Source organism: Sturnus vulgaris, chromosome 2, assembly GCF_052056855.1.
Source record: "Sturnus vulgaris isolate bStuVul1 chromosome 2, bStuVul1.hap1, whole genome shotgun sequence".
Classification (NCBI taxonomy): Eukaryota; Metazoa; Chordata; class Aves; order Passeriformes; family Sturnidae; genus Sturnus; species Sturnus vulgaris.
The window spans coordinates 22,041,244-22,185,422 of NC_142244.1; the positions used below are offsets into that span (position 1 = coordinate 22,041,244).

Here is a 144,179-nt window from a genome sequence, read left to right on the forward strand (position 1 = left end):
TCTCGCCGGACGGCAGAAGGCGAAGAACGAAGGCGCTTGCGAGCGGCGCAGTGCAGCGAAGAGCTCTCCGAATTCGCCGCTAGCTCCACGGTCCTTCTCAGCTGCGAGTAGCTGCTCTCGCAGTACACAGAGCTTCGCAAGGCCCGAAGAGCTGGAGGGAAGTATCGCACACGCAAATGTGCCAGGACAGAGACGTGTTCTACGTTGTCCCCTCTCGTCGTGCAGTTTGTGCCTCTGCTGCTTCTGCTGTTAGGAATCGCTCCTTGAAAGGCGAGCGAGAGCGTCCTTCCGGGTGCATTGCACTGAGTCGAGTGCTCGCTCGGGACTTTGCTCTCGCGGCCAAGGCAAGAGGGCGTGCTTGCCCGCAGAACCGAGAACACGCTGTTGGGCAGAGCTGCAACTGACCGCTGGAGTTCAGCTCTCGCCGGACGGCAGAAGGCGAAGAACGAAGGCGCTTGCGAGCGGCGCAGTGCAGCGAAGAGCTCTCCGAATTCGCCGCTAGCTCCACGGTCCTTCTCAGCTGCGAGTAGCAGCGCTCGCAGTACACAGAGCTTCGCAAGGCCCGAAGAGCCGGAGGGAAGTATCGCACACGCAAATGTGCCAGGACAGAGACGTGTTCTACGTTGTCCCCTCTCGTCGTGCAGTTTGTGCCTCTGCTGCTTCTGCTGTTAGGAATCGCTCCTTGAAAGGCGAGCGAGAGCGTCCTTCCGGGTGCATTGCACTGAGTCGAGTGCTCGCTCGGGACTTTGCTCTCGGGGCCAAGGCAAGAGGGCGTGCTTGCCCGCAGAACTGAGAACACGCTGTTGGGCAGAGCTGCAACTGACCGCTGGAGTTCAGCTCTCGCCGGACGGCAGAAGGCGAAGAACGAAGCCGCTTGCGAGCGGCGCAGTGCAGCGAAGAGCTCTCCGAATTCGCCGCTAGCTCCACGGTCCTTCTCAGCTGCGAGTAGCTGCTCTCGCAGTACACAGAGCTTCGCAAGGCCCGAAGAGCCGGAGGGAAGTATCGCACACGCAAATGTGCCAGGACAGAGACGTGTTCTACGGTGTCCCCTCTCGTCGTGCAGTTTGTGCCTCTGCTGCTTCTGCTGTTAGGAATCGCTCCTTGAAAGGCGAGCGAGAGCGTCCTTCCGGGTGCATTGCACTGAGTCGAGTGCTCGCTCGGGACTTTGCTCTCGGGGCCAAGGCAAGAGGGCGTGCTTCCCCCACAACCGAGAACACGCTGTTGGGCAGAGCTGCAACTGACCGCTGGAGTTCAGCTCTCGCCGGACGGCAGAAGGCGAAGAACGAAGGCGCTTGCGAGCGGCGCAGTGCAGCGAAGAGCTCTCCGAATTCGCCGCTAGCTCCACGGTCCTTCTCAGCTGCGAGTAGCAGCGCTCGCAGTACACAGAGCTTCGCAAGGCCCGAAGAGCCGGAGGGAAGTATCGCACACGCAAATGTGCCAGGACAGAGACGTGTTCTACGGTGTCCCTTCTCGTCGTGCAGTTTGTGCCTCTGCTGCTTCTGCTGTTAGGAATCGCTCCTTGAAAGGCGAGCGAGAGCGTCCTTCCGGGTGCATTGCACTGAGTCGAGTGCTCGCTCGGGACTTTGCTCTCGCGGCCAAGGCAAGAGGGCGTGCTTGCCCGCAGAACCGAGAACACGCTGTTGGGCAGAGCTGCAACTGACCGCTGGAGTTCAGCTCTCGCCGGACGGCAGAAGGCGAAGAACGAAGGCGCTTGCGAGCGGCGCAGTGCAGCGAAGAGCTCTCCGAATTCGCCGCTAGCTCCACGGTCCTTCTCAGCTGCGAGTAGCAGCGCTCGCAGTACACAGAGCTTCGCAAGGCCCGAAGAGCCGGAGGGAAGTATCGCACACGCAAATGTGCCAGGACAGAGACGTGTTCTACGTTGTCCCCTCTCGTCGTGCAGTTTGTGCCTCTGCTGCTTCTGCTGTTAGGAATCGCTCCTTGAAAGGCGAGCGAGAGCGTCCTTCCGGGTGCATTGCACTGAGTCGAGTGCTCGCTCGGGACTTTGCTCTCGGGGCCAAGGCAAGAGGGCGTGCTTGCCCGCAGAACCGAGAACACGCTGTTGGGCAGAGCTGCAACTGACCGCTGGAGTTCAGCTCTCGCCGGACGGCAGAAGGCGAAGAACGAAGGCGCTTGCGAGCGGCGCAGTGCAGCGAAGAGCTCTCCGAATTCGCCGCTAGCTCCACGGTCCTTCTCAGCTGCGAGTAGCAGCGCTCGCAGTACACAGAGCTTCGCAAGGCCCGAAGAGCCGGAGGGAAGTATCGCACACGCAAATGTGCCAGGACAGAGACGTGTTCTACGTTGTCCCCTCTCGTCGTGCAGTTTGTGCCTCTGCTGCTTCTGCTGTTAGGAATCGCTCCTTGAAAGGCGAGCGAGAGCGTCCTTCCGGGTGCATTGCACTGAGTCGAGTGCTCGCTCGGGACTTTGCTCTCGCGGCCAAGGCAAGAGGGCGTGCTTGCCCGCAGAACCGAGAACACGCTGTTGGGCAGAGCTGCAACTGACCGCTGGAGTTCAGCTCTCGCCGGACGGCAGAAGGCGAAGAACGAAGGCGCTTGCGAGCGGCGCAGTGCAGCGAAGAGCTCTCCGAATTCGCCGCTAGCTCCACGGTCCTTCTCAGCTGCGAGTAGCAGCGCTCGCAGTACACAGAGCTTCGCAAGGCCCGAAGAGCCGGAGGGAAGTATCGCACACGCAAATGTGCCAGGACAGAGACGTGTTCTACGGTGTCCCTTCTCGTCGTGCAGTTTGTGCCTCTGCTGCTTCTGCTGTTAGGAATCGCTCCTTGAAAGGCGAGCGAGAGCGTCCTTCCGGGTGCATTGCACTGAGTCGAGTGCTCGCTCGGGACTTTGCTCTCGGGGCCAAGGCAAGAGGGCGTGCTTGCCCGCAGAACCGAGAACACGCTGTTGGGCAGAGCTGCAACTGACCGCTGGAGTTCAGCTCTCGCCGGACGGCAGAAGGCGAAGAACGAAGGCGCTTGCGAGCGGCGCAGTGCAGCGAAGAGCTCTCCGAATTCGCCGCTAGCTCCACGGTCCTTCTCAGCTGCGAGTAGCAGCGCTCGCAGTACACAGAGCTTCGCAAGGCCCGAAGAGCCGGAGGGAAGTATCGCACACGCAAATGTGCCAGGACAGAGACGTGTTCTACGTTGTCCCCTCTCGTCGTGCAGTTTGTGCCTCTGCTGCTTCTGCTGTTAGGAATCGCTCCTTGAAAGGCGAGCGAGAGCGTCCTTCCGGGTGCATTGCACTGAGTCGAGTGCTCGCTCGGGACTTTGCTCGCGCGGCCAAGGCAAGAGGGCGTGCTTGCCCGCAGAACCGAGAACACGCTGTTGGGCAGAGCTGCAACTGACCGCTGGAGTTCAGCTCTCGCCGGACGGCAGAAGGCGAAGAACGAAGGCGCTTGCGAGCGGCGCAGTGCAGCGAAGAGCTCTCCGAATTCGCCGCTAGCTCCACGGTCCTTCTCAGCTGCGAGTAGCAGCGCTCGCAGTACACAGAGCTTCGCAAGGCCCGAAGAGCCGGAGGGAAGTATCGCACACGCAAATGTGCCAGGACAGAGACGTGTTCTACGTTGTCCCCTCTCGTCGTGCAGTTTGTGCCTCTGCTGCTTCTGCTGTTAGGAATCGCTCCTTGAAAGGCGAGCGAGAGCGTCCTTCCGGGTGCATTGCACTGAGTCGAGTGCTCGCTCGGGACTTTGCTCTCGCGGCCAAGGCAAGAGGGCGTGCTTGCCCGCAGAACCGAGAACACGCTGTTGGGCAGAGCTGCAACTGACCGCTGGAGTTCAGCTCTCGCCGGACGGCAGAAGGCGAAGAACGAAGGCGCTTGCGAGCGGCGCAGTGCAGCGAAGAGCTCTCCGAATTCGCCGCTAGCTCCACGGTCCTTCTCAGCTGCGAGTAGCAGCGCTCGCAGTACACAGAGCTTCGCAAGGCCCGAAGAGCCGGAGGGAAGTATCGCACACGCAAATGTGCCAGGACAGAGACGTGTTCTACGTTGTCCCCTCTCGTCGTGCAGTTTGTGCCTCTGCTGCTTCTGCTGTTAGGAATCGCTCCTTGAAAGGCGAGCGAGAGCGTCCTTCCGGGTGCATTGCACTGAGTCGAGTGCTCGCTCGGGACTTTGCTCTCGCGGCCAAGGCAAGAGGGCGTGCTTGCCCGCAGAACCGAGAACACGCTGTTGGGCAGAGCTGCAACTGACCGCTGGAGTTCAGCTCTCGCCGGACGGCAGAAGGCGAAGAACGAAGCCGCTTGCGAGCGGCGCAGTGCAGCGAAGAGCTCTCCGAATTCGCCGCTAGCTCCACGGTCCTTCTCAGCTGCGAGTAGCTGCTCTCGCAGTACACAGAGCTTCGCAAGGCCCGAAGAGCCGGAGGGAAGTATCGCACACGCAAATGTGCCAGGACAGAGACGTGTTCTACGTTGTCCCCTCTCGTCGTGCAGTTTGTGCCTCTGCTGCTTCTGCTGTTAGGAATCGCTCCTTGAAAGGCGAGCGAGAGCGTCCTTCCGGGTGCATTGCACTGAGTCGAGTGCTCGCTCGGGACTTTGCTCTCGGGGCCAAGGCAAGAGGGCGTGCTTGCCCGCAGAACCGAGAACACGCTGTTGGGCAGAGCTGCAACTGACCGCTGGAGTTCAGCTCTCGCCGGACGGCAGAAGGCGAAGAACGAAGGCGCTTGCGAGCGGCGCAGTGCAGCGAAGAGCTCTCCGAATTCGCCGCTAGCTCCACGGTCCTTCTCAGCTGCGAGTAGCAGCGCTCGCAGTACACAGAGCTTCGCAAGGCCCGAAGAGCCGGAGGGAAGTATCGCACACGCAAATGTGCCAGGACAGAGACGTGTTCTACGTTGTCCCCTCTCGTCGTGCAGTTTGTGCCTCTGCTGCTTCTGCTGTTAGGAATCGCTCCTTGAAAGGCGAGCGAGAGCGTCCTTCCGGGTGCATTGCACTGAGTCGAGTGCTCGCTCGGGACTTTGCTCTCGGGGCCAAGGCAAGAGGGCGTGCTTGCCCGCAGAACCGAGAACACGCTGTTGGGCAGAGCTGCAACTGACCGCTGGAGTTCAGCTCTCGCCGGACGGCAGAAGGCGAAGAACGAAGCCGCTTGCGAGCGGCGCAGTGCAGCGAAGAGCTCTCCGAATTCGCCGCTAGCTCCACGGTCCTTCTCAGCTGCGAGTAGCAGCGCTCGCAGTACACAGAGCTTCGCAAGGCCCGAAGAGCCGGAGGGAAGTATCGCACACGCAAATGTGCCAGGACAGAGACGTGTTCTACGTTGTCCCCTCTCGTCGTGCAGTTTGTGCCTCTGCTGCTTCTGCTGTTAGGAATCGCTCCTTGAAAGGCGAGCGAGAGCGTCCTTCCGGGTGCATTGCACTGAGTCGAGTGCTCGCTCGGGACTTTGCTCTCGGGGCCAAGGCAAGAGGGCGTGCTTGCCCGCAGAACCGAGAACACGCTGTTGGGCAGAGCTGCAACTGACCGCTGGAGTTCAGCTCTCGCCGGACGGCAGAAGGCGAAGAACGAAGCCGCTTGCGAGCGGCGCAGTGCAGCGAAGAGCTCTCCGAATTCGCCGCTAGCTCCACGGTCCTTCTCAGCTGCGAGTAGCTGCTCTCGCAGTACACAGAGCTTCGCAAGGCCCGAAGAGCCGGAGGGAAGTATCGCACACGCAAATGTGCCAGGACAGAGACGTGTTCTACGGTGTCCCCTCTCGTCGTGCAGTTTGTGCCTCTGCTGCTTCTGCTGTTAGGAATCGCTCCTTGAAAGGCGAGCGAGAGCGTCCTTCCGGGTGCATTGCACTGAGTCGAGTGCTCGCTCGGGACTTTGCTCTCGGGGCCAAGGCAAGAGGGCGTGCTTCCCCCAGAACCGAGAACACGCTGTTGGGCAGAGCTGCAACTGACCGCTGGAGTTCAGCTCTCGCCGGACGGCAGAAGGCGAAGAACGAAGGCGCTTGCGAGCGGCGCAGTGCAGCGAAGAGCTCTCCGAATTCGCCGCTAGCTCCACGGTCCTTCTCAGCTGCGAGTAGCAGCGCTCGCAGTACACAGAGCTTCGCAAGGCCCGAAGAGCCGGAGGGAAGTATCGCACACGCAAATGTGCCAGGACAGAGACGTGTTCTACGTTGTCCCCTCTCGTCGTGCAGTTTGTGCCTCTGCTGCTTCTGCTGTTAGGAATCGCTCCTTGAAAGGCGAGCGAGAGCGTCCTTCCGGGTGCATTGCACTGAGTCGAGTGCTCGCTCGGGACTTTGCTCTCGCGGCCAAGGCAAGAGGGCGTGCTTGCCCGCAGAACCGAGAACACGCTGTTGGGCAGAGCTGCAACTGACCGCTGGAGTTCAGCTCTCGCCGGACGGCAGAAGGCGAAGAACGAAGGCGCTTGCGAGCGGCGCAGTGCAGCGAAGAGCTCTCCGAATTCGCCGCTAGCTCCACGGTCCTTCTCAGCTGCGAGTAGCAGCGCTCGCAGTACACAGAGCTTCGCAAGGCCCGAAGAGCCGGAGGGAAGTATCGCACACGCAAATGTGCCAGGACAGAGACGTGTTCTACGTTGTCCCCTCTCGTCGTGCAGTTTGTGCCTCTGCTGCTTCTGCTGTTAGGAATCGCTCCTTGAAAGGCGAGCGAGAGCGTCCTTCCGGGTGCATTGCACTGAGTCGAGTGCTCGCTCGGGACTTTGCTCTCGCGTCCAAGGCAAGAGGGCGTGCTTGCCCGCAGAACCGAGAACACGCTGTTGGGCAGAGCTGCAACTGACCGCTGGAGTTCAGCTCTCGCCGGACGGCAGAAGGCGAAGAACGAAGGCGCTTGCGAGCGGCGCAGTGCAGCGAAGAGCTCTCCGAATTCGCCGCTAGCTCCACGGTCCTTCTCAGCCACGAGTAGCAGCGCTCGCAGTACACAGAGCTTCGCAAGGCCCGAAGAGCCGGAGGGAAGTATCGCACACGCAAATGTGCCAGGACAGAGACGTGTTCTACGTTGTCCCCTCTCGTCGTGCAGTTTGTGCCTCTGCTGCTTCTGCTGTTAGGAATCGCTCCTTGAAAGGCGAGCGAGAGCGTCCTTCCGGGTGCATTGCACTGAGTCGAGTGCTCGCTCGGGACTTTGCTCTCGCGGCCAAGGCAAGAGGGCGTGCTTGCCCGCAGAACCGAGAACACGCTGTTGGGCAGAGCTGCAACTGACCGCTGGAGTTCAGCTCTCGCCGGACGGCAGAAGGCGAAGAACGAAGGCGCTTGCGAGCGGCGCAGTGCAGCGAAGAGCTCTCCGAATTCGCCGCTAGCTCCACGGTCCTTCTCAGCTGCGAGTAGCTGCTCTCGCAGTACACAGAGCTTCGCAAGGCCCGAAGAGCCGGAGGGAAGTATCGCACACGCAAATGTGCCAGGACAGAGACGTGTTCTACGGTGTCCCCTCTCGTCGTGCAGTTTGTGCCTCTGCTGCTTCTGCTGTTAGGAATCGCTCCTTGAAAGGCGAGCGAGAGCGTCCTTCCGGGTGCATTGCACTGAGTCGAGTGCTCGCTCGGGACTTTGCTCTCGGGGCCAAGGCAAGAGGGCGTGCTTCCCCCAGAACCGAGAACACGCTGTTGGGCAGAGCTGCAACTGACCGCTGGAGTTCAGCTCTCGCCGGACGGCAGAAGGCGAAGAACGAAGCCGCTTGCGAGCGGCGCAGTGCAGCGAAGAGCTCTCCGAATTCGCCGCTAGCTCCACGGTCCTTCTCAGCTGCGAGTAGCAGCGCTCGCAGTACACAGAGCTTCGCAAGGCCCGAAGAGCCGGAGGGAAGTATCGCACACGCAAATGTGCCAGGACAGAGACGTGTTCTACGGTGTCCCCTCTCGTCGTGCAGTTTGTGCCTCTGCTGCTTCTGCTGTTAGGAATCGCTCCTTGAAAGGCGAGCGAGAGCGTCCTTCCGGGTGCATTGCACTGAGTCGAGTGCTCGCTCGGGACTTTGCTCTCGCGGCCAAGGCAAGAGGGCGTGCTTGCCCGCAGAACCGAGAACACGCTGTTGGGCAGAGCTGCAACTGACCGCTGGAGTTCAGCTCTCGCCGGACGGCAGAAGGCGAAGAACGAAGGCGCTTGCGAGCGGCGCAGTGCAGCGAAGAGCTCTCCGAATTCGCCGCTAGCTCCACGGTCCTTCTCAGCTGCGAGTAGCAGCGCTCGCAGTACACAGAGCTTCGCAAGGCCCGAAGAGCCGGAGGGAAGTATCGCACACGCAAATGTGCCAGGACAGAGACGTGTTCTACGTTGTCCCCTCTCGTCGTGCAGTTTGTGCCTCTGCTGCTTCTGCTGTTAGGAATCGCTCCTTGAAAGGCGAGCGAGAGCGTCCTTCCGGGTGCATTGCACTGAGTCGAGTGCTCGCTCGGGACTTTGCTCTCGCGGCCAAGGCAAGAGGGCGTGCTTGCCCGCAGAACCGAGAACACGCTGTTGGGCAGAGCTGCAACTGACCGCTGGAGTTCAGCTCTCGCCGGACGGCAGAAGGCGAAGAACGAAGCCGCTTGCGAGCGGCGCAGTGCAGCGAAGAGCTCTCCGAATTCGCCGCTAGCTCCACGGTCCTTCTCAGCTGCGAGTAGCAGCGCTCGCAGTACACAGAGCTTCGCAAGTCCCGAAGAGCCGGAGGGAAGTATCGCACACGCAAATGTGCCAGGACAGAGACGTGTTCTACGTTGTCCCCTCTCGTCGTGCAGTTTGTGCCTCTGCTGCTTCTGCTGTTAGGAATCGCTCCTTGAAAGGCGAGCGAGAGCGTCCTTCCGGGTGCATTGCACTGAGTCGAGTGCTCGCTCGGGACTTTGCTCTCGCGGCCAAGGCAAGAGGGCGTGCTTGCCCGCAGAACCGAGAACACGCTGTTGGGCAGAGCTGCAACTGACCGCTGGAGTTCAGCTCTCGCCGGACGGCAGAAGGCGAAGAACGAAGGCGCTTGCGAGCGGCGCAGTGCAGCGAAGAGCTCTCCGAATTCGCCGCTAGCTCCACGGTCCTTCTCAGCTGCGAGTAGCAGCGCTCGCAGTACACAGAGCTTCGCAAGGCCCGAAGAGCCGGAGGGAAGTATCGCACACGCAAATGTGCCAGGACAGAGACGTGTTCTACGTTGTCCCCTCTCGTCGTGCAGTTTGTGCCTCTGCTGCTTCTGCTGTTAGGAATCGCTCCTTGAAAGGCGAGCGAGAGCGTCCTTCCGGGTGCATTGCACTGAGTCGAGTGCTCGCTCGGGACTTTGCTCTCGCGGCCAAGGCAAGAGGGCGTGCTTGCCCGCAGAACCGAGAACACGCTGTTGGGCAGAGCTGCAACTGACCGCTGGAGTTCAGCTCTCGCCGGACGGCAGAAGGCGAAGAACGAAGGCGCTTGCGAGCGGCGCAGTGCAGCGAAGAGCTCTCCGAATTCGCCGCTAGCTCCACGGTCCTTCTCAGCTGCGAGTAGCAGCGCTCGCAGTACACAGAGCTTCGCAAGGCCCGAAGAGCCGGAGGGAAGTATCGCACACGCAAATGTGCCAGGACAGAGACGTGTTCTACGTTGTCCCCTCTCGTCGTGCAGTTTGTGCCTCTGCTGCTTCTGCTGTTAGGAATCGCTCCTTGAAAGGCGAGCGAGAGCGTCCTTCCGGGTGCATTGCACTGAGTCGAGTGCTCGCTCGGGACTTTGCTCTCGCGGCCAAGGCAAGAGGGCGTGCTTGCCCGCAGAACCGAGAACACGCTGTTGGGCAGAGCTGCAACTGACCGCTGGAGTTCAGCTCTCGCCGGACGGCAGAAGGCGAAGAACGAAGGCGCTTGCGAGCGGCGCAGTGCAGCGAAGAGCTCTCCGAATTCGCCGCTAGCTCCACGGTCCTTCTCAGCTGCGAGTAGCAGCGCTCGCAGTACACAGAGCTTCGCAAGGCCCGAAGAGCCGGAGGGAAGTATCGCACACGCAAATGTGCCAGGACAGAGACGTGTTCTACGGTGTCCCTTCTCGTCGTGCAGTTTGTGCCTCTGCTGCTTCTGCTGTTAGGAATCGCTCCTTGAAAGGCGAGCGAGAGCGTCCTTCCGGGTGCATTGCACTGAGTCGAGTGCTCGCTCGGGACTTTGCTCTCGCGGCCAAGGCAAGAGGGCGTGCTTGCCCGCAGAACCGAGAACACGCTGTTGGGCAGAGCTGCAACTGACCGCTGGAGTTCAGCTCTCGCCGGACGGCAGAAGGCGAAGAACGAAGGCGCTTGCGAGCGGCGCAGTGCAGCGAAGAGCTCTCCGAATTCGCCGCTAGCTCCACGGTCCTTCTCAGCTGCGAGTAGCAGCGCTCGCAGTACACAGAGCTTCGCAAGGCCCGAAGAGCCGGAGGGAAGTATCGCACACGCAAATGTGCCAGGACAGAGACGTGTTCTACGTTGTCCCCTCTCGTCGTGCAGTTTGTGCCTCTGCTGCTTCTGCTGTTAGGAATCGCTCCTTGAAAGGCGAGCGAGAGCGTCCTTCCGGGTGCATTGCACTGAGTCGAGTGCTCGCTCGGGACTTTGCTCTCGCGGCCAAGGCAAGAGGGCGTGCTTGCCCGCAGAACCGAGAACACGCTGTTGGGCAGAGCTGCAACTGACCGCTGGAGTTCAGCTCTCGCCGGACGGCAGAAGGCAAAGAACGAAGGCGCTTGCGAGCGGCGCAGTGCAGCGAAGAGCTCTCCGAATTCGCCGCTAGCTCCACGGTCCTTCTCAGCTGCGAGTAGCTGCTCTCGCAGTACACAGAGCTTCGCAAGGCCCGAAGAGCCGGAGGGAAGTATCGCACACGCAAATGTGCCAGGACAGAGACGTGTTCTACGGTGTCCCCTCTCGTCGTGCAGTTTGTGCCTCTGCTGCTTCTGCTGTTAGGAATCGCTCCTTGAAAGGCGAGCGAGAGCGTCCTTCCGGGTGCATTGCACTGAGTCGAGTGCTCGCTCGGGACTTTGCTCTCGGGGCCAAGGCAAGAGGGCGTGCTTCCCCCACAACCGAGAACACGCTGTTGGGCAGAGCTGCAACTGACCGCTGGAGTTCAGCTCTCGCCGGACGGCAGAAGGCGAAGAACGAAGCCGCTTGCGAGCGGCGCAGTGCAGCGAAGAGCTCTCCGAATTCGCCGCTAGCTCCACGGTCCTTCTCAGCTGCGAGTAGCAGCGCTCGCAGTACACAGAGCTTCGCAAGGCCCGAAGAGCCGGAGGGAAGTATCGCACACGCAAATGTGCCAGGACAGAGACGTGTTCTACGGTGTCCCTTCTCGTCGTGCAGTTTGTGCCTCTGCTGCTTCTGCTGTTAGGAATCGCTCCTTGAAAGGCGAGCGAGAGCGTCCTTCCGGGTGCATTGCACTGAGTCGAGTGCTCGCTCGGGACTTTGCTCTCGCGGCCAAGGCAAGAGGGCGTGCTTGCCCGCAGAACCGAGAACACGCTGTTGGGCAGAGCTGCAACTGACCGCTGGAGTTCAGCTCTCGCCGGACGGCAGAAGGCGAAGAACGAAGGCGCTTGCGAGCGGCGCAGTGCAGCGAAGAGCTCTCCGAATTCGCCGCTAGCTCCACGGTCCTTCTCAGCTGCGAGTAGCAGCGCTCGCAGTACACAGAGCTTCGCAAGGCCCGAAGAGCCGGAGGGAAGTATCGCACACGCAAATGTGCCAGGACAGAGACGTGTTCTACGTTGTCCCCTCTCGTCGTGCAGTTTGTGCCTCTGCTGCTTCTGCTGTTAGGAATCGCTCCTTGAAAGGCGAGCGAGAGCGTCCTTCCGGGTGCATTGCACTGAGTCGAGTGCTCGCTCGGGACTTTGCTCTCGGGGCCAAGGCAAGAGGGCGTGCTTCCCCAGAACCGAGAACACGCTGTTGGGCAGAGCTGCAACTGACCGCTGGAGTTCAGCTCTCGCCGGACGGCAGAAGGCGAAGAACGAAGGCGCTTGCGAGCGGCGCAGTGCAGCGAAGAGCTCTCCGAATTCGCCGCTAGCTCCACGGTCCTTCTCAGCTGCGAGTAGCAGCGCTCGCAGTACACAGAGCTTCGCAAGGCCCGAAGACCCGGAGGGAAGTATCGCACGCGAAAATGTGCCAGGACAGAGACGTGTTCTACGTTGTCCCTTCTCGTCGTGCAGTTTGTGCCTCTGCTGCTTCTGCTGTTAGGAATCGCTCCTTGAAAGACGAGCGAGAGCGTCCTTCCGGGTGCATTGCACTGAGTCGAGTGCTCGCTCGGGACTTTGCTCTCGCGGCCAAGGCAAGAGGGCGTGCTTGCCCGCAGAACCGAGAACACGCTGTTGGGCAGAGCTGCAACTGACCGCTGGAGTTCAGCTCTCGCCGGACGGCAGAAGGCGAAGAACGAAGGCGCTTGCGAGCGGCGCAGTGCAGCGAAGAGCTCTCCGAATTCGCCGCTAGCTCCACGGTCCTTCTCAGCTGCGAGTAGCAGCGCTCGCAGTACACAGAGCTTCGCAAGGCCCGAAGAGCCGGAGGGAAGTATCGCACACGCAAATGTGCCAGGACAGAGACGTGTTCTACGTTGTCCCCTCTCGTCGTGCAGTTTGTGCCTCTGCTGCTTCTGCTGTTAGGAATCGCTCCTTGAAAGGCGAGCGAGAGCGTCCTTCCGGGTGCATTGCACTGAGTCGAGTGCTCGCTCGGGACTTTGCTCTCGGGGCCAAGGCAAGAGGGCGTGCTTGCCCGCAGAACCGAGAACACGCTGTTGGGCAGAGCTGCAACTGACCGCTGGAGTTCAGCTCTCGCCGGACGGCAGAAGGCGAAGAACGAAGCCGCTTGCGAGCGGCGCAGTGCAGCGAAGAGCTCTCCGAATTCGCCGCTAGCTCCACGGTCCTTCTCAGCTGCGAGTAGCAGCGCTCGCAGTACACAGAGCTTCGCAAGGCCCGAAGACCCGGAGGGAAGTATCGCACGCGAAAATGTGCCAGGACAGAGACGTGTTCTACGTTGTCCCTTCTCGTCGTGCAGTTTGTGCCTCTGCTGCTTCTGCTGTTAGGAATCGCTCCTTGAAAGACGAGCGAGAGCGTCCTTCTGGGTGCATTGCACTGAGTCGAGTGCTCGCTCGGGACTTTGCTCTCGGGGCCAAGGCAAGAGGGCGTGCTTGCCCGCAGAACTGAGAACACGCTGTTGGGCAGAGCTGCAACTGACCGCTGGAGTTCAGCTCTCGCCGGACGGCAGAAGGCGAAGAACGAAGCCGCTTGCGAGCGGCGCAGTGCAGCGAAGAGCTCTCCGAATTCGCCGCTAGCTCCACGGTCCTTCTCAGCTGCGAGTAGCAGCGCTCGCAGTACACAGAGCTTCGCAAGGCCCGAAGACCCGGAGGGAAGTATCGCACACGCAAATGTGCCAGGACAGAGACGTGTTCTACGTTGTCCCTTCTCGTCGTGCAGTTTGTGCCTCTGCTGCTTCTGCTGTTAGGAATCGCTCCTTGAAAGACGAGCGAGAGCGTCCTTCTGGGTGCATTGCACTGAGTCGAGTGCTCGCTCGGGACTTTGCTCTCGGGGCCAAGGCAAGAGGGCGTGCTTGCCCGCAGAACTGAGAACACGCTGTTGGGCAGAGCTGCAACTGACCGCTGGAGTTCAGCTCTCGCCGGACGGCAGAAGGCGAAGAACGAAGCCGCTTGCGAGCGGCTCAGTGCAGCGAAGAGCTCTCCGAATTCGCCGCTAGCTCCACGGTCCTTCTCAGCTGCAAGTAGCAGCGCTCGCAGTACACAGAGCTTCGCAAGGCCCGAAGACCCGGAGGGAAGTATCGCACGCGAAAATGTGCCAGGACAGAGACGTGTTCTACGTTGTCCCTTCTCGTCGTGCAGTTTGTGCCTCTGCTGCTTCTGCTGTTAGGAATCGCTCCTTGAAAGACGAGCGAGAGCGTCCTTCTGGGTGCATTGCACTGAGTCGAGTGCTCGCTCGGGACTTTGCTCTCGGGGCCAAGGCAAGAGGGCGTGCTTGCCCGCAGAACCGAGAACACGCTGTTGGGCAGAGCTGCAACTGACCGCTGGAGTTCAGCTCTCGCCGGACGGCAGAAGGCGAAGAACGAAGCCGCTTGCGAGCGGCGCAGTGCAGCGAAGAGCTCTCCGAATTCGCCGCTAGCTCCACGGTCCTTCTCAGCTGCGAGTAGCAGCGCTCGCAGTACACAAGAGCTTCGCAAGGCCCGAAGAGCCGGAGGGAAGTATCGCACACGCAAATGTGCCAGGACAGAGACGTGTTCTACGTTGTCCCTTCTCGTCGTGCAGTTTGTGCCTCTGCTGCTTCTGCTGTTAGGAATCGCTCCTTGAAAGACGAGCGAGAGCGTCCTTCTGGGTGCATTGCACTGAGTCGAGTGCTCGCTCGGGACTTTGCTCTCGGGGCCAAGGCAAGAGGGCGTGCTTGCCCGCAGAACTGAGAACACGCTGTTGGGCAGAGCTGCAACTGACCGCTGGAGTTCAGCTCTCGCCGGACGGCAGAAGGCGAAGAACGAAGCCGCTTGCGAGCGGCGCAGTGCAGCGAAGAGCTCTCCGAATTCGCCGCTAGCTCCACGGTCCTTCTCAGCTGCGAGTAGCAGCGCTCGCAGTACACAGAGCTTCGCAAGGCCCGAAGAGCCGGAGGGAAGTATCGCACACGAAAATGTGCCAGGACAGAGACGTGTTCTACGTTGTCCCTTCTCGTCGTGCAGTTTGTGCCTCTGCTGCTTCTGCTGTTAGGAATCGCTCCTTGAAAGACGAGCGAGAGCGTCCTTCTGGGTGCATTGCACTGAGTCGAGTGCTCGCTCGGGACTTTGCTCTCGGGGCCAAGGCAAGAGGGCGTGCTTGCCCGCAGAACCGAGAACACGCTGTTGGGCAGAGCTGCAACTGACCGCTGGAGTTCAGCTCTCGCCGGACGGCAGAAGGCGAAGAACGAAGCCGCTTGCGAGCGGCGCAGTGCAGCGAAGAGCTCTCCGAATTCGCCGCTAGCTCCACGGTCCTTCTCAGCTGCGAGTAGCAGCGCTCGCAGTACACAGATCTTCGCAAGGCCCGAAGACCCGGAGGGAAGTATGGCACACGGAAATGTGCCAGGACAGAGACGTGTTCTACACTGACTAGAGACACAGACAGACAGAGAGTTCTACACTGCCCCTTCTCGTCGGCCATCTTGTGCTCTGCTGCCTCTGCTGTGACGAATAGGTCCTTGAAAGGCGAGCGACAGCGCCTCTCCAGGCACTGAAAAGAGTTCCCTAGGGACTTTTCGATGTAAAACTTTTTCCACCTCCAAAAATACATGGGTAAGTCCTAAAAGTTTTGGTTTTCTTAAGAATAGTTTCGTCCAAGTTTTGCTGTTCTAAACAGCCATGGTTTCAGTCTTCACTTAACTGCTTGTTTCTGTCTTTTTGGCTAGTGGCAATCTAATTCTAAGGTAACTAGATGTGTTGGAAATCCATAAATTACATCTCAAGTTAGGTGGGAAAATTGGCTCGGAAGAAAATGGAATTGAGAATTTGGAAAGAATCCAGAGTGAGCTGATGTCACAATCCGAGATTCCCTTGGGTTCCAAATCCTTTCATTTGTGTTTTTGTGTGCTTTTTGAAGGCGGTGTACAGTTGAAGCCATGATTTAGCTGCGGTGAGACCTGCTCTGCTGTAAAAGCATTATTTTCTCAGTGAGCATGGACAACAGTTAGAGTGTCATCTTTTAAGATTCCCTGCACTCCACCTATGGTGGCAAAAGCAGTGCCTTGACTGTAATCATAAAAGTGATTACAGCTTCATTGCTTTGACATCATGTAGGATGCTTCCTCCATCTGCTGTGGTCAGCATTAAGTAACAGATTTCTCAGTTTCTAGGAAGAGTCTAGCAAACAATCACCTTGCTCCTTCTCTTGCATTTATTCATCACTGCTATGCTGCTATACAGACAGGTAGTCTGTTTATGATTCAACAATTCAATGGGACATCAAGTAAATAACAAAGCAAAACTAACTACCGAAAGCACTATAAGGGCCAGAGATTAGCTTGGATCAAAACAGGTATTCTCCTAGCATTGTTTACAAACGAGTCAGCATGTGAAACAGAAGGCACAATGTAGTTTGTGCCTTGTTTTGGGCATGCCCGGAAGAAGGAAATTCTGATTTCACATACGGGAAAAGAAATGTTGACATTTGAATGAGATTGTTCATACCCCAGTAAAGGTTGCTTTGAAAGGTTGTGGAAGTCCTGTTAGGAAACATGGCTTTACAAGTCCTTTCCACCAGGAGACAACAGCTGCAGAACATCTGGGTGTGCCAGTGTTGAGAGCACCAGCAAAGATCAAAGTGGAGAAGTTGGTGAACAATGGCAGTGGCCTGGCGGAGGGCAAGTGGGGTGCTGGCTGTGGGACCAGGGGAGTCCTGACTGATTTAGGAGGCTTGTGATGGTCTGTGCCAGCAAGCAGAATAGTGCTGTGGCCTTGGCACACTGCTAATACTGGAATTCAGTGGGGTCACTGGGCAGGCTGAGTGTGTGAGCTGCTGGAGGGACCCAGGTTGCCCACATGTAAACATCCAGTCTCACTCTTGCCAGCCACAGAAAGGAGCAGGATGTGGCTGCTGGCGATGCCTGTCACGTATATGTAGTGTATATGTGTGCTATCCCAGCCTGCTGGGAACACTTCTTCTTTGGGACTGCTTGGGCTGAGGGAGAGAAAGCAGTGGTAGTTTCTGAGGTTTCGAGTTTGCTCGAGTTTCTCAGGCTGTTTCTGGAACCACCCAGAGTTCTCTTCCTTGAAGCATTTCAAATCCTGCTAATTTTCAAAATTCAAACAGACACAGCCCTAAGCTAGTTGATCTGACTTCAGAGCTATTCTTACGCTGAGCTGTTGGATGATCTGATCTCCTGAGATGTCTTCCATCTCAGTTTATGACCTGGTTCTTGTGAAAAGTAGGATCTTTTAGCCTGGAGAAGAGAGGTTTCTGGAGAGACAGTATTGTGGCCTTTGAATATGTAAAGAGGTTATAAGACAAATGGAGAAAGACTTTTTAGGAAAGTTTGCAGAGACAGGACAAGGGGCCATGCTTTCAAACTGAGACTAGGTTTAGATTGTAAAAGGAAAAACTTTTCTACAATGAAGCTGGTGAGACACTCAAACGGGTGTTCCAGAGAAGTTGTGGATGCCCCATCATTGAGAGTGCTCCTTATCAGTTTGGCTAGTCTTGAGCAATTTGATCTACTGTAAGATCTACCTGGCAAGGAAGTTGGACTAGATGATCTTTAATCACAGACTGTTGTATGATTCCGTGAAAGACAGAATGCAATAAAGTTCATATTTCAGATTTTGGCGCAGACATATTTATTATTTCTCACTTTATGCATCATTGCAATGACAACTTGTTAGCCTCTGAAATGATTAGCTGAGATTGATTTCCTTCCTTAGTTTCATTTTCTCTGTTATTCCTTCACTCTTGGACTTTTTTTTTTTCACTAGATTTCCTCTTTCAGTAAACTGCCCTTAAGTATCACTTTGCTCCCCACCTGGCTTTTTTTTTTTTTCAATGACACCTTTTCACTGGTTCGTTTTGGGCCTTTGCTGCTTGAAGTCCAGCAGCCTCCTTGTCTGAGCATTACGGAGCTTTCTTTACAGCTTCATCACTATGCAAAAAGCCATAAATTACTGTGTTCCATCTCACATACCATCAAGTATCACACTAATATTCCCTCTGCTGAATAGCTGGTTGGCTTACATAGACCAGCCAAATACCAGGAAATCCAGATGGCAGCAAGAATCTTGTAGACTACTCCCGCTGTTCATTTAAATTCTGGAGAAGTCACGTGAGGTATCACATTCTCTTGAAAGAAGTGTCTATCATCTCGGACATTCTAGAATGGGCTATTAATATTGTCATGAGTTTCTGGCTAGACTTTTTAGTATGCAAATTCAAATTCAAATGATCTGAAATGATAGAACTTCAAGAAATTTTTTTTCCCAGAATCGAAGTATGATGGAGTTCCACAGGGAGAATCTTAATCTTAGTTATTCTATTCCATCTCACATCATGGCTGGGGAAGGGAGAAGAGAGTATCTTTGGGGGACAATGGGTTCCGGTGTAGTCAGTAAGCTGGGCAGAGGAGCCATCAGGTATTTTCTGTTGTTGGGGGGGGGGGGGGGGGGGGATTCGTTTGAACTCTTCCTTTCTTGTACCCTGCCACTAGTATTGTTGCTAAAATTGTTTGTTTTCTCATCCAAGTGACAAAATCAGCACACTTAATGAGGGATGAAGAGGGAGCAGCGACCTCAGAACAGGAGGAAGAAGAAGCAGAGCCTGCTGTCCTCCAGAAGAAAAAAACACTACCAGCCAACTTTGCATCATCTGTGAACTTCCTGGGCGTGTACTCTATCCCCTTGTCCAGAACACTGAGCAAGATATTAAACAGGACTGGGCCCAAGACTGAGCCTTGGGGACCAGCTGGATGAACTCTATTTCCCACCACTCTGTGGGCCTGGCCATCACCCAGTTTGTCACCCAGCAAACAGCCCACCCATGCAAACCATAAGCAGACAGTTTCTTCAGGAGAATGATGTGAGACTCATTGCAAAAAAGGATCAGGGAGATGCCTAGGAAGAGTCTCAGGTGAATCCAGGAGACTATAGTGGAGGAAGGACGCGAGGAAGAAGAAGGCATTCTTAAAGTAGCACCCTGGCAGCAGGCCTGAAAGGGCGCATAACACACGGCGTCTCGCTGCCCTCCGTTCTACATACTCGCAGCTCCCTTTGCCGACTTGCAAAAGTTGCTACCAGAGCAGAGGCGGCCAGATTGAAGAGGCAGTGCCTAGGTTCACCTTCTCCTTACTGCACGTAAGCCACGTCCAGCTCCTCGCTGCACTCTGGATTTCCCTTCTCCGCGGCACTTACAGTGGTGCTGTGTGCAACTCGGCGCCTAGAAGTGACCGCCAATGCTTTCACAGCGGGCTGCAAGGGAACCAAGGAGCAGCACAAGCAGCAGTGCTTCAGCTTGCTCCTTCCGACTGCTAAGGGCACTTGGGAAGGCAAGTGAGAGTCAACCACCTTCCTCTCCTAGTAGCCTGTAACGTGGTGCACACAAGCACGGGACGAGTGCTGCTTCGTTCATTGCCCTCGCCCACGCCTGGCGTTGCTTTAACTTGCCGGCGGCCAGAAGCCGCTGCAAGGGCGCCACACAACCACAAGTGCGCCGGCAGCCAAGAGCTCGAGAACGCTGCTTCTGCCCAAGCCCGCCTAGGGCGTGCACCTTTGTTCACAGAGCTCCGTGCAACAGTCTGCCTCTCTCGCAGTTCGAATGGAAAACGAAAGGTTTTCGCCTACGCCCTTCACAGAGATACGTTGCCAGGACGAGAATGACTTGTGGCCGGAGCTCGCCCCCGCCGCGAGGAAGCTGCTCTTAGCACCGCATTGCAGGGACACGTCTCGCTTCTTGACTTCGTGCTTAGCGCTCTCCGAATTCGCCGCTAGCTCCACGGTCCTTCTCAGCTGCAAGTAGCAGCGCTCACAGTACATAGAGCTTCGCAAGGACCGAAGACCCGGAGGGAAGTATCGCATACGATAATGTGCCAGGACAGAGACGTGTTCTACATTGTCCCTTCTCATCATCCAGTTTGTGCCTCTGCTGCTTCTGCTGTTAGGAATCGCTCCTTGAAAGGCGAGCGAGAGCGTCCTTCCGGGTGCATTGCACTGAGTCGAGTGCTCGCTCGGGACTTTGCTCTCGGGGCCAAGGCAAGAGGGCGTGCTTGCCCGCAGAACTGAGAACACGCTGTTGGGCAGAGCTGCAACTGACCGCTGGAGTTCAGCTCTCGCCGGACGGCAGAAGGCGAAGAACGAAGCCGCTTGCGAGCGGCGCAGTGCAGCGAAGAGCTCTCCGAATTCGCCGCTAGCTCCACGGTCCTTCTCAGCTGCGAGTAGCTGCTCTCGCAGTACACAGAGCTTCGCAAGGCCCGAAGAGCCGGAGGGAAGTATCGCACACGCAAATGTGCCAGGACAGAGACGTGTTCTACGGTGTCCCCTCTCGTCGTGCAGTTTGTGCCTCTGCTGCTTCTGCTGTTAGGAATCGCTCCTTGAAAGGCGAGCGAGAGCGTCCTTCCGGGTGCATTGCACTGAGTCGAGTGCTCGCTCGGGACTTTGCTCTCGGGGCCAAGGCAAGAGGGCGTGCTTGCCCGCAGAACCGAGAACACGCTGTTGGGCAGAGCTGCAACTGACCGCTGGAGTTCAGCTCTCGCCGGACGGCAGAAGGCGAAGAACGAAGCCGCTTGCGAGCGGCGCAGTGCAGCGAAGAGCTCTCCGAATTCGCCGCTAGCTCCACGGTCCTTCTCAGCTGCGAGTAGCAGCGCTCGCAGTACACAAGAGCTTCGCAAGGCCCGAAGACCCGGAGGGAAGTATCGCACACGAAAATGTGCCAGGACAGAGACGTGTTCTACGTTGTCCCTTCTCGTCGTGCAGTTTGTGCCTCTGCTGCTTCTGCTGTTAGGAATCGCTCCTTGAAAGACGAGCGAGAGCGTCCTTCTGGGTGCATTGCACTGAGTCGAGTGCTCGCTCGGGACTTTGCTCTCGGGGCCAAGGCAAGAGGGCGTGCTTGCCCGCAGAACTGAGAACACGCTGTTGGGCAGAGCTGCAACTGACCGCTGGAGTTCAGCTCTCGCCGGACGGCAGAAGGCGAAGAACGAAGCCGCTTGCGAGCGGCGCAGTGCAGCGAAGAGCTCTCCGAATTCGCCGCTAGCTCCACGGTCCTTCTCAGCTGCGAGTAGCAGCGCTCGCAGTACACAAGAGCTTCGCAAGGCCCGAAGACCCGGAGGGAAGTATCGCACACGCAAATGTGCCAGGACAGAGACGTGTTCTACGTTGTCCCTTCTCGTCGTGCAGTTTGTGCCTCTGCTGCTTCTGCTGTTAGGAATCGCTCCTTGAAAGACGAGCGAGAGCGTCCTTCTGGGTGCATTGCACTGAGTCGAGTGCTCGCTCGGGACTTTGCTCTCGGGGCCAAGGCAAGAGGGCGTGCTTGCCCGCAGAACTGAGAACACGCTGTTGGGCAGAGCTGCAACTGACCGCTGGAGTTCAGCTCTCGCCGGACGGCAGAAGGCGAAGAACGAAGCCGCTTGCGAGCGGCTCAGTGCAGCGAAGAGCTCTCCGAATTCGCCGCTAGCTCCACGGTCCTTCTCAGCTGCGAGTAGCAGCGCTCGCAGTACACAGAGCTTCGCAAGGCCCGAAGACCCGGAGGGAAGTATCGCACGCGAAAATGTGCCAGGACAGAGACGTGTTCTACGTTGTCCCTTCTCGTCGTGCAGTTTGTGCCTCTGCTGCTTCTGCTGTTAGGAATCGCTCCTTGAAAGACGAGCGAGAGCGTCCTTCTGGGTGCATTGCACTGAGTCGAGTGCTCGCTCGGGACTTTACTCTCGGGGCCAAGGCAAGAGGGCGTGCTTGCCCGCAGAACTGAGAACACGCTGTTGGGCAGAGCTGCAACTGACCGCTGGAGTTCAGCTCTCGCCGGACGGCAGAAGGCGAAGAACGAAGCCGCTTGCGAGCGGCGCAGTGCAGCGAAGAGCTCTCCGAATTCGCCGCGAGCTCCACGGTCCTTCTCAGCTGCGAGTAGCAGCGCTCGCAGTACACAAGAGCTTCGCAAGGCCCGAAGACCCGGAGGGAAGTATCGCACACGCAAATGTGCCAGGACAGAGACGTGTTCTACGTTGTCCCTTCTCGTCGTGCAGTTTGTGCCTCTGCTGCTTCTGCTGTTAGGAATCGCTCCTTGAAAGACGAGCGAGAGCGTCCTTCTGGGTGCATTGCACTGAGTCGAGTGCTCGCTCGGGACTTTGCTCTCGGGGCCAAGGCAAGAGGGCGTGCTTGCCCGCAGAACTGAGAACACGCTGTTGGGCAGAGCTGCAGCTGACCGCTGGAGTTCAGCTCTCGCCGGACGGCAGAAGGCGAAGAACGAAGCCGCTTGCGAGCGGCTCAGTGCAGCGAAGAGCTCTCCGAATTCGCCGCTAGCTCCACGGTCCTTCTCAGCTGCGAGTAGCAGCGCTCGCAGTACACAGAGCTTCGCAAGGTCCGAAGACCCGGAGGGAAGTATCGCACGCGAAAATGTGCCAGGACAGAGACGTGTTCTACGTTGTCCCTTCTCGTCGTGCAGTTTGTGCCTCTGCTGCTTCTGCTGTTAGGAATCGCTCCTTGAAAGACGAGCGAGAGCGTCCTTCTGGGTGCATTGCACTGAGTCGAGTGCTCGCTCGGGACTTTGCTCTCGGGGCCAAGGCAAGAGGGCGTGCTTGCCCGCAGAACTGAGAACACGCTGTTGGGCAGAGCTGCAACTGACCGCTGGAGTTCAGCTCTCGCCGGACGGCAGAAGGCGAAGAACGAAGGCGCTTGCGAGCGGCGCAGTGCAGCGAAGAGCTCTCCGAATTCGCCGCTAGCTCCACGGTCCTTCTCAGCTGCGAGTAGCAGCGCTCGCAGTACACAGAGCTTCGCAAGGCCCGAAGACCCGGAGGGAAGTATCGCACGCGAAAATGTGCCAGGACAGAGACGTGTTCTACGTTGTCCCTTCTCGTCGTGCAGTTTGTGCCTCTGCTGCTTCTGCTGTTAGGAATCGCTCCTTGAAAGGCGAGCGAGAGCGTCCTTCTGGGTGCATTGCACTGAGTCGAGTGCTCGCTCGGGACTTTGCTCTCGGGGCCAAGGCAAGAGGGCGTGCTTGCCCGCAGAACTGAGAACACGCTGTTGGGCAGAGCTGCAACTGACCGCTGGAGTTCAGCTCTCGCCGGACGGCAGAAGGCGAAGAACGAAGCCGCTTGCGAGCGGCGCAGTGCAGCGAAGAGCTCTCCGAATTCGCCGCTAGCTCCACGGTCCTTCTCAGCTGCGAGTAGCAGCGCTCGCAGTACACAGAGCTTCGCAAGGCCCGAAGAGCCGGAGGGAAGTATCGCACACGCAAATGTGCCAGGACAGAGACGTGTTCTACGTTGTCCCCTCTCGTCGTGCAGTTTGTGCCTCTGCTGCTTCTGCTGTTAGGAATCGCTCCTTGAAAGGCGAGCGAGAGCGTCCTTCCGGGTGCATTGCACTGAGTCGAGTGCTCGCTCGGGACTTTGCTCTCGCGGCCAAGGCAAGAGGGCGTGCTTGCCCGCAGAACCGAGAACACGCTGTTGGGCAGAGCTGCAACTGACCGCTGGAGTTCAGCTCTCGCCGGACGGCAGAAGGCGAAGAACGAAGCCGCTTGCGAGCGGCGCAGTGCAGCGAAGAGCTCTCCGAATTCGCCGCTAGCTCCACGGTCCTTCTCAGCTGCGAGTAGCAGCGCTCGCAGTACACAGAGCTTCGCAAGGCCCGAAGAGCCGGAGGGAAGTATCGCACACGAAAATGTGCCAGGACAGAGACGTGTTCTACGTTGTCCCCTCTCGTCGTGCAGTTTGTGCCTCTGCTGCTTCTGCTGTTAGGAATCGCTCCTTGAAAGGCGAGCGAGAGCGTCCTTCCGGGTGCATTGCACTGAGTCGAGTGCTCGCTCGGGACTTTGCTCTCGCGGCCAAGGCAAGAGGGCGTGCTTGCCCGCAGAACCGAGAACACGCTGTTGGGCAGAGCTGCAACTGACCGCTGGAGTTCAGCTCTCGCCGGACGGCAGAAGGCGAAGAACGAAGCCGCTTGCGAGCGGCGCAGTGCAGCGAAGAGCTCTCCGAATTCGCCGCTAGCTCCACGGTCCTTCTCAGCTGCAAGTAGCAGCGCTCGCAGTACACAGAGCTTCGCAAGGCCCGAAGACCCGGAGGGAAGTATCGCACGCGAAAATGTGCCAGGACAGAGACGTGTTCTACGTTGTCCCTTCTCGTCGTGCAGTTTGTGCCTCTGCTGCTTCTGCTGTTAGGAATCGCTCCTTGAAAGACGAGCGAGAGCGTCCTTCCGGGTGCATTGCACTGAGTCGAGTGCTCGCTCGGGACTTTGCTCTCGGGGCCAAGGCAAGAGGGCGTGCTTGCCCGCAGAACCGAGAACACGCTGTTGGGCAGAGCTGCAACTGACCGCTGGAGTTCAGCTCTCGCCGGACGGCAGAAGGCGAAGAACGAAGGCGCTTGCGAGCGGCGCAGTGCAGCGAAGAGCTCTCCGAATTCGCCGCTAGCTCCACGGTCCTTCTCAGCTGCGAGTAGCAGCGCTCGCAGTACACAGAGCTTCGCAAGGCCCGAAGAGCCGGAGGGAAGTATGGCACACGAAAATGTGCCAGGACAGAGACGTGTTCTACGGTGTCCCCTCTCGTCGTGCAGTTTGTGCCTCTGCTGCTTCTGCTGTTAGGAATCGCTCCTTGAAAGGCGAGCGAGAGCGTCCTTCCGGGTGCATTGCACTGAGTCGAGTGCTCGCTCGGGACTTTGCTCTCGCGGCCAAGGCAAGAGGGCGTGCTTGCCCGCAGAACCGAGAACACGCTGTTGGGCAGAGCTGCAACTGACCGCTGGAGTTCAGCTCTCGCCGGACGGCAGAAGGCGAAGAACGAAGGCGCTTGCGAGCGGCGCAGTGCAGCGAAGAGCTCTCCGAATTCGCCGCTAGCTCCACGGTCCTTCTCAGCTGCGAGTAGCAGCGCTCGCAGTACACAGAGCTTCGCAAGGCCCGAAGAGCCGGAGGGAAGTATCGCACACGCAAATGTGCCAGGACAGAGACGTGTTCTACGTTGTCCCCTCTCGTCGTGCAGTTTGTGCCTCTGCTGCTTCTGCTGTTAGGAATCGCTCCTTGAAAGGCGAGCGAGAGCGTCCTTCCGGGTGCATTGCACTGAGTCGAGTGCTCGCTCGGGACTTTGCTCTCGCGGCCAAGGCAAGAGGGCGTGCTTGCCCGCAGAACCGAGAACACGCTGTTGGGCAGAGCTGCAACTGACCGCTGGAGTTCAGCTCTCGCCGGACGGCAGAAGGCGAAGAACGAAGCCGCTTGCGAGCGGCGCAGTGCAGCGAAGAGCTCTCCGAATTCGCCGCTAGCTCCACGGTCCTTCTCAGCTGCGAGTAGCAGCGCTCGCAGTACACAGAGCTTCGCAAGGCCCGAAGAGCCGGAGGGAAGTATCGCACACGCAAATGTGCCAGGACAGAGACGTGTTCTACGTTGTCCCCTCTCGTCGTGCAGTTTGTGCCTCTGCTGCTTCTGCTGTTAGGAATCGCTCCTTGAAAGGCGAGCGAGAGCGTCCTTCCGGGTGCATTGCACTGAGTCGAGTGCTCGCTCGGGACTTTGCTCTCGCGGCCAAGGCAAGAGGGCGTGCTTGCCCGCAGAACCGAGAACACGCTGTTGGGCAGAGCTGCAACTGACCGCTGGAGTTCAGCTCTCGCCGGACGGCAGAAGGCGAAGAACGAAGCCGCTTGCGAGCGGCGCAGTGCAGCGAAGAGCTCTCCGAATTCGCCGCTAGCTCCACGGTCCTTCTCAGCTGCGAGTAGCAGCGCTCGCAGTACACAGAGCTTCGCAAGGCCCGAAGAGCCGGAGGGAAGTATCGCACACGAAAATGTGCCAGGACAGAGACGTGTTCTACGTTGTCCCCTCTCGTCGTGCAGTTTGTGCCTCTGCTGCTTCTGCTGTTAGGAATCGCTCCTTGAAAGGCGAGCGAGAGCGTCCTTCCGGGTGCATTGCACTGAGTCGAGTGCTCGCTCGGGACTTTGCTCTCGCGGCCAAGGCAAGAGGGCGTGCTTGCCCGCAGAACCGAGAACACGCTGTTGGGCAGAGCTGCAACTGACCGCTGGAGTTCAGCTCTCGCCGGACGGCAGAAGGCGAAGAACGAAGGCGCTTGCGAGCGGCGCAGTGCAGCGAAGAGCTCTACGAATTCGCCGCTAGCTCCACGGTCCTTCTCAGCTGCGAGTAGCAGCGCTCGCAGTACACAGAGCTTCGCAAGGCCCGAAGACCCGGAGGGAAGTATCGCTCACGAAAATGTGCCAGGACAGAGACGTGTTCTACGTTGTCCCCTCTCGTCGTGCAGTTTGTGCCCCTGCTGCTTCTGCTGTTAGGAATCGCTCCTTGAAAGACGAGCGAGAGCATCCTTCTGAGTGCATTGCACTGAGTCGAGTGCTCGCTCGGGACTTTGCTCTCGGGGCCAAGGCAAGAGGGCGTGCTTGCCCGCAGAACCGAGAACACGCTGTTGGGCAGAGCTGCAACTGACCGCTGGAGTTCAGCTCTCGCCGGACGGCAGAAGGCGAAGAACGAAGCCGCTTGCGAGCGGCGCAGTGCAGCGAAGAGCTCTCCGAATTCGCCGCTAGCTCCACGGTCCTTCTCAGCTGCGAGTAGCTGCTCTCGCAGTACACAGAGCTTCGCAAGGCCCGAAGAGCCGGAGGGAAGTATCGCACACGCAAATGTGCCAGGACAGAGACGTGTTCTATGGTGTCCCCTCTCGTCGTGCAGTTTGTGCCTCTGCTGCTTCTGCTGTTAGGAATCGCTCCTTGAAAGGCGAGCGAGAGCATCCTTCCGGGTGCATTGCACTGAGTCGAGTGCTCGCTCGGGACTTTGCTCTCGGGGCCAAGGCAAGAGGGCGTGCTTCCCCCAGAACCGAGAACACGCTGTTGGGCAGAGCTGCAACTGACCGCTGGAGTTCAGCTCTCGCCGGACGGCAGAAGGCGAAGAACGAAGCCGCTTGCGAGCGGCGCAGTGCAGCGAAGAGCTCTCCGAATTCGCCGCTAGCTCCACGGTCCTTCTCAGCTGCGAGTAGCAGCGCTCGCAGTACACAAGAGCTTCGCAAGGCCCGAAGAGCCGGAGGGAAGTATCGCACACGAAAATGTGCCAGGACAGAGACGTGTTCTACGTTGTCCCTTCTCGTCGTGCAGTTTGTGCCTCTGCTGCTTCTGCTGTTAGGAATCGCTCCTTGAAAGACGAGCGAGAGCGTCCTTCTGGGTGCATTGCACTGAGTCGAGTGCTCGCTCGGGACTTTGCTCTCGGGGCCAAGGCAAGAGGGCGTGCTTGCCCGCAGAACTGAGAACACGCTGTTGGGCAGAGCTGCAACTGACCGCTGGAGTTCAGCTCTCGCCGGACGGCAGAAGGCGAAGAACGAAGCCGCTTGCGAGCGGCGCAGTGCAGCGAAGAGCTCTCCGAATTCGCCGCTAGCTCCACGGTCCTTCTCAGCTGCGAGTAGCAGCGCTCGCAGTACACAGAGCTTCGCAAGGCCCGAAGACCCGGAGGGAAGTATCGCACGCGAAAATGTGCCAGGACAGAGACGTGTTCTACGTTGTCCCTTCTCGTCGTGCAGTTTGTGCCTCTGCTGCTTCTGCTGTTAGGAATCGCTCCTTGAAAGACGAGCGAGAGCGTCCTTCTGGGTGCATTGCACTGAGTCGAGTGCTCGCTCGGGACTTTGCTCTCGGGGCCAAGGCAAGAGGGCGTGCTTGCCCGCAGAACTGAGAACACGCTGTTGGGCAGAGCTGCAACTGACCGCTGGAGTTCAGCTCTCGCCGGACGGCAGAAGGCGAAGAACGAAGCCGCTTGCGAGCGGCGCAGTGCAGCGAAGAGCTCTCCGAATTCGCCGCTAGCTCCACGGTCCTTCTCAGCTGCGAGTAGCAGCGCTCGCAGTACACAAGAGCTTCGCAAGGCCCGAAGACCCGGAGGGAAGTATCGCACACGCAAATGTGCCAGGACAGAGACGTGTTCTACGTTGTCCCTTCTCGTCGTGCAGTTTGTGCCTCTGCTGCTTCTGCTGTTAGGAATCGCTCCTTGAAAGACGAGCGAGAGCGTCCTTCTGGGTGCATTGCACTGAGTCGAGTGCTCGCTCGGGACTTTGCTCTCGGGGCCAAGGCAAGAGGGCGTGCTTGCCCGCAGAACTGAGAACACGCTGTTGGGCAGAGCTGCAACTGACCGCTGGAGTTCAGCTCTCGCCGGACGGCAGAAGGCGAAGAACGAAGCCGCTTGCGAGCGGCTCAGTGCAGCGAAGAGCTCTCCGAATTCGCCGCTAGCTCCACGGTCCTTCTCAGCTGCGAGTAGCAGCGCTCGCAGTACACAGAGCTTCGCAAGGCCCGAAGACCCGGAGGGAAGTATCGCACGCGAAAATGTGCCAGGACAGAGACGTGTTCTACGTTGTCCCTTCTCTTCGTGCAGTTTGTGCCTCTGCTGCTTCTGCTGTTAGGAATCGCTCCTTGAAAGACGAGCGAGAGCGTCCTTCTGGGTGCATTGCACTGAGTCGAGTGCTCGCTCGGGACTTTGCTCTCGGGGCCAAGGCAAGAGGGCGTGCTTGCCCGCAGAACTGAGAACACGCTGTTGGGCAGAGCTGCAACTGACCGCTGGAGTTCAGCTCTCGCCGGACGGCAGAAGGCGAAGAACGAAGCCGCTTGCGAGCGGCGCAGTGCAGCGAAGAGCTCTCCGAATTCGCCGCTAGCTCCACGGTCCTTCTCAGCTGCGAGTAGCAGCGCTCGCAGTACACAAGAGCTTCGCAAGGCCCGAAGACCCGGAGGGAAGTATCGCACACGAAAATGTGCCAGGACAGAGACGTGTTCTACGTTGTCCCTTCTCGTCGTGCAGTTTGTGCCTCTGCTGCTTCTGCTGTTAGGAATCGCTCCTTGAAAGGCGAGCGAGAGCATCCTTCCGGGTGCATTGCACTGAGTCGAGTGCTCGCTCGGGACTTTGCTCTCGGGGCCAAGGCAAGAGGGCGTGCTTCCCCCAGAACCGAGAACACGCTGTTGGGCAGAGCTGCAACTGACCGCTGGAGTTCAGCTCTCGCCGGACGGCAGAAGGCGAAGAACGAAGCCGCTTGCGAGCGGCGCAGTGCAGCGAAGAGCTCTCCGAATTCGCCGCTAGCTCCACGGTCCTTCTCAGCTGCGAGTAGCAGCGCTCGCAGTACACAAGAGCTTCGCAAGGCCCGAAGAGCCGGAGGGAAGTATCGCACACGAAAATGTGCCAGGACAGAGACGTGTTCTACGTTGTCCCTTCTCGTCGTGCAGTTTGTGCCTCTGCTGCTTCTGCTGTTAGGAATCGCTCCTTGAAAGACGAGCGAGAGCGTCCTTCTGGGTGCATTGCACTGAGTCGAGTGCTCGCTCGGGACTTTGCTCTCGGGGCCAAGGCAAGAGGGCGTGCTTGCCCGCAGAACTGAGAACACGCTGTTGGGCAGAGCTGCAACTGACCGCTGGAGTTCAGCTCTCGCCGGACGGCAGAAGGCGAAGAACGAAGCCGCTTGCGAGCGGCGCAGTGCAGCGAAGAGCTCTCCGAATTCGCCGCTAGCTCCACGGTCCTTCTCAGCTGCGAGTAGCAGCGCTCGCAGTACACAGAGCTTCGCAAGGCCCGAAGACCCGGAGGGAAGTATCGCACGCGAAAATGTGCCAGGACAGAGACGTGTTCTACGTTGTCCCTTCTCGTCGTGCAGTTTGTGCCTCTGCTGCTTCTGCTGTTAGGAATCGCTCCTTGAAAGACGAGCGAGAGCGTCCTTCTGGGTGCATTGCACTGAGTCGAGTGCTCGCTCGGGACTTTGCTCTCGGGGCCAAGGCAAGAGGGCGTGCTTGCCCGCAGAACTGAGAACACGCTGTTGGGCAGAGCTGCAACTGACCGCTGGAGTTCAGCTCTCGCCGGACGGCAGAAGGCGAAGAACGAAGCCGCTTGCGAGCGGCGCAGTGCAGCGAAGAGCTCTCCGAATTCGCCGCTAGCTCCACGGTCCTTCTCAGCTGCGAGTAGCAGCGCTCGCAGTACACAGAGCTTCGCAAGGCCCGAAGACCCGGAGGGAAGTATCGCACGCGAAAATGTGCCAGGACAGAGACGTGTTCTACGTTGTCCCTTCTCGTCGTGCAGTTTGTGCCTCTGCTGCTTCTGCTGTTAGGAATCGCTCCTTGAAAGACGAGCGAGAGCGTCCTTCTGGGTGCATTGCACTGAGTCGAGTGCTCGCTCGGGACTTTGCTCTCGGGGCCAAGGCAAGAGGGCGTGCTTGCCCGCAGAACTGAGAACACGCTGTTGGGCAGAGCTGCAACTGACCGCTGGAGTTCAGCTCTCGCCGGACGGCAGAAGGCGAAGAACGAAGCCGCTTGCGAGCGGCGCAGTGCAGCGAAGAGCTCTCCGAATTCGCCGCTAGCTCCACGGTCCTTCTCAGCTGCGAGTAGCAGCGCTCGCAGTACACAGAGCTTCGCAAGGCCCGAAGACCCGGAGGGAAGTATCGCACGCGAAAATGTGCCAGGACAGAGACGTGTTCTACGTTGTCCCTTCTCGTCGTGCAGTTTGTGCCTCTGCTGCTTCTGCTGTTAGGAATCGCTCCTTGAAAGACGAGCGAGAGCGTCCTTCTGGGTGCATTGCACTGAGTCGAGTGCTCGCTCGGGACTTTGCTCTCGGGGCCAAGGCAAGAGGGCGTGCTTGCCCGCAGAACTGAGAACACGCTGTTGGGCAGAGCTGCAACTGACCGCTGGAGTTCAGCTCTCGCCGGACGGCAGAAGGCGAAGAACGAAGCCGCTTGCGAGCGGCGCAGTGCAGCGAAGAGCTCTCCGAATTCGCCGCTAGCTCCACGGTCCTTCTCAGCTGCGAGTAGCAGCGCTCGCAGTACACAGAGCTTCGCAAGGCCCGAAGACCCGGAGGGAAGTATCGCACACGAAAATGTGCCAGGACAGAGACGTGTTCTACGTTGTCCCTTCTCGTCGTGCAGTTTGTGCCTCTGCTGCTTCTGCTGTTAGGAATCGCTCCTTGAAAGACGAGCGAGAGCGTCCTTCTGGGTGCATTGCACTGAGTCGAGTGCTCGCTCGGGACTTTGCTCTCGGGGCCAAGGCAAGAGGGCGTGCTTGCCCGCAGAACTGAGAACACGCTGTTGGGCAGAGCTGCAACTGACCGCTGGAGTTCAGCTCTCGCCGGACGGCAGAAGGCGAAGAACGAAGCCGCTTGCGAGCGGCTCAGTGCAGCGAAGAGCTCTCCGAATTCGCCGCTAGCTCCACGGTCCTTCTCAGCTGCAAGTAGCAGCGCTCGCAGTACACAGAGCTTCGCAAGGCCCGAAGACCCGGAGGGAAGTATCGCACGCGAAAATGTGCCAGGACAGAGACGTGTTCTACGTTGTCCCTTCTCGTCGTGCAGTTTGTGCCTCTGCTGCTTCTGCTGTTAGGAATCGCTCCTTGAAAGACGAGCGAGAGCGTCCTTCTGGGTGCATTGCACTGAGTCGAGTGCTCGCTCGGGACTTTGCTCTCGGGGCCAAGGCAAGAGGGCGTGCTTGCCCGCAGAACTGAGAACACGCTGTTGGGCAGAGCTGCAACTGACCGCTGGAGTTCAGCTCTCGCCGGACGGCAGAAGGCGAAGAACGAAGCCGCTTGCGAGCGGCGCAGTGCAGCGAAGAGCTCTCCGAATTCGCCGCTAGCTCCACGGTCCTTCTCAGCTGCGAGTAGCAGCGCTCGCAGTACACAAGAGCTTCGCAAGGCCCGAAGAGCCGGAGGGAAGTATCGCACACGAAAATGTGCCAGGACAGAGACGTGTTCTACGTTGTCCCTTCTCGTCGTGCAGTTTGTGCCTCTGCTGCTTCTGCTGTTAGGAATCGCTCCTTGAAAGACGAGCGAGAGCGTCCTTCTGGGTGCATTGCACTGAGTCGAGTGCTCGCTCGGGACTTTGCTCTCGGGGCCAAGGCAAGAGGGCGTGCTTGCCCGCAGAACTGAGAACACGCTGTTGGGCAGAGCTGCAACTGACCGCTGGAGTTCAGCTCTCGCCGGACGGCAGAAGGCGAAGAACGAAGCCGCTTGCGAGCGGCGCAGTGCAGCGAAGAGCTCTCCGAATTCGCCGCTAGCTCCACGGTCCTTCTCAGCTGCGAGTAGCAGCGCTCGCAGTACACAGATCTTCGCAAGGCCCGAAGACCCGGAGGGAAGTATGGCACACGGAAATGTGCCAGGACAGAGACGTGTTCTACACTGACTAGAGACACAGACAGACAGAGAGTTCTACACTGCCCCTTCTCGTCGGCCATCTTGTGCTCTGCTGCCTCTGCTGTGACGAATAGGTCCTTGAAAGGCGAGCGACAGCGCCTCTCCAGGCACTGAAAAGAGTTCCCTAGGGACTTTTCGATGTAAAACTTTTTCCACCTCCAAAAATACATGGGTAAGTCCTAAAAGTTTTGGTTTTCTTAAGAATAGTTTCGTCCAAGTTTTGCTGTTCTAAACAGCCATGGTTTCAGTCTTCACTTAACTGCTTGTTTCTGTCTTTTTGGCTAGTGGCAATCTAATTCTAAGGTAACTAGATGTGTTGGAAATCCATAAATTACATCTCAAGTTAGGTGGGAAAATTGGCTCGGAAGAAAATGGAATTGAGAATTTGGAAAGAATCCAGAGTGAGCTGATGTCACAATCCGAGATTCCCTTGGGTTCCAAATCCTTTCATTTGTGTTTTTGTGTGCTTTTTGAAGGCGGTGTACAGTTGAAGCCATGATTTAGCTGCGGTGAGACCTGCTCTGCTGTAAAAGCATTATTTTCTCAGTGAGCATGGACAACAGTTAGAGTGTCATCTTTTAAGATTCCCTGCACTCCACCTATGGTGGCAAAAGCAGTGCCTTGACTGTAATCATAAAAGTGATTACAGCTTCATTGCTTTGACATCATGTAGGATGCTTCCTCCATCTGCTGTGGTCAGCATTAAGTAACAGATTTCTCAGTTTCTAGGAAGAGTCTAGCAAACAATCACCTTGCTCCTTCTCTTGCATTTATTCATCACTGCTATGCTGCTATACAGACAGGTAGTCTGTTTATGATTCAACAATTCAATGGGACATCAAGTAAATAACAAAGCAAAACTAACTACCGAAAGCACTATAAGGGCCAGAGATTAGCTTGGATCAAAACAGGTATTCTCCTAGCATTGTTTACAAACGAGTCAGCATGTGAAACAGAAGGCACAATGTAGTTTGTGCCTTGTTTTGGGCATGCCCGGAAGAAGGAAATTCTGATTTCACATACGGGAAAAGAAATGTTGACATTTGAATGAGATTGTTCATACCCCAGTAAAGGTTGCTTTGAAAGGTTGTGGAAGTCCTGTTAGGAAACATGGCTTTACAAGTCCTTTCCACCAGGAGACAACAGCTGCAGAACATCTGGGTGTGCCAGTGTTGAGAGCACCAGCAAAGATCAAAGTGGAGAAGTTGGTGAACAATGGCAGTGGCCTGGCGGAGGGCAAGTGGGGTGCTGGCTGTGGGACCAGGGGAGTCCTGACTGATTTAGGAGGCTTGTGATGGTCTGTGCCAGCAAGCAGAATAGTGCTGTGGCCTTGGCACACTGCTAATACTGGAATTCAGTGGGGTCACTGGGCAGGCTGAGTGTGTGAGCTGCTGGAGGGACCCAGGTTGCCCACATGTAAACATCCAGTCTCACTCTTGCCAGCCACAGAAAGGAGCAGGATGTGGCTGCTGGCGATGCCTGTCACGTATATGTAGTGTATATGTGTGCTATCCCAGCCTGCTGGGAACACTTCTTCTTTGGGACTGCTTGGGCTGAGGGAGAGAAAGCAGTGGTAGTTTCTGAGGTTTCGAGTTTGCTCGAGTTTCTCAGGCTGTTTCTGGAACCACCCAGAGTTCTCTTCCTTGAAGCATTTCAAATCCTGCTAATTTTCAAAATTCAAACAGACACAGCCCTAAGCTAGTTGATCTGACTTCAGAGCTATTCTTACGCTGAGCTGTTGGATGATCTGATCTCCTGAGATGTCTTCCATCTCAGTTTATGACCTGGTTCTTGTGAAAAGTAGGATCTTTTAGCCTGGAGAAGAGAGGTTTCTGGAGAGACAGTATTGTGGCCTTTGAATATGTAAAGAGGGTATAAGACAAATGGAGAAAGACTTTTTAGGAAAGTTTGCAGAGACAGGACAAGGGGCCATGCTTTCAAACTGAGACTAGGTTTAGATTGGCTAAAAGGAAAAACTTTTCTACAATGAAGCTGGTGAGACACTCAAACGGGTGTTCCAGAGAAGTTGTGGATGCCCCATCATTGAGAGTGCTCCTTATCAGTTTGGCTAGTCTTGAGCAATTTGATCTACTGTAAGATCTACCTGGCAAGGAAGTTGGACTAGATGATCTTTAATCACAGACTGTTGTATGATTCCGTGAAAGACAGAATGCAATAAAGTTCATATTTCAGATTTTGGCGCAGACATATTTATTATTTCTCACTTTATGCATCATTGCAATGACAACTTGTTAGCCTCTGAAATGATTAGCTGAGATTGATTTCCTTCCTTAGTTTCATTTTCTCTGTTATTCCTTCACTCTTGGACTTTTTTTTTCACTAGATTTCCTCTTTCAGTAAACTGCCCTTAAGTATCACTTTGCTCCCCACCTGGCTTTTTTTTTTTTCAATGACACCTTTTCACTGGTTCGTTTTGGGCCTTTGCTGCTTGAAGTCCAGCAGCCTCCTTGTCTGAGCATTGCGGAGCTTTCTTTACAGCTTCATCACTATGCAAAAAGCCATAAATTACTGTGTTCCATCTCACATACCATCAAGTATCACACTAATATTCCCTCTGCTGAATAGCTGGTTGGCTTACATAGACCAGCCAAATACCAGGAAATCCAGATGGCAGCAAGAATCTTGTAGACTACTCCCGCTGTTCATTTAAATTCTGGAGAAGTCACGTGAGGTATCACATTCTCTTGAAAGAAGTGTCTATCATCTCGGACATTCTAGAATGGGCTATTAATATTGTCATGAGTTTCTGGCTAGACTTTTTAGTATGCAAATTCAAATTCAAATGATCTGAAATGATAGAACTTCAAGAAATTTTTTTTCCCAGAATCGAAGTATGATGGAGTTCCACAGGGAGAATCTTAATCTTAGTTATTCTATTCCATCTCACATCATGGCTGGGGAAGGGAGAAGAGAGTATCTTTGGGGGACAATGGGTTCCGGTGTAGTCAGTAAGCTGGGCAGAGGAGCCATCAGGTATTTTCTGTTGTTGGGGGGGGGGGGGGGGGGGGATTCGTTTGAACTCTTCCTTTCTTGTACCCTGCCACTAGTATTGTTGCTAAAATTGTTTGTTTTCTCATCCAAGTGACAAAATCAGCACACTTAATGAGGGATGAAGAGGGAGCAGCGACCTCAGAACAGGAGGAAGAAGAAGCAGAGCCTGCTGTCCTCCAGAAGAAAAAAACACTACCAGCCAACTTTGCATCATCTGTGAACTTCCTGGGCGTGTACTCTATCCCCTTGTCCAGAACACTGAGCAAGATATTAAACAGGACTGGGCCCAAGACTGAGCCTTGGGGACCAGCTGGATGAACTCTATTTCCCACCACTCTGTGGGCCTGGCCATCACCCAGTTTGTCACCCAGCAAACAGCCCACCCATGCAAACCATAAGCAGACAGTTTCTTCAGGAGAATGATGTGAGACTCATTGCAAAAAAGGATCAGGGAGATGCCTAGGAAGAGTCTCAGGTGAATCCAGGAGACTATAGTGGAGGAAGGACGCGAGGAAGAAGAAGGCGTTCTTAAAGTAGCACCCTGGCAGCAGGCCTGAAAGGGCGCATAACACACGGCGTCTCGCTGCCCTCCGTTCTACATACTCGCAGCTCCCTTTGCCGACTTGCAAAAGTTGCTACCAGAGCAGAGGCGGCCAGATTGAAGAGGCAGTGCCTAGGTTCACCTTCTCCTTACTGCACGTAAGCCACGTCCAGCTCCTCGCTGCACTCTGGATTTCCCTTCTCCGCGGCACTTACCGTGGTGCTGTGTGCAACTCGGCGCCTAGAAGTGACCGCCAATGCTTTCACAGCGGGCTGCAAGGGAACCAAGGAGCAGCACAAGCAGCAGTGCTTCAGCTTGCTCCTTCCGACTGCTAAGGGCACTTGGGAAGGCAAGTGAGAGTCAACCACCTTCCTCTCCTAGTAGCCTGTAACGTGGTGCACACAAGCACGGGACGAGTGCTGCTTCGTTCATTGCCCTCGCCCACGCCTGGCGTTGCTTTAACTTGCCGGCGGCCAGAAGCCGCTGCAAGGGCGCCACACAACCACAAGTGCGCCGGCAGCCAAGAGCTCGAGAACGCTGCTTCTGCCCAAGCCCGCCTAGGGCGTGCACCTTTGTTCACAGAGCTCCGTGCAACAGTCTGCCTCTCTCGCAGTTCGAATGGAAAATGAAAGGTTTTCGCCTACGCCCTTCACAGAGATACGTTGCCAGGACGAGAATGTCTTGTGGCCGGAGCTCGCCCCCGCCGCGAGGAAGCTGCTCTTAGCACCGCATTGCAGGGACACGTCTCGCTTCTTGACTTCGTGCTTAGCGCTCTCCGAATTCGCCGCTAGCTCCACGGTCCTTGTCAGCTGCAAGTAGCAGCGCTCACAGTACATAGAGCTTCGCAAGGACCGAAGACCCGGAGGGAAGTATCGCATACGATAATGTGCCAGGACAGAGACGTGTTCTACATTGTCCCTTCTCATCATCCAGTTTGTGCCTCTGCTGCTTCTGCTGTTAGGAATCGCTCCTTGAAAGATGAGCGAGAGCGTCTTTCTGGGTGGATTGCACTGAGTCGAGTGCTCGCTCGGGACTTTGCTCTCGGGGCCAAGGCAAGAGGGCGTGCTTGCCCGCAGAACTGAGAACACGCTGTTGGGCAGAGCTGAAGCTGACCGCTGGAGTTCAGCTCTCTCCGGACGGCAGAAGGCAAAGAACGAAGCCGCTTGCGAGCGGCACAGTGCAGCGAAGAGCACACGAGCAGCCAAAGAGCTCCTTCACAATCGCTTTCACTTCTCAGTGCTCTTGCTGCTTGGAAAAGCAGCACACAGCCGTTGCACGCCAGGGCAAAAGCTGGGGCAGTGCCCGTTCTCACTCCTTCGCTGTGCTGTACTCCATGCAGCTAGAGCGAAGCGAGAAGGACGCGAAGAAGAAAAAAGCGTTCTTAAAGTAGCCCCCTGGCAGCAGGCCTGAAAGGGCGCATAATACACGGCGTCTCGCTGCCCTCCGTTCTACATACTAGCGGCTCCCTTTGCCGACTTGCAAAAGTTGCTACCAGAGCAGAGGCGGCCAGATTGAAGAGGCAGTGCCTAGGTTCACCTTCTCCTAACTGCACGCAAGCCACCTCCAGCTCCTCTCTGCACTCTGAATTTCCCTTCTCCGAGGCACTTACCGTGGTGCTGTGTGCAACTCGGCGCCTAGAAGTGACCGCCAATGCTTTCACAGCGGGCTGCAAGGGAACCAAGGAGCAGCACAAGCAGCAGTGCTTCAGCTTGCTCCTTCCGACTGCTAAGGGCACTTGGAAAGGCAAGCGAGAGTCAACAACCTCCCTCTCCTAGTAGCCTGTAACGTGGTGCACACAAGCACGGGACTAGTGCCGCTTCGTTCACCGCCCTCGCCCAAGCGTGGAGCCGCTTTCACTTGCCGGCGGCCAGAAGCCGCTGCAAGGGCGCCACACAACCACAAGTGCGCCGGCAGCCAAGAGCTCGAGAACGCTGCTACTGCCCAAGCCCGCCTAGGGCGTGCACCTTTGTTCACAGAGCTCCGTGCAACAGTCTGCCTCTCTCGCAGTTCGAATGGAAAACGAAAGCTTTTCGCCTACGCCCTTCACAGAGATCCGTTGCCAGGACGAGAATGTCTTGTGGCCGGAGCTCGCCCCCGCCGCGAGGAAGCTGCTATTAGCACCGCATTGCAGGGACACGTCTTGCTTCTTGGCTTCGTGCTTAGCGCTCTCCGAATTCGCTGCTAGCTCCACGGTCCTTGTCAGCTGCAAGTAGCAGCGCTCACAGTACATAGAGCTTCGCAAGGACCGAAGACCCGGAGGGACGTATCGCACACGATAATGTGCCAGGACAGAGACGTGTTCTACACTGAGTAGAGACACAGACAGACAGAGAGTTCTACACTGCCCCTTCTCGTCGGCCATCTTGTGCTCTGCTGCCTCTGCTGTGACGAATCTGTCCTTGAAAGGCGAGCGACAGCGCCTCTCCAGGCACTGAGTGAGAGTTCCCTAGGGACTTTTCGATGTAAAACTTTTTCCACCTCCAAAAATACATGGGTAAGTCCTAAAAGTTTTGGTTTTCTTAAGAATAGTTTCGTCCAAGTTTTGCTGTTCTAAACAGCCATGGTTTCAGTCTTCACTTAACTGCTTGTTTCTGTCTTTTTGGCTAGTGGCAATCTAATTCTAAGGTAACTAGATGTGTTGGAAATCCATAAATTACATCTCAAGTTAGGTGGGATAATTGGCTCGGAAGAAAATGGAATTGAGAATTTGGAAAGAATCCAGAGTGAGCTGATGTCACAATCCGAGATTCCCTTGGGTTCCAAATCCTTTCATTTGTGTTTTTGTGGGCTTTTTTGAAGGCGGTGTACAGTTGAAGCCATGATTTAGCTGCGGTGAGACCTGCTCTGCTGTAAAAGCATTATTTTCTCAGTGAGCATGGACAACAGTTAGAGTGTCATCTTTTAAGATTCCCTGCACTCCACCTATGGTGGCAAAAGCAGTGCCTTGACTGTAATCATAAAAGTGATTACAGCTTCATTGCTTTGACATCATGTAGGATGCTTCCTCCATCTGCTGTGGTCAGCATTAAGTAACAGATTTCTCAGTTTCTAGGAAGAGTCTAGCAAACAATCACCTTGCTCCTTCTCTTGCATTTATTCATCACTGCTATGCTGCTATACAGACAGGTAGTCTGTTTATGATTCAACAATTCAATGGGACATCAAGTAAATAACAAAGCAAAACTAACTACCGAAAGCACTATAAGGGCCAGAGATTAGCTTGGATCAAAACAGGTATTCTCCTAGCATTGTTTACAAACGAGTCAGCATGTGAAACAGAAGGCACAATGTAGTTTGTGCCTTGTTTTGGGCATGCCCGGAAGAAGGAAATTCTGATTTCACATACGGGAAAAGAAATGTTGACATTTGAATGAGATTGTTCATACCCCAGTAAAGGTTGCTTTGAAAGGTTGTGGAAGTCCTGTTAGGAAACATGGCTTTACAAGTCCTTTCCACCAGGAGACAACAGCTGCAGAACATCTGGGTGTGCCAGTGTTGAGAGCACCAGCAAAGATCAAAGTGGAGAAGTTGGTGAACAATGGCAGTGGCCTGGCGGAGGGCAAGTGGGGTGCTGGCTGTGGGACCAGGGGAGTCCTGACTGATTTAGGAGGCTTGTGATGGTCTGTGCCAGCAAGCAGAATAGTGCTGTGGCCTTGGCACACTGCTAATACTGGAATTCAGTGGGGTCACTGGGCAGGCTGAGTGTGTGAGCTGCTGGAGGGACCCAGGTTGCCCACATGTAAACATCCAGTCTCACTCTTGCCAGCCACAGAAAGGAGCAGGATGTGGCTGCTGGCGATGCCTGTCACGTATATGTAGTGTATATGTGTGCTATCCCAGCCTGCTGGGAACACTTCTTCTTTGGGACTGCTTGGGCTGAGGGAGAGAAAGCAGTGGTAGTTTCTGAGGTTTCGAGTTTGCTCGAGTTTCTCAGGCTGTTTCTGGAACCACCCAGAGTTCTCTTCCTTGAAGCATTTCAAATCCTGCTAATTTTCAAAATTCAAACAGACACAGCCCTAAGCTAGTTGATCTGACTTCAGAGCTATTCTTACGCTGAGCTGTTGGATGATCTGATCTCCTGAGATGTCTTCCATCTCAGTTTATGACCTGGTTCTTGTGAAAAGTAGGATCTTTTAGCCTGGAGAAGAGAGGTTTCTGGAGAGACAGTATTGTGGCCTTTGAATATGTAAAGAGGGTATAAGACAAATGGAGAAAGACTTTTTAGGAAAGTTTGCAGAGACAGGACAAGGGGCCATGCTTTCAAACTGAGACTAGGTTTAGATTGGCTAAAAGGAAAAACTTTTCTACAATGAAGCTGGTGAGACACTCAAACGGGTGTTCCAGAGAAGTTGTGGATGCCCCATCATTGAGAGTGCTCCTTATCAGTTTGGCTAGTCTTGAGCAATTTGATCTACTGTAAGATCTACCTGGCAAGGAAGTTGGACTAGATGATCTTTAATCACAGACTGTTGTATGATTCCGTGAAAGACAGAATGCAATAAAGTTCATATTTCAGATTTTGGCGCAGACATATTTATTATTTCTCACTTTATGCATCATTGCAATGACAACTTGTTAGCCTCTGAAATGATTAGCTGAGATTGATTTCCTTCCTTAGTTTCATTTTCTCTGTTATTCCTTCACTCTTGGACTTTTTTTTTCACTAGATTTCCTCTTTCAGTAAACTGCCCTTAAGTATCACTTTGCTCCCCACCTGGCTTTTTTTTTTTTCAATGACACCTTTTCACTGGTTCGTTTTGGGCCTTTGCTGCTTGAAGTCCAGCAGCCTCCTTGTCTGAGCATTGCGGAGCTTTCTTTACAGCTTCATCACTATGCAAAAAGCCATAAATTACTGTGTTCCATCTCACATACCATCAAGTATCACACTAATATTCCCTCTGCTGAATAGCTGGTTGGCTTACATAGACCAGCCAAATACCAGGAAATCCAGATGGCAGCAAGAATCTTGTAGACTACTCCCGCTGTTCATTTAAATTCTGGAGAAGTCACGTGAGGTATCACATTCTCTTGAAAGAAGTGTCTATCATCTCGGACATTCTAGAATGGGCTATTAATATTGTCATGAGTTTCTGGCTAGACTTTTTAGTATGCAAATTCAAATTCAAATGATCTGAAATGATAGAACTTCAAGAAATTTTTTTTCCCAGAATCGAAGTATGATGGAGTTCCACAGGGAGAATCTTAATCTTAGTTATTCTATTCCATCTCACATCATGGCTGGGGAAGGGAGAAGAGAGTATCTTTGGGGGACAATGGGTTCCGGTGTAGTCAGTAAGCTGGGCAGAGGAGCCATCAGGTATTTTCTGTTGTTGGGGGGGGGGGGGGGGGGGGGATTCGTTTGAACTCTTCCTTTCTTGTACCCTGCCACTAGTATTGTTGCTAAAATTGTTTGTTTTCTCATCCAAGTGACAAAATCAGCACACTTAATGAGGGATGAAGAGGGAGCAGCGACCTCAGAACAGGAGGAAGAAGAAGCAGAGCCTGCTGTCCTCCAGAAGAAAAAAACACTACCAGCCAACTTTGCATCATCTGTGAACTTCCTGGGCGTGTACTCTATCCCCTTGTCCAGAACACTGAGCAAGATATTAAACAGGACTGGGCCCAAGACTGAGCCTTGGGGACCAGCTGGATGAACTCTATTTCCCACCACTCTGTGGGCCTGGCCATCACCCAGTTTGTCACCCAGCAAACAGCCCACCCATGCAAACCATAAGCAGACAGTTTCTTCAGGAGAATGATGTGAGACTCATTGCAAAAAAGGATCAGGGAGATGCCTAGGAAGAGTCTCAGGTGAATCCAGGAGACTATAGTGGAGGAAGGACGCGAGGAAGAAGAAGGCGTTCTTAAAGTAGCACCCTGGCAGCAGGCCTGAAAGGGCGCATAACACACGGCGTCTCGCTGCCCTCCGTTCTACATACTCGCAGCTCCCTTTGCCGACTTGCAAAAGTTGCTACCAGAGCAGAGGCGGCCAGATTGAAGAGGCAGTGCCTAGGTTCACCTTCTCCTTACTGCACGTAAGCCACGTCCAGCTCCTCGCTGCACTCTGGATTTCCCTTCTCCGCGGCACTTACCGTGGTGCTGTGTGCAACTCGGCGCCTAGAAGTGACCGCCAATGCTTTCACAGCGGGCTGCAAGGGAACCAAGGAGCAGCACAAGCAGCAGTGCTTCAGCTTGCTCCTTCCGACTGCTAAGGGCACTTGGGAAGGCAAGTGAGAGTCAACCACCTTCCTCTCCTAGTAGCCTGTAACGTGGTGCACACAAGCACGGGACGAGTGCTGCTTCGTTCATTGCCCTCGCCCACGCCTGGCGTTGCTTTAACTTGCCGGCGGCCAGAAGCCGCTGCAAGGGCGCCACACAACCACAAGTGCGCCGGCAGCCAAGAGCTCGAGAACGCTGCTTCTGCCCAAGCCCGCCTAGGGCGTGCACCTTTGTTCACAGAGCTCCGTGCAACAGTCTGCCTCTCTCGCAGTTCGAATGGAAAACGAAAGGTTTTCGCCTACGCCCTTCACAGAGATACGTTGCCAGGACGAGAATGTCTTGTGGCCGGAGCTCGCCCCCGCCGCGAGGAAGCTGCTCTTAGCACCGCATTGCAGGGACACGTCTCGCTTCTTGACTTCGTGCTTAGCGCTCTCCGAATTCGCCGCTAGCTCCACGGTCCTTGTCAGCTGCAAGTAGCAGCGCTCACAGTACATAGAGCTTCGCAAGGACCGAAGACCCGGAGGGAAGTATCGCATACGATAATGTGCCAGGACAGAGACGTGTTCTACATTGTCCCTTCTCATCATCCAGTTTGTGCCTCTGCTGCTTCTGCTGTTAGGAATCGCTCCTTGAAAGACGAGCGAGAGCGTCCTTCTGGGTGGATTGCACTGAGTCGAGTGCTCGCTCGGGACTTTGCACTCGGGGCCAAGGCAAGAGGGCGTGCTTGCCCGCAGAACTGAGAACACGCTGTTGGGCAGAGCTGAAGCTGACCGCTGGAGTTCAGCTCTCTCCGGACGGCAGAAGGCAAAGAACGAAGCCGCTTGCGAGCGGCACAGTGCAGCGAAGAGCACACGAGCAGCCAAAGAGCTCCTTCACAATCGCTTTCACTTCTCAGTGCTCTTGCTGCTTGGAAAAGCAGCACACAGCCGTTGCACGCCAGGGCAAAAGCTGGGGCAGTGCCCGTTCTCACTCCTTCGCTGTGCTGTACTCCATGCAGCTAGAGCGAAGCGAGAAGGACGCGAGGAAGAAAAAAGCGTTCTTAAAGTAGCCCCCTGGCAGCAGGCCTGAAAGGGCGCATAATACACGGCGTCTCGCTGCCCTCCGTTCTACATACTAGCGGCTCCCTTTGCCGACTTGCAAAAGTTGCTACCAGAGCAGAGGCGGCCAGATTGAAGAGGCAGTGCCTAGGTTCACCTTCTCCTAACTGCACGCAAGCCACCTCCAGCTCCTCTCTGCACTCTGAATTTCCCTTCTCCGAGGCACTTACCGTGGTGCTGTGTGCAACTCGGCGCCTAGAAGTGACCGCCAATGCTTTCACAGCGGGCTGCAAGGGAACCAAGGAGCAGCACAAGCAGCAGTGCTTCAGCTTGCTCCTTCCGACTGCTAAGGGCACTTGGAAAGGCAAGCGAGAGTCAACAACCTCCCTCTCCTAGTAGCCTGTAACGTGGTGCACACAAGCACGGGACTAGTGCCGCTTCGTTCACCGCCCTCGCCCAAGCGTGGAGCCGTTTTCACTTGCCGGCGGCCAGAAGCCGCTGCAAGGGCGCCACACAACCACAAGTGCGCCGGCAGCCAAGAGCTCGAGAACGCTGCTTCTGCCCAAGCCCGCCTAGGGCGTGCACCTTTGTTCACAGAGCTCCGTGCAACAGTCTGCCTCTCTCGCAGTTCGAATGGAAAACGAAAGCTTTTCGCCTACGCCCTTCACAGAGATCCGTTGCCAGGACGAGAATGTCTTGTGGCCGGAGCTCGCCCCCGCCGCGAGGAAGCTGCTATTAGCACCGCATTGCAGGGACACGTCTTGCTTCTTGGCTTCGTGCTTAGCGCTCTCCGAATTCGCTGCTAGCTCCACGGTCCTTGTCAGCTGCAAGTAGCAGCGCTCACAGTACATAGAGCTTCGCAAGGACCGAAGACCCGGAGGGACGTATCGCACACGATAATGTGCCAGGACAGAGACGTGTTCTACACTGAGTAGAGACACAGACAGACAGAGAGTTCTACACTGCCCCTTCTCGTCGGCCATCTTGTGCTCTGCTGCCTCTGCTGTGACGAATCTGTCCTTGAAAGGCGAGCGACAGCGCCTCTCCAGGCACTGAGTGAGAGTTCCCTAGGGACTTTTCGATGTAAAACTTTTTCCACCTCCAAAAATACATGGGTAAGTCCTAAAAGTTTTGGTTTTCTTAAGAATAGTTTCGTCCAAGTTTTGCTGTTCTAAACAGCCATGGTTTCAGTCTTCACTTAACTGCTTGTTTCTGTCTTTTTGGCTAGTGGCAATCTAATTCTAAGGTAACTAGATGTGTTGGAAATCCATAAATTACATCTCAAGTTAGGTGGGATAATTGGCTCGGAAGAAAATGGAATTGAGAATTTGGAAAGAATCCAGAGTGAGCTGATGTCACAATCCGAGATTCCCTTGGGTTCCAAATCCTTTCATTTGTGTTTTTGTGGGCTTTTTTGAAGGCGGTGTACAGTTGAAGCCATGATTTAGCTGCGGTGAGACCTGCTCTGCTGTAAAAGCATTATTTTCTCAGTGAGCATGGACAACAGTTAGAGTGTCATCTTTTAAGATTCCCTGCACTCCACCTATGGTGGCAAAAGCAGTGCCTTGACTGTAATCATAAAAGTGATTACAGCTTCATTGCTTTGACATCATGTAGGATGCTTCCTCCATCTGCTGTGGTCAGCATTAAGTAACAGATTTCTCAGTTTCTAGGAAGAGTCTAGCAAACAATCACCTTGCTCCTTCTCTTGCATTTATTCATCACTGCTATGCTGCTATACAGACAGGTAGTCTGTTTATGATTCAACAATTCAATGGGACATCAAGTAAATAACAAAGCAAAACTAACTACCGAAAGCACTATAAGGGCCAGAGATTAGCTTGGATCAAAACAGGTATTCTCCTAGCATTGTTTACAAACGAGTCAGCATGTGAAACAGAAGGCACAATGTAGTTTGTGCCTTGTTTTGGGCATGCCCGGAAGAAGGAAATTCTGATTTCACATACGGGAAAAGAAATGTTGACATTTGAATGAGATTGTTCATACCCCAGTAAAGGTTGCTTTGAAAGGTTGTGGAAGTCCTGTTAGGAAACATGGCTTTACAAGTCCTTTCCACCAGGAGACAACAGCTGCAGAACATCTGGGTGTGCCAGTGTTGAGAGCACCAGCAAAGATCAAAGTGGAGAAGTTGGTGAACAATGGCAGTGGCCTGGCGGAGGGCAAGTGGGGTGCTGGCTGTGGGACCAGGGGAGTCCTGACTGATTTAGGAAGCGTGTGATGGTCTGTGCCAGCAAGCAGAATAGTGCTGTGGCCTTGGCACACTGCTAATACTGGAATTCAGTGGGGTCACTGGGCAGGCTGAGTGTGTGAGCTGCTGGAGGGACCCAGGTTGCCCACATGTAAACATCCAGTCTCATTCTTGCCAGCCACAGAAAGGAGCAGGATGTGGCTGCTGGCGATGCCTGTCACGTATATGTAGTGTATATGTGTGCTATCCCAGCCTGCTGGGAACACTTCTTCTTTGGGACTGCTTGGGCTGAGGGAGAGAAAGCAGTGGTAGTTTCTGAGGTTTCGAGTTTGCTCGAGTTTCTCAGGCTGTTTCTGGAACCACCCAGAGTTCTCTTCCTTGAAGCATTTCAAATCCTGCTAATTTTCAAAATTCAAACAGACACAGCCCTAAGCTAGTTGATCTGACTTCAGAGCTATTCTTACGCTGAGCTGTTGGATGATCTGATCTCCTGAGATGTCTTCCATCTCAGTTTATGACCTGGTTCTTGTGAAAAGTAGGATCTTTTAGCCTGGAGAAGAGAGGTTTCTGGAGAGACAGTATTGTGGCCGTTGAATATGTAAAGAGGGTATAAGACAAATGGAGAAAGACTTTTTAGGAAAGTTTGCAGAGACAGGACAAGGGGCCATGCTTTCAAACTGAGACTAAGTTTAGATTGGCTAAAAGGAAAAACTTTTCTACAATGAAGCTGGTGAGACACTCAAACGGGTGTTCCAGAGAAGTTGTGGATGCCCCATCATTGAGAGTGCTCCTTATCAGTTTGGCTAGTCTTGAGCAATTTGATCTACTGTAAGATCTACCTGGCAAGGAAGTTGGACTAGATGATCTTTAATCACAGACTGTTGTATGATTCCGTGAAAGACAGAATGCAATAAAGTTCATATTTCAGATTTTGGCGCAGACATATTTATTATTTCTCACTTTATGCATCATTGCAATGACAACTTGTTAGCCTCTGAAATGATTAGCTGAGATTGATTTCCTTCCTTAGTTTCATTTTCTCTGTTATTCCTTCACTCTTGGACTTTTTTTTTCCACTAGATTTCCTCTTTCAGAAAACTGCCCTTAAGTATCACTTTGCTCCCCACCTGGCTTTTTTTTTTTTTCAATGACACCTTTTCACTGGTTCGTTTTGGGCCTTTTCTGCTTGAAGTCCAGCAGCCTCCTTGTCTGAGCATTACGGAGCTTTCTTTACAGCTTCATCACTATGCAAAAAGCCATAAATTACTGTGTTCCATCTCACATACCATCAAGTATCACACTAATATTCCCTCTGCTGAATAGCTGGTTGGCTTACATAGACCAGCCAAATACCAGGAAATCCAGATGGCAGCAAGAATCTTGTAGACTACTCCTGCTGTTCATTTAAATTCTGGAGAAGTCACGTGAGGTATCACATTCTCTTGAAAGAAGTGTCTATCATCTCGGACATTCTAGAATGGGCTATTAATATTGTCATGAGTTTCTGGCTAGACTTTTTAGTATGCAAATTCAAATTCAAATGATCTGAAATGATAGAACTTCAAGAAATTTTTTTTCCCAGAATCGAAGTATGATGGAGTTCCACAGGGAGAATCTTAATCTTAGTTATTCTATTCCATCTCACATCATGGCTGGGGAAGGGAGTATCTTTGGGGGACAATGGGTTCCGGTGTAGTCAGTAAGCTGGGCAGAGGAGCCATCAGGTATTTTCTGTTGTTGGGGGGGGGGGGGGGGGGGGGGATTCGTGTGAACTCTTCCTTTCTTGTACCCTGCCACTAGTATTGTTGCTAAAATTGTTTGTTTTCTCATCCAAGTGACAAAATCAGCACACTTAATGAGGGATGAAGAGGGAGCAGCGACCTCAGAACAGGAGGAAGAAGAAGCAGAGCCTGCTGTCCTCCAGAAGAAAAAAACACTACCAGCCAACTTTGCATCATCTGTGAACTTCCTGGGCGTGTACTCTATCCCCTTGTCCAGATCACTGAGCAAGATATTAAACAGGACTGGGCCCAAGACTGAGCCTTGGGGACCAGCTGGATGAACTCTATTTCCCACCACTCTGTGGGCCTGGCCATCACCCAGTTTGTCACCCAGTAAACAGCCCACCCATGCAAACCATAAGCAGACAGTTTCTTCAGGAGAATGATGTGAGACTCATTGCAAAAAGGATCAGGGAGATGCCTAGGAAGAGTCTCAGGTGAATCCAGGAGACTATAGTGGAGGACTATTCAGTTTTCCAATCAATTTGCTTAAAAAACTCTACAAAACCGTAATAAACAAACAAACAAACAAACAAACAAAAAAAGCAGACCAAACAAACACACAAAACCCCCCAACCAATAATCCCCATAGAGAGAAAAAAAAACCCCAAAAAAGCCCATCAAAAAACCCACCCAAAACTGAAAAAAACCCCCAAACCCAACACAAAAAATCAGGGTGAAGGTTTTTAGTAACTTTAAAAATAACAAAACAAAAGAAAACAAACCCTAGAAAGTCACATTTCTAAAGGTGCTGTCCCAGCCTCTTCTCTCAGCAGGGAGGACATCCTGAAGTGGAGCCAGTTGGAAGAAAGCGGGACAGGGCAGCACCTGGGCCATTGTCACAGGACGGCCCTGTGGCTGCCCCATTGCCAAAACCTGGACACATAAATCAAACACAGGTATGCACATGTGCTTAGACACAGCAAAAATATATTTGTCTGAAAAGAATACTGGTCCATTTCTATCACTGGAAAGAGCATAATGCCTCGTCTCAGCTTTCTTTTCAGTCATTACAAATGTTTCGAAAATAAAAGAGTGCAGAAAATGGAAATATCCATGATCAACATGAGGACCAGTAACAAAGATTCCACTTTTGAAACTGCATTGGGAATCCTCTGCAGAAATTGACTCAGAGCTCTAAGATTTACAAAAAAGACCAAGAGTATTGGAGTATTGGATCTTTAAAAAGATCTTCGTTTTTTTTAATCAAAAATCCCAAAAGCAGATGGCCAAGTAAAGGAAATCCAGCTGAGCGCTTCCTACTGCAGAGCAGCAGAGAGAATTCCTCTATAAACCTTCCATTCTGCTCTAGCTGTTTGGGTATTTTGGAGAACATGCACAAGACAAAAGACAGAAGTTTGTATTTCCCTTCCTGTTGATTAATTTGCTGTAGTGCAGCCAGCTGAGCTCTTCTCAGAGAGGGATGTGTTTCAGTAAATTATATTTCCTCTCCTCTGCAAGCATTAGGTGTTTTGGTCATCAGAAAGCTGACAAAACTCCTCACTTTAGGAAAAAAAAAAGCACGTATTTCTTTGTGACCAGGCTTCAGTGAAGGAAGTATAGGAAGAGTACAAAGAGGTTGTACATGCACAAGAGAGGATTTAGATTTTCTTCAACAAATAAAAAATCACTCCCAGTCTAGGTTTTTTAGCTAAGTGTATTCATTATGCTGAAGGATGCAGAACACAAATCTTGCTCCTCCCAGAAGATGAGCAAGACATGAGGAAATTTTTTATACTTTAAGTGCCTCCTTATCAGAAACAAGATTCTAACCTTGGTTATTCTTTCAGCAGAGAGGTAGCTGCTCACCTGAACCACAAGTGACTGTACTGGATGATCCAATGCCTTCTTATCCCTCATTCACAGCTGGATGATTCTGTGACTTTTGATGGAGGGGAATAAATAAAATCCCAATTACTGAAAGTACAGCCGTACAGACCACATCTTTAAATTTACTTTTGAGAGGTTATAAAGGGAAGGTGTAGAAGGGCTTGAGACAGACCTATTTCTGTGACTTCTGATTTAATCACCCATGCCTTTGTATCACTGCTGGTTTAGATAGGGATCAGGTTCCTTATACATACAAGCACTTTTTTTTTTTAATAAAACTCAACGTTTTTGCCTTTTTTCAGAAAGCCTCATGTACTAGCATAGTCCAGAATGAAGAAGCCTTCCTGACCAGAATGGATTCTGGCACTGAGCCTGTTGCTGCCAAAAGCTGGTTTTGGAGAGCTAAAATCTTATGAAGCTGCAGCATGTTCAGGAGCAAGGCAAGTGATCTGCAGGCACTTAGAAAATTACAGTCTATAAACAACTTTTATGTATTGTGGCATTGTATGAGTGTGCAACCTGACCTGCAGCCATTCACCTTCTCCTTCAGCTGCATCCTGACCAGTTTGGGCTCTGTCTTGCATCAAGCCATGTACAAAGCTAAAAAAGCTGAAATATCACAACATTATTTGAGTTTGGTTTTAGAGAGACTCTGATTGTGCTGTAATTTGATCATACAGTTGCGGGGGTCTGCTCGCTCTAGTTCAGGTCAGCTTGCAGGCAGGACACTTAAAAGCTGTTCTAATCTTCTGACATTTAAACATGAATATAAGTAGGAGTCTCATCTAGTTCATATGCAATACTGTCATTACATGTGCAGAAAAACTGTTTCCTTTCCTTTTTCAAGGCACCAGAGCCTCAGTATGAACTTCTGGCTATGCAGAAAACTGACACCAGTTTCAAGTCTTGTATCACTTTTTAGATCAGAATTTGGTTACTGATCTTGTGGTTTCATAAAAGTGATAGCTGTGTGTCACAGCACAAGCTAGCTTGTAGCTAGCAATTAATTCAGCCATAAATAAGAAATTCAGTTTGATTAGCCTGGTTCAATAAACAGGCCCTAGGTGAACAAGGATAGGATATAATCAAACCCAAACAGGGATTTTACCCAATGATGTTCCATGCCTGGTAGAGCAACAGGAGTTTCTTCCAGCTTGCAACGAGACACTGTGAACTCACACTACATTTACTCATAAAAGAGTAATTTTGACTGAGTTCTTTGTATGAGGCATTGCAGTGCTGGAATTCACATGAAGAAGAGGAAAAAGCACAAGCAGCATCAGCTTTACTCAGTAACTGGCAATAGCCATGGTCTAGCTGAAGACTGAACCAGCAGCCTCTCCATCAGTGCAGAGGGGTTGTGCTGACTGGGGACAGGGACCAGCCCACCTGCTGCCAAGAAACTCTTGGAGACTGGGCATGACCCCGTGTAACCCACAAATTAACCCTGGCATTTCCAGACTGCAGATGAATTAGATACAATGTAGGTGTTAACTGCAAACATACTGAGTAATACGTATGTACAATTTATTTAAAATACTTTTTAACATATAAACCCCCCTCACTATTTATACAGTCTAAGTCTAGCAACATATACAAATACTGAGCAACTACAATACATGCTGAGGTAAGAACATACATTCTGGGAGAATACTCAAGCCAAACAAGATTGAAATACATTTTATATACATGTCTTCACATATAAGAGAGACCCATGAAATGTACCTTCGCTTTATTGTACACAGGCAAATTCTAGTCTTAGTGTGTCATGCAATTAAACCAAGCTGTTCAGATGTATCTTAGCCCTAGCAGATAACATGTCCAAAGTCTGAAGCAGGAGCAAAGCCTGGGACCAAATTCTATCTGAAAAGGGACTTAAATTTTAAAAGCATCCATTTCTTTAACAGCTCATGCTCCTCAGGTAATGAAGTTGCTTTATGTTTGTTTAAAAAAGAACCCACTGTAGAGAAACTGCTTAATCCTTATACCACCTTAGCCTTCAGCTATCCACAGTTCTACCATTCCTGGTCTGCAGTAAAAATTAAATCCAGGTGTTTTATTTATACTGACTTGGACACATCCATTCATTTTTATAGTAGGTTAATTTTTCTAAGCCTAAACTGGTACAGGTTGAGAATGGAAAGGATTCTTAACTTGGCTGTAGCTGTATTGTCACATCTTAGTGGAAACTAATGACTTCCCACCCCTTGAAATAAAATCAGCTCAGACAGTTTCAGCTATAGTTGCTGCTGATAGCTAAGAACAGTTACTTACCTGTTTAAGCAAAACCACATAGATTGCAGACTATTTTTATAAGGCAGAAAAAGCTACAGTTACATCAAAAGTACAATTATAGGCAGGAATTTGCTGTTCAAAAATGGGTCTTATTTACGATCCTTACATTCACATTTAGGCATAAGACATCCAGCTCTAAAACAAATAATTAAAAAATGTCATTCTCAATGAATGAGAATGAATGATCAGAAATTGTAGAACTGGGCTTTAAGGTAGCACAGAGAATGTTCAGCATCTTTGTTGGTGACAGGGGGAGTGGGACTGAGCACACCCTCAGCAAGTTTACCCATAGCACCAAGCTGTGAGGTGCAGTCAGCATGCTGGAGGGAAGGGATGACATCCAGAGGGACTGGACAGCCCTGAGAGCTGGTACCTCGTGGAGTTGAACAAGGTATTGTCCCACACCTGGGTCAGGGCAATCCCAGACTCACAGACAGGTTAGGCAGAGAAATGACTGAGAGCAGCCCTGCAGAGGAGGACTGGGGGGTGATGGTTGATGAAAAACTCAGTATGAGCCAGCAGTGTGCTCTCACAGCCCAGAAAGCCAATGGGACCCTGGGCTGCATCAAAAGGAGCAGGGCCAGAAGGGTGAGGGATGCTCCTCTGCTCAGGTGAGACCCTACCTGGAATGCTGCATCCAGCTCTGGTGCCCCCAATATAAGAAGGACATGGAACTGTTGGAGCCAGTCCAGAGGAGGCGACGAGGTTGGCAGGAGAACGGGAGCAGGTCCCCTCTGGAGACAGGCTGGGAAGGTTGGGGCTGCTCAGCCTGGAGAAGAGGAGGTTGTGTGGAAATCTCATTGCAACCTTCCAGTATCTGAAAGGTCCCAGAGAGGGACTCCTTGTAAGGAACTGCAGTGACAGGACCAGGGGAAATGGGTACAGACTGAAAGAGGGGAAGATAGGTTAGAACCTAAGGATGAGGGTGGTGAACCACTGGAACAGGTTGCTCAAAGCAATTATGGATACCCCATCCCTGGAAGTGTTCAAGGCCAGGTTCAATGGAGCTCTGAGCAACCTGATCTAGTGGAAGGTGTCCCTGCCCATGGCAAGGGATTGGAAGTAGGTCCCTTCTAACCCCAGCCCTTCTATGATTCTATGCATCATACTTCAGATGCTGAACAGGCCACAAGTAGTTTTTGATTCCAGAGTTTATATACAGCCCCTCTGCAAACAGATTTTCAAGTGGTAAGTGAGGATACTGCACTGGTATTAAGGCACAGAAGCAGCCCCTTGAACAGCACTGCAGTTTCCATTCAGACGTTGTCCACAGCCTTTAAGGACCTGGGCAGGAAACAAGGCTTTGAATTGCACAACAAACAAACAGTAACCCCTGGAGTCCATAAAACTGGGCTACTGTGTCGGGAGGGGATCCCACATATACTAATTGATTCAGCAGCCTTCCAATAGTGCTGTTAGAATAAAAATACAGCATATTTATACTGGGGTTTTCTCTTACTTATGTGAGAAAGCTGTGCTTTTTTTTCTAACAAGATGAAAAATGGCAAATGTGCCATTCAGACTGTTTTCATTTTGTGATTACCTAGCTAAAATGAGTCTACATTATCCTAGTAAATGACCAACTGCAATGTTTTCATAGTACAGAACACTGGAACATTCAAAGGATACAAATTCCAATAAATACATCTGAAATGGACACTCTTTGGAATAGTACTGGTTCTTTTGCAAAGGTTTTGGAATCTTTCATGCTTCTAATAAGAACAATCATAAAAAAAAGCCCTAAGGCTAAATTTGGTAGTTGTGCTAAAACGTACCAGATGTGCTAAATGCATGTCTAACACAAAGTGTGCACCATTAGAATATTTGTGTCCTTCCTTAAGCACTCTCAAAAGTATGTACAGATCTTTTTTTGTATAAGCTCACACCTGAACACAGAATAATGGACACTCGGGAGGAGGGCAGGGCCTTTCTCAATTCAAGTCACCTCCAAGACCTGGGTGCTTCTCACACTGAGCGTCAGAGAAGTCTGAGGCAGATGCTATTCAAGAGGCCCTCACAGCATAGGGAAAAATGTAAAAGCAGTTGCCAGGTAGTTTGCTTGTGTCAATCTGTGCCTCCTGGATCCCTAGGAAGGAATAAGACTGAGTGGCTTAAGGAGAAGAGGCAGAAAAGCGATTGGACAGACAGCAGCTTCTAGTTTTGGAAGGCTAACCCAACCAAAAAGGCAGGAACCTTTTGAGGAACACACAATTCTGTTAACAAAAGCTGAAATAATGGAATTCAGAATCAAAACTATTTTATGCCATGAAGCTAAAGGGATTTTTTCCATCAGTCCTGACAGTAGCTTGTTAAGTTGAAAGTTGTGCAGACATTTTACAAGGAAAAGAGGAAATTTTAGAAGCTGTTGTGCTTGCACAGAAATTAAGAGCTTTGTGTATTGAGGTGAGGCTTTTTTCCCCAAGAAATAGTACCATTAGGAAGAAATAACTGGCTTTTGCACTTAAACTGTTTCTCCCAATTTATCACTCACATCTATGAATTACTGGAGCTAATCATGAAGAGTTCTTCTCTCATGTCTGGCAGACAATTGTACAGTAGTAATAAAAAAGTCCACGGTTTTGCAGGAGACAAGCTGTTAATTGTATATACAGCTTAAGGAAAAGCAGAATTACTGTTTTCCCAGACCTCCCATACCACATCTGTTGGTTCAATGTTGTATTATTTAAGACTAACAATACCAAAACAATGGAATTTAAAAAGTGAAACTGTGAACTTTATGGAACTGGCTTTTAGAAACAAGCCATCATTTTACCTTGACTCATGAGCTAACTTTGTTCATCCTTACTCACAGTGCTTTGCGGCACCTGGTACATGAGTTGGTCTGCACTGCCTGGCCCCGACTGCCCCTTTGGTATATCGTACAGTGCCTGTGCTGAGGATGCACTGTCTGTCCTGGATAACAGTTTATTGCACGTTCCAACCAGTGGAGGAGCTTGATTCCCTGCAGCTTTGAAGGTGGAAATGGAAGGAGCACCAAGAGGGGCACTGGGATGGCTGGACATGTCCATGATTATCGGAGTCGCATACTCAGGTCCAGTTACAGGCAGTGGCTCGGCATAGGCGTGGTAAACTTCTTGCATGGGGGAACTGTAAGGGTCCAAGTCAGCGTAGCTGGCTTCCTTTCCTTCCTCTGGTTTGAAGGTTGACCTCTGGTGAAGCGTGCCCACAATTCCCCCCACCAGGGGCTGAGCATATTCTGTGTTGCAAGCGCCAACAAAACAAAACATAAATACACTTAATGGATTGTTTTACAGTGGCATCACAGTACATACAACCTGTCAGTAGTCTCCCAGAGATCACTATCCTACATCAATCCAGTGGTCCCTCTCTGTCCAGCAGTGCCAATTGCTTTGGAGAAGGATTCCTTTCCACCCAATAGGTAAAGTGGTTGGGATAGTCAAAACATCCCCACTTCTCAGGTTTCTATTTCTCAGGTGAGCTGCAACTTCCCAAGCTGCAAATCCGCCTGAAAATGAAGCTTACTGAAATGTTCTTCTCTTTAAATTAGATTTAAATAAAATTATTCTTCCTGGGTCTGGATAAAAAGTGGTCCTTGGGCTGGCAGGTTTGTCCTTTGAGGGGGGAAGCCTGCATGTAGTCTGAGAAGTTTTAGCTCAACAGATAATCTGAGTTACAAAAGCTGGAGGTGAAAAGCCTGAGTAGCTGAGTAAAAACAGGCAAGTAGCCAAAAGGAGAAATTCTGCCTGCAGTGAAGCTGCAATTCCTGCCCATCTGCCCAATTCTGCCATCAGCAGAACCAAAGGCAGTCAGTCATCCTCCTCCCATGCCTGGGTCACCAGGGAAAGGACATGTGCCACCATCCATACACCCTCCTTTTCCAGATCACAAGTATGATTTAACCCATATCATGCGGGCAGAGAATTAAGTGCCACATTTCAGATTTGTGCATAAAAATATTGCAATGAAATTATTTCCAGTGCATGACAATATAATCAGAAGAATTCTTTAACCCTTTATGAGGTTTAAAAACAAGTGAAGAACCTTTCAGTTACTGCATTAACAGGGTCAAGTGTCTATCTATAGCACACAAAATGAGAGACATGAAAAAGCATCTTAAGACAAACAAAACTATTCATTTCTCCTCTGTTCCCCCCCAAACCGGGAAGTCACTAAATGTAGCCAGATTCCTGACTTTTTTGGCATGTCATATATATGTAAAACATGGCCTACAAAGTACCTGCAGACTCTGTTTGCAACATTGTTGAGACTTCTCTTGGTCTTAGGTGACTGATTTCACTGTTGCTGTAGCGTACAGGAGTTTCTTCATGTTCTGCTGATTTGGTCGGGAAAAACTGCTTCATCCCTTTCCACCATCCTTCACATGGATTAAAAACCAAAACAACAAAAAACCACCCAAGATTGTTTTTATACTGTGTTTTAAGCTACTAAAATATTTGTCAGCACAGCTTGTATTTTGTTGAAGGAGGTAAACAACTCAATTATCACTATTTTGAGTAATACCCTAAGACATCAGAGCTGTGATCTATCAGAAATAGACATGCAGCAATCAGAAGTGATTAGAAGCTTCCTTGTCTAAAGGGTAAGACATAAAGACTGCCAGTGAGCAGACACACAGGTGTGCAAGTTTTCAACAGGAGGCCAGAGAAGGGAAGCACAGTCACACAGCAGTACCAACCCAACTGCTGCAGCTGCCCTTTGCACCTGGGGCACAGGTGGTTTCAGGACCATTGCAAAGGGCTTCTTGGTGCAATTGTCTGATCCTACGTTTATGAGGCACAAGACAATAAGATGGAAGATATACCTAAATCCCACACGCTTACTAGGGCAATGAAGACAAAATTTTTGATAGAACTTATCACTAAAATGAAAGATTTTTTTTTCCAGGACAAAAAAGTACCAAAGAAATGGTTATCAAATGTATAAAGGCATTTCTTGTAAATTATTTTTTCCCTTCATGTTATATAATTAAGAGGTTTTCTATTCTGTTCACCAAAAAAAAACCCTGAAGTGGTCAGCTCTAACAGGAGACATGACTTTTCTAATTCTGAAAAAAAGAAATCAGAGAAAGAAGCAGTGCAGTTAAATTTGTCCAGAAAAGAAATTCAGTGTTTGCTATGCCTCCCTCAGTTAGCATCAGAGAAGCTTCTGCTAGTGGAAACTGTTACTGCAATCTGAAATACACATTGAACAAAAAACACTGAGTAAATGGTTTCATAAAACCGTTCTGTTACCTGCACGATCCCAGTAAGGTAGATCATATGTACCCTCAGTTTTTTTCCTGCTGGGAAAAAAAAAAAAAAGGGTTATTTTAACTAGTCAGCTTATCAAAAGATGCATTAATTAATGGTCAGCAATTATCACCTTGTCTGTAACTGGTCCTCAAATTTAATGTGTAAGCACCAATAACCTGGCTTGCCATCACCAGTCTGCTGCTACCAGAGAAACCAGTTTTTAGTCAAAGCACTTCCAAAGGAAACAGTTACAAAAAGCTGTTTTGTCCTCGTTAGTCAAGTGAATTTTTTTCTCAGAAAGAATGCAATTCTTTCCACAAGGGCAGACCACAGAGTTCCCACAGCAATACATGCAGCATTTCATTCCCACACACCAGGCTAACATTCATTTAAAGCACTTTCAAACAGCTATGCATTTATGCATTTACCGGTTTCTCCAATGCCACGCACAAACTAAGATAAGAATCAGAGTAGTGAAGACCATCACCAGCACTGGAACCAGAACTGCTGCCAATGCCACATCTGAAAGCCATTAAATTAAGTGGTGTCAGACAGAAAGAGCTTCTCATAAATCAGTTTTTTATTTGAAAATTACTTAGGTAAAGCACACAGTTTTCACGTTTAGTGTCTATCACACCACATCCCCCACCAGCTAAGCTACTCTGCTGGATGCTCCCACAGTGCAAACTTCAATTAACATCTGGCTCTTCTACATGAATGCACAGCTTGTGGTTTTGCAGGGTTTTTCATCAAAAACGACCAGTTTGTTTTAATATATGGTTTTCCTGTTACAACAATATATTCTATTATTTATGCAGAAAATCTCTTAGTCCCATGTAAGTTTGAACCTCCTTTAAAAAGCAAATTCCACAGTACCTTAATAGTTAATCCCAATCAGTCTGTGCTGGGTCTGTGTGTGATCCTGTCCCCTGTCATCCAAAGGACACTTCAGCAGTGCCCATATCGGCAGTGACTTTGCTCCCTTTCCTGACCATTTTCTTTGATAAACAAAATTATTATGCCAGGTAAAGTTTTTCAAATTTCATGTCAAAAAGACTTCTCCAGAAAAGATTTGCTAGATCAAAGGTGTTTTGATCTAAGAAATTATTAAATAAAGCAGCTACACCTGATTAATTCAGAAGGGAAGTCCAAGTTACAACTTCTTCTTACAAAATGTGTTCAATGATTAAAAGCTGAACTCACTTTGAACAAGTTCTGGAAGATGGAACTATTATATACCTATAAAATAGAAACTGTATATACATTTACATTATACATATTACTTGGCAGATGATTTTGTTTCTGCATGCAGTATGCAACTGCACATCTTTTATAATGTGTGTATTCAATAACTGGCAAATATGAGAAATAAAATACTGATCATCTGCTGTAATTTGTTAAGTTTTGAGAAAATTTCACTGCAGAAAGCACACTTAATATATGTCAAAGCACTATAAGGAGTTCCAAACATTTCTACTATTTGACAGTGGATACCTTTGGTTACACTTGGAGTCACTGTAGTGTTTTTTATTTCAGGTGTGAAAGTTATTTTATCTGTCTGCAGTGAAGTCTTCATTGAATGAATGAAGTCATCCATGAAGTCAGGATTCTTCTTGTCATTCTTGTTCTGAGGTGGTGATGGTGGCAAGGTGATTTTAGGAGCACGACCTTCAGAAGAAAAGAATTTATAAGATAAGTTCTTTGAAGTGCTAGTTTTCCATATCTCCTTTTCAGGAGAAGACAGCTGGAACAGTTTGCTATAAAGCTTTTGTTCTTGTTATATGAGGACCACCCCCCCTCCCCCCCGCGAATCAATGACATGGAAATCAAGTGATTGGCATTTTTTGACACACTTATTTTGTAAATTATCTTGTGTACACCTAAATTCAGTGTTTTTCTGGTTAAGTGTAGTAACTTTCGGATAAACTCAAAAGTACCAGTTAAAGAAGGATTATGCAGCCAAGAAGCACTTCAGACTCATTGAAAATATACCCATGACATAACTTCTAACCACAGTAATTTCACTTACAACCTTAATAGTTTCACTTCTTGTCTAGCACAGTTAAAATTTTCAGTTGTCTTACCTATACTAAACTGACATCCTAGCAACTCTACTTTCATTGCAATTTTCTGGTGCCATTTTAAGGGGTTAATCCTAAAAAACCGTGCAATAATAGGTGGAATGAAATTATTGCGAACTTCCTGGTACAATTCAGTATTCCCTTGAAATATCTAGAAAAGAAGGGAAAAAAAGAGAGAAACATTATGTTCTACAAATACAATAGCAATTAAGTAAGTACTACCAATGTTGATATTTTATTTAGGAAGAATAAACAGTGAAAGATCCAATTCACCCCAGAATGGCGCTGCTGCCTGCACTTGTCCACTCCCTTGGCCCCATTACATTTACAGCTGAATAAAACAAAGAAAGGTTTGTGTACATGTATGCACACACCTTCACAGTTCACAGTAAAGGTACCATGGAATATCCTACTGATGCCCCCCAGGCAGTGCCTGATGTTACACACATCTCACATGTTTATGGCACTGAGTCATTCTAACTTGCTCCTTCTTGATATTTTGCACTTACTCTTGAAATATCCGTGGATAGTAAGGAGTTGTGACACTGCACAAGCAGGAATTAAGTGGTGCCTTCACACAGCCCAGAGGTTCAGCACAGCCTGTCTGAGGATGGTATTCATTAGAAAGCATTGGGAGGCACCCTCAAGTGTGTAACCACACTGTCCTCTCGTGGCTGCTGCCTACAAGCACTGAGCCACAACAAAATAAAAGAATTCGGGTTCTGAATGTGAAAGCTCTCCTCAGTCTCACACTGAGCCATGAGGTTCTCCAGGAGAAAGGCGCAGACTTTGCATGAAGGATGAGTTCAAGCTGGTCCTTCACTGCCATCCTTGCACACAAAGAACTCATCAAAATGTGACAATACACAATGAGTCCGGGTGAAGTTTAAAAGCAGTGAGAGGAGTCCCTGTGAGATGCAATGTAAGCACACTGACAGATTTACAGCCAGCCATGGGTTTTTCATCCCCGAGCTGCTTAAAACAATGCAGCAGCTTGGCCCAGTACTCCAACCCTCCCCTCTCTTTCAGGAGAACTAGTCTGGCACCGTGTCTTTTGGTAGGAAGTGAGCTGCCTCTCCATGTTATTGCACAGCAGTGGGGTTTTGGCCTTGCAGATGCAACTCTGTTGTGCACTGGGACGACAGTAAATGAGTTCTTTCTCTTGAAAGCACTGATACAGACACTGCAAATCATGGTGGACACAATGTAGAACAGAATTACGGCACTTGTCTGAAAAAAAAAGTCAATATGACAAGGACTTTTCTTCTCACTCACACCACTTGGTAACCAATAAAGCACCCTGCCATTCCTAAAGACAAACACTGTGTTACAGCTGATGTGTCTGTGCAACACAGAGCAGTCAAGAGCTTTTAGCACATCTCTGATCAATACAAATCACTGCTCTTTCAATCTTGATACACAAGAGAAGAGATTTCCATATTGCACTGCTGAGGTTTTAAACAAAATGTCTAGAATATCCCTAGAGGTCTGAAATAATTATTCTAGGAAACTATCCATTCAAAAAAAGTCCCTGCTCTGAATTTAAGCTTCTTGTTCTACAATAATATTGAGTAGCAATAAATGAAGACAGAGTAAATGCAGGGGCAAGCCTATGACGTTATTTTGGAAATGAATGAATAACACCAAGTAGTTCAACTTCATGTGCCCACAACAGACTGTGTTCCAGCTTGTAGCTACAGATCTCGCAAAAGAATTTTTTGTTTTGGTAAGGATGCAAGTGAGAAGCAAAATACAGAGGTGACTTCCTGATGGGATGCACCCAGCCCAAATTGCTGTAGCTGTATCTCTGCTCATGCTGTGCCTGCCAGACCCATCACCAAAAGAATGCACATCTGGCTGCCCAAGCAACACATGCAGAGGTTACAGATTAGGGACACAGATGTCCAACTCTTAAAGTTGAATTTCATGTCAGGTTTCTGAGGCTGAGGTTTCTGATCATGCAACAGCAAGGGCAAAAAGAATCAATGCCAATTCTTACCTTCAAGAAAGACTAACAGTAAAGATCTTTACTCCAAGCTTTTATCAGTCAAGTTTTTATTGTCTAGTGTTACAGAAGTGACTTTACCTGCGGCTCTGTATTTTTGTTACCCTAATTTCTGCATTAAAAAATAATTTGCTTCTGAGCTCAATGAAGTATAAATTTTTTAATGAGAAATTATTTTCACGTTCTTTTTATTATCAAACTCTTCCCATTTCTCTCTGTGCTGTTAAACAAAGCTTTTGCACACTACAACTCTGATTTATCCTTTTTCCCTAATTCAAGCATTCACTCTTTTTTTCATCCACGCAAAGTTAAGAAAAGTTTGTCTTGAGGACTGCCAAATCTCTAAAAGGTATGCAAAAAGGACTAGAGAAAAATCTTGGACAAGCTTCTAGTCTCCTGAAAAACGTTAGGAATTCCAAACATGTTTCAAAAAAACAGCACCTCCCGGCTGGTCTGGCATGCTAAAATGGAGAAGCCTGAAAGCAGATGCATCCAAAAGCAGATCTGTATCAAGTGAGATGATGGCAGATAGAGAGAAAATTGCTATTTTGAACCAAACTGAACCATTTTTTTCTGTCATTTAACTACAGCTGCCATTTCCTGGGTACACATGATTCTTCATGCCCTGTCCCTTAATGACACACAGAGTGCAAAGAAAGATCTGTTGCCTGTAATTTCAGGCTCCACAATTTGTTTCATTTCATGAGCATGCAAGTGGAACAATTTGCTCAAATTCAAGGCAATAGCTGCAAAGGTTTTTAAAGAAAATTATCAAACTAACACTGAAGTCTAAATCTAGGCAGCTTGCTAACTGAGGTCTTATTTTATGGCCAGAAGAGGGCACTCAAAACTAGCAAAATATGCTGGTTTTTTTTCTTTTTTCTTGAATACTTCACGCCAACAGTCACGTTAATTCACATGTAGGCTCAGACCTGACAGTAAATTCTCCTCCTCTCTTTCAAGACCTTTCTACTGCAATTACGTCCAGTGTTCAAAAATCTCTTAATTTAACAAACTTCAGCCTTTTACTTCATCAATAGAATTCTACATCCTACCTTGAAACGTTCTTAATCCAGAGTAAAGAGAAGACCAAGGACAGCCAAAGTGACCATATTTAAAGCCTGTTTCTAAAAAACTACCAGACTAGTAGTTACAGTTACATGTACATAATACCACAGGCCTACAGAACTAAGGCAAATTACATCCAAGGATTTTAAGAAAAAGAAGGAAAATGTAGTTCCAGTCACATTACTAAGAATCCTGTCATTTCTTTAAGAGAATCCGATCTGAACCACTGGGAAGACATGGATTTTCTCATTTTTACTGTCTATTAAATACTGCAGAGCTGTAAACATGGAAGAAATAAGATTGCCTTACTGCTAACATTAGGGACTTTTTCTGTGTGGTAAAATATTTGCAATCTGAACATACCCCCTCGAAACTTAACAGTATTTCGCTAAAAATTAAGACGGACAAACATTAGAAAACATGAGAAATTATAGAACCTGTAACATTTATTCTGTAACAAGAGGATAAGAAAGTAAAGCTTAATTTTAAACATATAACCTATTTAAAAAGAAATAGAATGATTCTTGAAGAGCTGCAGTACCAGAGAGCCTACCACTGGCAACGGAAGTTTCTTGTACAGAATACTCCCACATTCAAATAGTAATAAAAATAACGTCTGAATTTTAGAACTGTTCAAATCATTACATATTTGCACATTGTCATATTTTCTTCTGCTTATCTGCTGTTTACGATTCAAAATAACACTGAAAATTAAAGTTATTTAATTATTCCTCACCATACCAAAATGATTTGTACTTACAGTTGTGGAATCTCCATAGAACATACCTAGAAAGTACGTGCTATTTTTACCTTATCTTTACCCATGCCAGGTTCTCTGTACACTGTCCACTTCTGTGCATCATCACTGTATAAAATTCTGTAGGCTGAGACATAATAGTAGTGCTCTGCTAAAGTTGATCCAGTAGTTATAATACCTGTGAAAATTGAGGTGCCTAGTTAGGAAAAAAAAACTGGTGCCACTTTGCAAAAAATTAACAGATCAGTTTTTGTACCCAGAGCTACATAGTGAAGAGTCTTCACTGGTCAAGTTAACTTCATGAAGTTTATCCAAAATGCCAGGGTCTGAAACTTCCACAGTGACTGAAACTTAGTAAACTCGTTTTACTTACTTTGTATTTTAATTTTCACAAAATAACCTTGCTAAGCCCTTTCCCCCCTGTTTCTTGATGGAAATAGCCCTTTCGTTTGACCACAGCCCACTCCTCAGCTGCTGACACAGCTCTTCCCTGCTCTTCTACTGCCAACCTAAAGAATCATTGAAAGAACTGCAGCTTCCTACAGCTCACTCCGCAGCACAACTCACACAGGAAAGCTGTTTTGGAAAAGCTTATTAGCACAGGAATTACAGGAGTAATGCAAAATCCAAACAATCCCCAGGGAGGTAATAACAAAAGCCACTGGTAAATCTAAGTTGCTTAATGACAGCAAGCCATGCTGCTGATAGCAGGGTGTGCAGCTGTTACAGAGACCACCTCAGGCAATTTGGAAAGAGACAAACACAAACTGATCACCAGAACATGTTTCACAATAGCCTTAAAGCCCCAGACTCTATGAAGCACTCCACCTGAATCCAATTTAATTTTGATTTACATCAGCTGACAAACATGCCCATTAACAACTGCAAATCTCCTCTGAATGATTAAATCAGAAAACACTAACACTGGCGCTGAAGGTACACCAGCTGCACAGCTACCCTGGAGATTAAACCCAACATGCCAATGCCTCAGTGCTTCGCTGTCAATGGGAATTGGTAACCATGAGCTGTCTGCTCAACTCGGAACAGAAAGCAAACCATCCAGAGCAGCCTGGGAAACAGCACCTCCAGCTGTGTCTCCAAATCAACACAGCTGCCAAAATCACCCACTGTGTGAAGGAGCAGGGCCAAACCCAAAGCCTGGCTGGCTAAGCTCACGCTGCTTCGCCTGCTTGCTGAAGTAAGGCTCCGCAGAGACCGTGGGCACAAGCCCCACTTGAGGCAAGGAGGCTGCCAACTGTTCTCCTGTGTCTGCTGATTCCTCACACTGCACTGGAAATGCTCCTTTCCTTGCTGTTGGATTCACCGTGGCCATGATGGGCACTAGGGAAAACCCAGGAACACAAGTCAGTACACCTGCGTCAGAGGTACAGTGGGCTGAGCTGACTGGATTTTCATCTGCACCTCCAAGGAGACAATGAGCAAAAAAAGGGAAGCATCAAGGATCCAATAAAACCACAGGAAACACTTCAAAAAATTCTGATGGAAGAGGTGTCTTCTACTACGAAACCACACCACTTCAGTTCCAGGCTCCTCAGTGTATTAGCTAGGACATGGAAGCAAATTAAGTGTAATGGTAATTAAGCACCACTTGAGCTTTATCTAAGGCACAGCCCTGGAAAAAATGATGTCAGTAACCAAAAATTTTAAATGCTGCTGAGAAGCCACATCAGATTCACCTACCTGTTATTTTCTTTTCCTTATTCAAGTCAATCTGCAACCACTGATGTTCATCACTGATAAAAGCAGCCCAAGGAGGTCCAATCCTTTTCAGTCTGGCATTTTCAGGTTTCCAAATGTTTACTTGTCCTGTTTGGTTATGCCACTCAAGAACAGATGATGATGTGATGTGGGAATCAGGAATCACCCCAGATTCCATCCCCAGTGTCCCATAGCAACCTGAACAACAGAAAAGGTGAGGATTGAAAATGCAAACTGAAGTTACACTGCTTGAATTTTAAGACTTCACATGCAAATATTAAACTGTTATCTAAATTTATTCCGTAACAACAACACCAACAAAGCACACTGCTTTCTAACAGGGATGCTAGAACCAAACTGGTCACAAGCATGCCATGATTTGTGCCTATTCCAAGAGTAATGTGGATATTCTTTCAGTCACCACTCATACAGAGCACTCAAGGAGAAGTACAAGGGAACCTTAACGGTCTAAGAGTATCTACGGTTGATGCAGGAATGGGAAGCAGATTGCTGGTTCATTTGTTCCTTTTTTGTGTCTGTCTAACTTCGTGGGTTTTTGAATCAACCCTAGTATCACACTGCTAATTTAAATAAAACCAAAGCATGTAAGAAGACATGCCATAACCCTGACCTTGAGCTCAAACACATCCTTGAAATTAGTTACATTTTTCTAGTCACCATTCTTACTAAGTTTCTTCCCATGTTGCCTTCTGCTGGTGGCTGAAAAACATCTCCCAAACTCAGGGCTAAATTTCTTGCTCTGTAATATCAACAGTTTTCCCCTCTCACATACATAGTTTCCAGAAGCATCAGCAGAGAGCAATCTTTGCCTTCAGTCAGGGAGGCTGAACAACCCAGCCTAGTTTCCCTTCTCCTGTGAACTCCCCCTCTCCCTGCAGCCCACCTCTGCACCCCCTCATCCCTCAAGGGAGGCACGGGTGGCAGAGCCACATGTAACTGGATCCCAGAGAAAGTCTTGACCATGTCCTGTGAGATGGCATTAATAGTTTATTGCCTCTGCTGGACGTATGCCACAGCACAGGATCACTTCACTAAGGGAATCCTTTCCCTCATTTGTCATTTTCCATCTAACATGCTGCCACTTTGAAGCAGAAATGCCTCAGTCTCCAAATACCTGCTACTTTCCACTCTCTGCTCTGTGATGCTTCAGGTATTTTCTATCAAGTCTCAAACTCAGGCAGTTCTTCCTGTACAAGTAGTCTCATCTTCCTCTGCACTGACCACGCCTCTAGCATTAATAATACACTCCTCTATTTCATACCAAGTCATGAAACCAATTACAACAGCAGGAACACACTAGGGCCTTCACCAGAGCCTGATAAATCTCATTTGAGCATAACACAGATTTTTTTTCTTCACCTAACTCCTAGGCAACCCAACTATAGACATTTTAATCTAGACCTATCTTATTCAATAATTTCTCATGTGTCACTGAAATCCACAAGGTCTAGATCAGCATTTTGTCCTATCTCTTCCAATTTCCAGGCCATTTAATTACTTTCATACACACTACCAGATCACATTCTGAAAGACAAAAAAACCCTATCAAACCCTGCCTGGATCACTGTGTTTAATATTCTCTATGCATAAGGACACTAGACATGTAATTCCTTCTCTCAGCTCTTGCAGATATCTGAGAGAGAAATAATTTTAATATTATGTGCACTGTATTTTCTAATTTTTGATTATTTATACATTTCCATCACTAAACACTCCTGCCCATCAGATTCCTGTCTTTGTATCCCCATTCACTCTGCCTTTTATTTATTAGGAGAGGTATTTGTTTACCTTTGAGAAGTAGGCGCATGATTCCTCCCCCTTTCTTTTTTTAACTTTATGAAAAACAGACATGATGGTTTTATGGTTTTTATATTGTTATTAAAACAGTTAAAGATACTGATACTAAGGAAAGGCCACTGTCTTCACATGATTTCCAACATCCACTCAAAGGTGGTATTTAAAGTGACTTACAGAAAAACTAGACTCCACTTAGAAAACTACAGCTAATTCATTTAATGAGCCTGAAAGAATCTCTTTCTGCAGATAAGCAAGGCTTACTTGAAACATCAGTGATGATTAATCATCAAATTGAGAGAGTAAAACAATTCAAAAATATACATTATTGAGGAATGCACTGAAAAACGGTCTCACAAATGAGGACAAAAATTAAGAAATCAAGTACCTGCACACTTATTTCTAGTCACAAAGTTTGTATGAAAGCAGTAACATGTAATACATGTGACAGCACTTACCACTCGTCTTAAAGGTGAAGAGACTTGTAGATAAGGGTCCCCTGCAGAGAACAAAAGATGACGTTTTGCAGTACCCAGTGAGAAAAATTGAAACAAACCATCTTCAATTTATTTTTCTTGTCTGACTGCCTGCCATTCTTTACATATGTCTGAACAGGCACTTAATGATTAACACATCCTGCCAGCAAGTTGCAGCCCTTTCACTACAAACACCTTCTCAAATGAAATCAAGATACTGGGTGAAAGACTTTCATACAAACATCTACCCAGCAAATTGCAAGACTTCATTAAGATGCTTTCTTTTAAAATTAAGCTAATTGTAGTAACACAAGTTAGTCTCCTGTGATTGCTTTCATTTGTGGGAAACTGAAAAGCAGCCATTAAATTACTGTTTTTCTACAGACCAGTAGGAATGTATGGCCAAGAAGGAAAAAATTCCTTGCAGAATTTGGAAAATGAAAACTTTTGGTCTAGAGATTAAAGATATTTGGTAAAACAGTTACACTACAGCAATAGTAGAGAAGAGAACCTGTCCAGAGAATGTACAGCTCCATGAGCTGATATTAATCCCACACTGAGTCACTACCAAGACCTAAGGTGCTAGAACTAAGGAAATTATAGGAAATACACTTACACTTTTGAAGTGACATTGTTAGCCAAGGAGCTTTCATAGTATGGAATACCCTTGCTGATTACAACATTAATTTGACCACCCAGCGTATTTGACACGACGCCTGCGTGAACGCCAGCCATACAAAGTGATGATGACTTGAAGAAAAGAGTGAAAGAAAAATTGCATACTATTAAGTGAATAAATTAAACACCACATATTGTAAATGCTACACTGTCTAGTTACAGTCTTTGTTAAAACTACATTAAAATACTATTCTTAGTTAACGGTTATCTTGGTTATTTAGAAACCGTTCATCTTTATTTATTATTGAATTTATAAAACAAAAGAAGACCCTACATTTCACTGCGTCCTCACCCAGATGTATTTAGAATATAACTGCTGTAATTAAATAACCTCAAACCAACACCAAGGTGAATCAGTCTGGAAAAGCCAGACAGCCAGACTCAGCCTATAATAAATTATATTAGACAACAGAAGATGTAAATCATAGAAAACCTTTTAATAGAAAGCACATTGAAAGTATGCTTGTTTATTTTCTCAATTAAGGGGTGATGCACTGCAGATCTTGTAGCTTTTAGCCAAGGGGTTGTACTTTTTATCATAACTTGTGGTTAAATATGGTTTAACCATCCAGCACTCTGATTCACATAAAGCCACAGTGATACATGCATACAACTCATCCTAAACAAGTCAACTACCTATGTTGTACAAGTCAGTGGAGATCAGTAATAAAAAATGTTTATGCATGTTCTTGCCTTCTCTCCTTGGATGACAGATTCTACTAACAAATGTTACAATGACATTTCCCTGGCTTGCAGGCTACAGGTGCCACAGTGAGCAGCACTCATCACACCAAGTCCGTCAGGCTGGCACAGAGCACACTCACTTCCAGCAGCTCTGGGATCAACACAGCTCCCCTTTCCATTAAAGTAAGAGCATGGGATGCTGTAGGAGATGCAGCTCTCTCCTCCCTGCTCACCAGATGTCAGCAGTGAGAGCTCCAAACCTTCCGAGCCCTCATGGACTCTGAATATTAGGGTCACACAGACCCGAATCAAGATTTTGGGTATTTTTAAAGCAGCAAACAGTTCGTGTACATTTGAAAGAGATGCATGAGAAACCTCAACCTGAAAATTGGTCTAAAGTGCTGGACAATTTAATTTCTTTCCACATAGCCTGACTTCTGGGAAATTCTCTGCCGTTTTTGAGCAATAAACTATACAAAAAGAAAGTCACTGGGCATTTATTTCCTTAAGTTTCCTTAGGAAAAGGTTTTCTTTTCCTCCACAGAAAACAATTATTCCAGATTTTGGTGAAAAACTCTCAACCAGCAGAACTCCTACAGATGTTGCTAATTTGTGAGGCAGAGAATCAATTTCATCTTGTTACTACCTAAAAAAATTACCTTGCAGCCATTTAGTGAGGACTCACTGTGGACCAGAACACGCAACACAGTTACACATTGTGGGGATATTTTTCCCTGGGGATGATTGTTTATCCAAGTAACCTGGGATTTACAAATATTTGGGAAAAAACCCAGGCACATATTAAGTTTGTATTTAATACTAAAATCTTTGATTGCTAACATTTTACATTGTGTTACCTCTGTGCTAGATCTAAGGGCTTATTAAAAGACTATTTTAAGATAAAAACCAGAGATTTCATGTAATTTTTAACACTGCTAGCAAAATTATAACCACTTAAAAATAAAGCAAATATCCTCTCAGTCTATGGCAAGTTCATTAACTGACCTGCAAAGACTTACATTGGAAAAATACTATAAAGGGTTTTGCAGTGTTTTAAGTAAACAGTACATTACTAAAGATGCTCATTACCAATTTATAGAACTACTGTTACAGTATTAACTTTGTTTTGCAAGTTATTTTATAGCTTCCGAGCATAAACAGTATTTCACCTCTCAAGTGTAATAAAAATTAGGATAACTACTAAGACACTGCTGAAAGAGGCATTACAGTGTCAAAACCAAGAGGACATCATTAAAATAATTGGTTCTTTCTTTATAAATCTCAATTTCCCAGCCTGAGAAAACCAACAAAAAGAAAACAGGAAGTGGAAAAAACCTCTCTCTTTTGACTGATCCACCCTTCTCTGCAGGACTTACAAAAGTATTCAAGACTCCAATACACTATTCCATTTCTTGGGGATGGCAACATCTGAAGCACCTGTCATTTAGCACCAGTGCTAAAAAATGAGTGCCATGTTATTCATTTAGTTGGGAGGTACAAGTCCCAGCATCCAGAAAGCACAACTAACGTCAACAACTACAACTGACTTGTATCATCCATCATGCATTTTACCAAAATTCATGGGAGGCCATTGTATTTTTACTTACATCTCTGTATCCATGAGGGATAGTGCCTGAAATATCAGCAAAAGGAATCACACATCCAGCTGGACAATACTTACTGAAAGAGAATGAAATATCAAATCAGGATATGCATGCACCTACAACTCTCTTACTGTTATAAAAAAGTTATGTTTTTGATTTACAATACTGCTAATTCATGTATCACTATGTAAGAATACCTCCTAACTGAAGACCTATAAAATCAGATCAAAAATACTCACAAGTACACAACAGGAGAACAGGTATTTAAAAATGTTTTAAAATAAGTCTCAGCTGAAAGCACACTTCCAGTCTCAATATGATGAACTAATAAAGCCAGCATTTTATAATATGAATACCAATGGCTACTGTAAATTCAAAGTCATATAAGTAACAATATTAATGACTTTTATTTTATGACCTAGAGACCTGCATATCTATTTGTTTTCCACCCTTAAATAAAACATCTGAAAAGCAATGCTATTTTGTAACAGCTTTTGGCAATGCTTTGATCATAAAAAACTGGCCAAATTACTACTAGCTCATAAAAAGCAAGAGGTAAGACACCAGCACCTCTGGAGCAAGCCTGTGCTAATGTTCCAGGGCCATTGAATACTTCACACATGAAAATTATCACATCTTCAAGATCTAAAAGCAAAGTAGAGTAAACTCATCAACATTTTCACCACAGTTCAGCAACAGCTGAAGCCACTCTGTAGGTTCCATGAAAATGGGGATTCAGAGACTTTGTCACATGTGGACTAAGGACAGAACCTAGATAGAGCCCTATTTTGGAACCTGGGAAAATGAAGGAAAATGCAAAAAAAGTAATTTGAAAGGTTTCATGTTGCCAGGTCTTAAGTTCTCCAAAGAGTAAGCTTAGACACTTCACAATAGTCTGCAGCTTTAAACATTGCCCTCGCTTTAGATGGAAATGGGGAAGGAGACAACAGGGAAATGACACATTTTTTTCCTTCAGAATGTGCAGCATTCTATGTCTCCACATAACCTCATTAATGAGCACCAAACTGTGAAATGGGTTTGTAATTTCTAATACATTTCATCATTTAGTGCTCCTTAGGTAACTGTAATACAAATTTAAATAATTAAGTTGTGTACCTGCTATAACTTATTTATAAAAGCAATATTCTTTCTGTGGAAATGAGATATTAGCTCCTATGTGTTAGTGCAAATTAACGAGGTTCTACTGTATACTGCATGTAAATAACACAAATGGGAGAAACAGGAGGAGGAAGCAGGAGTGGAAATGTCAAAATTCTTCATCTCTAAGCCTAAATAGTTTGTGTCTCAAGTTCTCTGCATGGCAAATTTTCAAGTTGCATCAGATACATGTAACAAAGTAAAGTAGAAACACTAAAATAACTTCATTAAAGAGACTGGGAGGTAAACAGGTAAAAATCAGTCTTACTTGAATTCCGGTTCGGAAAAGTGACTTGCATTGTCTGAACAGGTAATTAAGTCTGGAAAGAAAAAATATTTGGTCAAGAAGATGACAAAGACAACAAGCTTGAATATGCTTTTTAAAGTGCACGAATACATACAATTGAGCCTCTGAGATTCAATCAAAAGTCTCAGAACAAAGAAACCGCACATTCCTACTAAATTTTCTTGCAACAGATTTTGTATTACAGTAGAACCTTGCTAATTTGTCTGAGTAACTAGAAAATCTACTAAGAATATGACAGAAGATAATACTCCAAAATTCATTTTCTGTGCAGCCTAATTTTAATGCATAGCTATATTTCAGAGATAAATCAGAGACAGAAACATAGGCTCTTTTCATAAAATTAAATTAGCAAGCTAAAGAGACTTGTGTTTTCATCATTTAATGGTTCTGCAGTGGTCAACCCAAGCACCACAGAGAACAAATGTTAGAATGCTGTGTTATTGGCATCCATAACTCATACCACAAATTTTCGTGTTTGTGTCTGCTATGTATCAACACAGAGTCCAAAACAGAGAGGAAAGCATCAAAAACCCAACAAAACTAAAAACTGAAACTCTTTATCTGGTCTTTTTAGAATAACTTCCAGACAGGGTTTTTTGCCTTCTGAGGCAGTTGCTGCTGCTCCTTCATTTCTTTGTGGACCTTTTATATCACTCACCTTTACAACGAGTGGGAAGAGATGCAAAACAAATACAGCAACCTCTTTCAGAGGCTTAGAAGAACCAAAATCAGGGGAAAAAAACCAAGACAGACAAAAAACTAGTGAGCAGATTATGTCACTAAGGAGCTAAGGGAGCACAGGATGCTGCTATTGAAATAAAAATTTCCATGAGGTTAGTGTGTATAAAATATATACAGTTTGATAAGAAAACTGGTTAGCTATTTGCCACTTTGACTACTGCTTGAAAAAATATGCATTTTGTCCTGAATCTAAAGCAGTTCTTTCGTTTATAACAGACAACTAACATTCTTACTTCGCTATTCAAAGTAAGCTTTGATACCCTTTCTTTAAAACTACAGCAACTTTTAGATAGGCAGTCGAATTTCCTACAGAGAAGTATCATGAAAAGTGTACTAAATTTTTAGAAGTTGATTTGTGAGAATGTGAGAGTAATTGAATTGGTTCTGTGTTTTTACTAGATAGCTCTAATTCCGCAAGCAGAGAAAAATTACCAAATAATTATAAATACCTGATTTGTCAGTGGTTGAATAAGCTGCAAGAAATCCACGCCCAGAAATGTGAATTCCACTCATGAACTGTACTGTGACTTCATTACTTTTTGAAGTAATTAAACCATCCATTTGAAAGCCAAACCCACAGTATTTTCCTGTGGAGGGGAGGAGAACAAATATTGACCCAAAACAGCACATGTAATAAGCACCTTATTCAATTTCCAGCCTCTTATTTCATCTGCAGTACAGGCTCACATTATTTCTGGTGTATATTCAGAAACACATACATGAACATGACACTAAATAATGTGCTTAGTGACCATTTAAAGCAAATGGCAGAGTGTGAGTTCCACATTTGTTTTGCCACTGTCAAAGTCTCTCATACCCCAATACCTGCAGATAAATGTGACCCTATCCCATTCACCTCTAGCCATGCATAACTGCCATAGTCAGAGCTTCAAAGAGCACAAGGAATCTCTCAAGGAAATGGATCAAATTAGGACAATGAGAAGCATATACAGAAGCAAATGAGAAAAAACTCTCCTTTTCCCAAAGTGGTTGGAGCACTTCTTCATAGATTCTTCTACGGTTTTTGTCACATACTTTCTTTAATTCTGGACAGCAGCAGGCACAGCTCACTGCATTTCAGCAGAATCATACATAATCATATCACATCATGGGTGAGTACCATTAAGAGACATTACAACTTAGTTCACTTTCTATTTTGTCACCTAAAAAATGTAACAAAGGTTCTATAGCTGGATACTTCTCTTGCCATACAAAATGAACAAAAATAACAAAATTTCAACTGCTGGAGTCCACAAATATTGACAGTATTTGCCCTATGAAGTTCTATAATTGATACTAAGTCACATTAATGGATGAATGGCTGTTAAACAGTTAATATGGAATTCTCTAGTCCTACTGACTAGAAATTTTAGTAAAGATACTAACCAGTTAATTAACTAGTTAAGAAAAAAAAAATCTTTCGTTCTACAGGCTGCCTTGATCATTCAATATTGCAGAAATCCTATATAACCCTATTTAAGATTCGGCAGTGGATAAACAAAGTGGATAGTCACCAGCAGTAAATGACACTGCCTCTGTTTCAGTTCATCATTCCACTTGTTTTCCTCATAATGAGTATGTTATCATACTGTGAAATAGCAGAACAAGAGGCAAGACTCCTCTGTCAAATAAAGGCAAATTACAATACTAATGTAGAGGAAGTGGAGTAACACAGTCCTGCAGGAATAGTTCTTAAAAATACAAAATAAATATAATATGTATGTCATTTTCCTTTAAAAAGTGAACTGCACTCCCAAACACTAACACAATAATTTTTAAAATTTTAAAAGTTAAAATACAAATTTCTATAATTATTCAGAGCTTTGTAGATGTTCCTTACCCAGTTTTTTGGGTTTTTTTTAAACAAAGCAAGGATATCTTCTAATAAAAGCCAGAAAAAGTGTTTCTTTAAGTTTTGTTTTCAGCCACTGGATCTTGTTACATGACTGACCATCATGAGACTCCTTGCAAAACACCATTTATCCCCTTCTTCAGGCAAATACACAGTGCAAGCCATTTAAATCCAGCTTGGATAAACTCTCCAGTGCTGCTTGCCCCATGGACATATGGCCTTTGACAAACCGTAGTGATGCACCTTATGATTCATGGCAAGGCACACTTTTGAGACTATAAACCATTTTTCTAATTCTTCCTGGTCTCTTCCCTGATTTTTAAGCACTAGGAATGGTCAAAGCATGACTGCAGTAATACCTCTGTCAGCTGCATGTGCAGAAGTAATATTGCTATTCTGTCTGTACTTATGCATTGAAGGATCCCAAGTGCTTTTGTACAGCAACAGTACAGCAGGAGAGGGAACTCTCATGTCTTAAATCTGCAGATGCACACTAATTTGACTGTATTGAAATCTTACAAACACCTCTAGATCTTACTTATACTAGAGACAAACCTAACACTGAGCATTTGAATCTTATTTTGTGATAAATACTCAACTTTGAATAAGCACTAGCTCTTAAAAGCTTCATTAGAAATCCTCTCTGTTTATCAATGAGCCCACTAACAATTTATTTTTTAATCTAACCAGCCAACTTTTAAGTAATTTTGGGTTAAAAAGGTATGACTGCAATTCAGATTTTATGTAAAAAAAGTATTTTAATGTTAGACTATGTCAGTAGTCTGGAATGGAAAAACTTAGGATCCAAGTCCAGATTTCTCCCAAGAAAATTCAAGTCACTGTTTAATCTCTCCAGTGTCTGTTGCTTCAAACATGAAAAAAATCCAAACCCTGCCTCATTTGTATTTGCCACTGTTAACATCACTGTTTGTCCTGTGATTTAATTGATGAAGAGCAGAACACACACATTTCTTCAACATACTGTGCTGCTACACCAGGCCACAGCTGAAAAGCAAGGGAAACAAATGAAGCAGGAATTTACTCGAGCCCATTAAGTCCCTTGTAAAAGTGAGTAATAGACTTATCAGAACTTGACGTTCCTTGCCCTTTAAGGTATTCAGTGTTTCCTATTTTAGACCAAGTCTGGCTCAACACCTCCAAGCACATACTTATTTTCACACACACTTATCTAGGTAACAGTTGGAAAAGAGGGTTAATAAACCTAACACTCCACTAGCCTCTTTAGAAAAAGACTCAATTTATCGGGATCAGCACTTGGATTGCACAAAAACAGTCTCAGTGATGCAAATCTTTTTCTCTCTCACCAAATTAAAGCTTTAGGAAAGAAAATAAAGTTCATCTAAATAGTAACAGCTCATTTTAGAAATGGAAGAATGACAATTCATTTGCAGTTTTATGCAAAGTAACCATACGAATCTAAACACCCTACATATATCTTGATTTGGTGATAACATCACACTGCTATTTGAGAAAAAACATTGACTTCTAGTCATGAAATTCTCCTGAAGAGAGCAAAAACTAACATTATTAGAGGATGGAAGATATTTGGACTATACACCTTTTGAAGCTTGCCATCCTTTTAACACCACCAAGATGAACAGCTTAAATCAGAGTGAATCCATATGAAAAGAAAGGCATTTCAGGTAAGAGAAACATATAGATACATATTTACTCCTTTTTTACTTTTTAAATGAAGACGCTTCTAGTTTTACAGTTCCCCCTTCACTGCTTACAAGAACTCTGCAAGCTACTAGGAAATGTCAGACTAAAAAGACACACATTGCAGTGGAGCTTCCTCTGAGCATCTCAAGAATCAAAGATTATTACAGGATTTGTTGCATTTAGCATATAGCTGTTGTTAAAAAGCAACAAAAATACCAACAGTACACTCAAGTTCTATACAAGACAACAGTTCTCCGATAGTGATAATTACAGCTCCTACCTATCTCTGTTCTGTTGGGGCCAATTCCATTGTGAACTCTCAGGTAACTGGAATGACAGGAATCTGAGTCATCAATATCAAAATCACCAAACTTGAGCTGCACTCGCTGCCCAGGCTTCACACGGATTTCCCACTCGCACACGGTGCTATTGGGAGAGGTCCGGGGGTAGTTTATGGAGGCCAGGGTCCCGCTCTCAGGGCCCAGCACGGTATGTCCACACCCATCACCTAGGAAAGAACAGAAAGAAATCAGCTCCCACGTTTATCTTCAAAGCCTCACATCACACCATACCAACCACACTCCATTTGCACTCACATGCAAATAACACAGCAATGGTGACAAAATACCATTCAACCACCACTGACTTTTGCTTGTCCAGAGAGCTGCTACAAGTTATTCAATGAGATGGAAACTGATCCTTAATGACTTAAATACAGCACGGACAGTACAGGAAGTGTCCCTGCTATTTCGTATTTCCTCAACACCTCAGCACAGAAGGAAACAGGTGCTGAACAGGACAGAGAAACCTGACAAAACAAGAGCGCGCTGGTTTTACTGAGTTACCATACTCACAACATAATGAAAGAAGTAGAAAGCCAATGGACAGCAAATAAAATACAGCATTTAAATACAGCTCTGACCATTACCAAACTGCTAATACGTTGTTTTCTACTGTACCACCATTTTAATGCTGCAATTCACTCTTATTTGGAGAACATACTCAACTTTTTGGAATTTGCTGTGACTCCAACCTGAAGCCTTCTACCTAACATTTGAGTATTAATTTTAAACAGCAATAACAGTATTAAAACGGATTTGTTTAACTAATGGAAAACAACAGCACAAACTGTGTGTTGTCAATATTAAAGAGTAAACTGATAAATTCAATTACTCAACAGCTAGACATGCATTTCCCCCAGAATGTAGCACAAGAAGTGTATTTCTGTGGTTTAGGAATGTGAATGTTCTTAGAATAACATTCACAATGGTCACCATGATTCCTGTTGACAGAAACTTGTTTTGACAGCTAAAAGTGTTTTGTATTACACAATAATATGTGTAGCTCCTATATTGTATATGAAAAGGAAAGCTGAGCTTTAGATACAGAAACTGTACACGTATTTAAGAATTTTAACTAAATTTCAAAATTCTTAAATGTTTTACATATAACACTGAGTGGAAAAGTAAGTCCAATGCACTGAAGTGATGCAGAAAAAACAAACCCCTGTGATCAAATTAGCTAGGTCTGATTAATCTGTTTGCAAACATACCTAATTTCTGCTAAGAAAAGCTATTATCTTTATAATCTGAGCACATTAAAGATAGCTGAACGTTATAAAAGCTAAAGTACTGCTAGTATACACAGAATTATAAACAGATGCAAACTGCAGCTGTTTATCTTGCTAGCAGTCTGGAATGAAAATGATACATCCTTGGAAAAGTTAAGCGGAATATCTGCTTAGTAAAATCAAAACTTATATTTGTGAAGCTATTCTTCAGCCATGCTTTCATTAATGCAATTTGATTTAAAACACTTTGTTCTATCCCATGGCAAATATTATTTCCATTTGGATGACATCTGATAAACTACTCTTCTCAGTTAGAGTTTTTCTAACACGAGATACCATTGTTCAACATTACAAAGAGGTAACTTAAACTGCATGTTTTATATATAATTATAATCCTGGTTTCTTTCAAAAGGCATGTTATAAACATAAAAAGTGAAAGCTTTATTATGCAGAATCTGTATGGCCTTGGTTTATTAGCTACTAAGCATTCAAATGTCAGATTTCTGATTAGTCTTAGTATGTTAACACTTAACAATAAAGGATTTCTGTTCTAGTAAAATGGCTTTTCACAACCAAACACACATTACAAAATGTATAGAATTTATTCTATTAACAACAACAACAAACATATTCATGGTGATACATGGGGTTAGCATTTCAAAACTCTTTATATTGCAGATATAAAAATAATTATCAACATAAGCAGCAGTCAGTTTTAGGTTCTGTCCTAAACAAAAGCAATGAGCCATTAACCAGCTCTATGCCTTTCCTGTCCCATGATGGGATAAGCAACTGCTTATTCATTCACAGATTGAAAATACTCTGCACATACACTGACACAGTGACCTTTTGAATATGAAATCATACTAGCATTCACCTGTATGGGCAGATACACTGTTCTGAGTGCATTTTAAGGAAAATAAAAATCCCTGCATGAACTATAATGCTCAGAAGTTAATTATTTCTCATTTCAATAGGCCTGTTACTGCAGTGCAGGCACCACACAAATATTATTTTTTAAAACCAGAATACCAACAATGCACATGACTCTATATCTTTGATTCTTGCCCATCTTCTTGTATCTTAAGCCTGTGCTCCTAGAAATTAGAGACAAAGGCAAGCCCGGGTCTCCTCTTTGACCCAAAATTTATTTAAAATCTAAATTTCTCCAGTTAAAAGTAGAAAAGATCATGCCTAACATACATCCAAACATTTTTCTCCCCTAGTTTGCTGTTCAGCTGTCTCAACCCTGAAATAATATCTGCACTGTGCATGATAAACAGGGCACAGCTTTCTGATGAGAAAAGCAAAAGAACTCCAACACATTTAGGTGAGAAAATGCCAATAAAATATTTTAAGTTTTACAAAGACATTGGGACTTTTCTTTTGAAGACACATCACTTAAAAATGTCAACATTACCCCTTAAAGTTTGGAACAATGTCTTGTTTCCCATGGATAGAGAGGAAACTTTCTAATTTGCTTCACACAATTCAATGGAAATATCAATCTCAAACCTTCCTTTTTGTTACAGGCTTTCTTTAAAACATGAGAGGAAAAATACTCCTCTATCCATATTAAAGAACCTGCTGTCAAATCATACTAGAAAGGTAGGGGAAGGAAAAACGGTTGTGCTGAACTGCAGCATCTTACTATGAAATCGATTTTTAAAAGCAGCTCGTTCTGAATGGACATTTTAGATCTTTTTATTTTATTTCACTTATGTTAGTAGTAACAGAATTGCCAGACACTTCATACCTGAAGAATTTGAAGATTACCATGGCATATACAGTCTACCAAGGGCAGCAGCATCACTCATGAGCTATTTGGAAAATTTTAAAAATCGCAATTCCAGGGAAACTTGCAGAACAATGAACCCATATCTTGTTGTATTGGCACTATAAAAGGGCAGTTCTTGAGCCTGTTGGGGGTTGGATTGTTCCCCTTTTCTTTCTGTGGAATTCCTCCCATTGTTATGCTAAGTAATTGTGGCTACACCTTGAAACGACAGATAATGTTCTCTCGTAGGGGGGGTGGGTGGAGGGCGAGGTGGGGGGGGGGAACCGGAAAAGGAAAGGTGGGATGGGGGGTCTGGAGCGGGGCTCTCTCTCTCGCTTGGCTTGTGAGTGGGAAGACAGCCTGGGCTCCGCTCTGGCATCTCCCCTGCCATCCCAGCACTGAGATCCACGCTCCCTGCCTTTGGACATCGCTCTGCTGCTCTCCCATCTCACCCTGCTATCTCCGGACACTCTGCTGAGCACCACGACCGACACCGTGAGGGGGGAGTAACTTTCCCGATCCCCTCTCACCCCTGGGCCGCCGCCATCACTCCAGCCCTCTTCAACTGCGCGGGACCTGTCCTGCCCCCACAGCACCGGTAACAGCACAGGGAGACGGCCTGCGGCCAGAAGGGACTGGAGCGGAGCTAGACTGTTCTGTTGCCAATTTTTATACCTGTTGTTGTTTTCTGCCTTGTTAGATACCAGTAAAGAACTGTTATTCTTATCCCCATATCTCCTGCCTGAAGGTGTCTGAATTGGACCTAAAATAATTAAAAGGGAGGGGGGTTGCACTCTGCATCGCAGAAAAGGGGCTCCTGCCTTTCCTTAGACCATACCTGTCTTTCAAACCAAGACAGAGCCTCTCCATGCAACGTGGTGCTTCATTATTTCTGCCACACTTCTTTAAACGCCACTGATGAACTCCAGAGACACGTACACACATCCAGCACCAGGGGAGCAATCTGCAATACTCAGCAATTTCTACAAAATTCTTTTCACTGTCGCAGCATATAGAGGACAGCATTCACTTCATTGACCTGCAAGTCATGAAGTGACACAGAATCTTTTGCTTCTGTTAATCTGTGAGGGTGGAGTAGCTGAGAACATGTGGAAGAGAGAGACATCAATTCCCTAATCAATTATTCCTGGATGGGCTGACAACTCTGTTGCCAGTACACAGCTGAACAAGTCTCCTGCTTTCTTTCAGACTTCTCTGTCACATCACAAGCCTCCTACACTTGCAGGATAGATAAAGCCCTTTGTAGAAGCACTGGATCACTCGTGTGCACACACCACACCCGACACTTGGAGAGGGTACAGATGTGCATCCAATTTCACACGTCCTGGGGACCAAGTTCACAGCAAAGAGGAAAAGCTCAGCTCCTCACCAAAACTTGTGTTAGAAACAAGAGCACCTCTAAAGCAGCTGGCAGAGCAAGGCAGAGCTGCCATCAGGAGAACGATCCATCTCTTCTGCAGGCACCCCTGAATGCAGCCTCGATGCACCCTCCCGAGAGTTCATATGAATGTGGCACTTTGACACCTGATGCAATCCTGCAAATGACTGAAAACAATTTCTTAAAGCCAAGATATTTACATCAACAAAATACAGGACTCGGACCAACACAAACATACCAAATCCACAGGATTTTGATACTTGAAAAAATGTGGGATTTAATAAAATGAGAGGATACTTAACACACAGGAGTGGGTGCAAAGTTATAATTACCTACAAAAAATGTTGTAGTTGTGGAAGTCAGTCAGAACTTTTCCCCCCCAAGAACAGTTGCCGTTAGTGACTGTTAAACCTGTTCTCACTATCAAAGCATGTTTAAAATAATTTTGTAGACCAGTGAATACTTTCCCATTCTTTACTTGGAGAAGAGTGAATGATAAAGACATCAGACAGATCAATATTATAATCTATAAAGCGTAACTGATGTATACCCATACACCAATCTCAATTTTAACACGTGGAAGTGCCTTTTGAACAGACTCAATTCAACCAGTGGATTTCCTGAGAAGATTTTACATATATAAGCTATTATTTTCTGTATGTTTGTAACTAAATGTTGGATGTAATTAAAACCTTTTTAACTAAGCAAAGGTAGAACGAAATCTGTAAGAGTCCTATAAGCAAAAAAGAGTGTTTTAAAACATCAATTTTACCTTCAAATACACAACTCTTTCTGATTCAATGTATTATTATAATTTCTCCTCATCTGTTCAGCTCCTGTGCTCTGCATTTCCCTACTTCTTATCAGCATACCACTGAAAGACACTGCATCTGCTTTCTGCTTTTCTCAGTGTGGGCAAATAAGTTTACACAAAGAACAAAAGAGTTCCATGAATAAGAAACACTGAGGAATTAAATCAGAGACATCAAATTCTAAATAGCTTTTTCAAATATTTTCGAATGCCCTTATTTGTGTCCTCCAAATTTACTGCTGTTTCCACAAATTCCATAGAGTCATGTTCTTCAGGAAGGAATCTGTTCCTCTGTCAGAATTAATTTTCTTAACAAGCCAACAAGCGCACAGTCCACTTTGATCTTAATGCCATTTATCTGCCTCTGTAACACACTGGTTTGGGCATTTCGTCCCACTACAGATGTTTCACAACATAAAATACCCCACACTGCCACAAGCAAGGCCACAGCTCAATAAACACTTGAAGGCATTTTAAATTAGCACAGCCACAGACAAAAGCAACTTTTGGCCACATGTTCTCACACCCTTCCTGGTACTGGAGGCAATCATTTATGCAGCCATATGGCCAACCAGAGCAGGGACTTTGCATAAAAATAGCTGTTAGTTTTAACCTAGAGCAACCCCCTAATTTATTTGAGTATGCATATGCAGCAGTGCCTTCCTTGACATAGGGATAAGACAGTGTGTGAGTAGGGGAACAGCAGAAATTGCTTCTTTAACCAGCACTGCCAACCTGTGTTTGCACTTTAAATAACCTTGAATGCCAACCAGAGAGGCAGAAACCATCCAGCCCTGGGAAGAGCATTCACGCAAGAGTGGTGCACTGGCTTAAGGAACCAAGCTGGCTTCAGAGTGTGCCCCAACCCACTGCCAACTCACAGTGCTGGGTTTCAGCAACCCTACTCTGAGGCAGCTCTTGGTGCCACTGCCAGTGGAAGGGCAAGGGGTGGAGGGCAGGTGGGATTATGGCTGCCTCAGTTTGGATTGATTTACCTCCTGTGGGGCACCCTTAGACAGTTAATGAAATTATGGGTTGAGGTTTAACAAAGACAGGAACAGGACAAAAGCACAGTAAGCATTTTGCTTTCCAAAATGTTGGCAGCTCAGTGGGGTAGCAGGAGAGAGTGAGACAAGACAGAGGTTGATTCTTGTTCTTATGGCAAAAGTACAAAATTTAATACGCTATTACAACGAAATTTTACTGTTTTTATTTACAATACAGGCCACGTGCTGGGCTAGTGATAATTAACACTTTATTATTTTAATCTGTACATGCAGCTTTACAATCATCTTCTCTGGAACTCCAGTCTTAGCATTCAATCACAGAATTTGACACACAAGAGTAACACTTAGGATTCCTAAATTTAGCATCCAAAATATGATAACATTTTAAAATAAATTATCTAAAATTATTAAGCTGTCAGAGCAGGTAAGACGTGCTTTCTCTGCTGTCACGTACTAACTGAACTGACTATTTCAAAAGAACAGAAGAGACATCAGCTGTGTAACACTGCTGCAGAGCTTTCACTTACTGATGCCAGGGCAACAACCTAAGTCCCCAGGGACTGCTTTGACTTGCTTACATAGTATGGTGGCAAAATGAGGCTACAAAGACAGGCTAGGCATGGTGAAAAGTGATTTGCATGAGGAGTCTGTGAGAGGACTGTGTGTTCAATGGTACATAATGCAGAAGCCCCTCTGAACTGAAGCCAGGCTGACTCACAGTGACAGCTCATGCTCTATGTCTTTGGCTGGCACATGCAGCTAGCCCACTTCCCAAGACACAGCATTTACTTTGCAATCTGCACCAACACTTTCTTAAAAATAAACACAGTTGTGCTTCAGTGCTTTAAGTGCTACACAGATGATGAATAAATGAAAAATAACACACAGATGCTCATGCAAAACACTATGAGAATAAGTGGTCATGGTCAGAATGGGCTTCAAACCTCATGGAAGTTCTTCAAACTCCTCACCACACTAGGACCACATGAAATTTTACAAGCCTCACATATGTCACCTAAGAGGCAAAAAGTTCTCCAATCACACCAATAATTCCCATGCTAAATTAACACTACACTCAACATTTCCCTCCTTCCTTTTCCAGTTCATAAATGAGACTGCACAGCCTAAGCTGCAGATCCATGGTGGCAGCACCATCTTGCCTCTCATGAGCAGCTGCCCCTTCCCTGCTCCATCAGTGCCAGTGCTCACTGTACCCCTGTTGGGCTGCACCCCAGTTCTGAGCCCAGGTTCCCATCCCAGCTGCCCTCTGCTGGGCGAGGGATGGGTACAGCCCACTAGCCACTGGAGCCTGAATAATGCAGAGCACGCAAGGTAGGGACAGGGAGGAGCCAGCAGCAGCCATAGGTAAGGATAGTTTTTGGTACCATGGAATCAACAGAAGCTGGCAACGAGGAAGCTCCTGGTTTGGGTACCAGAAAGAAAAAAGCGTGGATGCTTTCAAAAAGAAAACCTTAAAACACAGTTGCCACTGAAAACCTCAGAACACAGTTGCCATTATTTGCACCCCACAGCTTCATCAAGAACAGAGACTTTAAATATATTTCTAACCCTCTTGAAAGGTTGTCATCCAACTAATGAAACAGTCCCACCCCACATCTGTGCACCAGCATTTCCTTCTCCCAGTGTAGGTGGCATACAGCATCATCTTGATTTCTAACATTAATTTTCTAATCTAATTTCAAAAGTACAACAGGGACTGTCTGGAATTTCCCCATTTTGAATGACCTGGCTTCATTCCAGCATCGTAAAATTTAATATACAATCTATTCTACAAGGCACTTCATTCCTAATTTTGCCCTGCAGATATTCCCTTAAAACAAAGATGTTGTCACACTTTTGACCCTCTATGAATACAACCAATAAAATAATTATGTACTACATTACGCACTACTGAATAACAAGATGATGAACTAGGAATATGACAGCAAATTTAAATGTTTGAGTCCATTTTTTAAGTGCCAAATTTATCATAAAAAGTATAGCAAGAGCATGTAGGAAGTCGGCGTGTGAAGCATCGGTAAAAACTATCTGTGAACTTTAAGCTTGCCCATCAGCTTTGCTACCTTCCTTGTAGCAAGAAGAAAATGATGCCTTATGTAGGAGGACTGGAGAGCTTGAAAATATCTCTTTAAAAATGAAGATATAAAGTAAAGCAAATACCTTATTTACAATTTTCAACTATACTTAGGAAAAAAGACAAAAACTGATCATCACTGGACTTAGTACACAAGTGTTCAAAAGCATTCAACTGAATGCATTCCTCTTTCCTCCCTTGTGATAATGAGATGTACTTTGACACTTGCACACAATTGCATGAAAATAGAATGGAACAGAATGTGGTTTAGGGCTTCTTGGTTTATCACAAACCCCACAGATTTGCGAAAGAAAAATTAAGCACCAGTGGCTTCTTTCCACCACACTGAACAAGACAAGATGTTTTTTCTGTATCTTAACCATTCTGGAGTAAAGTTAAAATAACCAGGTATGGGCTTTAACTGGCTACAGTCCTGCTGAAGATGCAGCAGCTGCCAGCTATGAAACCCTGTGTGGTCCTGCAAACATGCACAACACACTGAGCATACGTGTTGTATCTCTGTGGTACACTAATCCTTCAGAGGCAAAAGCTCTGAACTCTGAGGAGTAACCACACAAAAATTGCACCACATTTCATCTTTCCACTCAAGATATTGAGGATCTTTCTCCTGCCTCATTCCTGTGACGCTTCTCTCCAGAAAAAAAACCCCCATGTTCACATGCAAGTAGCTATGTAAGTGGCTTGTTTTGCCAAGTCTAATTAAAACACTTCACACATCCTATTTTTAATTTTATATTGGGATGAAACTGAAGAGAGCTGTGGCACAACTGCTAAAACAGTTCAGTGTTATCCTTCAACACTGAAAGCTGCAACTGGGCAGTGAAACAGCTATTCCTTCTACTCCAAGAATTTGCAATTAAGAGACCTGAAAGATTTCCTCTTCACAGCTAAGGACCATTTGAGGGCTTACGATGGCTCAATCTAAGTTTAGGAAAATCACAGAGGGATCACTGAATAGGAGGAGAAAATGGTACTCCGGGATGAAAATAATTATCCTTTTGCAAATCTGGAATAATTTTACAGAACATTTATATACAAACCCTGATTAAATGCCAGGTCACAATAAACACTTTTAGTGTGATGACTGACAGCATCACTCTGAGAAGCGTTTGCACCACCCTCCTGTTTAGAACTCATGACAGAAGAATTATCTGCTCACAACCATCTTCAGAAGCATGTCAAACTTTTCAAGTTCCCTTTTCCACCATTAATAGTATTCACAAGGATATATCAAATTATTACCTCTGACAGCACTTAAAGTAAAGAAGCAAGAAAATCAGAGGGGTTGGCTTTAAGAAATGGTTCTATCAGAAAAAAACATTTTGGGGAAGAAAATTTTAAAAGAGAATCCATGTGACCTCATGCACAATCCATCACATTCCAGCAAGACAATCCAAAGATGAGTAGCTGGCAAGGATGGTCATTCTGATGGATAATATTCCAATCCTAGATAACAAAACCTCTTCTCTGAGCAGAAAGTGTATCTGGAAAACTTGAAAATCTGGGAGGAAGATTTAGAGGGGGGGATTAACTAACGAAGATGTAAAGTGGGGAGTGTTTAATAAAGCATATAGATGATCTGAAAATCTGACTGATTGATTTTATTTCCACTTTTCAGTTCATAAACGATGCATGATCAATGGAATATGGTTAATAAGGCAGTCTCCTGTTATTAGCTGAACTGAGTTATCACATCATGAAGAATGTTAAAAAATGTTGTGATAGGTTGACTTAGGAAGAAGAAACTCAGAAGAGATTCTTCCTAAGGGAATTTCCTCTGTGGGGGTTGGGATACCTGCAACAGCCAATTAGAGAAAGTTAGTTCGCTCCGTGCACACACATTTTGAGGAAGGTAATCCGGAACTGACCCTCTTTGTCTTCCGGCGGCTGAGCAGGTAACACCAACCCGAGCTTCCCTCTCCCCCATGCGGGGCGGGGGGGGGGGAGGCTCGGGAGGCCGCTTGGGCCCCGTTTGCCAACGAGGGGGACCCGATGGCCGGAAGGAGAAAAAAGTTGTGTGATAAGACCTTCACGGCTTCCTCCTCCACGGGCCTGCGGCTCTGGCGTGGGGGGAGGCCGACTCTTGCTGCTGCCGGCCGGGCCGGGCCTGCCCGGGTGGCCATGGGCAGTGTGGGGCTGCAGCCCAGCCCCAGAAAGGCTGATTAACACCTCGGCTGCCCCCCCAGCACAGCCTGAGCCTGGCCCAACTCTTGTAGTTGTGTTAAACTTTAACTCTTTAGTGTTCAGATAAGATTTGCAAAGCCTCCAGCCTTTCCTTTGAATATGAAAGGGAATAAGAAGATTTCTGAAGTCAGTGATGTAAGAGCTAAGTTTTTAAGATGGAAAGAGAATGAGAAGATGCTGAAATGGCTGAAAATCTTTTTGTGAAATTGTAGGAATGAACTGATGTACTGAATATTCCTATAAACCATGGAAAGAGACATGGGGGGATGGAAATGTTCCATTTAAAAATGATTTGACTAAAGAGCACCTGTGTTGAGAATTTCTGTCCTGAGAAAAGAAGGGGATTTTGGTTTTCTGAAGATGAAGCCTGAGCAGAGAAAAAAGGACAGAGAAAATCTTTGCGGTTGAACATTTCATTCTTAAAAGTAATACCCCATGGAGCAGACATGGCCCACATCTACAACTTTGGGACAGCTGTAGAGGTGGGAGGAGCGTCACGGTTGCAGGTTCCCGGGCGGATGCAAATCGTGAAAGATAAAACCACAAGAGAACTGTCTTTTTCCTTCTTGTGGGAAAAATCCCTACAACTTCAATAAGAAGAGGCTTCTCTCTCCAGAAGTGAACTGAGAAAGACTAAATTGGGCACTGACCGAAGTATTTGTTATATGTTTGTTTTGTTATGAAGATTGGGAGAGGGAGGGAAGGAGTGATCTAAAAAATCTTATTCTGAATTTTTTTTTTCCTCTCTTTTTGTTTGTGTAGTTAATAAATTTTCTTTTATACTCTCTCAAGTTTTAGGCCTGCCTTGCTCTTTTGCTCCTGGTTCTGTCTCACAACAAGAAAAATAAGTTTATTCAAATTGGCAACTCAAACTCAAGACATTAATTCGGTGCATTGGCCGGGAAACGTCAAAATTAAACCAAGACAAATGTTAACAAAATCAAAAATACCCACACAGAACAACAACAAAAAAAATCTTACAATAGCTGTTTGTTTTTAATACTACAATTAAAACCATTGTGATACAGTTTTGCCAATGAAACACAAACTCTGGCATAAAGAAAATGCCAGAGAAATATTTCCCACCAAAAAAAAAAAAAAAAAGAAGGAATATTGAAAAACTACACAAATAAAACCCTCCCAGACTCTCTTTCAAAAAGAAAAAAGCAGCAAGTTTGAACCTGTCTGATCCTAATTTATAAGTCATTTTACACAATGACAGTTTCACAGTGTACTGAAGAGCAGAAAGGCCTTTAAAGTATGATTTCTTGTACACCTTGCCTACTTAGAGTTGCTGTTGGGGGTTGAATGCTTCGCTTTTCTTTCTGTGGAATTTCTCCCATTGTTATGCTAAGTAATTGTGGCTACACCTTAAAACGACAGATAATGTTCTCTCGTAGGGGGGTGGCTGGAGGGGGAGGGGGGGGGAACCGGAAAAGGAAAGGTGGGATAGGGGGGTCTGGGCTGGGCGCGCTCTCGCTTGGCTCCTGGAGTGGGAAGACAACCTGGGCTCTGCTCTGGCATCTTCCCCTGCCATCCCAGCACTGAGATCCACGCTCCCTGCCTTTGGACATCGCTCTGCTGCTCTCCCACCTCACCCTACTATCTCCGGACACTCTGCTGAGCACCACGACCGACACCGTGAGGGGGGAGTAACTTTCCCCATCCCCGCTCACCCCTGGGCCGCGGCCGCCATCACCCAGCCCTCTTCAACTGCGCGGGACCTGCCCTGCCCCCACAGCACCGGTAACAGCACAGGGAGACGGCCTGCGGCCAAAAGGGACTGGAGCGGAGCTAGACTGTTTCTGTTGCCAATTTTTATAGCTGTTGTTGTTTTTCTGCTTTGTTAAATACCAGTAAAGAACTGTTATTCTTATCCCCATATCTCCTGCCTGAAGGTGTCTGAATTGGACCTAAAATAATTAAAAGGGAGGGGGGTTGCACTCTGCATCGCAGAAAAGGGGCTCCTGCCTTTCCTTAGACCATACCTGTCTTTCAAACCAAGACAGTTGCCTAGTCACTATTCTAACTAAGGGGAATTTAGGAAGTTGCATTAAATTTCTTTCCAGAAAGTTTTCAGACTTGAGCATAGGCATCTTGAGAAAGAGACTTTTGAAGTATTTCTAAAGCTAGCATGCTTTAAACACCTGGAGAAGGAAATAAATGAACAAAATACAAAAACAACTCCCCACTCCATCTGCCTCTAAGACATTCTTTAAAAACACACCTACTGGTATTGCCAAGAATGACACAACTGAGTTCACAAAATTGGTTCGGCTTCCACAACAACATTTACTAATGCGATAGCAATGTACACAACTATCGCAGCCATGGTGCAGAACTGGGACCTCCTAACTGGGACACCACTCAAAAACAAGAGGCGTGGGATTTCTGCTAACAGGACAGAAATTAGAATTTTCAGCACGATACTGAGAACACAGGTTCTTAAGATTAGCAGTCAAATAACTGTAGGAAAATAATGATCACCTGAGTCACAATGCACAACACCCTTGTACAGAGACCAGTGACCAGGCCAACGCATCCTCCTCACATGAGCAAACATTAAAAACAAGCAAGTACATAATCAGTCCCCATTTACACGTATTCTGTTTCCAGGAATCCTTTTCTTCAAAAGAATTTACTTTTTTAGAAGCAACTGCCAATAGCTGCTAAGAATCCTTGCACTTCTAATGGTTTGTGGGCTTGCATTTCACATTGCTACCGTGAATATATTCCAGCTGATTTATAGCTAGAGAGGTCAACATAAACACAGTCTCACTGCAAACTTGGAACAAATTATTTAGAGGTATAAGTTGTCACTTACTGCAAAGATAAAAGCACATATGCTTGATTTTCAGGATGCAAATAAACTCACCAAAATCAGAGACAACTAATCACTGAGCTTCAGTACCTACCAGCTGTGCTGGTCCAAACCTTACAGACTGCTAACTCACTGAAAATTATTTTTAATTTGGTATTTGCAGAGAAAAAAGAATATAACCCAAAGAGAAGTGACAACTCTAAACATTTTGAAGAAATGCCAAAAGGAAGCATGCAAATGCCATAAGCAGTACCAAGTGACTGTGTTACAATTCCATGATCCAACTGATTGAAATACTAAGATAGCTAAACAAGTATGAACTATCTGCTTTAATTCCATTTTTTGAAGCTTAGCAACCATAGGGAAATGTTATCGTCTTACAACTCTTCACCAGAGGGAAACTAAGTGGTCACGCAGGGAAACACCAGAAATTACATGCCTGAAAAGAAAGCACAGGTTAAATGCTTCTTACCCATTCAAGGGCTGGTGTTTGGAGTTTGGGGGCTTTTTTTCAGGCACTAAACAAAAAAATGCATCAACCAGAAGCCATCTTCAAAATGAGTGTTATTCTGTGGTCCAAAGGTAAAGTCACTATCAGATTTTCAAGTATAATTTTTGTTTCAAATAATATGAAGTTTCGTTATAAAGCAACAAGCTCAAACAGACTATGAATAGCACCGCCCAAGCTATTTGCCTCCAGTAATGGATGGCAAAGGATGTAGTTCAGCAAAACTTGGTATTTCATAGTCTTACTGCATTAATGAACAAGCTTCACAGATAACAACCCACCACTCTGTATAAAAAACCCTCAGGACTGAAAATTCTATCTTAATACAAGTTACCACATGGCCTTCTACATCAATACCACTTCTGCTCTCCCTTTTCACCTCCCCAAACTTCAGATCAGTAACAAATCCACATTCTATGCTTGGACAACTATTTCAACTATAATATTTTAAATAAAGGGACCCCGAATGTTCCATAATCATTGATTTAGAGAAATTAATCCAAAAGCAACTCAATCAGAAAATGCAGGAGGAAAAGGAAACACTTTGACTACAAAACAAATTCCAGGTTTCCCCAAACTAAAGGGTGCAGCTATAAAAGTGGGGGTGACAAGCAACAGCTTTTTAAAAAGCCTTTCAAAATATGGATGAAATAACCAATATAGAAACATTTCAAAATATGTTGAGCAGCATTTCAACAAGGATTGCATTTGAACTGATGACTATCTGAGCTATGCATTCAAGGAAGCCTTTAACCAGCTGATGACTGAAACTACACAGAGCAGCAGCGATCTCATTAAAAACCTAATGCATCATTTCCCACAGCATAAAGCAGGTTGGCAGAACTGCAGAGAAAGGAGACTTTTTTTTCTCTTACATGAATAACGTAAGAAAGCACTCCTGAAAATCTTGAAAGCTGAACATCTCCATTCAGTAGCAGGAAAAGAATTTTCCTAAAGACTGCACCAACATGCTAGAATGTTGCCTTGAGATGCACACAGTAACAGCATACAATCTTCTGAAAGAACATTTACATTGCTTTTTTAACACCAGCTCAGATGCTTGATTTTTACAGCCACACACATATGATTATATATATAAAACCAACATGTACTACTGCTTAAATCCAAAATGCAGTACATTCTTATGAGAGCTCCAAAGGATATTTACACAAAAGGGTGATTCTTGCATTCTTTACAAGAAAGGATGAGGCTAGCACAACCTCAACAGGCTTCCAGGTGAGTTGGACTGAACCAAGTCAGTTCTGGGAGGCACCTCCTAGAAAGGATGCACTGCAGAACACATGGATGTACCTTTTGCCCACCAGATCCACATAACCACTTCAAGTAAGCCTCATTAAATGGAGGAGAAAAATAACATTGCTGAGATTCTTGTTTTCAAAAGCAAAGAATATTAATATTTTAGGTCTATACTTCCAATACCAGCTCACTTCGCTTCAGGAACAGCATTCCTTCACAAAATTCTTTACGGCACTGTTCCTCCTCTCCAAATCTATCTTCAAGGTGCGATGCTGGGAAGTTAAAAAGAGCATCAGAAAACCTGAAAAAGCTTACCCAAACTTTAAACCTTGGTCTTGAAAAATTCTTCCATACTTCTCAACACAGGGATGAAAGGGATTTGCCTGAGCACTCCTACCTAAATGCTACCAATCCCTGAATCCTCAAGCTACGCAACTGCATCTTCAAAACACTCGGCACTCTCAAGCAAAACTGTCCCATTGAAAAAGCAAAACAGTTCATTAGAGCACTGCCGTCGTCCTCATAAAACACTTAATCTGATGTCAATTTGAGGGACAATACATTTCTCGTGCAAAGATCTGAGGGTCTTTTAAATCAAAATAATTCCTTTCAGATTTGGCTGTGACTCCCTTCCTTCCAGATGAGCCCAGCCAAGGACAACGGGTACAAAGGGCAATGAGACACCACCTAATCTAATTTAGCAAGAATAGAAACTGGCACTTGTGTGCAAGGCAGCACATGGCAATTGCTCATGTGACAGACGGCTTTGTGGCAGTGCTTTTTATTCACGTGCCCAGAGCTCTCCGCAGCAGGAAAAGACACACCTGCAAATGGGCCCCATCAGCTGGAACCCTTGCCAGCAGTTACAGCACCAAATAATCTCTTCCAGGACCCTAAGAGAGAAGCTGCAGTCTCCCTCCATCTTGCTCAGCCGCTGGATATGTAGCTAGAGCCATCTTTGCCTGAATCCTTCTCCCCAGACTACGGCTGATGGATCAGCACCTGCCCAGTCCTGGACTAGCCACAGTCAGAGCCACCACTCCTACTGCCCTGCAGGAGGGACAAGCAGAGGTGAGACCAGGAGTGCTGCAGAGAGGAGAGCACACCGAGGAACTGATGAGAAACAAAAAACACACAAATGATTCACAAATAGTGCGGCTGAGTCCCTGAACACAAGGCCATGGAAAACCATTCCATGAGACTCAATGTGCACAGAGCCATGAATTCTTTCACTTCACTTTTCAGATGATGATAACTCAGTATCAGATATGCAAAAATTATTTTTCCCTGCTACACCATAGTAAACATTTTTAAGCAAAGTAAAGCATAATTTTAAGCTAAGTGGTGAATCACTTTTTCGTACTTTCTTAAACGAGGCTTGAGCATATAACAACATCCTGATGGGCTGCTATTTGTTTAGAACAAAATCACAGGGGGAATCACATTCAAAAACAAGCATTCAGCACTAATTTTTTTTAAAAAAGACTGCAAATCAATCTGCTTCAAGTCACTGGAGAATCAATTTCAGAATAAAAGGTTCCTTTTAACTTTAGGCACTTTTCCCCAGTTTTACAGGTATATTGGTATCCACTAAGAATCCCAACAGATGGCTACCAAACTAGTTTGTGGTAACAAAGTTCTTGCTCTACAGACCCTACAACCTTCACACCTTCAGAATTACTGACATATTATTCAATTTCTACTTTGATGAAAGCTAAGAAACCATTCCTCCTGTAGCTATGTTTTTCTAAATTACAAAAAAAGAGGTTAAACTTAGATAACGAACAGACCATACTAAATTTATGTCAATACCTAAACATCTGCTAAGAGCAGTGTTTCTCAAAATGCAATCCACAAAGAGCAGGAAGCTTAGCTGCTGGCTTGCTTTTATTCACACCCGCCCAATTACATTAAAAAGAAAAGAAAATACTCGAAGTATTTTTCAAATATCAATTTCCTTGCAACCAGGAAGCTAGATTCACTAAACAACTGTTTCAAAAATCACGAGAGCTGACTTGCACAGCCATTAGCTAGACAGTCCCCAAGGCACAAGATCATGAAATGCAGCACAGGGCTCTTCTGAAGGTGCTAGAGGTAATAAAAAATGCTCATAATTTTCAAACACAGCAGCACACTCAAGTTTAAGTCCTTGACCAAGGAATTCTGAATTTATACACTGAATGATTTTAAATATGATAGATGGAAAAAAAGTCCACGTAAATGCTACAAGATAATAAAATGCTCTACTATGAAAAACATCTTCACCACAGCAATACCTGCACTTTTTCATTTCTCAGTTTGCTGCCGTCTGGAAGGAGAGGAGCACCATTTCACCCAATACTAAAAACATGCTTCACGTTGACCAAAATAATGTTATCTTTAAATCAGTTCATACCAGGAAGGTAATCTACAGAAAAGTATGTAGAAATGAAAACACTATCTTCAGAAAAAGATTTAAATACCATGTATGTGAGGCTTAGAGCTGCTGAATAGTAGAAAAGAAAACAAACAATTGCTTATTAACAGAGGATCAGCCTCTCTAATGAATGAGGCTAGGTTCCTACACAGTATCACTCACTGTACTTTTATAAAAGAGCTTAAAACCAACTTTAATTGTTTAATTCCCCAACTCTTGGTTACTTTCGTTGTCAATCAAGATACTCTCTTAGAAGCTTGTTCACATATTTAATGTCCTAATTGAGTAATAACTTTGTGCAGACATTCAAGAGCTAGACAGCAGGTTCATTTCTATATGGGACTCCTTACTCAAATTAGAATTATGTCAGCATTCAGAGATATAGGATATGGGCTCCCCAACCTTTCTCTGGAATAAGATAAATGAAATTATTTTGCCAAGGAAACAGTCCCTCACTAGCAGAACTCTTCTTAGAAGCGCTAGCAGTTCCTCATATTGAAGCATTGTATTTGACAACACCAGAGTCCCTCACCTCAAAACAATCTCTGCTTTTTGTTAGCAAATAAAATGTTGTCAATAAAGAGGTTGCCCTCCTGCTCAAGAGTGAGACTTCAGAGCAAACCTTAAGCATTAACTAGAGAAACATTGCAAATTGAAATTCTGGGTAGAAGCTCTTCAGCAGCAGTTTCTCAAAGCACAGAAAGATAAAGTTTCACACACAACTAAAAGCCTGCTATCCTCACAAGCGCCACTTCTTGCTGCATGGCCCCACCCCTCTAACATACCCCTGACTACTCAGTGAGCCAATTCGACTCAAGCATCTCCAGGTAAATTATGACTCTTCCCTGCCCCCACAGTTATTTCAGTTTTCTCCTAGAATAACAAACTCAGTCTGCTCACCAAAAGGTCAGACAAGTGTCAGGTCAGCACACGCGTGATGCTCCTATTATGTGAACTAACACCTTGCTGCTGCCTGCCTCATCCAGCAGCAACCTTCAAAAGACTAAATGTTAAAACAGCCCAATTTCCTCTCATAAGCAAATGGGTCTTCTCCAGGTCCATTATAAATTACAAGAAAACAAGCCCAGCTGTGTCAAATGCTTATTAGCATTAGTTTGTATGTGTATTGGAACATACTTAAATGCAATTAGCTAGAAATAAGAGGAAAATTTAAGTCCACACAAATACCGTGCTCTATGAATACATCACTGAACTCCCATTCAATTAATTAATTAGTTCAATTTTTAATTTAGATGCAAAAACAGTAGAGTGCATACAGCTCCTATTCCCTTTGTGCATTTAAATGCAGCATTTCTGAAATTCAATCACATTTCCATCTCTGAGATGGAAAGAGAAAGTTATGTGACAATTCAAAACAGTTTCTGAGGAGATCAGTCTCTGAAACAATTTAAGACCAGTGCAAGAAGCAAGTGGAATTGAAAACCACAAAATTAATCTTCCCAAACCCAGAAGTGAGTTTCAAGATGCTGTCAAAACACTCACTCCCACCCCTTCGTCCCAAGCACATGATCAAAGTGACAGTCACAGTGGCATCCTCTGATCTTCTGCCATGAATTAACCAAACTATGCCTCGTAATTTTCACAGTGCTAAAGCCTGCTCATTAATTTCACCCGAGGAGGAGAAATCTCATCGGTTTCTCTAAATAAAAAAAAAAAAAACCAAAACAACAACGCCTACTACCCTGACAGTCACACGCTCCGGACACGCACTCCTATAAACACTTCTGCATACTCTTGGGCGAGTGCAAGTTTATTTTCACAGCAAGCAGCATCTCCCCGGGCTCACACCGAACACCTCAGAGCCCGCAGGCGGGGGTGACACCAAACCCCACGCAGCCCCTGCCCTGTCCTGTGCCCCGAGCTGCCTCCACAGCCCCGGCTCCCTGCCGAGCCCCGGCCGCGCCTCCCGGGTGAAGCCCTCCCGCCCCCAGCTCCCCCTGCGAGTGCGGGAGCGGCGACGAAAAAAACGCTTCTTGTTTAGTTTTTGGTTTCCTTTTATTATTTTTTTTTTTCTTCAAAACGGGGCTCTTCTCTCGCCCTTTGTTGGCCAGGGAGGGGACAGGTTCGGCGTGTAGGGCCACATGCCGAGGGGCGCCCCCTCCCAGCAGCAGAGCCCCGGAGGGTTGGTTTCCCTTCCCCGGCCGCCGGGGCTGCGGGGCTCGCCCGCCGCCGCTCTCGCACCCACCTTTCTGCGCCTCGGTGCCCCGCAGCAGCAGCGAGAGGAGGAGGAGGAGGCTGGGGCGGAGCAGCGAGGCCGCCCGCCAGGTCCCCGCGGGGAGCGGCCGCCCCGGGCTCACCATGCCCCGCCGCGTGGCCGGCGCGCCCAGCGGTCCCAGGGCATCGCGGGCTGCGCGGCGGCCGCGCCGGGCCGCGTCTGAGCCCTGCGCGGCCTCCAGCCCGCCCGTCCCCCGCGGCCGCCCAACCGCTTCCGGGGGCACGGCGGGGCCGCCCCGTTTCCTGCCGCTCCTCCGCCGCGCACGGCCGGCCCCCGGCGCCGCGGAGCTCTGGGCGGCGGTGGCTGCGGCGGCTGAGGTGCGGCCCCGGCGAGCCGAGTGTGTGGACCCCTCCGCTCCCGCTCCGAGCCGCGCCCTCCCGAGCGGCCTGCGCGGGGCTCACGGCCCCGAGACCGGGAGCCAGTCCCTTGTCTGCGAGCTGGCTACGAGTATTTCACTTTTTTGAGCTTCCCCCCCCGCCCCCCCCAGGTAGAGATTAAGGCAGATTTCTGGGAAAAACTCAAAAGTCTTTGAAAACACGACCATTGCTGTTGTTAATAGAAAGGATAATTTGGTGTCATAGCACTCCACACACAAATGTGAATTTAGATGTGGAAGGGCCTGGCTATGAGGTCCTAAGCCATTGCAGCTTTAGCCTTTATCCCACAGCTTTTGAACACGCACCGTGTGTGATTGGAGAGCTTTCCTAAAGGCTGTAGTCAACCGCGGGAAAAAATACTTCAAAAAAAAACAAAACCCGGAACTTTCAAGTCTTAAAATCACGACATTTTAACCACTGTTAGGATCAAAGAATCACCTTTCTAATACCATTATTATTTTGGAAAGGAGCACTTTCTACGTGTTTTTCAGTGGTGGATGAAAATGCAATTTTCAGGTGCTGACAAAACGTCGTGTCCATGCTTCCACAGCTGCAGCCACAACCCAGATTCCTCCCATCAAGGTTTAAGGTTCAAGAAGAAGGGTGGGAGCCACACCTACACAGATATCATTTCACGTTTCTCTCAGCTTCATGATTGAAGCCCTCAGCACTCCACTGACCACGCTGTCTCTCACCACAAAGCAGAAGGGACTTGCGACTCCCCAGCTTCCAAAGATCAGCCTCTCAGCCAGTATAGGTTCATCCTTTCTGCTCTGGAAGAGCTGTTGCACGGCAATCGCCGGTGGCATCCAGATCCAGTGGTTGCACTGTAGAACGTGTCTTTTGGAAGAAATTGTTCTCTACTTCTCCCAAACAGCTCTATGAAACACATACTGCTTCTTGGCCAGGAGTGTCCAGTGCTGGCCCCATCAAAATGGCCTCGCCAAAAAAAAAATATATCACAGAATATTCCAGAATAGATTTGATTGCTCAGACTAAAGACAGCAAAATTTTGTTGCACTTTTTTTATTTGTTTGGCACATACTTGCGCCACAGCTCCTAGGAAGTGGCTTCTCATATAATTAGGGAATGATAAACATGAGGATTTTAGAACATTTCTTATTTTTCCCAGTTTTAAACATTTTAATGACACGGGAAGAGACCCCAATGAAAGCAAAGTCAATGGAAGTTTATCATAGATGAATCTTTTTAAAGTCATCTTGTAAGATGTAATAGCCACCAAGACATCTCGCAACACATAATGAAAGGTGAATCAAAAATAATTTACATGCATTGCTTTGTCTTCCACTCACCAGACACAGAAGTTCATGCCATCGATCACGTGAAGCAGTTCTATCACTAAAATAACATCCTTTCTGTACTACAAAGACCACATTCCTAAGATCACCAATCATTGATAGTATTTGTTGTGCACTGGAAAATCACTCCTTGAATAATTTGCAGCTTAGTGGTGCCATGCATTAAGAGGAGCATCTGAACTTCCTAAACGCAGTTCAGTAACAGTCTCTGGTGGACTTGACAGAGGTTTCCTCCTGTATTATGTTCTGTTGTCAAGGTATTTTGTGAACTTGATTTTACTATTCTAAACTGTTTATTTGTGCATGTAATGCATGCATTTCAGGAGTATCTGAATTTGTGAAAGGGTTGATTTCTAAATGGGGTGTGAAAACTTGCAGAATTCCTAAGAGCAGCCAGAGGCCAAATTTGCCTAATCCATCTTGGAAGTGTATCCCAAAGCTACATTGCCTGACCACAAATGGTTTATATGGACCCTAGCTTACATATTTTGCAAAGGGAACACCACCATCCTGACAGAAGCAATGTCAAACTATTAAACATTATGCACCTTAAAAGACTCAAAGATTTATAGAATCTACAGAGCCAAAGGATTACCAATGCAACTGTTTGAAAGGCTTGTCTTAATACATGGTTTTCATGTAATAGAAAAATCTGAAGAATTAGATAAATCCAGGTGGTGACTATGGCTTTCAGAATTTTCCTTCTGAGAAGATTCCAGCACAAAATGAGTTTAGGTACACCAGCTGCTGAGTACTGCATATTTTGGTCTGTGAGAGTTCCCAGGCAGCTCCTCTGGGGCAAAAAATTGTGTAAGAAAGACTCGATTTTAGTTTGTGACTTAGAACTGTCACTGTCATCAAATCAAAACAGATACAAAATTAAAATGCTGTGGGAAGCAAACACAAATATAATAACACATGATGCCAATCTCATAAGGCAAGTTGCCAATACCTCTTATGAAATCAGCACAAATACTGTTTTTTCAATATGGTAAGACAGGACACCAAAACAACTCCTCAGTGCTGATAGAAGAATGTTTAGCTAACTAAGCATTTCTATAATGTTTCCTTCCCGTTGTGAGTACCTTCTAGAGGTAAATGAAACTATCATCTCCATCTGGTTCTCTCATTTCCCTCAAGAAGCTTCTGAGTTCTGGGCTTCTTTCCCACCATAGTTCTCTAGATTTTACATTCTTTTGCTGCATTTCGAAAGCTGAATTCAGCTGGAGGGCAGAGAGAGCACCACAAGAGCAATTCCAAGTTCTTGCGTCCAGAAAGGAAAAGCCCCATGCAAGAGTACAGGCTGGGAGCTGTTTGGAAGCAGAAAGGGACCTTGGTGTCCTAGAGGACAGTTTCAATGTGTGTCAGCACTGTGCCCTTGCAGCCAAGGTGGCCAGCAGCATCTTGAGCTGTGTCAACGAGAGGGCCAGGGGAATGATCTTTCATAACACCTCCTCTCAGTACTGTGACTGGTTTGGGGCTCCCTCCAGTACAAGAGCAATACTGACACATGGAACAGAGTCAATTGAAGGGCCTCCAAAACAGTCAGGGGCTGGAGAACATGATGCACATGAAGAGGCTGATAGAGCTGGGTATTTTCAGCTCGGAGAAAAGGAGATCTTGTTGCTGCTTACAACTACCTGACTGCAAGACAGGACTGGAAAATGGAACCAGCCTCATCTCATAAGTGCACTATGATGGCACAAGAGCCAACAGACACAAATTGAAACACAGTAAATTCCATATTCTAGGTAGAAGGGAAAAAATATACCGTGAGGATGGTCAAACACTGGGTTGCTCAAAGATGTTGTAGAACCTCCATATTTAGAGATGTTCAGGACTCCCTTAGCTGTGATCAACTTGATCTGATGAGACCTGTTTGGGCAAAGAGTTGAACTGGATAACCCCTGAAGGTCCCTTCTGACCTGTTATGACTGCATGATTCTAAGGCACCAAGTGATGTTCTGTGGGTGAAAGTACTATAGTTCCAGGTGATATTCTAGAACCTAGCTTTTGTTGCTCTTGGCTACCTTTTTTCATCTCATTTGGGATTTCTGGGTTTTGTCATAGCTTTCAGTAAAAATTGTTGTTCTCCTCTCTTTGCTCTCATATTTTTTTTTCTGCAGTTTTTATTGCCTATTATGCTGATTATTTTTTAAGAATAACAACAAAGTCTCAGTTGCTGAATAGGTTTTAATTCATCCTTTTAGAAAGGAAAATGGATATTGATTATATATTACTTACATCAATGTACGTAATTAGTCTCATCCTCAGAAACACATTTATAAAGCCATGATATATTTACCTGAGGTTCATTATTAATTCACTTCAGATAGGAGCCTCAGGACTGTACATAAAGCACATTTATTGACATGCTAGAGTTATTTATTTGTTTGCTGAGTGGTTTGTGTTTTTAAAAGGAATAAACTTAACATTTAGTTCTGGATTATTTTAGTAAGAAACATCTGTTAATTTTACTGTGCTGAAAGTCATTATCTGGGGAAAACAGTAGCCTAATTTCCAGTAATTTTTTTTTTTTTTTACATTTTTACTGCACTGTATATATGAAATAATTCAGGGATGCTGGTGATAAAAATAAGCTATTTTCTTTTCTATTTAAACACTGTAAGTAGAGAAGGAAAATATTAGGAAGGATCTCTTACTGTCTTCTACTCTCAAACAAGTTCATGTTTATTGTATCAATGCCCAGTACTACTAAGATCCTTCAAGCAAAACCAGAAAAATATTAAAGACTAGTGGTATTTTAAATCTGTGGGCTTTATTAATTTAAATAAAAGTAGTATTTCAAAGCATTGAGCAATTTAAATTCCCAGGATACAGGAATCCTGTGGCTCAGTTAAAGCTGAAGGAGGAGTCTAAGATTATTATAGGCTTAATTAAGCACTGAAGTAAAGGTAACATTTTAATCATGGCTTTAGCTTCTGTGGGAATTAAGAGCATACATAAGTCTGTATCTATTTTGCTTAATCAGGAACTATGAATCTTCTACTTCAATTATTTCCATACATTTGCTGTCTGTTTTAGAGTTAAGATACTGTTTTTATATTCTCTTCAATGTATTGCATTTTTGTCAGGATTTAGTTTTGTCTTTTAGCTTTTATTCTTATGGGCAAAGCCCAGGTTGAAACAATCTTGCATGACTTGCACCTGCTCCAAATTCTGTATCTTACCTATATTGTTCTAGTTTTCTCTGCCTGCATTCTTGTTTGTTATTATCTCTGAATTGATTTAGACACTGTGCCAGGTTGAATCATTATTTGATTTATACTGATTTCTGCTTCCAAATTGATTGACCAGTGGCAACTAGAAAAATTATAGGTGCTCCTGAAAATGCTCCTGAAATGCTGCAGCTCTTTACTGATACATTTTCATGCTTGAGGAGAACAGATCACATTTATGATTAAGAAAATAATTAAGATAACCCTTTATTTTGTCCTTATGAAGGTGAAAGAGAGGAATTAAGTCTGGCACGTTTCAGGGCTTTGTACCCAGTCTAAAGAAAATACTATGTCCATACATCACTGTCAGAGACCAATGTAATGTCTAGTTGTAATATATTTGTGCATAATGCTGTCTATAGGGGAGCCTCAGATGTCAACAGAACCTTGAGGTGAGTCTATAATGTAACAGCCTGAGACCTGTGAAGACAGTGTCTGGAAGCTGAGATCCAAAAAGAAGAGCTTCAAGCAAATTTTGTTTCAGAAATAGGTGCAGATGAGATTGGTAATTTCCTTAGCAAATAATTTGTTTCAGGAGTTTGTACTTTGCCTGTTCATAAAATTGTGACTTGGGGTATGAAATTGTTGATATCAGCTCTTTCTCTTCCAGATAAAGAAACTGGAGAGCAGCTTGATTTCATCTGATCTTTTGTTGCAGTCCCACCAACACAAACTGAGCTAAGCTGAGCTGCAATCATATCAGTACAGTGATGAGTACAACAAACTGTAATGAAGAGAATCAAAATGTGAAGGTATATTCTAGAAACACCACATCAATGATGAAAAGCTTGATATCTTTTGTACAGATTAAAGTAATGTGCAGCTGATGGACAGCCCTATGTGGTACTGATGGAATTCAGAGCTAGAACTGCAAGCAAAAGTTACTCAGTTTCAAAAATTAGAATTTCAATTGGTGTAGCATTTACAGAAATAGCAGAGAATTATAATTTTAAATAGAAGAAAGCCTGAAAATATTAAAAATTTTAAAGGAAATATTACACTTTGCTAATAAAGACATACATAAACATTAGAGCTTTTGATCAAATTTAAAGAAGAAATAGGGTTGTTTTATGAGAAATTGAAGCTTTGTGCACAGGGCTAATTCTTCTCTCTGGAGGACAGCATTGCCAGTTACCAAAACCCCACAAACTTGGGGATTTTTTTCTGTTATTGCCAGCACTTGACTGTGCAAGAATTTCAAGAATCAAAATCCAAATTAAAAAATAAGGGGGTGTGGGGAGAGAGAGAGAGAGAAAAGATGTTACAAAAGGGTAAGTTTCTGGCCCTTATGATTGGTAAAATAATTTAAAAATATTCCCAAATCAACCAGAAAGTTTGATAAAAATAAAAGCTAGAAGAAACACTCCTTGGCCCTGTATCTTCTTTAAATAGTATTGTCTTTTCAGGCCTAGCTTTTTGATTTTTGTTTTAAATTTGTGGCTGGCAATACTCAGTTGCCCAGTCCCTTTGCATTTTCAGGCATAAGGGGCAAATGACACCCACTCCTCTCGAGGTGCAACACCACAACTTCAGTGCCAGCACAGGCCCTGAAGTGTCGTTTGGGCAAGACTTCATGAGAAAGATGTGAGTTGTTGGATGAGATTGCAACCTCGTAGTGTCAATCTCTCCTGTGATCTAGATAGGAGTAATACAAATGTTAGTGAAATGGGTTTGGAGAGACTCAGATTTGCAGCAGATGGGAAGGAAAAGGTTCACTAAATCATATCTTATAGACAAATGTAAAGGGAAGGAATTACCATATTGATTATCAGAAGGTTGGAGCAGTAACTCATAGGCTTCCTGAGACGAGGCCCAGCAACACAGATGTGCAATGTTTTCCTGGGAAGTCCTGGATCGTGCAATAATGCAATAATATGTGCAATAATTCTGTTAATGCACAGATAGAAGAAGCATCGCAACCCAGCTTGCTCTAGCAAAAAATAAAAGTTAGGGAATCCTTGTCAAAAAGGTTGAGTAAGTATGGAACCTATATTTTTCAGTATATTTCTTAATGTTAGGAATTAAAGCCTGCAGCTGCTTCTATGAGAAGGAAAAGAGTGTCTTTCCAGACATAAATATGAATAAATATATAAAATATATACATAATACGTATGATATATATTTTATATTACGTAAAATATAATATATTTTAAGCAGAATGGCTCAGTAAAATGTTGCAGATCAGGAAGGTCTTTTCATTAGGTTGGTGACCATTAAGCACATGATTATATCACAGTGTAAGATGAAATCTCCCTGTTTGGAGCCTGGTTCAGTCCAAGACCATATAAAAAATGGGGATGGCTTTGGTGGTAAGTTTTATACTGAGATATGAGGTCCAGTCTCTTAAACAACTTTAAAGCAATGGGAGAAAGGGGGTGAACTGAAAGAAGCACTTCTTTCAGCCTGACCATGAAAACCTCCTGCAGACTCTCATGCAATTTGTAACAGTGAGAATCAATCAGCAACATTGACGTGCTTCTTTTATCACCTCTGGTGTCCTTAGGCAGCAATAGCACCTTCATTTTTATGTCAGTGAGCAGAGTGTTCTCTAGGATGTATTTTATGTTTCAGTAATAATTTTACACTCAATCCGCTGTAATAAAGGCCAGATGACCAACTCTGTTATGCAAATGGACGCATGGAGAGAGCAAGGAAATCAGCAACTCAAAGTGGCAGAAGGAACAAATGCTGTTCTGTTCATGGGGCTGCTTTTCTTTATCCTTCGACCTTTCAGTAGCTTTCTTGCCTGCAAATTCTTATTCAAGGGGAAGGTTGCAGTCTGCTGGAAGGTGATTAATTCTGTTAGAAACCACTTAGTGTCACAACTGAGACTGATATTAAAGGTGTCCAGTAACTAAAAGCCTTTGTTACCGTTAGGCTTTTAGTGCATATAAACTCTCAATAGTTTAACAAACAGGTTGCAATGCATTGGCTGTTAAGACAGAGACTTATTTTATTGACATGCAAGTAAATCGGGTACCTATGCTTAGGGAAAGAAATACAAACAATCTACATGTAATTAACAGGAAATATACTTACTATAGGCTATAGTCTAGTTATATGTTATTGTTGTTCTACATTTGTTTTATTAGAGTTTTGAATGAAATATTGAATTAAATATTAGTCATACCCTTCAAAAGCAGACAGTGACTGTGGACCTCCAGGGCTGAATCCATTCTCTTCAGCATAAGCTAAATAACCAAGCTCCCAGGAACTTGTGAGACAAGAACAGTTGTAAAATAAGAGGCTTTCCTGGCCAGCAGACTCATGTCAATATAATTGTGTCATGCTAGCTGATGTAGCTAAAATTCAAACATTGTATGCCATAAAAATGATAATATAATACTTCTGATATTTAAACATTACAAATACTAAAAATTATTCTATAACATCTCTTTTTAAGATTTAGTACTGGGTGCTAGAGATTCACTTGGGAGGCAAGCCCTGAGCCTTAGGGAAGGCTGTAAGATCTGAGAGCATTGTGAATATTCATACCTTGCATCCACTGAAATAGATTAAGTTTTACCTGTATGAGATTTATGCATACATATTTGACTTTCTTTATTCTTTTTGGCTATGATGGAGAAAGAATTCTGGGGAAAAACAAACAAAGACAAGCACCCCACATCTGAATTAACAAATTGATATATTGATAATTGTATATATACACGTATAAAATTAATACATTAGTAAATTAAATAATATTAATAACGCCATTGTTTTTTTCAGAAGGTAGGGAGATAATAATTTTATTTCTGTGTGAATAGCATATTCAAAATATTTTTTCCAGGACAACAAATAAGGTAGGCTTACAGCCTCCATTTTGTAATGTAAAAGCTCTGGTTCTGAATACATTCTTAGCTTTGCATAAACTTCATACCTGACTTAAAATTCATGGCAAAATGTTTCTGACATTTGTATCAATGCTCTTGATTCTCTTCTGCCAGCTGTAGTCCTACTTCACTGGATTAATTTCTGAAGTTTAGCCCATGTTGAAGGAAAATGCTTATGTATTACTATTCCTTCTCTTGCTCACATTTTGTATTTTTCCTAAGGCTACTCACCCAGATTTTTTTGAAGAACATTTTCCTTCTCACTCTGTATTGAGCTTGAAGTTTGTGGTTTCCATTTCACACCTAAAGAGGGATTTGCATGCCTAAAACATTCTTTTTTACATCTCATTGCCTCCATGAAAAGACATTACTTTTCCCTACAGCCCTTGCCTGCATGCCTCCTGAGAGAAAAAATGCAAACTACAATGACAGCACCCCACAACTGGCTCAACCTGGAAACCCTCACAGAAAAGATTACCCTTACAGTGATCCAATGTTTTGCCTAGTCTGACATGCCAGGTTTTGGCTTCTAATGTAAAGCCCCTCCCAGAAGAACTGAATCAAAATATCTCAGATTAATCAATATCTTGTTTATGTATAAAACAGACTTATTGACCTTTTGGTAAGTGATCTACTAACAAAAGCAAGGTCTCAAAGGACTTACCCCTTCATACTCAGTATGGGGCAACAAGCCAGTATAACATCTGCTTAGTATGCATTGCAAAGCAAATGAACAAGGCTGACACCATTAATCAGCTTATCCAAGTGAATAAAATTTCAAGAGCTGATGTAAGAAAGCTTGGCTTTAAAAGCAAACATTTCATGCAGATCTGCATGGGTTCATCTAATGATGGATTAGTTAACCCTGAGAGATGAAGAATGACTCGAGCACTGCGTTTGAGAGGGGAATGCATGTAAATCTGACAATGTACAAAGGAAGATTGTAAGGAAATTGAGATATGGGAAGTAGTTTTACAAAAATTGATCACCTGCCTTTGGTGCGTCAAACTTCAGTGTGTGATATTAAACACGATGAATAAAAACCACCTTGTTTTGAGACCTATCCACAGGCTGCAAGATGTGATTAAATGTATGTTTTTTCATTCACAGAACTGTTAAAATGCAGGTGACATTTTTTTCTTCCTTTCCCTCCTTATCTGGGCCACAGAGAGGAACTGTTCGTCAAAGAAAAAAACTACCTGGAATTTATTTCAGTGGAATAGATCAAAGCAGTGCAGCAACAGTTTAAATCTGGCGTTAAATTATGAGTGAAAATTGAGGAAAAGTCAGTAAAGGGAGCTGATACTTCCTTATTTAATGAGGAGTAGAACATCTCAGGGATGTCAGGGAAAGAGAAGGTAGGGAACACAGACACATGGAAGCCACACAGAGAAGCTACAGATGGAAAAAGTCATTTTAAGCTAGCCCGCTTAAAAATATAGGCCCTATTCTATTACTTTGTGAAATCTGCTTTTAAAAGCCCAAGACTTTTCTGCTTCCAAGATTCCCTTTGGAAGATGTCTCCAGACATCTCATCCAGTACTGTATTTTGGTCTCAGTCTATTTTTTCCTGATACTCTTTTCTTTTTAACCTGAATTTCTTCCCATAATTACTAGCACACTCCTTTGGAGTACACTAAAAATTCACCTCCCTCAGTAACCTTCATTGCCTTTTTTTTTTTAGGACCTAATTTTCTTATGTCTTCACAGAATACATGCCAAAGACTTACTCCGTTGAGAATTATCAGGATTATTCAAGGGGCAGGGCTCTAGCCTTAAATAATAAAGTGGGCATCACTGGAATAGGTAAAATGTGTCTTTAAAAAAACTGAGACAAATATTTTTTCATTGTGGAGAACATACTATATATTGAATGCATCAGTCTCTTAATCACTATAAATCAGAGACTGGGTAAAGAGAGTGGCCATCACATGAACTGAAAGATGTGCTGTTCTAATAGAAGAAATACATTACTTTCCTGTTGTATTGTTTCCATTTAGCTTAGGAAGGAAAAAGCTCGAGAATTTACTGAAACAGTGCTACTGAGTAAGGACTGTCTTTGCCCCAACTGGCTAAAGAACAACAGCAGCATAAAATAATTTTGGGCCTAATGATTATGAGTTACATCAGATCAATATAAATTAAATTATTGTAAATAACCAAAAAGAAGTGTTAGAAAAAAAAAAAGAAGAAATTTTGTAAAAAGAAAATAAAGTTTGGAGAAGCAGGGTGGTGAGAATAGTTTGGAGTCCTGAATGTTGAGAAAGTTTGGGAGGATTGGTAAATAGGAGATGGAAAAACTGTCTGTAACTCTTAGAGGAGGGATCTTATGTAACTGGATAAGTAGCTTCCTGAAAAAATATGTTAGAAATAAGCAAAAACTTAGGAAATAATCTGCCTTGGAGATGAGAAAAAATAGCAACAAAATATGGATTATCAACAGACAAAAAAAGGGGTGTAGAAGGAGACTTTAATTGTTTAAAAAATGGATCAATATGTGTAATATTAGCAAATCAGAAATGAATGATTACCTGCCGAAGACACCACAAGAAAATGGGGGCTATTTTTTCCATCTTGTAGGAAATAAACATCTGTATTTAAAAATACAGAAAGAACATGATGATGCAATTGTACACTTAGTATGGTAGACAAGGCTTTAGAATGTGTTGCAAAGGAAAATACTCTACAAGGCATAAAGGTAGTAAAAAACAGGACAAAATAGAGTTTGGGTTTATGAAAGATAACAGATTCTGCTGCATTGCCTTTGACAGCAATCAGCTTTTTTTAGGGCAAGAAAATACAGTAAAATTATCATGGCTTCTGTAATCTCATACAGTTCATAAATTAAAGTGGAAAAGATATGAAATAGCATAGGAATCACCTGACTATGTGAATACAAATGAGTATGATAATAGCAAGAGAATTTGGCAAGGAGAGTATGGGAAAGAGAGAACAAGGATTTATCCCTATAGTTCAAGGAAGATTACAGAGAGACATCCTCCAGGACTGTTTATGGAATTCAGTATTATAAAATACTCTCATGGATGGCTTGACACAAAGAATAGGAGCAAATTAATGGAATCTGCTGATGACACAGTGAGAGGCATTTTCAGTATAGTGTTAAAGTATTGTATAAGGAGGGGGAAAAGATTATCATACAAGAAAGATTGATTTATAAGTCAGGAGTAATAGAAATGTGATGAACAACAATAAAAAGTACTAATAAGGATTTCTTATTTAAGTGGACAATTTAATATTTGGAGGCAGGGACAATGGCCTGCATATTAGGTTGGTGGCCTAACTATCAGATATGACTGACATGAAAATATGAAAAAGACAAATGTATTGCTCAATTGAGAGAGAAGATATTTTAATGAAGATACAGAAATGTTAAATTAATTTTACATAAAATAATAAATGCCTCCTGGAATGGGTCACCATTATTTTAAAAATTGACTTGATCTGATTGCGTACACAGAACATCTTCAGAGATGGGATGGTAGGCTGCTCAGGAGATTGGATTCTACATTCAAGAAGAACCTGTCTGGATAAGGTGCCTAAATGAATGATATTGTTCAAATAGGTAAGGTCATAGATAAGAAGAATTTGTTCTTCACTGCACAAGATGATACAGGCAAAAGGAGAGGTAAAGCAAGATTCCTAAGGAGCAGAACCTCATGACCTTTTTCCCCTCCACTTTCTTCCAATGGAAAGCAAAAAAAAAAAGCAAAGCGGAAAAAAGACTTTTTAAATTGCCACTGCTGTTTAGGACTGAGGAATCTACTAAAACACAGACAGTTTGAAACATTCTCCCTATGTCTTCAAAAAGCTGTAAGTACTGTTTAGCTTCCCCTTGGGCTCTACTAAGTTCATTATTTGTTCTTTGACTCCTTAATATTTGTCTGCATTGTTCTGTAGGACTTCTAGTCCTTGTTATGGTGCTCATCTAAGTTCAGCTTCTTCTGGTGAGGCTCAAGTAGTTCTTGTCTAGGTTGTGTTTAGGCACAATTTTGAATGAGTTTGGAAATTCTGCAACATCCTCTGCCTATGCCTGATCATGGTCTGCTGATATCAGATGCACCCTTGGCTTTTGCCTTCCCAGGACAACATGCCCCTGTTTTAGCTTTCTTGGCCTGACTCTATTCACTTTGACAGCTGCCAAGTGTCCCCCAAACATACACTCACCAATCATGGCCAGAAAATGTGGAGCTGTGCTAGTCTGGAACACCATCAGTCAAATCTGGTATTCCTAAAATCACGGTTAGAAGAATAATGCAGAGACATATCCACAGATTCACTTTCCACAAATCACAAACTGAAAAGCTCCAACAGAGATGGGAAAGTCATTCTAAGACATGCCCTTGTGAACTGCAGTGCCTAGCTCACTGAACTGGAGTTCTGGTGATTAACACTGCTCAATTAACAGTGATTACTTCCACTCTGTTGTCTTCATCTTCCCCTCCTTGGGCTCCACGGGTTCTGCACAGGTGTTCTGGTGTGATGCTGTACCTGCTGTTTCTATATTCTTTTCCCAAGCTGAGGCAGCACAATGTAAATGTAACCAACAAACAAATGTCAAAATGAAAATAAAATGAGAAATGAACAGTCTGGGCCTCTGTTATCACCACAAAATATTATCAGAAGGGAATGTAAATGAATCTTAGACCTGCTAAATGAGGGTTGCAAGGGGTTACATTTGCCTGACAAACTTCTGTAATGGTCAGAGGAGCAGCCTGGACTTACAGGATGAGTATGACTAGAAATCAGAGTTAGAGAATTACTCTGCAGTGAGATGGTTAATTGTTCTATTTCTAAAGAGAGATTTTCCTTTCCAAATTTGCCTTCCACCCCTTCTAGATGATCAGAGCTCATCCTTCTCACAGCTAACATTAAAGCATACTTCTGTACATTGATGATGCTTGGCTGACACTGTTAAAGGTATTTTAATACTCATACAGACTAGAACATTACCCACTTCATAAGCTACATTTCTAGGTTATTTTTTTTCTTTTCAAGTGTGTGTGTGTTTGTTTGTTGGTTTTGTTTGTTTTTTCTTTTAATCACAGCTGTTGCAACTAGTGTTGTGATTTACACCTTCTGGTGCAGTTTCCTGTTCTATAGTCAGTGTTCATTTACCAGATGTCTGCAAAATGCCCACCATGGAGACTTCCCTGACAACTTCCAAATTCCTTCTCATTCCCTTTCATATAGTAACTAATAATAAATAAGAGTCAAGACCACAATTCTCCAGCAAATTCCATTGGTATGGAATCATGATATACACAAGGTTCTGATAATATCTGAGTATTTTGTACATAATTTTGTTCCTAGACAACTGCACACAGGGTCAAATGTCTTGGGAGTTTAAATAATTTTGTTTCCTATGCATTATCTTAGTGAGGAATTGCATGCAGGCACAGAATTCCTCCCATGTTATCGGAAGCATCTTGAAATTTGGCCTATGTTTGAGAATTAATTTCTCTGCATGGAATTTCTGATGTAAAAGTCCTGCCTGCTAGCAATATTTGTCACCACACTTTATTATTTGATCTACTTTTTATCAGCTTTCTAGATACTGTGGTAGTTTTTAATTATACTTTCACATAACTGTAATCTCCACTCTTATACATTCAAATCTGTTTAACTATCTGGATCACTGTTCTGAAACAAACATAAAACTCTGCTTAACAGTGATCTCAAAGAAGGACTGAGGCCTGATTTACTTCATGTAAATAAAAAGAAACTCCACCAAAGTTGCTGGAGATCCATCGATTTCACAAGCTGGTCCTTTATTACCCTTTCTGTCTCGGAAGTACACAGCAGCATTAAAATGTAGCAGCCTTGCTGTAGCTACAATAGGCTACAAAGGAAGGGACCTTTTTCTAGACCAGGTGGTAGAACTAGCAAAACCCAAACCGGTTTACATATTACAACCCTTTTCTCTGAATACTTTAATGGAAGGCATGACTTTCTAAAGAGTGTGTTTGGTATTTAAGAGCAGCTCCTAAGTGATGGTGTTTCCTAGACCCAGCCCACACTGCTCATTTGATTGTTTACTAAACATTTCTAGACTGGTGAGAAGGGAGTTTTGTCTCCCATTGAATATTCACTGCACTTATTCACACATTCCCAATCCCTGGTGCATCCTGTTATCTTTTCTTTATATTCTGCTTTACATAAACAGTTGTTGTGTTGTATTATCTGATCATCCTCTTTCAAAAGTTACCATGAAAAAAATATTAGCTATTATTCCCCAAGGGCTAAGGGGAAACCTGAAAAAATCCCTCAGCATTTCTTGTCTCAGAAGGAACTTTGGGGTACCCATGGGTGAGATCCTGAGGAACACCACAACATGTGGTGTGTTTTTAGAGAAAGTATGACCAGATCTGCTACAACTTCTTGAATTTCCAGGCATTTTTCAAAATACCTAGTTCATAATTTCAGTCAATCAAAATAGACACATATATATTATTAGAAAATGTTTGTTCCTGAGAAAGCAGAGTGTGCTCTTTGTTTATCAGGAACAGGCTGGAATTGTGGAATGTGTATTGCTCTGAGTAAGAATCCTGGAATGAAAAGCTGAATCCTTCCTCAAAAGCCTGCTTGCTTGCTTTCCTTTTGGTTTTTTTTGGCTCAAGAAGGACACGATTTGCTGAGTGTTCCTGCATTATTGTGAAAAAAAATTCCTCCATCAAAAATACATTCCTTCAGTTAGAAGGCAGTAAAAGGACCAGCACACAGTTTACAGAAATATTGCATTAGAAACAGGTTGTAAAACATTTGAATCTGTAATTTTGAGAATATAATTCTGTGATTCTCAGTGAAAGATTAAAATAAAAAATTCTTAGGATATAAAAACAGAACCAGATAATTGGCTCATTTACATTTGGGAAAGCTGTGGTCCTGTGTAGAAATTTAGTAGGTTTTCCTGAACTAATTCACAACAGAAATGATCAGCCCAAAGGAGATAGCTGCATCATTTGTTCCAAACAATCAGCTCCCTGGCAGAAGAGTCTTCAGAAATTTGTCTGTTCACAACAGATCATTTTCAGCTAGAATCAATCTTCTGGTGCTTTGTAGGCTGAGATTGCAGTTTTGCTGGAAAACTATCAGGAAGCCACAGAAACAATCTTGGGAATGAAAGATATATCCCAGAGTAGATGGTAAAAATACTTCATTGCCTGTGACTGCTCCACCTATTTCAGGGGCTGACTCAAAGATTTCTCCTGTTTCACAACTTGACTTTCTGCTGAGCTGTTGGCTAAGAGCCAGCATTCCAATTAGGCACGAGCTGGAAGACAGCCCACAGGTCAGTGCCTTTCCCGGGACACCAAATGAAACGTTAAGATAAAATCTTAACTGCATTCTGGCCAAGATCAGACTGCAACCATCAATTACTCATTCCTCATCTTTCACGATGTTGCAGCTGGATTTGTACGTCTGAAAACTGGGAGATAGTAATGTGTGAAGCCTGAATGGACTTTTTCATGTATAGGAAACAATAGGGAAGATGCTCTTTGAGCAGGAGCAGCAAGAAACAGTGGAAGGACTCTCTGCAAAAGATAGCTTAGTGGATGGAGTTCACGTGACAGAAATAATTTCCATCTTTACAGCACATTTTTGGAAGCACTGTAAACAACTTATTCATAAAACTGCCATTGGAAGTAAGAAAGCAGCATTTTTCTCATATTATGAATGGCAATACTGGAAAAAATAATTTGAAGCCACAGAAAACAGTGATAGAGCTGGGACTGGATAATCAAAACATTAACTACTCAACCATTGTAAACAGCTTAAAGTCACACTTTCATTGAACTGGGCCATGAAGGCACTCACATAAACTCCATGAACTGACCACCTCTAAAACAATAAAACAACATGATCCCCTCCTTGTAGATGGGGAATTGAAACGCAAATACTTTGTCACACAGGAAAATGCAGGATCTGAACCAGATGTTGAAGATCTGGCCCAGTGCCTTAAGCACAAAATAATGCTTTTAACTCACAAAAGTGCTCAGACAAAACTGTTCTTCCTCACCTTTTATGATCTGGTTTAGTAAAGAAAATACAGAAAGATCAATAAGTATGCTGTTAACTCAAAGGCAGCTTGGTGATAAGACAATATGCTTTGGTAATTGTGGAACGTTATTTGACTTTTTCTTAAATTAGGGGGAAGTGGGGGGAAAAGTAAGTGTCTGTTTTGCATGGAGACGATTTCCAGACTTGAATCCTTTCCCTCGGTAAACTCCTTTTTACCTTTGATACATCTTTCCCAAAATTACCCAGGAGCAGCCCATGTGGATGGCACTGTATAAACTGCCTAAGCTGCTTTCCAAACTGCAAATTTTTGTGAAAACTTGACAGGACAACAACATGGACCCATTATCTACACTTCTCCATCTGCACTGGGAAAATGTGTTTCAAAAGCATTGTTTCTCCAGAATGTGTAAATAAATTTCACTAGGGCAGTTGTGCAGAGAAATGCTCTTGTGCTGTCATCTCCTCACCCCTCTGGATGCCTTGGCCCTGATAATTAGCCTCAGCTCCTGTGGGAACAGAAATGTGCTGACTAAACGATTGTTCCTGTTATCTGAGTTTCCTACTGTGCTGGGAGTTCTTTAATTTCATTAAATGCCTTAAAGGGCAGCCATGTGCAAAATGTTATCCTTTTTTCAGCAAAATCTGTATTAAGGCAAAAGACACTGTTTAATAGCCTAGTTAGTGGGGTGAACAAAGATTTGCATGACAGGCTCTTTGTGCAAGTGACTGCCAGTTCAAATCTATTTAACCACTGTAAATTGATTTGAAGGCAGCACCAGATTGTGCCACTAGATTTCCATTTATTCCTCACTGAAAGTCAATTAAATGCATATTATCTGGAAGTTGTCCCAGGGAAGCAGATGTGATATGTTTCTCAAGGTTTCGAAAAAAGACACTTTTTTGAAGTTTTAGACGGGAGTTTAGGGTGCGCAGCATCTCCCAGGAGACTCTCAGTACAACGGCTGGCCACAGTGTAAGTGGAATCTGCTTTGAGTAATATGACCTAGATTTAAGAAGCCTTTTGAGTAATTCTGTGAATGGAAGACTAAAATCACATCAGATATTTGAACCATAATAATCCTTTCCTGCAGAACCCAGATGAAACTACTTTGCTTCAATAATCAACATCATAATTCTTCAGTTCTATTTTATTTTGCAATGTTCATTTCCTGTGGCTGTTTTCTAAGATCTCAGCATTTACAGGAAACCTAACTCCCTAACACATCCCACTTGGAGAGAATTTTCACTGCTCACAGAAAGGTACTGAAAGGTGCAAAAGTTCAAACATACTCAGCTGCAGATGAGCTCACTCTCACCAGTTCTCTGCAGCTGATTATAATAAAAACATCACCTCCCATGTGACCAGCTCTTGCCATTGAAAAGTAATAATGTCATCTCCGGTGGGATCCTGGATGACATACAGCTAGTATTAAAACACAGATATTTTTCCAGATTTCTCTGCAGCCTGTAATTTCCTTTAGGGGGAACAACTATGTGATTGGGCAGAGTTTAAAGAGGGTAAAGGAATAAACACTCTGTTAATATTAAAGGGAAACAAAAAGATGACCATGTTAGTAAAACAGATTGTAGCTTGGCAGTTGGGGTAAAGTTGATATTTTATTCTTAATTATTATATAGGAAGTTATATGGCTTTGAACTTAAAAAGTTACTATTAGCATTATTCCTTCAAGCTAAAGATGTTATTGTCAAATCTGATCAAATAGCCCACGGAAATATTTGCTTTATGGGGCATTTGAGCAAGTCATCAGAACATTTAGATTAGCATCTGTTGTGCAAGAAATTTGCCTTTCTGTGCAAAAATGCTATCTCCAAGAAATACCACACTTATCCTAAATTCTGCTGTGCCTGGTAGCCTCAAGCAAGAGCCGAGGCATTCCTGTGAAAAGAATAAAGGCCCAAATACTTGATGATTATGTGTCCTTGCTCATTATAGATGCATGGTTACTTACCTAGCATTTAATTTGTGGCAGTCTTCCTTTCTAGGAAAAAAAAACAAACAAAACCATTATATTATGCATATCTGTCGTGAAAGAGAAGATTAAATACTGTTAGTTGCAGACAAAGGAATTCAGAAACCTTAAGAAACATTAGATAAGAATTATAATATACCCCCAAGTTTTCTTGAGACAACCAAAACTGGGGGAGGCTATGCACTTTCCAGACACTCCTCTCAGCTAGATTCCATCACCAGGCAGAGGCATGTATTGTAATAAAAATGTAATATCATCCCTCATGATTATAAGAAACCATCTCCCATCTTTTGGGAAGGCAGCAACATAAAGCTAAGAAAGGAATCTCCTCAGAAACATCCCGCCCAAACTAGAGAGTCTGAATGCAAGAAACATGGTCGCTAAACATTCATATTCAGTCGGACTCTTTTTGTACACAGACAACATATTTTCAAAATAAAGTGTTATTTTAACAGAGCAGGAGGAATTGCTAGCATTACAGACCAATCAGTGCATTAGAAATTGCTGAGTAGGTACTGCTTTATCTTCACAATACCCAAACAGACCTTAGAATGTGTATTTGCTGCTGATGGTTTCGCTACCTTCCTTAGAGTCATCTATAGCTCTTCCCAGCTCTTTATTATTTCTTTAAGAAGAGATCACAGCACCAAGTGGGCCTGAGATGATAAATAACTTGCAATGTACTATCTATCATGACTTCCTAGGATTACTTTTAGGAGGTAAGGGGCTACAGAAAGTGTAAGGTAGGCTTATATCTGACACAGCTCAAAATGTGAGAAGATATGGGGCATTTGTAAAGAAGTCTTCAAGGTTACTGCTGCCTATATGAATCCCTGGAAAGGCTGACCTGGAACAAAGACTAGACAGAGCAAAAAGAATAAAATAGGTATTTGTTGAAAGGATGCACCTTGGGCAGTGCAAGAGCCTGGCTGGGGCTACAGCCAAGTCAAATCTAAGATGGATTCCAGTCACGAGTTTCTACACTTTTGTGTTTTTGTTCATCTACATATCGGGGTTAATTGTCCAACCACAGCCTCAGGTTATGAAGTCTCAACTCCTTGGCTTGCCCCTTCACTGTTTTTTCTGCTTTTTGGGTAACAGGTGTCCTTGATTCTCTAGCTGGGAAGGGATTGTTTTTTCTAACCACCCTGTGAAGAGAACTTACTAACACCTAGCATGAAGTTTCAGAGCTACATACCAAGCAGCAGAGAGTCTGAAAAATATGAAAGCTAAAACCCAAGGCATCAATATCATCAATGCTGAGGCAACACTTGGGATGCTTTAGAGATCACAAAATAGGAGGATTAAAAGGCAAAGTCTTCGTCTATTGAGATTCCCCTGTAGGAACTCAAGGAGAACATGTAAGTCAGGTTAAGCAGAACTTTTTATTCAAAATCAATACCCAGAGTCCTCTGTAAGTTCATATCCATACACAAATTAGCTTTCAGAAATTCTTACACCTCAATTGAAGTAACACCGTAAGTTCTCTGAATTTGGATGGCAAGAAATAGCCACCCATAATTCAGCTTCACTTCAAAACTGACACAAGTTGTTTTTTTTTCCCCAGAGCTAATGAGACATGCTCTGTGTAAACTGTGTCCAGGGTTCATCACTATTCAGTAAGCAAATAGACGTTTGCCTAGAGAAAAGGCTGAAACAGCATTTCTGTGAAAGAACTGTTTCTGTAGGGTTTAGAAGATGCAGGAAGAGTCAGATGAGCTTGAAAATTGACATGGCTTTTCTGAAGTTAACTAAGACACACTTTGTAGTATAGACATGGGATCTGAATTAGAGATACTTAATTATGTGCTGTTCCCAACACCTGCAAAAAACCATTTCTGAAAAACTGCTCAATGGATACCAATTTTATTGATCTAAGTGGCTGTGAGTGTTACGTGTGTATTCAACATGGCACAGACAACCATTACAATTCAAATTCTAGTAGAGATAAACCCTGAATTCCCTGTGAGAGCTGAGGGTGACTGGACTCAGTGCATTATATTGAGTGCCTGCAGAGAAGCAGCAGCAGGTGTGGCAAATGCTGTAGATATGCAACTGAAAGACAGAAATGCAAGTACAGGCAGGCAGAGCTACAGGCTCTTGGCTCTGCTTATTGAATGAACACAAGCACAATCCAATGCCCCATCAGAAGGGCTTCCCCTAAATGTCATGTTATCAACTCAATTTTTTCAAAAAACAACTGAAATTCTCTAATGAACCAAAAGAGATTTAGGGTTTGATAATTTCTTGCAAAGTTAGCAATGTTGTGCTTCATACCCTTGTATAGAAGCTCACAACAAAAACCCAAACTACAGAAGGTAAAGCTGAAGTAAATGTGTAATAAAACTTGTAGTGTTCTCTGTCCCATTCTAACTTGGATTTCACTCATCTTGTGTAGAGTTAGGTCATCATACTAAATCATACTAAAACTTCAAAGCTTTGCCAAAGTCTAATTTGTCACCAGCAACTTGCCAACTACAGCTAACAGGAGAGCATTTGACACACTTAAAGCTTGAGTGGTTAGAAAGCATCCTGCAATTTCATCTTAAATATTCATGGTCAAGCAGCTTTAGTAAAATAATTCAATAATTCCCTAACAATAGCTAAACCATTATCTATACATAGCCAGAGTACACATGTGCAACTACAAACCTGCATTTCCTAGAAGATGTTGACTTCAGTTTTGAATTTTTGGGTATAGAGTGGGAGTAGGCTTTTTCAAGTTACAAAAGAGTCTATTTGAGAGAAAGAATTATTTTAAAAATAATCTTTTCATTAAAGCAGCCAGACTTGGAAAAATTCTTGTCACTCACTTTGAAAAAAGAAAACCACAAACTTAGACAGGTAGGACTCATATAAGACCAGATACAAAAGTACAACCCAGGCAGTATTTGAAGAGAAACTTAAATGGGTTTTTTGTGTGTAATTTTTCGCAGATTTTGAGCTACTGTGTGGTGCATAAGTGTGAGGAACAGCAAAGTCCAGCTGTTCTCCAAGACTAGGGAGAAGCTAGAAGCCAAACATAAGAAGGACGATAGGGCAGAAGCTGTGTCAGCCCCGTGCTACCAGAGTAAACCAAGCAGGGCCAGCCAGGCCAGAGCCCAGATCGTACATGGAGATGAAGTAGACTTAAGGAACATAAATAAGAATTAAGAGAAAAGCTGAAATAATGAGAGATTTAGAGCAATTCATTGCATCCTATGAATTAGGCAGTAAGTGTAAGCTCTCCTGGTCAATCCCTAGGTAAGAAAGGAAGAACGAGCCACCTCCTGTGATTATCCACTGTGAATTGCCGTGCAGAATCTGCAGCCTATCCCCTCACCAGGATCCTTTTTTACCTGCCTGAATGGGTCATATTTGTCTGAGGTAAGATAAAATACGTTTTAGGACAAAGACCTTGTTTTCCTTTGTGCTTTTCAAGGCTGATGCAGTTCTGTGCTTCCCATCTTGGACAGCAACATTAAGAGCAAACTGCAGGCTAGTGACATCTGCAAACTGCAGTAGAACACATCTTGTTTGTTTATCAGCCTGTCAGGCTCACCTATGATTTAACTTCTATATTTTCTCTGTGTGTGAGAAATGTTAGAGGATCTCCCAGGTCAAAGGTATCTTGGAAGGAAGAAAATAGGCACAACAGCAGCTTTGTGAGTATGTTGATCATTAGAGATTTCTGCCAATGACAAAACATATACTTAAATTTTACTTCACTGAAAAACATTCAGTAAGGAGACCAGGTATTCCTCTTGAGAAAAAGGTAGCGAGGAAACTTCCATTGACTTTAGTTGTTGGGTGAAGAAAGGAGGAAAAAAGATGGAGCAACTTTTGGGACAATAGCTGGGTTCGTGCTGTCCTCTACTGGTGAATAACACAAGTTACGGTACTTGTGTAAGCAGTGCTCAAATAGTATGAGATATTTTAATAAACGTTTAGAGAAACAAAAAGTGTAATAGCTGTACAAACTAATATATTGTCAGTATTAAAATTAAATACTTAACTTGCGTGTGTCTAAAACCACAGTCTCCAACTGCAGTTGCTTCAAGTAAATCCATCAGTTTAATGTAAACTTTCTGCCATTATTGTGTATGCAGGAAAATGCTTCCCATTACCTTCCCATTCTCCTTCTTCGTCTTCTTTTTTTTTCTTTTTAAAAATCCAGCTACAAAACACAAGTAAAACAGGAAAAATGCTGTATATGCCTGTACAAACAAATGTCCCTTTCTCTTTCAGCTTCTGTCTGAACAGACAACCTGATGGACAGCATTTATTCAAGCAGAGATTCTCGCAAAGATATTCTAGAAAGGTTGACAGTGGCTTTTCATAGGCATGGGTTGTGTTTGTGTGGCTCTGTCCCTCACTCTGCTCACAGTGAAGAGTGGCACTCCAGTTTCCAATGGTGTTTGCTGTGCCCAGCACGGCCACCCAGCTCAGTGCCAAAGGAGCAAGGTAACAGCAGCACCACATATTCATGCAGAACGACAAACAAGTCTCCAAAAGACATTAGGAAATGCCATGCAGAGCCTTGTTTAACTGCAAGAGTAAACACCAGCTGAGAAAAAGGACACGGCACACAGGCAGCATTCATCACAACAGATTGCTCATTGTTTTACCTAAAGTGAGATCCAGAATGTTTAAACATCCACCTTCTTTGGGAAAACTTGGGTCACAAAGTCTCCTGTGGATCTCAGACCTGAAGAATTCACAGCTAGAGAGGCTCAAGCACGGTCTTATTCCTGAATCTGTATAATGATTTAAATTCTTTCTTGACTTACACACTTGATATGTGGCTGGGATACAAGTTTAGTTCTTTGTTCTATTTTCCTGTGTGGCAGCCCCATTGCTTCCCATCCTCAGTAAGGATTTACAGAGACTAAGAGCAGACTTACAGCTTCCTCTGTTGTAATCACGGCAGTATACCAGGGCTGATGAGAAATTCCGAGAATTGAAAAACTAGTTGCCCCTGCTGTGATGCAGTATAAGACTAATCAACCTTTTTCCTTACTGATCTGGAAGCTCCTGTGCTATACCAATGCCCAGAAACAGCTCAGAAACAGCTGTAAACCACCACTAGAAAGGGACAATTTTGCCTCAGGGCAATCCAGAGGGAGCATGAGATGACATAACCTGCCTTCACAGATCCTTGAGCTGTTTTTGCACTAAATAGAGTTAGAGTTACACCCTAAGGACAGAAATGGAACTGATGAAAAGGTCATCTTTGTTGTGTTTGCTTTCTGAGAAAAAAAAAATCTATTAGAGGTTATCAGAGAAGGAATTTTATTTTTAGAATGCTCTTGTTCCCATGAAACTTAAGAGAATTTTTATCTTTGACTTGAAAAGGAACAAAATACTGCCCTTGGGGAATGACTTCTTACATTACCAAAAAAGAAATATGATTAGGAAAACCTGTGGAAATCTCCAGGCAAATGCTTTCAAATAAGTTTATATATATAGAGAAGTGTTCATATTAATTCTGGAACATTATTTTGTCATACTGTTACTTTTATAAGGTACTGGCTTAAACTATCTTCCGAAACCTATTAGAATTAATGGAGATCACAACTTTTTAATTATCACTGGATTAGAAGAGTAAGAATTTTACACAGGAAAGGAGAGAATATGATTTCATAAATTTATGTTCTTTTTTGCAATAAATGAAAGTATCTTCCAACACATACATATGTAAGTAAAGACAAAGATAAAAATCCCATCCAACAAAGCTCTATATAGCTTAGATCTGGTAAAGCATTTACACATTTACTAGAGACAATGCATTTGTCCTTGCACAGCATTTCTGATATTGAAGAAGACTTAATGTATTTTTCCTTTTGCTATTCATCTATTAAAGATTTTCTGTTAGCCCTGGTTTGTAAAAGCATTGACAAATTACACTAAAACTAAAACTCATTTCTTCAAACAAAAACACCGTTAAAACTGACATCAGTACCTTTAAAATGGTTTTCAAGCAACAACTGAGAAAAAGGAACATATCACTGGAAGATCATTTTCTTGTATTGGCATTTTTTCTGCCCTGTAAGCCTAATTTCACAGGTTTCCATCTAGCAGTGGAGAGATGATTAGTCTGCAGGTGATAAATTCTGTGGTGGAGAGAATGGTTACAGTTAAGGTTACAATTTTGGCTGATGCTCTGGACTGGCAGGGATGAGCTGTATGGTCACAGTGGGGGTTAGGGTTCAGGAAAGGAAGAGCTGGAGAAATATATTTACTGCAGGATCTTATCAGTGTGGTGTGTCTAGGATGAGGGCTGGTAGTAGCAAGGATTTATAGCTTCTGGCTCGTTGCAATAGGAACAGTAGACCAACAGTTTCAGGACTAGTTCTCTTGGTAGTGAATAAGGTGTAATTCATCCTCTGTGACTGCACTAAGGATGCAAGAGCATTCACTGTCAGGGATGCTCTTAGGTGGCTTAGGATCGCAGGTCCAGTAAAAGATTTACATTAATTAAAAGATTTACATTAGTTCCTCCAAAAGCTAAGGAAAAAGAGCAAACTTTGATATCGGAGAAGCCGTTCACTGTGGTATGAACTCAGTAGAACTTATTGGTATTGTACTTAAAAAACATCCTGATCTTGAATGTTACGATCCAGGAATGGGAAGGCTACAAGAGCAAGTTAATAGGTGGACCTACAAAGTTCTGTGGGAATCATGTATGAGCGACTATTTGCAATGAGTTGTGTAGTTCTCTCCAAATGTAATTTTTAGGGAGTCTGTGTTGGTGTTTTTTTTTTTTTTTTTTTAATTGGCTAACATTGTGTGTAAGATAAAGAAAGATGAATGTAGAAAATTTCCTTACAGGATCCTGACAGGTTGTGCCTGATCCTTCCCGTGAGTAGTGAATGGCAAGAAACATTGACAAGGTTTTCAATACAATAACCAATAGGACTGGATTTGAAACTAGGGATCTGTGAAGTAAAATTCAAATACTAGTGTGGTTTCAAATATTAATGTGGTTTCTTGCAGAGCATTGAGACTATCTTTCTGGATTTGGAATTTAGACAGTATTAAAACTGCAGTTCAGGAAAACAGGGGCTGCAGAGGTCAGTTTAATGTTGGAGTCCTTCAGTTCTCTAGGGCAGGATGAAAGCCATGGTTAGGAAGGGTGTGTGCTTTCTGCGTGGGTGAGTAAGGCTTCTGCTGAGGGGAGCAATGGTTGGTGCTGTTTCACATAAACATGTTTCACATAAACAAAGCCTGAGAAGCATGTTCTGTGCTTGGGTTCTGTGAGACCAATAACTCCCATTTCATTGTTGATCTAAGTCGTGAAGAGCAGGAATGTAATCTGTGAAAGAAGCTGGGGCATGGATAAAACTCTGGACGAGACTATAAACTGGGATTTGCTTTAGGTCTTTAGTAATTGCTCCATGTTCAACATGAGTTTTGATAAACCTGAGGTAAAGTTTGACATCAAGAAAGGTTAATTAGCATTCATTTCACTATGGCTGGAAAGGAGGATCTGGAGAAATGTGATGCTGCCTGTTCTGTTGGAATAGGATAGAGATTGGACTTGGGGATGGACATTGGATTTATGCCTTCTGGTCATTTTTGAAGAGGGGAGGTATTAACAGGAGTCTGATGAAGGCTAAGATGATTCCTTTATGGATTATTTTGAGATTGGATAGAATTCTTTGCTGTAAAGAAAAACAAGCAAACAAGAAATCACAGTATTGAGCTGTTTGTGAGGCTGGTAAATAGCATTGCAATTGTTTCATCCCATTCATGCATGTTTCATTTGAATATTTAAAGATAGTATATTCTTTCCTTTCTATTTTATTTGAAATTTATATATATGTTAAAATGTCAAAAAGTTTTTAAACTAAACACTATAGTAAATATTGATGGTGGAACAAAACAAGTGCTTTAATTAATGCTCATTTTTTAATCAGTGTGTCACATTTTCCAAAATAGATTTTTCTCCCCAACTTTTCCATTTGGCTAAATAGCCTAAAATCCTCTTTCATAGTGCTAAATTCCTTTTCCATACCAGATTTAACTTCATGCATGAAGACAGATACAGATACAAAAATTAAGGAGAAAAATAGGAACATTCATAGTATTAGAGAAAGAGTAAACACTTCAGGTGTTTAATGTTTCACTATGGCACAGCACAGGGGAGCACAAGAATTGTGTTAATGGGATTTTCTGCCTAAGCTTCCACTGTTCACCTCTGTTGCTTTCCTTACTTTGCAGATTAATGCAAAGTTTCAACATTCAGAATAGTCCTCCTGGCAAACACTATGAATATTAAATATTCATGTATGAAATCTGTTCAGATCCAACCTTGGAATAATTTTGAGTTTGTTTATAACCAATTAAAATGCCATATAAATTTCAGATTCTGCCATCTGAGTAGGCTGAATGCAGAGAATGAAGGACAATATCCTGTAATTCTAATTTAATTTTCCCATCGGTGTTTGTTTGAACTCTATCTGTGGGTCAGGACAGTGGATGTCTGTGCAAATATTTTCTTCTTATGCCAGCCAGGACAGTGTGCATAATTCTTGTTAAAATTTCAACAATAGTTTATAGTCAATTAAGATGACTTTTTCCACATAGAAAATAACAGTTTCAGATTGAGAGCTTTATTGAGATATATGTGTCACTTGCCTGTGGCAGAACTTTTTATTTATGCAGTCTGGACCTCCCTCTGGCTCCAGATCTTGACTGGAGTTTGAAGAATCTTATAATCTTCAGAAAATGAAATTTTATTGAACTTGGAACAGTCCCACATGCATCAGAGATTTGCTGTGCACACAGAAAAAACAGAAGATAAGTAATTGGCAGAAGAATGTAGTGAGTCAACCTGCAGAAAGAAGGTAAAATGTGGAAGAAGACAGCAGCAGGTGGAGGACACAGTTCCCCTTTGGGTCAGCTGTATGTCTTTTTCCATCCACTTTTAAGTTTTGTCTTTCATTCCAAGTATGACCAGCCTTACTTATGAGTGACAGGGAGGCAAAAAGAGGTGGAAAAGGCATTTCCATGATTCTTAGCTTGCAAAAACAAAGTGGGAGTGTCTGACAGAGAAATCTGGACACTTTGGATTTTCTTGAAAGAGCCAAACATTGTTTTTTCCTCTGATTTTGTATGCAGTATCTGAAAGAGAGTGATTTGTAAGTGTTCCCATGGTCTTTGCATACACAAAGAGGAATGAGACATTTTCAATGGCATTTATTTTAGATTGATAGAAGGAACAAAGAGCCAGGCAGCTTCCAAGAGAGTGCTTCCATAGTGTGACCCTGAACATAGTTTGAGAACACTCTGGCTGCTCCCTCCAAGCACAGACACAGCTCCTGGAAAATGAAAAGGTGCCTGCTAACAGCAGTAGACAGACATGGCAAGCTCATGCAGCAAAATTCAGATATTAACAGGGAAATGTCCTCAAAACAGGGAAAGCTGGAATCAGGGTTTTGGGTTTGATCACTGAGAGGCCCATTGGAGAGACACGCTTGTTTGCAAAAGCTGGATGCGTAGTCAGATTGCTACAGCTTGAACACTAAAAAGATAAATGGGCAGTGGACTTGGTTCTTAATACAGCATCAAGTGGGTTTATATTTTTACTACCCCTACTGTGTACAGAATCAATGGGAAATAAATTCAGATAACCTCCATTACAAAAGAGAAAAGAAAGTAATTTCTCCCACTGTATGTCTCATATCAAGGCCACTTTGAGGCCTGATCACTTCAAACCTGAGTTGCAGCTGCTTGTAAACATTTTCGGGTCCAGTTTCCTCAGTCTGTGTTTCACATCACCTCGGGTTTTGCATAACAGTCCACACTACTTTAGGTAAATACTCCATCCAATCCCCTCCTGAAATTATATAACTATTTTGGGTCCCTCATGAATTACATAGAAACTAACAGACGTGTAATAAATCTGTTGTAAGACTCCCTCTGTTGCAACAGTTACATCCAGAGCAACCAGAAGACTTACATAATCCTCTAGATGTAAGCTTGGCATAAAGATCATGGTAGTTTTACTTTTATCCACGACAGTGCAGAACATAAAGAAAATGTATCATGTAAGAGAAACTCAAAAGCATTTAAACCAATCATTGCCCAGCTTACTTCTTCTTCCATTATAAAGAAGTTTTTTCACAGCTAAAATCCTATTTCTGAATAATCCAGATTCTTTCAGACCATTTCTATAACATCAGTTTACTGGGTCTCTTGTGATGATTCCACTCTTCCCATATTTAGGGCTGGGTCGGGATGATCTTTAAGGCCCCTTCCAATGCTTGACATTCTGTGATTCTGTGATTCTGTGTTGTTGAACTGTGGAGCTTTTCACAGTCATGATTTTCTTTAGGATGGAAACTGAAGAGTGATTGAGTGAACAAGAAAAAGGAAACAATACCACCTCAGAAGGCAAGACAGGAAATCTGAAGTTGGTTTTGGAAGAGAAAATACGAAAAATCCCAGAATTTAAACATTTAATTTTGGCAGTATCAAAAGAAAATTATCTTGACTGCAGACTCAGAGGTCTTTGGCTCTGTTTACATTCTTAAACTTCTACATATATTTGAAGACTAGAAATAATGAATCCCGGAAGACTGAGTTTTCAAACTGTAAGAGGGAGCCTTGAAGCTGTCTAGATTCTGAAAAATAATTGCTCAAGACCTTACTTGCTGCACCTTTAAAATTGTTGTCCCCAAAGCTATTCAGATAGTGCTCCAAAGCTGTGACTCAGGAAATGGGGGCTCCCAGGGAATTTTTCTCACTGAATAAATGCAGCCAAAATCCAGGTTTAGCAGCAGAGCAGGCTTCAATTAGAAGTGTGTTAGTGTAATGATGGATACCTCTGAGATATGCTAGGATGACATCCATGATGATAAAAGCTCTCCCCAGTCAGTTTTCCTCTGCCTCTGTTCAGTGACCCTCAGAAAAACAACATGAAAGCTGACAACTACATTCCATGAACATTATGGAACATTTTAGTGACTTCAGCTACAAGTATTTCCTCCTATTTTTGTCACTGTTGTAATCATTGCATGACCAAATAGCTCTAATTATTCACTATCACAACTGATTTAACCTATCTGTTTTATACGAGCCAACCTATCTGCTTCTAATTTCATTTTGCTTTCAAAACAAGTTTATATAACAGGCTAAGATGGATTTTTGTAATTTCCAACAACTCCAGACAACCAATCTAGACTTGTATGGATCTAAATCACTTGTAGATATAATGGGATAATACCTCTGAAGGAACCTTTGTCATTTTGGCATTTCAGCAGGCCAAACTGCATAGATGGAGGGGCTTCAGAGCAATACTTGGCAGGAAAAAAACAGTATATTGGAGGCTTACAACTGTTCAGTTCAGTATACTAGGATTTAAGTCCAAATGAAAAAGGGGTGGCATTAATAATTTTGCAATTGAAAGGGGAGGTCTGACTTCAGCTCATTTAATTTGTCAGGATTTCTAATTATTTAGTGGCAAGCTCTGCAGAATGGCAGATTAGCTTTTAAATGCATTTAAAAGCATTAAAATGCAGTGGAATGGCAGCATATTTTCTGAGGGGTACAATTTCTGCCAAAAACAGAGAGAAGAAGCCATGTCATTTATACCAGCTGTCATCTTTCTAAAGCTACCAAATTCTCTTTGCAGCTACAAAAGTACAAAAGTATTTTCTTCTATTCCCTTCAGGGATTTGAAATATTAAGAGTCAGTGTAGTTGTCTTTTATTTCCCTTACTCTGTCCTTTCTAGCTTTTGTACTTTCCTTATTACTCTGCATGTCTCCTAACACACTCTTTTCTGTACCATTTTCCCAGCTACTGAATGCAGAATTTTGTAAGAAATCCTTAAAACAATCATCCTGGGTAAGCTGAATTACAGATTTAAGAGCAAACCAAAACCGTATCTCAAGAGTTCTTTATCTCTATGATCTTCAGAAGCATTTCAGGACAGTGTCCAAAATATGTAATGCAATTAAGATACTGTGTTCTGGCATTGGCACAGCTGAGATTAATTCTCTTCAATGCTTTGACTCAGTGATAAATATTTCTAATGGCTGTGTTTATTGCAAACTTGGGCCTCCTTCTATCTGGACATTAATTCCTATCAGACAGTTTAAAGCCTTGGATTAACCTTCAAGCAATCAAAGCATTAACTCTTTTTGATTGTGAAGAGCTAACTTTCCCAGACGTGAGTAAGCATATGGCTCTTGGCTGGTTCTTAGATATATTTTACATTTTACAAGTGCAGAAAGGAAGACAGAAAAGTTTGAGCAAGGTTCACAGTCAGCTAGAAGCTGCAGTGATCTCAACTCCAGGAGAGCCTTGCTCCCCATTCACATACTGCCTTTGGACTGGCTGGACTGGAGCTCTTTGCATGTTCTTGTTTTGATCTGAAGCAAAAAGACATGAGAGACCAATTATGGGGTGCAAGAGCTTGTAGGAAATTGCATGTTTTAATTTACTGCACCAATATTCTGCAATTAAAAATTCGATAGTTTATGTGCCTACATTTTCAAACGTAAATGAAATATATCAGTTGTGCCCAGAACTAGTTGACACAACTGAGATGTACCGTTTATTTTCCTTAAATAAATAAACCAAGCTTATTTTCATATTTTTTCTTTATTTTTTTATATGGTCCCATACCTGTAAAAAAATTACGTGATGAATGGAAATGTCTCCAGGGTGTTCCACTGCAAAGAATGCATCTGCCATTTGGTAATGAAAGAAGAAATAGCTATTTGTTTCTTCACAAGCCAGATGCAAAAAGCATTGGATATTGAAACTGCAAATAGAGTAGGGACAAATAGTAGATTTTTAGGGGTTGTGCTTTTCTCCTTTGAGGGAAGATTTTTTATTAAATTTTGAAATTTAAACTGAACATAAAAATCTTTGAAGTACAGACACCGATACTGAGGCTGTCATTAAATGAATCTCATTAGAGTTAAGGAGAGATTCCCTGCAATGCAAGCCCTTGGAATAACATTTTACCACTTCAGTCTGAAGCATAGACCTGTTTACATAAGTGAGTTGATCAGACAGTTTCTGGCCAGACAAATGTTTAAGATTATTAATGGCGAACACATGTTGTATTTTGTTATCTAAAACAACACCCAAATTCTCAACTGAAATCTAGGTTATGTGATGACACAGAGTGTTGGTTAGGGATATTTCCTGTTTTTGGAGTGTTAACAGTGTTCATTTTTGTTGCCACTTGGAGAATGCAGTTGGGCTTTTTTGTAGAAGAATTTCACTAGGGAAAGGGTGAATTTTCCTTCCTGCTGTAAGGCAAAGAAGTGTAGGCCTGAGAGGTGCTCCAAATATGTATATAGAGATCACAGAATTGTTTTATCAACAAGGACAACAATGAGATTACTAGCAAAAGCAGCTCCTCCCTCAATTCAAGCTATTGTGCAGTGTTAGGATGCCTATTAAGCCTATGGCATAGCAAGAAGTTCAGTATTACCCTGTTTCACCAGAAATCACAGTAATGTGCTGCTGGTTCTGTCAACTTTAGGCAGTTGACTCCATTCTGCTGAATTGGTCAACAGCCTGGAGGCCTCTTTAGAGCTTCCAGTGCTACTGAATAATTAAATAGCGCTGATGCAGAAACAGTCCATGGTGCCCAACAGACCAGGCATGTTTACCTTTGTATTAAAGGGATTAAAGCCATTAAATCAAGGAAGCTAAAGAAAGCAGTAGTGGCAGCTACTTTCTACCTTACAGTTCTCGTGTCCTGTCTGTCAGTAGGAGAATCATGAAAATGAAAGAGCAAAAGATAGAAGAGGTTCTGTGTAAGAGCCTGATGGAGAGACGGAGGCTTCAGCCAGCTCTTAAAATGCTGTTTATTGCATAGACAAGGTTACAGCAGTTGAGGGTCATGGGTGAGCCTATAGCTGCTGGCCATAGGCAAGCTGTGTGTCCTGAAGCCTGATTCTAGTTCTGGTTGCAATGCATTATATACTTTTCATTACAGAACATCTTAATATATGACTAATAATCAACATAATTTTATATTTACATATAACCTATCAAAACTGCTAAAATTACCATATTATGTTAGTGACTAGCCAATCATCAGAGTCAGTAGTTACATGTTAAACTTTGGGACTTGTTCTGCAGTGGAAATTTCTGAGATCTTTTCTCTACTTGCAACATTGGCTTTCTTGTTTGCCTGTGAAAATCCTTTTGTTTGGTAAAAACATCTTTTGTTTGAGGTGGATTTATCCTTTGCTCTAAGCCATAAAAGCCCCTTCCAACTAGCTCTTTACCTTCTAGTTACCCAGTAAGATTGGCTCAGCAATTCTTTTCTTCTATATCAAAACTTGCTTTCATTCCTATAGAACCTTCTGTATATCTGCAAAGCTCCTCCATTAAATTCTCATCCTTCCCAACACTTCTGGTGTATGTACCCACTTAACACAGACTGCATCAGACTGTCCTGCCTGGCATAAGAATGATCAAACACTTCATTGTTGCTGGGCCAAAGTCACGTTTTCAATTTGGCACTTAATAAACTCTGCCTGCACTGTTACTGTCCGTGACTGCATTACCTATTTCAGGTTACAGATCTGCCAGCATTGGTGTTGTCTTTCTATTATGTGTTTCTCTTCAGTGAAGACTGAAGTGTCTTGGCCCACACAAGGGATTTCAAACAACCTTTTCATGCATCAGTTGGTGGCCATCTCCCTTTTATAGAGGGAAAACCAAAGTCAAAATATAATCTATGGCCTCCAACTCATGGCTACAAGTGTTTCTAGGAGCAACAGCTGAATATCACCCCCACAGACTACAGCTCTGTGCAAAAGAAGCCAACAGTGGGACTTGGGATGACAAAGGCTAGACCTGCTTTTGTCAGAGCAGGATAGGAAATGTATGGCACAGTGGAAAAAGAACCCAGGGGTTCCAGTTGCTGTATCTGATCTCCAATTTATATTTTCTCCAACAATATGTCAATTCCTTGCCAAATAAGTTCTAAATGATTCATTCTGTTACTGGATAGTCATATTTTGTGGGTAGCCACTAGTCAGTTTGAGTTATTCACTTCTACAAAATACTTCCTCTAGAAGGCACTGTAAACATAATTAATTTTTAAATAGTTTGAGTTGTTTGAAAGCCATGAGTAATGGTTATTAATATTGGCACAGAGCAGGTCACATGTTGATGATTCAAGGGATAGAAAATGGAACATTTTGGACAGAACTGATGTTTTTATATTCACTTGCCTTATATCCAGACACTCTGGTGGTATAAGTGTTAATTATACCCAAGACAGCAAGCTGGGGAAGTTACAGATACTAATACATGTGGTAAAATAAATCTTTAGATGAAGCAAACCTTGTATATTGAATTAATTTAGTTCCCATTTCTCTTTTACGACATGCAATTTTGTCATGTATCTCTTGTGCAAGACAAAAGAGGAGGAAGGAGTTTGTCTCATTGAAGGCAGTGGGAAGTATGCTTGATATAGCATGCATAAATATGGACATGAAGCTGTGAGGCAGCACTGCTAACAGACCTTACAGATGCAAAGAAGCATGCACCCAGATTCCTGAACAACCTACAGTGATGTTTTCACTTGAAATTTTTTGCACTTAAGCTCATTCTTGTGATAAAAAACGGGCACTCCCCAGCCAGTTAGCTCAACGAGCCAAGAAATCTTGCCACTCGGTGATTGCAGCTTAGTTACCACTAGCACAACTGTACACTGTTCTGCTTCCCTAAAAAAAAAAAAATTTAAAAAAAATCTCCAAGGCTTGCCACTGTTTGGAAAGAACCTGTAATGTTTTTGCACATGTCTAGACTGGTTTACTGCTTTTCAGTGTGACTTCTTGTCATGGTAGCACAGCCAGTATGTACTTTTCGACTGCTGCTGACCAAGGCAGACTGAGTAGTCTTCAAAAGCAAAGAATTTGCCAGTAACTGAGTCAGTTTAAGCAGCCTGCCAGGAATTTGCAGCATGCCATACACTACATTTTTGAGTCACCATCTGAAAACAGCCTTGATGAATAAGTACTTGACAAGAAAATGAGTCTGAAATTCCCAGCTGGTCTTATGCCAGGATTCTGCCATGCTCCCTTTCTCTCCAAAGTCAAGGCACTTGAAGTGAGTATAAATGGCTTTTCAAAATATCCTGTTCAATAAGGAGCATGACCTGGGGCTGCACAAGAGCTTTGACAATGCCACCTTCTGTGGAGAAACACAGAAGTCTGATGCAACAAGACACACACACACACACACATTGCCGGGGACTGTAACAGAAATGATGAGCTTCTTGGATGTCCAGAGCTGTGAGGGTAATGCCCACCTCTTGCATTGCAGTCTGACCAAGAAGAACGCGCCTGTGGAGAACACGGGCGAATCCTGAGGGAAACAGAAGTTATTGGTGTTTAACTGACCACTAGGTGTCACGATATCTTCATGTTTAAGCAGACTGCTGAGTTTTTCTATGCCTACAGGAAAGAAAAAAGCTCAAGGTGAAGGCAGGCAGCCAGTGTATTAGCCAAATACCTAGGCCAGCTCCAATCTTTTTTTTTTTACTAAAGTCAGGTTGGTAGACAGCACATTCAAAATAAATAAAATTTGAGAAATCACCTCCATCCCTTTTGCAGATTACTTCCATCCCAGACCACAGTGAAACACTAAGAATGTCATGAGTGCAGGTGGCTGTAGAGTTCAGCTTAGTACATCACAGGATTCTTTATTTTTTTTGCATTACCCTGCCAGTAATGAGCCCCAGATGCAGTAGAACTACAGGTATATGAAAGTGAAAAAGGTATTCCCCACACTTAGGACATGATTCTTTCCAGTGTGTCTCAGAATAGCTGATTTTGTTGAAAGTCCATCCCTGCTGTTACTGACAAATGCTGTAATTTTTTGTGGCTTTGTAGACCAACAAATACACAGACACAAATCTATGTACGTATTTTAATATACATTCACAGGAAAAACATGGGTTAGGAAGAGTTAATGCAACTACCCCTCCCATTGCCACATACTTTTCCTATGCTGCCACGCTCTCCAGGGAGGTTTCACCACCTCCTGCTTTGCCGGCTTTTCTAATGAAAAAGCTGGTTTTATGTTCTCCATTGAGTTGAGAATTTCATCTCCTTTCTTGCAAGTAGACAAATTGTCTTCAGGGTAAGGCTGGAACATATTTAAGTGTGTGGACTTGAGGCAAACCAGCAAAGGAGTGAGGAGCTCTCTCTCCCTCTCCACAGTTTCCAAAATCCCCTTCAGGTTGGGATAAAAAACTTAAGAGTTGCGGCCTTGTCAGGAGAAGGACAAACAAATGGTTAATGAGTGCTTTCCCCCTTCTCTCTGCATATTGCATGTCACATTTAATGCACAAGGGTCTGGGGTGGACATGAACCCACCAGCCCAGGAAGTGGCAGGAGACCTGATGATGCTTCTGGGCACTTTTAGGAACTTGGCAACGAGAGGGGACTGAAGCAGCTGCCCAGTATGGGCAGATGTTTTTTCCTCTGACCCCTTGTAGAGTACACATTTACTGGATGATGTACAGCTAGTTCTCTGAGCCAAAGGAAAAATCCAAACAGTGCTGGCTGCAGTCAGATTTTATTTGACCTCTTAAGTAGTTTAACATGGTACTGGCCATCTTTCCCATTTTAGGTCTTTCACGTCCTAAACAGCAGAAGGGATTTAATGATACAGCTTCCCAAGCATCTACCTAATGCCCTGAGCTAGATTTGTCATAATTGTCTCTAAGATAAAAGGTCTTTTTATTCACTTCATGGGACATCCTAGAGAAACACGGGGAAATATAGAAGGGAACCTCACAAGTGACTTTTTCTTTTCTAAGTGCAAAGGGTGTTTTTATTGTAATGTGCTATGAGTTTCCATCTTCCTATTCTTTAAGTTAGGAATTTGAGAATCAGCATTTGCTTGAGAATTTAAGATTCTACAGTTTCCTGCATCCTTCAAAGTAAAGTCACTGGGTGGTCTTGGCACTGAGCTTTTATATGGGGCCAGTAAAGGTGACTTTTATAAGTACAGAAACCAAGAGATCGGATTTACATTAAAAATATTAAATTAATCTACTGCATAAATTAAGATTGATTCATATTCCATATTCTGTGTTGAAGCAACACAGAAAGATTTCACAGAAAGATTTCACAGAAAGATTTCAGAAAGATTTTCAAGCGGGCATTTTGGATATTTGTTTGAAAGGGACACAGTTCTACTTTTTACTTTTCTTTTCAGAATTGTCTCTTAATTTAATATTATTCACATAATATTCCCTCTGCTATTACAGAAATTTATATACAATTTCCTTAATATTTTTCCAGTTTATTTGCCTTGGGCATTTGACAATATCTTCTGTCTAGTCTGCCTCACTTTTTAAAAATTGGAAAGTATTATAGTAAAACCACAGAAAAGCAGGGGAATTCAACAGCAGGTGCTGGGACTAAGGATATTTTCCACTCCTTCTCTAAATTAATGGAGTGTATTTCAAACTGCTGGAGTCTTTAATCAATAGATTTAGTTTATTAATCACCATTCTTAACAGGGTAAATGGAATATCATATATTATTTATTTATTTATTGCATCTGATAGGAAATGGGAATATAATACCTCCATTTATGTTCTGACCTGTGGACACACACATTAGAGAGCTAGGGAATTACAGCTTGGAAATTCTTTTTCAGACCTGAATTTCTCCTGACTCTTAGGTCCATTCCCAGGCTGATAAACTGACTATAGCTTCAGTCAGGGAGGAAGTCTCCCAAGACGATAATATGGTGAAAAACAGAGTGAAATTCATAATAAAAATTAACACCTGGTGCCTTTCCCATGGGATACATCCTGAGGTACTGTCTCATGGATGTATTTCCCAATTGTCCAATGAGCTACTGTCCTGTCCTAGCTCCACATAACATGCTTTAAATACGGGCTGTCTGTACAATAAAGTTGGCCTTTTTTCCCTAAAGAAGTCCATGTGGGTTGCTGTCCTTTCTCTCTCTTTTTAGCGCAGTGACCACACTGACCCCTCATTTTCAGATTCTGAAACAAAGCCCCATGCCTCCTGGATTGAAGAACTTGTCATTTCTACAGCTGTATGTTCCTGATCTTCCAAATCTGTTCTACCTGTGTCTTCTCTTGTGCAGATGGGTGGTTCCTGGTTCAGTTGCATAAAGACAAATTATTCTGCAGCATTTTTGCCATACAGGAAGTAATGCCTGTCTAGTGAGAATATAATGGAAACACCCTCAGGATATCTAGATGCTTTGCTTTAGCCAAAATTATATCTGAACATCAGGAACGAGTAGAAGAAATACATATTTTTCCAAGAATTTCATGTAAACTAGGTTAAGTGTTGAGGACGAAACACTAGAGGTCTCCTAATGCTCCTACAGAAACATTATTAACGCTACAAATTGATTTGATCTCCAATACATAAATCCTACCAATGCCAGTTTGAAAATTCTACTCAAACTGTAGTAGAAGGCTGGAATAGGAATTACCAGAGACATCAGATTAAACTCTTGAACAGCAGATCTAGAAGTGGATGAGTTGTCAAATCAGAAGCTGTTCAGAGCATATGCAGAAACATGGGTTTAATGCTTGGGAAATCCTTTCTTGGCAAAGCTAGAGGATGTGAATGCTTAACAGAGTCAGATTCCACACCTGGACTTGGCATCTAAACTATTTAAATCTCACTTCAGAGCTAAAACGACATTATGCACTTGGTTTGCACTGTTCTCTCTTTTTTTTTTTTTAATGTTTTTGGAAAACAGGGAAACTGTTTCGTTGTGCTCCTCTAGATCTACTGCCAGAAACCACCTTAGGAAAGGAAGGAATTGTTACCTGTGAGCAGAGAGCTCACACACCAGTGAAGAATGGGGAGCTGTCCTAGGAACTATGAAGTACTTGTACACTGTGACAAAGGGGACAATGACAAGGACCTCAGACTTATATAGATTTGCTCTTATCTTATTCTCACACAACACAACCTGAACTTGAAGAGTTGAACTTGAAGGGGAGTAGACAAACACCTAGAGGGCAAATAGTAAGATTTCCTTGTAGCCTTAAAAGAGACAAGTGCTGATTCTGAAGGAGAATTTTGACTGCTTAGGAGCAAATTTGCTTAAAAGTAGGGGATACACAAACATAGAAAGATCCTTTTATAGACAGAAGTTCTTGAAAAGTTATACCTTAAAACAACTGACTGCAGGATATGAGAGGCTGTAGAATTCTCATTAGACACAAAGGGATCTGAAACACTGTGAGGTCAAATGACAAAGAGAGAAACATAAGAATATGGCATGGATAAACTGTGAGTTGAACATCAGTCCATGGAGACTTTGAGTAGGCAGCTGGACTGCTCTTCTCTTGCAAACTTTTTCAAGTGCTGAATGGAGATGTGTGCATCTCTTAATGAGATGGCTGCAAACCAGGAAATCATTCTGGCTTGTAGAAATTTAATTAACAATATTCACTTGCTTGTTTTTGGCACTTGAATATTCACTTGGTTTTTGGCAGATGAACCAACATGTAACCCTTGGATATGGTTAATTAAAATGCCTATGAAAAAATGAAAACTAGTCAGGATTGAATTGCTAGAACATTTTAATCTATGACATAGAGAAGTCAGAAAATGTCTTTAGGAAGCAAAAGAATGTTGCTAAGAGCTAAAGCCATCAGAAGGAGTGTCTTTAGGGAGCTAAAATAAACCCAGTGAAGTAGTTCAGTGACCCTAGCAGCAGGCAGTCAGAGTTATGTCTTGGAGGACCCACTTAACCCTGGAACATGTCACTCCATCAGCACAAGCATCTGTTTCAAAAATGCATGTTATCAAAGAAGCCAATGAGATGAACTTGCAACTATTAGCCAAACACATGCTTCATAAAATATGCACTCAAAGCACAGAACTCAAACTGAAAAAAAACCCCCAAGTTCTCACTTTTGCTCTATAATGTTCCTTAAATAGCAGCTGGGAAAATTAGTTGTACGCAAATCTTAATGAATGAAATCCAAACTGCTATCTCCAAGCTTTTGAGTGAATGCCGCTGGTGGGTCATTCACCAATGATACTGTTGAGTTTATTGTCTTTTTTATTTCAGATTTGTGTGCCTAAAGCAGTCATTTATGACAATGGCCTGATTTTCACAGCAAGTGTTCCCATATGCTCCTGCTGGAATTGTAGTTTTCAAAGTCTCTAAAACAAGTCTGCTTTTTTGAGTGGTTAAAGATGACTTTTAGTTGTGTAACTTTCAGGCATCCCATATCAGCGAGTTTAGGCCAAGTGGAGAAAGTTACAGCAGTTCTCAGGCAGTTACTAAGTCCTGCCAAACCCCAGGGGACAGCTTATTCATCAGATTTTATGTACTGAAAATGTGTCTTTGCTATCTGGGAGTCACACAGTCAGTCAGAAATCGTGTCAGGAATGAATACTGCAAGGAGCACCAAAAACAATGTGGGGTTTGTTTGTTTGTTTGTTTGTTTGTTTGTTTTGTTTGTTTTAAATGGCATGTCTCCAACCAGCTGGACTAAACATCCTGGACAGCTATAAGTGGGACTGGTCTCCCTGATGACCACAGAAACTGCTAATACCCAAGCAGAGCACATTTTGGACATCACAGAGAAATAATCTGCTCAGTGGTAATTTTTTGACCAATGCAAGCACTGAGCAACTTATTCTTGATTAACATTTTGCTGGTCAGTGTTAAGTGGTCAAGCTTTACCTTCACCTACTTAATTTTGGGCAATCTTTTCTTGCTTTGATTTTATTTTTGGCTTTGTAGAGCTGTCTTGTTATGTTGATGAAATGCTATTCAGGGAATTCAGGTGGTATTCACGTTGAGATTACTATGGCAAGTGGTATAAATTTCAACCTGCTTGTTTTGTCATTGACCAAGATTTTTCCTTTGCACTTTATCTTCCTTCTTTTGTCAAGGAGGGCAAGACAGATGTGCTGATACTTGATTTTTAAAAATAAAGTTGAATACAAATATTTGATTTATCGCATTAGGATCAACCTGTCAAGGTAATGGATTGCCTGATGGACATCCATTCAGGAGTAGGTAGCAGAGATGGGACGTAGTTTGATTTTAGACTTTTCGGGGAGCATGCATTTGCCAGGCTGTCAAAGTTTATGCATGCTGAGCTTACTGTAGAGGGAATAACTCCTATATAGCCTGAGTGAAATCACATTTTTCAACAACATCTCTAATTTATTGGGCTATCAAAGGCACACAGGCAGAAATGTCACTTCGGAGCTGGTGTCACAGTTCTGGGATGTGAGCTCCTATTACTCCCAATTTGTCACTAATTGGATAAACACCTTAGCTGTTTTTGCTCTCATGCCATTTCTGTCATAGTTAGTACAGGTGAGTACCTATCCACAGATGCTCCTGGGCTGAGCAACAACAACTTGAATAGGCCACCAAAATCCTGCACACAATATCCTAACTTTATGGAACAAGAATTGAAAACTGGATAGTTCTGCTTCATGTATTTGACAGATATCATGTATTCTGTCCCTTAAAATACCATTGTACACTTCAATATATGGCTTTGATGCCATTGGGGGAAGCCAAAGGGAAAGGAAACTTACTCTTTTCACAGAAATACTAGGACTTTGTGATTTCCCTTACGAAAATGAGGTCAAAGAGATAGAGTGTCAGTGAAGAAGTGCAGAAGCTCTCTTGAATCCACTGGGTGAGCACCCACTGCCAGCAATGACCTCAAATATTTCACTATTTTCAGCAGACTGAGGTTCCTAAAAGCCACTGATAATACTGTTATGGATAAATGCCCAGTTTTAAAATCCAGAGAACAACAGTATGCAAGAAATGGGATGTATGGGAAGTACTACATGCCTTCCTTACAAATTACCTGCACTATCTTTGTGATGATGAGGCAACATTTCCCCAAGGGCCAACTGGGTCATATGAGGTAAATCATGTATTGAGCCTTTTTTTTTTTTTTTTTGCCAGACATTGGCAGCAAGAATTGAATCTGACATCTTTTACTAGACTTTAGTCTCTGGTTCTCTGGCTCTGCCTCACAAATGCATCACCAAGAAGCTTTGCCATTCCTTTATAACTAGTATTATTCAGAGTTATAATTTATTGGAGCTTCTGTAGTCTTCTTGTCTTGACTGGAATAAAATGAAGTCCAGAAATGTCCATTTCTGTTTATCACCAAGAAAAATACTGTCAATGTAGAAAGGTAGAGAGGACAAAATACCTAGAAATAACAGAAGGAAGTTTTGGGAAATTAAATTTATGTGAATAGTTTACACAGGAATCTTTCTGAAAACGATATTTTAAAACGAGGGGTCTCATATGCTTGAAAGGGCAGGACAAAGTGATGTTAATATGAAAAATCCACTTAATAATAATGAAGCAGATTTTTTAAAAAAAAGCTGTGCTTGAATGTATTCTGTGAGCAGTTAATTCCATTGATGGATTGTGTCCACAGATTGAAAGGTGAAGTTTTATTGGAAACATGTGTTTCTGCAAAAATTAGTTCAACACTGATTTTAAAAAGTATCTCTGTACCCTGTCCTTTACTTCCTCAGTGGAAATAGATTTAAAATCTAAAAAACTTGTCTTTAATCTAGTTTGCTATAAGTGTATTACTTTCATTTTTCTTTTGGTGGTATCATTAAAAAATTTTGACATACCTTCTTAATCAATATTCCTAGTTGTAGGACTGCTTCTGAGCTCACTCTCTGGTAATCAGGCATGATTCTAAAGCAGTTTTCAGTACAAGTTTTGCACATTGCTGTCCATGTGATTCTGTCTATCCTTAATAAAACTTCCTTGTAGTCAGTCTGGAATTGGTAACTTTTCCACATTGTGCAGAGGGCTGACTAAAAGCATGGCACAGACAAATGCTTTAATTATATTTGTTCCAGGTCTTTTCAAATATCATCAGAGAAAATCACTAAATGGCAGTTCTTTGAATCCAGGTTTGTCTACATTTCAGTCAAAATACCTTGATTATTACAAACTCTTTGTCAGTCTCTCCAAAAAATGTTTTGAAGACACAGTCTCCAAAATGCAAGAAGTTATTGCAATGAGAAGATATGTATGTTTTTCTCCACATTTCTCCAGCGCACTGCAGCTGGAAAAAATAAGGAGTTCAGAAAAGACACCAGAATATGTTTCAAAGCATCAAGTCTTTTCAGCCTGAGATACATGTCATGGGAAACCAGCAGAGTTTCTATGGCACACTTTTAGTGTCAAGCTGGACTTTTTTCCATCAGCCATAGCTAGAAGAAGCACAGTACAGTGTAGTTCATCCTGCACATGGTAAAGGGTAGACTAAGCAACCTTCTACAGTCCCTTTTTATTTCTGTGAGTGTGCAGTTGCAAGGACCAAAAATACCTACACATTGCAACTCAGTCTTTCGATTTCAGTACCAGGTTTGAAAATATGGCCATGTAAATCTAGGAAGTGGGGATCACTCAGTTTCATAGACATTTATACGTGTATTCAATGATTCCTCAACCAAGTACTACATGTTGAAAAGAATTCTGTTAGTTCAGACAAAATAAGATAGCCATTGATCAGTCATTGTTATTATTCCAAGGCTTTCGTATTAGACTACTGATGGATACTCAAATCAAACATTATCTCTGTAACTTTTCAATTACACAATAATATCACAATCAAACATCATGTCCAGCATGCTATGAAAACCAGTTTTTGATAGGCCTAATCATGGAAAATTAGCAGAACATCTGTGAAGTCATGTATCAGGACAAGAATTATGCTCAATAAAAGATTGCAGAGTAAAGTCTATAAATCTCCACCTAACATACTTTATGTGTGCAATTATGAGGGAGGAAAACAGGAAAATACAGCTCTTCACCAGTCTTGCTGATGTTTTTAGTGGGCACCATGGTTAATACATGCACTACCTGTTCTACAGCTTTAGAGGAAGAGATTAGCAACAAGTTTGTGTCATGCTTCAATACGAATCTAGAGAAAACTTGTTGATGTTAATTTTGTGGCATGGATTAAATTTGGTGCAAATCAAACTTTGGCTCTGTATCTGCACTAAAAATACAGTTGTAGAGGAAAAATAGGACATTTTTCACAACTTAGCATTTATTGGACAAGGAGAGGTCTGAAGAGTGCAGAATGGAAAATGGCAAACATATTTCACAAAAATAAGAATTGTCCCTCCTCCATAGGCCTGGATAACTTGCATGTGTGGTACAAAAATATGTAATGGAAACCTGGGAAACAAAGAAGTCTTTTCAGGCGGAGGATTCCAGCTGTTTGCAGACTGTGGAAGTGAAAACAGACTTTATTCCATGTCTGCAGATGTTTCCAAACTTTCATAGTACTAAAATTTAAATTCAGTTACCTAATCAATATTAAAGATCTGAGGGAAAACATGTTGCCCATTGGATACGGTTTAGGTGGTGAGGAATACAAAAGATTCAAACATTCCCAGGCAAAAAGATCTGGTGGCTCAGAAGCAGCAGCAGATGAAAACAATGACTGGAGACAGCCCATGTTGGAATGATAAATGAACATTCATTCTCAGCTGCCCTGATGCAAGCTCACTGGCTTTACTGGAGTGTGGTGTAACTCAAGCATAGCTTAGGTAAGCTACTGGGCCTGATCATCTGTAAATGAGGACAAATTCCAACTTCAGTGGTGCTAAGATGTAATTCTGTACCTACAGGATTCACAGCTGACAAAATACCATCAGCAGTGTGTTTTACAAATTTGGCAACAAATTCATGCGTAGCCTGAGATTAAAACGTGGATTTTCTGGTGTCCACTCAAACAGGCATTAGGTTTGACATTTTTCAGGCAGTAACTTCGTGTTTTCATACAGCATCAGCAATACAAACTTGTTTTACTGAAAAAGCACATATGGAAGGAGTGAGGCCTCATTTCATCTGACAAGTATAGATATTCTTGGCTGGTGTAAACAACATCCCATTGCCACATATCTGACTTATGCATGCAATCTTCTACCATGTCTGTGCTGAAAACTGTTTTCACTGTTCACCCCTCAAAAGTTCGGTTCTTGAAGCACTTCATTTTATAGAAACAATTCAAGCAAATCCCTTTACTAAATTATTCCCAAGTGCAGATGGTGGTCCACCATAAGGGGCCTAAATACATCTCATGTCAACCCCAACACACTAGGCTGCATTATGGGATAGAAAAAATTCTTTACTCTCTACCATCTCACACGATGACATCAGAATAGAGATAAAAAGATGGGATCTGGTGCCCTTAGCAGTTTCTGAGATTTTTGGTTGCTAATATTACGGAAACTAAAGAAACTCCTGTTTCATCACTTCTGAAAAGGACTGAACACTGCACAAGTTAAAGCCTCTGGATAAGAGCAGTCCAGGGAAGTAGATGTTTTTTGGAAGGCCAAATTTGTATGAGAATGAATCCAGAAGCTTTAGTATTATCTAGATGAAGCGGTTCAGTAAAACAATACAGATTCACTTGGTCTATTGTTGTATCATGTTTAATTTAAAGGTTTTTAATTTTCTTCATGAGTAAGAAAAAATTAGTTCAAGTCACTCATATCTGCATTCAGAATTCAAACCAATACTATGCCGCTGAAGATCAGAATTTTAAAAATATTTTTTAGAAAATAACAGAGAAAAAAATGACAATGCAGACGTATGCTGCTGGAAATTAAGGGGAGATTAGATGAGGAAAGAAATCAGTGTGCTGTTCTGTGTACATGATAGGCAGATAGTTTTATATGCCTGGCTTTTAATGATGGTGTGAAACATCTTTCTGCCACATCATTGTGTAAGAAGAGAGTGAAGTAGGGTAAGTTTACTTTATGCTGTGTCCAGGATTCATTTAGAAAACTCCAGCTGCTAAGCCTGTGAGAAATAGGCTTCAGCTTGTCTAACTTCAAACGTGTTAAAGTAAGTTGTGTATTATAACCGGACAAACCCCAAAGCTTTAACACTTTTTGGAGAAGGAACTTTTTCTTCTCTCTGTTTGTACGAAACCTAATGTGCCCTGAAGTTGCACTTTCTTCTAATAATGAACATGGAAGCATGTAGCCAGTCTTAACCCAAACCCTGAATTACACAACTTCAGTCCAAGACCTCTTCCCACAGTCCTGCCTGTGTGCACGTATGCATTACTCTCTAAAGGTATACTCAAATTTGTATTTTTTTTAGAGCAATCAATAAGAAAATCACCACAACAAAATCCTTGTCCTGCAGATGTCATAAATGGCTTTGTATGGCACGTGACCTTTTCACTGAATAACCTCCGTCCTGTTGCCAAAAATATCTGATGAGTAACTTTCTTTTGGTTTTAGTGGGCTCTTCGTTGATGAAGATAGCTGGGAACTGAAAATCCTGCTGTGGGTCAGACAGCAGCATACTTTACTTATTGTATCTTCCCAGATCTTAGAAACATGTTGATTTGTTTCTCACCTCAGATGGCCTATCTTACATCTCATCTTCGGACAAATTCTCCAATTCCTATGCATTTTTGGGCCGTTGTTTAATATCTTTTTATAGTGTGACTAGCTCAAGACCTTCCCTTCCTCACAAATCTAAATTTTCTTACTGCTTCACAGTCCAGGGTTGGCACAATTATTTCAAATGATCTGCTTTTCAGATGATTCCCACATCATTCCCAGACTGTGAGATAGCCTGTTTATGTGATGGAAAGTACCAGAGGGAACCTTATACTGATAGACTAATTGTTTACATGAGTGAAAAAAATCAAAGTAATATGACTTTCCTACTCTGCATGCTCCCATGCTTCTGTCTGATTGTATCATCCTTGATTTCCTGTGCTGAGCATCTCTCTGTCAACTTCACTTCTTCCCCTTCACCTCTTCACTGTGGTCTATACTGCCTGTATAGGATCACCTTAGTTTCTGGAAGATCTCTTGCTTTCTAAGCAAGGACCTAAGCAGATGGCATACTTACTACCTCACTATTCTTGTGGACAAGACAGGATAAGTATAAGGAAGTAGCACAGTGATTACACTGAATGGAGAGTGAACTGATGCAGAAAAAAAAAAAAAAAGGAACTGAACCATGTTAGGAAGCTAAAGGATAGGGCATTTATGCAGCTAGAAACAAGAAGTTATCCAGCCAGCCAAGAATCAGGTACTTGTCTGTGCCCTAATTCCTATATTGGGTATCACAGATTTCTGTGCCTCATCCTTTGTTTTCCAGACTACTAAGATCCATGAGAGAGGGATAATTCCTCTCCTTGTGAAAAACACCTTTTTGCTGTGATATTCTGCCCAGGACATTGGGCTCTGACACTATTATCATTCAAGCAAAATGGGAATCTCACTGGTGCTGACTGAAGATTTTGTTACTTAGCGTCTGAAGGAAAAAAATTCCCAGTTTTCCTTTGTAGTCTGGCATGTACATTTCACTCTTCACTTGGAACTGTTCCTTTCTTATTTGCCTACTTTCTTCATTCTCAGAGCTAAACTCAGTTTCTCCTGATGTTTCTTTTCTGAGACTACTGATCTATTTCCACTTAGTCTGTAACTCATTGTTTCCGGAGTTGACAAGGAACACGTAGAAAGTGAGATACTGCTGAAGAGAATGAGAAAGATAAAGCTAGACAATAAAAATAGCAGGGAAACCTATCCTGAAGTGGAGCAAAATGAGTATTAGTGGAAGTTCTAGATAAAATAAATGTTTCTGGGAATGTTTGAAAACAAAAATGGAATTGATACTACATTAATTCTTTTATAAAGAATTTTAGGACATTTTGAGAAATGTGCCCACTGTTGCTATTCACCTTATATACTTTTCTGTGTGGACTCATCCATTAGAAACCTTTCCTTGGTTTACATGTTAGCTCTTATTTTTTCATCACTTATGTAATTTTTGATCATGCTTTATAAATTACATGAGTGTTGAAAAGGTAGAGGAAACAAAGCTGTCTTGGGACAGGGGGAAGAACCATTTCAAAAGTTCTGGCCCAGTTGGCTTCTGCCCTGCAGTGCCTTCTGCATAAATCAGCTTCTCTGTGGTAAGGGGAGGGAGAAAAGCAGAGAACAGATTTCAGCTGAATTAGATGAAACAGATGAGAGCTGAATATGCACCTGGTTCTGTGAAACTTAAAGTGCATGGTTCCATTCCATGTACAAATGGAATAATCAAAAATGCTCAACCTCTCGAACCTTCCATGAACTTATACTGCTCAGCTGCTAAGGAACAGAGTTGCACCTTGTTCACATCCACTTTCACAGGAAAATTTTAGTAAAATGTGTTTCATTACTCAGTTTTAATGGCCCTTGGTGAAGCTGGATTTTTGTCCCAAGCCTGGAGCACAAAGCAGTATGTAGCAACAATGCTGTAGTGGCACAGCAAGGACTGTCTGGGGTTCCCCTTTCTCTTTATAAGTAACAACCACAAACTGCCCCCCTGATTCAATAAGCACTGTGATATTTAAAAGAAGCAAAAGGAAAAAAATTGCCAATAAAATTGTCTGACTTTCTAAGTCTTACAGGTAAACAGTAAGGGCTACTATATTTATGCTACAGCTACTACAGAACAAAGATAATATCCTTTCTCTCCAATACTACTACTACTACTACTACTACTACTACTACTACTACTACTACTACTAACTACAAAAAAAGTTATTTTAATTAATCTTAATTGAAGGAAGTTTGACTCTGGAATGGGACTTAACGTCTGAAGTGTGTAGGACACACAGTGCTTGGTAATACAGTGGTGTCTATGACAGCTACAATTATACCTGAGTATATGCTCATAAATCCATATTTGAACAATTAAATAAGTGGTCTGATTTTCAAAAAGGCTTCTGACTCAGCTTCTCCAGCTGACTTCAATAAAATGTGCGCATGTTCAAGAATGAAGCGACATATTCAGATGCTTAAATCTAAGCATCTAAGACTTGAAAATGCTGCCAATAATAACTCTCCTGGCTTCACCATGGGGATAACATACCAAGTGGATTTTAAATACAGGTGTTTCTGCAGGAGGATAAGCAATGTGATCAGAGGGACCTGATGAAACTCCTGTTTTTTTGGTTCCTTCTGAAACAGTTAGAGAACTGTGTTTTTGAAACATCAGCATGGTCTTTCCTACATCTGAGCAAACAGCCCATAGGAAAGCTGTCACAGAGAATTCTCTGACTTCCTGACTCATCCTTCTGATCAAATCAGTCTTAACACTTTGCATTGCAATAATAAAATGCAACAACAGAAAATGTGTCCTCAAACTATTTTCTGATCATCATATTTGAAGGAAACTCTACTCAAAAAAGCCCCTCACCTGTAGATATTCATACCTAGTCTTCAGCTTCAAGTAAAAATAGCAGGTTTACCATTTTTCAATAGGACTCACATTTTATTAAAACTTCATGGACTTCAATATACACTTCTGGGGAATGGCTGAATGGTTCTTTTGGAAATAATTCAGCTGTAAACCTAATCTTGGAGCCACCGTCATGATGAGAAACTTAAATTTCCTCTGTGACTTCTAGTAGCAGCTATATAGATCTGATTGCTGTGGAACAATTTACAACCAAAAGGAAGAATAGAGTTTTTTAATTGAAGATAAAATAGAAGTGTCTTAATAATATTTATATATTAGTTCTGTACATGTAAAGCAATCTGCTTATTTCTGGGAGTTGGGTGATCTTTGAAATGGAAAACACTGTGCTTCATGTTAAAAACTTCACGTGTTCAAGCAGAAGGCACTTGGCAGAATTTGCCAAACACTGACCAACTTCTCACCACACTCTTCACTCTTCAAGCCAACCTCAGTGAAAAAAAATCCAGCAGGACCATACAGACCAATCTGGCTTCTGCTTTTATTGGAATCCGAAAACTTTTTAGTTTTATTATGAAAAAAAAAACTCTTCCAAGAGAAATAACAAACATTTCTAATTTTATACTGAGAGAATTATTCGACTGGAAAAAATTATGTGAAGCCCAAGCACAGGTATCAAACAACAGCTGTAACCAAGCTTACCACAGAAGGCATTTAAACTAAGAGGCTAGTGTCTGCAAAACTCGTC

General features: G+C 44.4%; 1 protein-coding gene and 1 long non-coding RNA gene across 4 annotated transcripts; both read right to left on the reverse strand.

The window, feature by feature from the left end:
* Nucleotides 1–49,649: 49,649 nt before the first annotated feature.
* DCBLD2 (discoidin, CUB and LCCL domain containing 2) lies at nt 49,650–113,211 on the reverse strand. 3 transcript variants are annotated; one of them, XM_088158848.1, is made up of 15 exons: nt 113,184–113,211; nt 74,584–74,811; nt 71,218–71,355; nt 69,989–70,040; nt 68,566–68,638; nt 66,213–66,346; nt 65,579–65,619; nt 63,288–63,503; nt 61,640–61,764; nt 57,760–57,907; nt 57,170–57,343; nt 56,104–56,197; nt 55,676–55,725; nt 54,661–54,798; nt 49,650–53,658 (listed from the first exon to the last, which is right to left on the reverse strand). In XM_088158848.1, exons 1-15 carry the CDS (start codon nt 113,188–113,190, stop codon nt 53,228–53,230), a joined length of 2,049 nt encoding a protein of 682 aa, XP_088014974.1. In that variant the 5' UTR covers nt 113,191–113,211; the 3' UTR covers nt 49,650–53,227. The 3 variants fall into 3 exon arrangements, with proteins under 3 accessions (XP_088014974.1, XP_014734102.2, XP_014734101.2); XM_014878616.2 differs by lacking the exon at nt 113,184–113,211 and adding an exon at nt 94,376–94,588 and having other exon boundaries at nt 55,676–55,722; XM_014878615.2 differs by lacking the exon at nt 113,184–113,211 and adding an exon at nt 94,376–94,588.
* On the reverse strand, nt 95,764–112,050 carry LOC148224666 (uncharacterized). Its single transcript, XR_015801178.1, has 2 exons — nt 101,098–112,050; nt 95,764–100,975 (listed from the first exon to the last, which is right to left on the reverse strand). It is a non-coding gene; the product is annotated as an uncharacterized LOC148224666 (long non-coding RNA).
* Nucleotides 113,212–144,179: the final 30,968 nt, after the last annotated feature.

Bases quoted from the DNA above. Each gene is read 5' to 3' on its own strand.
- DCBLD2 (XM_014878615.2), bottom strand. From the start codon at position 94,490: ATGGTGAGCCCGGGGCGGCCGCTCCCCGCGGGGACCTGGCGGGCGGCC. The intron at 70,041-71,217 runs GTATTTATAATT...TTTTCTTTCCAG, and splicing joins TTCAACCACTGACAAATCAG to ACTTAATTACCTGTTCAGAC. The intron at 65,620-66,212 runs GTAAGTGTATTT...TGTTCTCTGCAG, and splicing joins AACAATGTCACTTCAAAAGT to GGGACCCTTATCTACAAGTC.